At 40.0% G+C, this 144,179-nt stretch overlaps 1 protein-coding gene across 1 annotated transcript; it reads right to left on the bottom strand.

Moving 5' to 3' along the window:
- Positions 1 to 51,504: 51,504 nt before the first annotated feature.
- On the bottom strand, positions 51,505 to 107,418 carry LOC126199985 (UPF0692 protein C19orf54 homolog). The gene is made up of 4 exons (XM_049936670.1): positions 106,907 to 107,418; positions 94,832 to 95,086; positions 84,564 to 84,759; positions 51,505 to 54,196 (listed from the first exon to the last, which is right to left on the bottom strand). The coding sequence occupies exons 1-4, from the start codon at positions 107,167 to 107,169 to the stop codon at positions 54,101 to 54,103; spliced, it is 810 nt and encodes a 269-aa protein (XP_049792627.1). The 5' UTR covers positions 107,170 to 107,418; the 3' UTR covers positions 51,505 to 54,100.
- Between the last annotated feature and the right edge of the window lie 36,761 nt (positions 107,419 to 144,179).

Here is a 144,179-nt window from a genome sequence, read left to right as displayed (position 1 = left end):
CGCTTCCTTGATATGCTCAACCGTTATGAAACGTTATGTTATCACGTTCCTAATTGCGTATGAAAATTCTGATTACTTTGAAGGAAGCAATTTTATGTGAAGTGAAAGCAAACTATTTATTTCTTTATTCAGCTATCTTTGCGCATTTCCATTCAAACGATGTCCTGATGAGTAATTTAAATATAACTTTTACAGTAGAGACTGACAAGCATTTATAGTACTGCATGCTATTTACTGAAATATGAGTATACTCAATCAAATACATGCACAAATGTGCACTGATGATGAGGTCATACTGATACACCATTTTCATAAATATGGAAAAGGAGGAGTATCCGAGTAAGAAGGAAGTTGTTCATTCGCTTTACTTAACTGAAGAGAAGTACATTTTACGTTTCTTAGTTGGACAGAGATACGTAAATAATCGTGATTATCGTTCCATTATACAGACTGAACCCTACACTCTTCATATCTGGCTAATTTGTAAACTGCTGTACCCACTCTCTCATTTATGGCAAAGTCTCTCGTACACACTCGATACCTATGGCCAAAATATTCGGTAACTCTTCGTGCAGGAATATGACTGTGTCTTTATTTTTCAGGAGCTTCTAGATATTTCAGGTTTCCGTCACGTTGGAGTAGAATAATTTTCCACCAGTGAGTATCTGCTCCTCCTCCTCCTCCTTCTCTTTACGAGCTCACTATCATCCAAATGGAAATCATGCTCTTCCTGTATTACAAATATTACGAAAATACCGTACTGATAACCTCGCTTCGCCAAGCAGATGAAATCGGACAGTTGACTTATACAGGGTATCCAACTCGAAAGAGGCCCCATAAACAAATATTTGCTTGAATTACACTTAAAGACATTGCATAAAAATCAGGAACTAAAATGAACGTGTCATACCTTGTTCAGGGGGAATAAAGGGGAATCACGAAAGGTGCTGGAAATGACCGCCCTCGACTTGAAAACACAGTTGAACACGACGGTGCAGATTCTCGAATGTAGTTGCCAGAACCTCTGGTGTCACTGACTGGATTTCGCAGGTGATGTTCTCCGTAAATCTTCCAAGTTGTGTGGTTTGTTCCCATAGACGTTACCTTTTAAGCCACCCCAGAGGAAACAGTCAGTTGGTGTTAAATCAGGTAACCCTGGGGCAACAGTCCTTTCGAAATCACTCTGTCCGGAAAAAAACAATTTGACCACAGCCATAGTCACTCGAGACGTGGGGCATGTGGCGCCATCGTGTTGGTACCAGCCAATGGTAAGTTCATCAGCCAGCTAGTTCACATATTCCTGAAAGATTTCGATGTAAAGTGCACTTTTCACAGTAGACTCGAAAAAGATTGATCTGATGATGCGACGCTGTGATACTGCACAGAACACGCCGATCTTTTGTGAATGCAGGGTTTGCCCGACCAGTGCATGTGGATTTTCATTACACCACAAAACTGTATTCCGAGAGTTTACATAGCCAGAGAAATGCCACCGCGCCTCATCACCGAACCATGTGTACTGCAATATTCCTGGCCTCTGAGTAATAAGCAGCTGAAACCAACGGTAAAATGTAATGCGTTTGTCTTTGTCATTGGCATTCACTTCCCGAACAACTATAAACCTGTATGGATACAGGCTGGCTTTCTCCGCAGGTCTGTGACATGTGTTCTGTGGCATTCCACATTTCTGAGATGAATGTCGAACAGACTTCCCAAGAGAGACCAACAATCGTTGTTTCACGTCAGTCACCTTTTTTCCGATAATGGCGGTCGTCCCCTGCCGTGAAGATCCAACATCATTCCACTGCTCTCCATCTTGTTCACTAACTTTTGTAGACAGCATTTAGACGGCACAATCTGGTCACTAACCTGTTCAACAAACATTCTCTGACATGTCTTAATTGAACCAATAATCCAACGTTGTTTCACAAGAAACGCGCTCTTCGACAGAATAGCGATACACTATCACTAAACACCGAACACTGAGCTACAGCCACAGGGACGCGCGGAGACACACAGTTGCGTAAAACAATGTCGTAGAGTGCAGTGTTGCCATATCAAGCGTCACAAATTGCACAGTGCAATTTCAGCCCAATTGCTACACATATTTGTGGGGCCTCTTTCGAGAGGAACAAAAACAGGTAGAACAACCAACGCTCCGAAATCTGATATCTGCTCGCGTTAGCGATGAGGACCGCCAAATAAGAAGATAAAATTATTCTTGGCATATCTCTCACAGGTAAGAGATATAAATACATGAGGGAAAAATTGAAGAGCAGGTTTTCCCCCTTTTGTATTCATAAATTGTAACGCATCATCTGCAATCCTCTAAGGACCGGCTTATGACATTAAAATTTCTGATTTATTTTATACATGCATTAGGTTGACAGGCACTTAACAATACAAGTGAGGCCACCGTAGTGGAGACATGGTTTTTACTAAATTGGGGAATATGCAGCTGACTATCTGTGGATCTACTTAGATGGATGCTGTCGTCCGCGCGACGGCCCAAATTTCCTAGTTTGTATGCATCCATTAGCGAAAGGGTGAATGTTCCCTAATCGAAACCGAGTTGTCTCTTGACTGTTTCCAGTACCCACAGAGCACTCCATTAACAGATTTCGTGTTCACTGGTTTGCCATGTCATCAGGGAAGTTTCCCTAAACATTGTGTGGTAAAATGGAATATGTACGAGATACTTGCCAGGAGACATCAACAAGTGTGTAAGGGCAGTTCCAGTCAAATAATATTTACAGTATTACTGATCCGTCAAATGCGCTAAATGTTTAACAGTTACTCGATCTGCTCTGAACTTGCGAAACTTGCAGAACTGGCATGAACCCACTCGCAGGGTAGAATGCTAGTAGACATATTTTTAGCTGTTGTACAGTTTCTTATGATGGAGGTTGGGTTCCATAAAAATCAGTATAGTTCCGTTTCAGGCACAGGTAGCTATCATGTATTATCATTCGTGTCAGCTTTGATAGCTGTTGACTTATCGGCAGATGCGAATTTCCAAAGAGTCTTGTGATTTGGCCTACTTAATCGCAGGTGTTATTTGAGACTGTTCTGTATTAGGTTGTTGAGTTAATAGCTAAAATGAGGAGGTATTGGCCAGAGGAACGCTTCTGGACAACGTTTGTTCACATGGAAATAAACTAAATTGATTCTAAGGAACTGTTTTGATTCTTGTATTTGTAAGCTATTATACCAAGGTCTTAAGAATTGTGGTATGAGTGGGACAGTGAACAAATGGTTTAATTCATACTTAACTGGAAGAATGCAGAAGGTTGAAATTAACAGTACAGATAGTCTACAAAACCCAGCAGAGTCCTCTAACTGAGGAGGTATCAAGAATGGTGCCCCAAAGGGTTCAATCTTGGTCGCTCATTGTTCTTCATATATACATATATTAACGACTTGCCACTCTATATTCATGAAGATGCAAAGTTAGTTCTTGTTGATGACGATACAAGTATAATAATCACACCCAAGAAGTAAGAATCAGCTGAGGAAATTGCAAGTAATATCTTCCAGAAAATTATTAAGTGGTTCTCACTAAATTTTGAGAAAACACAGTTTATACAATTCTGTACAGTAAATGGCATAACACCATTGATAAATATATAGACTATGAACGGATGTCTGTTGCTAAGGTAGAATACTCAAAATTTCTGGATGAGAAATTGAATTGGAAGAAACACATCGATAATCTGCTGAAACAGTTAGGTTCAGCTACTTATGCTATTAAGGTTATTCCAAATTTTGGTGATAAGTGATAAACGTATCATTAAATTAGCCTACTATGCCTACTTTCATTCACTGCTTTCATATGGTATCATATTTTGGGGCAATTCGTCATTAAGAGAGAAAGTATTCATTGCACAAAAGCGTGTAATCAGAATAATAGCTGGAGACCACCCAAGATCACCTTGCAGACATTTATTTAAGAAACTCGGGATATTCACAGTACCTTCACAATACATACATTCACGTACGAAATTTGTCATTAATAACCCATCCCAATTCAAAAATAACAGCGAAGTGCATAGCTACAACACTAGAAGAAAGGATGATATCCACTATTCTGGATTAAATCTCACCTTGGCACAGAAAGGGGTGAATTATGCTGCTACAGAAATCTTTGGTCATTTGCCAAATAGTATTAAAAGTCTGACAGGTAGCCAACCAACATTTAAAAGCAAATTAAAAGAATTTCTGAATGACAACTCCTTCTACTCAACAGATGAATTCTTAGATATTAAGTAGTAACTGTAAAAAAAATTAATTATTTTGTGTAAAGAAAACTTATGACACGTTCCACATCACTACGAAATGTCGTATTCAAGACCTATGGAACAAGGATTAATGTATGTATGTATGTATTTTTATGAGGTGCTATATATGTTATAAGGAACCATTTTAGAAGTTAACCATCAATGGTATCTTTATCCAGTGAAGAAGTGCGAACCTGGAATGCTTGCGGTGTTACAGGGCTATCGTAAGTAGTGCATGGGTTGTATTTAACTTTGTGACACAAATTCTAAGCAAGGCTACCGAACCATATCAAAACTATATCATGAGTGTAGGAGTACAGATATTGATTCAGGTCTGCTGATCAATGTTTCTACCAATGATTGTAGTATAATCGGCGGCTGGTGGCCGAGCGGTTCTAGGCGCTTCAGTCTGGAAACGCGCCAACGCTACGATCGCAGGTTCGAATCCTGCCTCCGGGCATGGATGTGTATGATGTCCTTAGGTTAGTTAGGTTTAAGTAGTTCTAAGTTCTAGGTGACTGATGACCTCAGATGTTAAGTCCCATAGTGCTCAGAGCCATTTCATTATTGAGGTACGGTATCCTATTCCAGTGAACTGTTTTCGAAGAGTGTAAATTTCAGAAAACAAAAAGTAGTCATATGACTAATGATAAATTCAAGCAGCAGGAAGTATGCAAAACATTTTCAAAGGATAAGAAATTGTATTTCTTTTTGCATTTATTCAGACGTACACATTACTCATTGCAGCACCACTTTTTCCAAGATTGATCTACATGACGCAAGAACAAAACCGCACGATACATCTCCTAGTCATATAAGAATCTTTCTGAACTTTAAGTCATTAATATAAATCTGTGATATGCCACCTTCTGCAAAAATGTTTGTACGTGTTCTCGTCGTTTCTCTCTTGTGTAAATGTAAGTTTGTAAACAAAGAACTATGTTAACCTGTCTGTAATTACAAAAGGAGGAAGGAAGGAAATTTAGGGTTTAACGTCCCGTCGACATCGAAGTCATTAAGACGGAGCACAAGCTCTGACAGTTTCGATGATTGGGAAGAAAATCGGCAGCGACCATTCGAAGCCTACCATTTGCCTGGAGCGATTTCAGGAAATCACTGAAAACCTAAATTTGAATGGCCGAACACGGATTTGAACGGTCTTCCTTGTAATTACAAAACGCTTATCTGAAGTTACTAGAGTTGCTAAATAACATGCAATTAAATTTTTGATGATTAAAAACAGTGATCTAGACAAAAGACATATCTAGCCGACTGTGCTTACGTTCCTTCTTAACTATGAAGAAAATAACTACATGCTGCGATCACTTATTTTATCGATAGAGTAAATGTATCTACATGTTTTCGGGACAGTATTGCTCGATAGCAAGATGAGATGCGCCACCTTGTTACAGAAAAATCCCATACTGTGCGCCACATTCAAAGAGGATCAACTATAGGCCTAGACATCCGTAAGGGACTCAAATTTGTACCACACACTACATAATCAAGAAATTACACACGTTTGTCTTTCGGTGGGGACAGTTCTGGGTACTCATTTACGGCGGATTCCACGTAAAAATCCAACTAGTTACTTAAAATTATCACCTGCAGATCTTCTCCATTATATTACTAATAGTGACGATTACCTACAGGAATTTTAGACTAAAGCACACTAAGTGGTTACCTGTCTGTGCCACTCTCATGTCGAAGACTTTCCAAAATTATTTTTTATATATATAAGTGTTTCGTCTCTACCAAACAATTAGTCGAGAAACACACAAATTCATGAAGTGCTCATTGTAAAGAAGAAAGTTTTGTCTTACCTTACGGAACGAAATCAGATCTGGACCACCTGTGTCGCAGTATTAGAAAAAAATTAAACATCCGCAAATGGTAGAATCTTTGGAGTCAGAGATTTAAAAATACACGCCAATATGGATGAGGCAGCATTAAAAACGAATAATGCTCGTTCCACAACAGTTCCCGCAAACGTGATGCCATTTTGACGCCACATGCAATATCGACGACCGCATGATCGGCTATCGACTTTTGTTAGCATTCGATGCGCGCCTCTCAGAAGACTTAATGCAGCCTACCGAAGATTTACAAAATCATTCTTGGGATGATTTATCAAAATTATTACTACAATAAAATGTTACACAATGATTTATCGACGGTTAACACTTTCATATTAGAGTTCTCCTTCAGGAGTGAGCTATTATCACCAATAATTTACAAATTAAACATGAAACCCACTTGTTTTATAATTTACAGAATACCGTTTCAAAGTTACGGAGCACTGAAAATTTATCACAAACATGTCCCCATTATCATTAAATGTCCTTCATAGCGCATCAGCGATATAAGCCTTCAAGAGAGAATATGACAGGCAAAACAGGAGTAATTAAGTGCTAGCGGAGGTTCGCATCTCACCACTTGGAAATAATTTTTTTTATGTTAGCCTTATTAAGACATTCTCGGGCTTTCTTATGAATGTAATACAAATATGTTTTGCAATATTCAATGTTCTTTAAATTCCGTCTAATTCGAGAACGGAGGATGAAACACAAATTTAACGTTTCCGAGCGTGTGCTTAGGTAGGAACCTAAGAGGACAGCACAAATTGCTGCGAGTGGATCGAGGAGGAATAACGCTTACATTTTTCCATGTCGCAAAGTCTGCAGCCGATCATGCTTTCTATGCTGATTCCCTGTGAAACAGATCTAAATAATAGCACGGAACAGTTCTGTGTTAAGTGACAGTCTATAACACATGCCCATTTTGTGTCCACACAAATATACAGAACACTTGCGCCGATTCCCTGATCAAGATTAGAGATGTGTGCCCACTCTTTTCCCATAACTGTAATTTTTAGTGGAGATTGGGATGAGCCAACATACTCGAAGATCACTCAGTATTCGAGATTTCATATGAACCCGTCTCACAATAACGAAACGGTCCGGATTCGAAAGTGAGCCGATTGGAATATGTACCTCCAGAAAAGCTTATCAAACCACAGGAGTACCTGCGTAAGGACTCTTTTCATCTGTTTCAGTACAGCGAATTTCAATACACTCTGCTGTGCCTCTGTGAATACTGCAGTATACACTATATAGCTATTGAGTTGTCAACTCAAGACAATTCAATTCTCCTCTGCAATGAACATAACTTTTCGACAATGCAGACTACAGTTTTTCCTCCGAACTTCTTTTGCTTACCCAACTGATGATTCCTTGATGCCTCAGGATGTTTCCTGTGAACCAATTCATTCTTTTAGTCAAGCTGTGTCTTTTTCTTCTCCTCAATTCGATTGAGACCCTCTTCCTATCCAGTCTTGAACATTCTTCTGTGGCATCACATTTCAAAAACTTCTATTCTCTTCTTGACTGAACTGTTCATCGTCGACGTCTCACCTGTAAAAGGCTGCCCTCCAGACATATACCTTCACAAAAGAGCGCCTAACCCTTAAATTTATATTAATTTGGTGCATAACTTCTTAGCGTTTTTCCATAAGTTTGATAAACGTAGCAGATACACCTAACAGAGACCTCAGTGATCAACAACATACACTGTGTGATCAAACGTATCCGGACACTCCCCAAAACATCCTTTTTTTATATTAGATGCATTGTGCTGCCACCTACTGCCAGGTACTCCAAATCAGCGACCTCGGTAGTCATTAAACATCTTGAGAGAGCAGAATGGGGCGCTCCGCGGAACTCACGGGCTTGAAACGTGGTCTGGTGACTGGGTGTCACCTGTTTCATCTTGTGTCATACGTCTGTATGCAAGATTTCCACACCCCTAAACATCCCTAGGTCCACTGTTTCCGATGTGGTTTCGAAGTGGAAACGTGAAGGGCACGTTCAGCACAAAAGCGTACAGGCCGACCTCGTATATTGACTGACAGAGACCGCCGACAGCTGAACAGGGACGTAATGTGTAATAGGGAGGTATCTCTCCAGACCAACACACAGGAATTCCACACTGTATCAGGATCCACTGCAAATACTATGACAGTTAGACGGGAGGTGAGAAAGCTTGCATTTCACGGTCGAGCGACTGCTCATGAGCCACACATCACGCCGGCAAATGCCAAACGACGCCTCACTTGGTGTAAGGCGCGTAAACATTGGACGATTGAAGAGTCGAAAAACGTTGTGTGGTGTGACGAATCACGGTACACAATGTGGCGATCCGATGTCAGGGTGTGGGTATGGCGAATGCCCGGCGAATGTGATATGCCAGCGTGTGTAGTGCCAACAGCAAAATTCGGAGGCGGTGGTGTTATGGCGTGCTCGTGTTTTTCATGGAGGAGTCTTGCACCCATTGTTGTTTTGCTTGGCACTATTACAGCACAGGCCTACATTACTATTTTAGGCACCTTCTTGCTTACCACTGTTGAAGAGCAATTCGGGGATGGTGATTGCATCTTTCAACACGATCGAGCACCTGTTCATAATCCACGGCTTGTGGCGGAGTGGTTACCCGACAATAACATCCCTGTAATGGACTGGCCTGCACAGAGTCCCGACCTGAATCCTATAGAACACCTTTAGGATGTTTTGGAATCCCGACTTCGTGCCAGACCTCACTGACCGACATCGATACCTCTCCTCAGTGCAGCACTCCATCAAGAACGGACTACCATTCCCCAAGAAACCTTCCAGCAACTGATTGAACGTATTCGTCGGAGAGTGGAAGCTGTCGGGCCAACAGCATATTGAATTCCAGCATTACCGATGGAGGGAGCCACGAACGTATGTCATTTTCAACTAGTTGTCCGGATACTTTTGATCACATAGTGTATTCTCTTTCACTATTTGCAACAGTCTGCCAAAGCTGGAGTAACTTTTAGATTTCACAACTGTAGAAATCACGTTATTTTGAGGCGAAGAACTCGTCGACCTATGTTCGGAGCGCATTTTCATCCGTATAGGAAGCTCATTGATGGTTGTTCGATATAAAGCGGAAAAGTTGAAAATCTGAGGGCGCAATATCAGGTGAATAGGGTGGCTGCGATACGGCTTCCCAACCCAACTCCTATATGAAGGGCTTATTTCAATAGTGGTACAAGTCAATTACCTTCACTTTTCTGTCTATAACGCTTCTGACATTAATGGTCCACACAAACAGAAAGAAAGGTTCATCTCTAACAAGAATCTATATGCTTGAATATTTCTGGTATCTCAACTGTAAATTTTTCAGCGTTCGTTTAACTTTAGGAATCTGTATCTCAGAATGAACAAAAGTGGAGATGTAACACTATTAAAATAAGCCCTTCTTATAGTGTTTTTGGTTGGTAGATTGGTTGGCAGGAGAGGACCAAACAGTAAGGTCATCGGTCCCATGGGATTAGGGAAGGATGGGGAAGGAAGACGACCGTGCCCTTTCAAATAAACCATCTCAGCATTTGCCTCAAGCGATTTAGGGAATTCACGGAAAACCTAAATTAGGATGATCGAACATGGCTTTGAACCGTCGTCCTCCCAAATGCAAGTCCAGTGTGATGACCACTGCTCCACGTCGCTCGGTTGTCCAGCAGAATAGGACGGGTGTCATCATTTTAAACAGTCTTCCTGGTCGTTGTTCTTGGATTGCGTCTGCAAGACGTCTCCGTTGTTGACAGTAAATGTCAGCACTGGTGGTTACACCTGGGGGAAGCAATTCGTAGTACACCAGACGGTCTCTATTCCACCAGATGCGTAACATTATCTGCTGCCGATGCGCGCAGGTGTTCTGCTTTATTTGGGCTCAACCATTCCTTTCTTTTCGTAATGTTACCATAAAGACACCATTTCTCATCACTAGCAACGATACAGTAGAAGAATGGTCAGTGTTAGCCACGAGCCAAATGATGAAGATCAAGCAGAGACGCACACATGACCATTCGCTGATTTTTATGATTTTGACTTAGAGCGTGCGGTACCCATATACCTGGTTTTTGAACCTTCCCTATTGCGATGGTGGAATAATAACAGTTCATAACATTTACTGGTTCTCGAATGCACTGGGGTGAACCACTGAAGATTAATACGGTTATACGATCTTCATGAAACACCGAACGGGGAGAGCACTAATGTCGAAACGATTCTCCTTAAAACGATGAAACCATTTTCTTGCTGTGCTCTGTTCAATGACATAATTCCCATACACAGCCGAAATGTTTCGGGTTGCTTCCGCTGCTGTCACCCCTTTATTGAACTCAAACAGAAGAATGTATCGGAAATATTCCGATTCCTCCACTTGGTATTCCATTTTCTAGCGTCCACAGCTCCGCTCACTATCTCCAAATGACAATTTGTAAACTCAAATAGCAACAGTGTACTACAAATAAACATGATGCTGATAAATAATCCCATACCAAATGGAATATCAACATCCAGAACAAAAACGCTACGAACCTTTCAACAACCTAATGTTCGACATTAACAAATCTCTCTTTTTCAGAAACGCTTCTGTTGCTATTGGTAGTTTCCATTTTATATCCACCCCGCATCGGCCGTCATCATTTATTTTACTGTCCAAATAGGAAAAATCGTCAACTACTTCCTAATCTAATTCTCTCAGCAATGGCTGATTTACTTTGACAACTTTCCGTTACCCTACTTTTACTTTTGTTGAGTTTAATCTTATAACCTCTTTGAAGATCCTGCCAATATGTGTGATAAAAATTTTAGTTTATTTAAAGAAAAATATAATGCCAGCAAATAAAAACGGAAGTATTTCACCTAAAAAAATATTTCAAAGCATTTTACTGAAAACTGTTTCGCTAGGGAGAAGTTTGCAGGTGAGTGCGAGCACGTGCGTGCGTGCGTGCATGTGTGTTTGTCGGAATTAAGCTGGCTTTGTTGACCTGTTATTCAACTCTGCATTTGTCCACCTAATATTTGTTGTGTAATACGATCGATAGTAGTACATAAATGCGTTAAACAAATACGATAAACTCTAAACCACTTTTAAGTTCGCCATTTATATAGAGAAAAAATGAAAGTGGGAGAATCCATGAAATGTAACAGATAATTATAAAACAATTATAAAACGATTATTCACGTTGGTTTGTGTAATTCATGAGTCTGGTGACATAGCATCTAGCAATGGAACAAAGCAGGTACTGGCACAAATAATTTATTCAAAATGGCGGCTGCGTTTTGCCCACCCCCTATGATGTCACACCCCTGCCTCCACCCCTGGAAATGGTGGGACGTTTTTTGGCAGGAAATATGTCAGTTGGGCTATCTCCACTAGTCTAATCCCCCCACCCCTCCCCCCACTCCTATGACATCATCCACTTTTCAATTGGTGGGAAAAGATTCAGTCTGTGTTGAGTTGCAGAAGAGGAAGGACATAAGGTATTTATTTATTTTGGTGGGAAATGTGTTCTTGGTTGTGTTACCCTGCTGGTGGACTGTCCTGCACACTCTGCCAACCGCCCGCCCTCATTTTCCATCACCTTTTGCTCCCACTTCTTTCGATTGTGAACGTGTCTGTTCACTTCGAAGTTTGAAGAAGGACTTCCCTAGTCCACAATACCACCACTAGAGAGTGCTCGAAACTACCCTACAGGTGTGGTGTGGGGTAAGGTAAGTCTATATACACCTCGGCCCACCCCATTCATCCCCATTCTGCTTCCATATGTTACAGTGTTTACCGAGTTTGTCAGCATCTGGCGGTGGCTAACACAGTCGTCTGGACTTGGAAGATGAGCTTCCCTGTAAGTACCAGGTGATCAAAAAGTCAGTATAAATTTGAAAACTTAATAAACCACAGAATAATGTAGATAGAGAGGTAAAAATTGACACACATGCTTGGAATGACATGGGGTTTCATTAGAACAAAAAAAAAAAGTTCACAAAATGTCCGACAGATGGCGCTGGACAGCAAAACGTCAGTGACTGCGCATGACAATCGTATATAAAAGGAGCTGTAATGAGAGAGAGAATCAGATGCGCCAGCAGTCGCAGGGTGTTGACGTTACCTGAAAAGGCGCTTTTAGTGAAGCTGTACTATCAAAATGGGGAATGTGCTAGTTCAACGTTACGATCCTATCAAAGGGGATTCGAACGGGTAAAGGTCCGTTGACAAATGCAGCTGTGGCGAGAATTATTTCGAAGTTCGAAGCCATGGGTTGTTTAGATGATAGACCCCATAGTGGCCGACCGAGCACAAGGCGTAATGCTGCTGAGACAGCTCAGGAAGAAATGGAGACTGTAGCGGGCTCGTCTATGCATGGGGAAGTCAGCGCTCATACAGTCGCATGTCGCACCGGCATTCCATACACTACTGTTTGGTTGGCACTGAGGCGTACCCTCCGATGCTATCTGTACAAAATCCATCGGCATCATGAACTGTTACCTGGCGATTTAGTGAAGTGGAGGGCATTTACGGTGTGGGCGTTTCAAAAGATGGCGGAAGATGACGATTGGTTGAGTAATGTGTTGTGGACCGACAAAGCTCATTTACGCTCCGAGGGTCTGTCAACGCCCACAACTGCAGAATTTGGGCTACTGAAAATCCTAGAACTGTCATGGAAACTCCATTGTACGACGAGAAAATACAATACTATTCCTCGACTACAGCTATTGTTGAGGAATGATGGTGGATATATTGAGCATTTCCTGTAAAGAACATCTCTTTGCTTTGTCTTACTTTGTTATGCTAATTATTGCTATTCTGATCAGATGAAGCGCCATCTGTCGGACATATTTTGAACTTTCGTATTTCTTTGGTTCTAATAAAACCCCATGTCATTCCAAGCATGTATGTCAATTTGTACCTCTCTATCTACATTATTCTGTGATTTATTCAGTTTTCAAATTTATACTTACTTTTTGATCACCCGGTATAATTCAGATTTCATAGATTGGTGGAAATTTTCGTTGTAGACCTTCTTAACTGTTTATAGTTATGACTCCAAAAAAAATTCACAATTTCTCATCAGCAATTTTGTTTCTTTTTGCTTCTTACAGAATACCTCCAGACTTATTCTGGAGTGTAAGGACAGTCAGGGACAGGAGGAGCCTGGACCAAGGTGCACTCTCCAGTCTATTCCTGTTGAGGTCCAGCCTCCAGTGGAAAACCCACAGCCAGGACTACCTTGTAAATATAAAAAAAATTCTGTAACTTGTTCTCTTAGTAGTAGCAGTAGTAGTAGCGGTTTGACATTCAGATTTCATATGTTCATCTTTCTTCTTGTTACAGCTGACATACCAGGAACGCTGGCTGAGCTGGAGGCAGTAAAAAAATTACAGCAGCAGCAACATATTGTGGAACAGCATCCAGCTGTGAATTTTCCATCACATCGGTCACATAAATATAGAAAAAAGCATCTCCGTAATAGATGTCTAATCTTTCTGTTTCTGTGTGTAGTTCATCATTATTCAAATTTATATTCCATCTTGTTACAGCAATTAATTTAGAGGTGCTTGATTTGATTGATGGGCATCTGGAGACTGTTCACCAGCAACAACAGGTGATGGAATGGCCTCTAGCAGATAATGAGACGTCAGAGCAGCCTTGTAAATAGAAATAAAAAAGATTCTGTAGTGCTAAAATACATTTCGTTTGCGTGTTGCAGAACAGGAGGGACGAGGTATTTCTCTAACGATATGGTATATTGTTACAACCCATGATTTCAGCAAATTAGACTACTAGACTCTTGAGATGTCAAGACTACATGCAAGCCAGGGTGAATCAGTGTTCGAACTGCTACTACCTGAATGCGTCTATGCAGTGCCTGAAGACTTGGAGGAGATGTCTGCCTCCTGGCACCAGAACAATAGCGTTAGCAGTGCTGCTGTTTCAGGTAAATTATTATCTTCGCACTCTTTCTCTCTCTGTCTCTCTCTCTCTCTTTGTGGTACCAGTGTTCTAATCAATGTACTTTTTCCCTTCTTCCTTCTACAGCCAACATGTCCATATGTTTTACGCATTTAATTAATGTACTTTTTCATTCTACAGCCAGTCAATCAGCAGCATCTGACCCCCATGCAGGTGCTGTGTGCATTGTCTGCAATACCCATTGGGGACTGGTCCACCCAGCACCAGCCTTAGAAGCAGCAGTGCCACAACCCACAGTCGCAGCAGGCTTCTCCCCAACTGGGTTGCTCCTTCTGGCCACAGCAGGGGGCAAGCGCTTCTTGCCAATGTCCTACTCTCCAGCCACCATCGCCTTTGGTTGGTTGTAGTAGTAATAGTGATAGTGATATAGCTAATAGCAGTCTCCTCCCCTGTCCTATTACAGGTCATCAGATTACAAACACCGTGCCAGAACTAGAGCAAGTACTGATTGAGGACGCATTTGATGTGTGCATCTCGTTTACGGCGGGTGGTACAAGCATGTTACAAGTTTACTGTTGGCATGCCATCCTGTCATGGAGAGAGAGCAAATCACATTCGTAAATGATCTGCAATATCCCACTATGAATCCCAGTGCAGCACTATGCTGTGAATTATTGCGTCCACCAAAAGAGGAAGGCGTTGAATCCCAGTGCAGCACTATGCTGTGAACTATCGCATCCACTGAAAGAGGAAGGGACTCTCAAGGAAAAAAGTACTGTCCATCTTTTGGGGAACAGTGGAGTGATATTGTGGAGCACCTCAACCACTGAGTGGTTCCATGACCTCACCTTGAGTGCTATTCAGACCAAGTTTCCAGATATGGCTGGTAGAGCATCCAGTAAAGCACTCAGCCGTGTTCTACATTTTGACATCCATTCATATCTACATGAGGCAATAAATGGAAGGTCCAGCTATATCAAGCTACCGAAAGATATAGCTGACAAGAAGGCATGTATTAACATCCAGAATAAAACAGATAATGCCTGCTTTGTGTGGTCAATTCTGGCTTGTGGAAGAAATTACAAGAAAAACCAACAGTGTCCAGACAAATATCATGTTCATGATATTTATACATGTTACAACTTTGATGATATTGATTTCCTCAATAACCTTCAGGACATACCCAAATTCGAGAGGCAGAATGAGGGTACTTCAGTTAACATTTTTGTGCTGAAGAAGAACAAGCCAGATGATGATGATGATGACAATGGTAAAATTACCCACAAACCCATCAGACCCCTCCATTTATCAAAATTCTGTCAGCGCAAGCTACTAATCTGGGATGAGAATAAAAAATCAACACTGTGTGTGGGCCAAGGATATATTCTGATTCCCTTCCAGCCAACAGAATAAATTCAAATATAAATACCATTTTTGTTACAGGTATTTCAACTTCTTTTCCTCAAGTGAGTCATTAGCAAAGCATACTATGATTGCTGTTCAAAGGGTGTGGTACATGTTGAAATGCCGACAGAGGAAAACAAATCCTTAAAGTTTAAGAACCACCACCATCAGAAGCAACATCCCTTTGTAGTAAATGCTGACTTCGAGTGCCTCCTCGCTCCTGTGACATGAAGTGAAGGGGATCACACAGCCTCACATACAACCTTCACTGGAAAACACCTACCATAAGTGAAAGCATAGTAGGTAGTATGTACCTTTGATTCCAGTCTTAACGATCACAGTTCATATATTAGGGATACTACTGCGGTTTGGTTGCTAACTTAGCTCGAAAAATTTTCATGGAAGGTTGATAAGCTTTACAGGACACCATCCCCGTGACAGAATCGCAAGAGAAAAAGATTTGTACAACAGCATCGTAGACAGTCATATCTATGGGCTACCTTTAGACAGACAAGCGGAAACTCCTTGTAGGGACCATTGTCATCTCATGCGGAAGTTTCACTTTGCAGTTCGTAATGCATCCAACTTGAAGTATCAATTACCACGACATATACCTGTTTTCTTCCATAATTTGACAGGATATAATGCTCGCTTTCTTGTTGAGCACTTCGCTAATTTCGGTAAACGCAAAATTTCAACTTGCAACTAGGTTTTCCCATATGAGTATCTGGATAGTATGACAAACCTCAACGAAACAAGACTACCCAACATGATTGCATTCTTCAGTAATCTCACGGATGATGATATAACAGATGCAGAGTATAAGCATGCTGTGCATATCTGGCAGGAATTCAATATCCCAACTTTGGGTGATTATGCAAAACTGTATATGGATACAGATGGACATTTGCTTGCGGACGTTTTCGAGAAATTCTGGACTGTATGCATGACCACACACACACGCACACCTGACCCTGCCATTTTACTGCACTATCCCCATAGATCCCTTGCTCAAAGAAAAGAAGTATGTCCACATCAGTCAACTTCGCCAATGTGTCCATAGGCACGCCAAGGCCAATAACCTGCAGGTACATGAGATGTTCAGCACATCTGATGAGTCTAGTTATATCATGTATTTGAACATAAATAACTTATAAGTGTACACCATGCAACAATCACTGCAGAATGGCAAGTTTCAATGGGTGCCCAAAGAAGATCTCAAAGGATTAGGTGAGATAATCATAAAAGGTGTCATGCTGGATGGTTCGGATGTAGTATATGTTGTGGAGGCAAGCCCTGCATGCCCTATTAATCTGCATGATGCACAGGCCAAGTTGCCACTATGTCCAGAGTAACTGGTTCCATGAGGCACAGGTTCCATTCTGAATCTGAGTGTCTTTGGTTAGGGATAGTTCTGGTTGGAATTAGGAGCACTGTCTTCTTCAACCAGGAACCCTGGCTGAAGGAGTATATTGATTTGGATATCGCAAAGATAGCTTCTGCGACTTGTGACTTCGAAAAAGATTTTTTTAAATTAACGAGTAATGCAATTTACTGCAAAACTATGGAGGATTTAAGAACACATCACAGTTATTAGAACCAAATGGGACAGGTGTTATAGCATAAGAAAATGCATTACCAGACCAAATTTCAAACAGGTCACCATTTGCAATAAAAACATTGTCAGAACGTTGTCGCTGTGGAGATGGCGAAGGCAGCAATAGAGTTCACAAAAACTTATCTATTTTGGGATGTGCATACTAGACCTATCCAAACTCCACATGCACCATTTTCATTATGAGTTCACAGAAACTCATTACACTAGACCCAACTTACTTTATATAGATACAGATAGCTTCATTTATTGCATGAAGAATTGTCATCTATGTGAAATTAGGTACCATGATAATGAATTCTACATGTCCACACAGTCGGCCAATAATCCTGACCATATCGTTTCGCAGAACAAGATAGATATCAATCTAATGAAAGACAAGGTGAATGGATTGCTGATTGTACAGTTTGTAGGTTTAACATCCAAGATGTATGTGTATCACACACTGGGAGGCGCCATCCAGAGGTTGGCTATGGGTTTGTGTCATGTTGCATCAAGAGCCCTCATGATTGTACTTGTAGTGCCTGGGTATGGTGGTGTTTATGGTGCTCCGCCGTAGATGTGGCACATGGTGCAGCAAACTAATACTCAGGCATGGGGGCACAAGGTGTACACCGGGCTACAGTCTAAAATAAGCCTGTTGCCTCATGACAATAAGGGGCTCATTTGTGAGGACAGGACTAACACCACTCATTTCATTATGTAAGTGCAGGGAATGATAGGGAGGGCATCAGGGAGTAAGGGGAATTAATGTGTTTAGAATTGTACAACTTGTTTGTCATAGCGTAAAAACTAGCAGATTGCACACCATGTGTAAATAGTTTTCTCCATGCACATCACATGCTATAATGTAAATATTTCTTTTTAATGCACACCCTGTGTGTCACATTATGGTTGTACACCATGTGTGCCTTGTATACAATTTGATGTGTGGGTCTACAGTGAAAAAATCAAATACTAATAAAAAATCAGTAGAAAAAAATATAATAATCTGTAGAAGATATCTGCAAGAAAATTGAACTACTGTAGTTTTTGTTTTAATTTCGTAAACTGTCTGAAAGCACAACATCTAAAAAAAATATGTGAACTAGGTACACATGTAAATATTCTAGTTTTTAAGTTTCACCTGCTACTAGCCATTTCGATATTCTTTTTCCAGTCCAACGCAGCTTGTAGATATTTTGTATACATCCAGTGCTATTATTGTAATATTGTCCTTGGATACACGGTCCATATGTCATGTTGCTTAAATTTTTTTGGACTGTAGACTGTAGTTATTATTAGTAATAGTACTTGCATAGGGTAAAAGTACCTCTACTTTGACTGTTCGATCTTACACCCAGTCCAGTGTGAAATACTAAATTGGTTTGACTGTGGGTTATAGTTATAAACAAGTACATCTGCTTAACTGTTCAGTCTCATTGTAAAATATGGATGTATCTGTTTCCAACAGAATCAGAAAGGATCAAATTGTAAATGTTTTGCAAAAAATAAAACAAAGGCTTTTATTTGTCTAAAAGAACGAAATTGTACCCAGAACCAAACTGCATCACTGAACTTTTATATACATATTTATCGTAGATCTCTGGAAGAACGTAAAGTACCTAGCGACTGGAAGAAAGCGCAGGTCGTTCCCATTTTCAAGAAGGGTCATAAATCAGATGCGAATAATTATAGGCCTATTTCGCTTACGTCAATCTGTTGTAGAATAATGGAACATGTTTTATGTTCTCGTATTATGACGTTCTTAGATAATACAAATCTCCTTCATCATAACCAACATGGATTCCGCAAACAGAGATCATGTGAAACTCAGCTCGCCCTATTTGTCCAAGAAATTCACAATGCCGTAGACACTGGCGAGCAGATTGATGCCGTATTCCTGGACTTCAGGAAGGCATTTGATACGGTTCCGCACTTACGTTTAGTGAAAAAAATACGAGCTTACGGAATATCGGACCAGGTTTGTGATTGGATTCAGGATTTCCTAGAAGAAAGAACACAACATGTCATTCTTAACGGTTCAAAATCTGCAGATGTAGAGGTAATTTCGGGAGTACCGCAAGGAAGCGTGATAGGACCTTTATTGTTTACAATACACATAAATGACTTAGTTGACAACATCGGTAGCTCCGTGAGGCTATTTGCAGATGACACGGTTGTCTACAAGAAAGTAGCAACATCAGAAGACTCGTACGTACTCCAGGAAGACCTGCAATGAATGGTGCGACAGCTGGCAGCTTTCCCTAAACGTAGATAAATGTAATATAATGCGCATACATAGGGGCAGAAATCCATTCCAGTACGATTATGCCATAGGTGGTAAATCATTGGAAGCGGTAACGACCGTAAAATACTTAGGAGTTACTATCCGGAGCGATCTGAAGTGGAATGATCACATAAAACAAATAGTGGGAAAAGCAGGCGCCAGATTGTGATTCATAGGAAGAATTCTAAGAAAATGTGACTCATCGACGAAAGAAGTAGCTTACAAAACGCTTGTTCGTCCGATTCTTGAGTATTGCTCATCAGTATGGGACCCTTATCAGGTTGGATTAATAGAAGAGATAGACATGATCCAGCGAAAAGCAGCGCGATTCGTCATGGGGACATTTAGTCAGCGCGAGAGCGTTACGGAGATGCTGAACAAGCTCCAGTGGCGGACACTTCAAGAAAGGCGTTACGCAATGCGGAGAGGTTTATTATCGAAATTACGAGAGAGCACATTCCGGGAAGAGATGGGCAACATATTACTACCGCCCACATATATCTCGCGTAATGATCACAACGAAAAGATCCGAGAAATTAGAGCAAATACGGAGACTTACAAGCAGTCGTTCTTCCCACGCACAATTCGTGAATGGAACAGGGAAGGGGGGATTAGATAGTGGTACAATAAGTACCCTCCGCCACACACCGTAAGGTGGCTCGCGGAGTATAGATGTAGATGTAGATGTAGATGTATTACAAAGAATCAAATTCTATCTGTCAATTATATCTCAAGAATCGATGTGTTAAAAGAATTAAAATTTATCACTGAACATTGATATGCATGTGTGTCTGTGTGTGTCTATTGGAACCATAGATGTCAAATGCTAGACTGTACGTATTTCATCCCATTTTAGGTATAAACTATGATATGGCTAGAATTCCGAGTTCAGGTAGACTCTGGCATTAGTTAATCCACAATTATCAAATATGGTGGGATTATTTGTTATATTTCCTCTTTTGTTGCTCTGAAACCAAGTATGACGAGTCTCGGTGTCTCCATTTGAACAGGGTTTTAATAGCCCACGTATGTCTGCTTACAATTAGACGCACGTGGTGTTCAAAAAGCCCCACACACAGACAGTTAATGGTAGAAATATGCCTGCAGTTAAGACTTTTAAAAGCTTCAAAGGCTGCTCGTCAGATACACTAATGTGTGGCATTTTCCATAATATTTTATTGATGGTGATCTCGTTCTCATCATCACCTCCTTGAATTACGAGTTGTTATCCACTGGACATCATACCAGGATAAGTTCCTCTTTAACGTTTATAATAATCAGTTGCATATCTTCGAAGTAGCCCCAAAGCATTTTTAGAGGTATAGATGGAGTAAATCTCCTGCAGTCTTCAACAGATATACCTTCTACTTTGTGAACAAAACTTTTCTAACTTGTTCATATCTGAGGGGGATGTAGAAACATACATTTATAAGAGCTGATGTTTTATCTACGTGACATGTATGGTCAGTCTCAACCCCAATTAGTTCATACCCTATCTCTTGAAACAGGAACACTAAGGCATTATGTGTAAGCTTCGATGCCACTGTAGTGGTACCATCCCTTTTTGGAAATGATGCTTCCAGAAAAATGAAACTCTTGGATAGGAGAGTTAAAGCGTCCTGGTGCTGAAAGTCAATCCTAATTTCGTTGTTGTCGTTAAATTTTGTTGAATCACAAGGTTTATGCAAAAAAATATACCTGGCATATAATGTGCTCATCACATTCTGCGGTGCTAGTTAAATAAAACGACGTCATTGTGAGGTTTTAGAATACTGATTTAAGGAACTCATACTTTGCACACGTTATCGCCTTGCTGTCCTGTTGTGAAGTGGCATGCTATGTGTTATGCACTTTGCTTTTATATCTAACGTCTGTTGTCGATTTTTCTTAAAAGGTGAGCGCTAGTGCAATGAATGCTGCTGCTGCTACCGCTGCTGGCTGCCGCAAGTTCAAGGTCAACACCATTTCCGGTGTTCCTTGTTCTTGCCAAGAGGACTGGTCAGTCAACCCCTCCACAATACGCAGCTCCAGATAGCTCAATGTATCAATTGTGACTGGGAGATAAACAGCGCTGGTAGGGGTTTCTACGATCTTACAGCCTTTTCCAACTGTTACGAAGAATCCACAAATCATATGAACCAAACTGTTGTCGAGATATGAGTTTGTTGCAATGTTACACTCGACGCTGATCGTGCTGACAGCAAGTATATCCAGTAACTAGTCGGATCTATACAATTTATTAGGATCCTTCGTCAAAACTTGTCCTTTTATGCAACCCAATAGTGACCCTACTGAACGTTTCTGGTTAAAGGCAATCATTGCACCTGTTGTCTTTATTTCACATTTAAGAGTATTGGTATTTGCACATAGCACAATCCCTTAAAACTCTGTTTTAAAATTTCATTCAAATCGTCAATATCGTATGCACCAGGTTCTGTATCCACAATTTCTTTTCCACTGTCATTTTCCAGATGAAGTTTATTGTTAGCCTTCAGTATATTTGGAATTTTATCATGTGCCTCCAGTCCAATCAGTGAAAAACTCCACTCCTGTTTGTTTAAATCAATCGGTGGAAAGTAATCAGTGTCTAATACTGGCAATCGTTCTTTTAAAGTCAGAGTATATGACATTGCATCTGAACTGCAACTGATGAGTGGATTTTAATGCACTTCCTTAAATATCTTTCTCTGCAAACGTTAGGGGGAACATGATCGATAGATGGCCACGCAAGTAAGTAGGAAAAGTTTTGGTAGCGATGAAGATTATAGAACACTTGTCTTCTGCCAGTGAAGTATCGTTGTAACTCTTCTGGTGGCTGCAGGTCTCCAAATGAGTCCAGATGGTAGACGTTATTCGTATTTTTCTTAACATATGCCACCCAGTGGTTTCCCAGTCCTTCAGTAACATCTAAATTCACAATTCCAAATTCTCAGATTTCCAATACTCTTTGGTAACATATCCCACACAAACACTCTGTGGAATCCATGAATGCTGAAATTTGACTTCATAACAAACTGAAGCAGATCTGTATTTGTAAGAGGCCTCTCTGGTAGGATGGCTAATGGGCTTTTTTTTTATTTATGAAGAGACCTACTCCTTTCTTGTAAGGTTTTAGGTATAGTCGTTTCCCAAAGGCTGCTGCTTCCATTATGTGATTATGTCTTCATGCCTTCTCCAGGTGCTTCTAAGAGGTGTGTGCATTTTTGACTATTCGGGAAATAGCCGCAGCGCCGAACCCATTGCCATGGGACCTGTGAGGGCTGAACTGAGGGAGCGGATAATCCCACTTGATGTCTTTGGTATTGGTAGAACCCTGTATGCTTTAACTGGTCTTTTATGCTACATAGCACTTTCAGCTGTATACATCGCTGTCAGGATGCAGTTTTTGAGACACCTCTTCTTCTTCATCGTTTTCTCCTTCTTCATCTTCAGTGCATGGTGCGCAGTGTTCATAACTTGGTTGAAACCCACACCACACTTAGTTTTACCACGCATGGTTTTGTCAACTACAAATACTGAAGTGTGCTTTCGAATACCAATATCCTTTCTCATGCAGTTTTCTTTAGCTTTATCAACTAAAATTTCATCTGCAATGGGATATCTGGGGAGATCTTTGTGTTTTGCATAGGAGATGTCTTGTTCCAAACATGCCTCCTCGAGCATGTTAATCCCTTTATCACCTCGAGCCAACTGGTTTTGAAGCTTTGTACCAGGTTCACAGTAGTTATACACAGGAATATGCAATTCAGCTGAAATTTTATCGATAATACTACAACCTCCTAAAATGGGTCTCTTATGCCGCATGTTACACTACTGTGCCAGTTATGCTCTATACACTCCATTATATAGCAAATTGCCAGTGTCGATCCAATTGTTTTGTGTAACAGGAAAATCAACCCATTTAACCAGTGCTTTATTCCCTCGACGTATTATGACCCACTCTATGAGAAACACAGAGTTCTTCTGTGTAAAGTACCTTGAAACTTCGGTATCAGTGCTATCCTTTAAGATATAAGTTCTGCGATTTGTCCTCTGTGCTTTAGAGACTGTGAATATCACACTCAGCCAGATCAGGAGGTGTGACTTCCCAAATGCTGCCTTGTATTTTGAGATGTGTATCAAATTATCCCATTAAAGTTCTGTTTACACGGATCTAGCACTGTAATCATGAACTCGATTGGTCTCATTTTTATTCTGTGGTGTTTGGTTCGATATCCTGTGTGATTATCTGCGGAAGCATATCTGTCCACTTGTATGAACTACAGAGATTAAACCACATCCACATTTTGGCTTTCACTGTTCTGTTCAGGCGTCCCACAATACTCGCCTTCAGATGGATGAAAGTCAAGTAATGCTGTATCCCATACCACTCCACCTCAGTTTTGAAATATCTGTTGCAAAACTAACCACCATGATCAGTTTGGAGGTTATCCAGGTATCGATTCATTCCTGTCTGCAGCAGTCGCTCTAAACATCCGCAATATCCCCCCCCCCCCTCGGTTCTGTTTTAACAGACAGTTTTCAAGCAAATTTAGAGTAGGTACCAATGACTATTAAGATATACTTGGAAACCATTATTCTCATGTGAAAATTCCCTCATATCTGCAAGATTAACTTGCCAAAAGTCATCCAAACTTTTAATCGTAACATGCCTGCAAGGCTAAGTTTTGCATGTTGGTTTGTGCAGTTCTCGAACTACTGTTATTATTTAATTATACCTCTCTCGCGAAGGTCTGAAATTATTAAGACAACCTCGTTCGAATAAACAGTACTGCCTGCAGCAGCTGATGCCATGAGCAGTTGTAGTCGATCTCTTAGCTCCTTGGGATCATCGTACTGAAAAGGCTGATTGCTGATTCTTTTATGCTGAATGTCAATACCTTTACCACTCCTACACTGACTGCGTAATGATAATAATTTTATATCATCTCTACATTTCACACTGCATTGGTTTCCTGCTTACCTGTGTACACTGTTCAGCTGTAGTATCTCACCAAACATCTCCAGATCTTTAGGTGAAAATTTTACTATATTTAAGGATTTTAAAAAGATGTTCAGTAGACCTGGTGTTATCTGAAATTCTCTATCGCCTGTCTGTATTGTTTTTTCCTTTCAACTTATAGGTTGCGTGCCCAACATGTACACATTTACACCACTGACACAGAACATTTTGTCTATCTGATCATCATAGTGACGGGTAATGAAACCAACAATAGCATCATCATCATCATCATCATCATCATCGTTGTGTGGGTTCACCAAGAGTTCCCTGAGCAACCGCAATTTCTCTCGAATGGCCTCTCATGCCTCTATGACTGTGTGCTTAGTCAACATCTTGTTATACACTAAGCAGACTCCTTCAGAGATTGGGTGTTACATACACTCCATGCAGCTATTTTCTCTACTTTCTTTCTCAGAATGATCTGGGTGCACGTCACTACTTTCTTAAACTTAGCTTCTGTTGTTGATCATCCACAGAAGGGTCTGGATATACGTCTCCAGGTCCTTTATTTTACATCCGAGAGGTTGAAATTTTCTATGTGTAGACGCATTCTTTGTCTATATGTACCTACTCTCTTGGGCTGAGTGTTCGATATACATGAGAACTTGTCCGTGGTGTGATACATAGTAACGTGCCTGTCACATTTTTCATGGTTATATATAAAGTTTTCTTGTTTTATCAGTAACGAGAAACCTATGCTGTGTATGATTCCTGCAATCAGTGCATATCTTTACAAAGTCATCAAATCACATTGTTAGTACATGCAAGTGGTAAATATGCTTTAAATTCAAACTGTGTGATTTGAAACCTATAACGAGATTTGCATTATCCTGAACCAACCGTTACAGAATTCTGGAATATATCTGGCTCAGATAAAATACACTCCTGGAAATTGAAATAAGAACACCGTGAATTCATTGTCCCAGGAAGGGGAAACTTTATTGACACATTCCTGGGGTCAGATACATCACATGATCACACTGACAGAACCACAGGCACATAGACACAGGCAACAGAGCATGCACAATGTCGGCACTAGTACAGTGTATATCCACCTTTCGCAGCAATGCAGGCTGCTATTCTCCCATGGAGACGATCGTAGAGATGCTGGATGTAGTCCTGTGGAACGGCTTGCCATGCCATTTCCACCTGGCGCCTCAGTTGGACCAGCGTTCGTGCTGGACGTGCAGACCGCGTGAGACGACGCTTCATCCAGTCCCAAACATGCTCAATGGGGGACAGATCCGGAGATCTTGCTGGCCAGGGTAGTTGACTTACACCTTCTAGAGCACGTTGGGTGGCACGGGATACATGCGGACGTGCATTGTCCTGTTGGAACAGCAAGTTCCCTTGCCGGTCTAGGAATGGTAGAACGATGGGTTCGATGACGGTTTGGATGTACCGTGCACTATTCAGTGTCCCCTCGACGATCACCTGTGGTGTACGGCCAGTGTAGGAGATCGCTCCCCACACCATGATGCCGGGTGTTGGCCCTGTGTGCCTCGGTCGTATGCAGTCCTGATTGTGGCGCTCACCTGCACGGCGCCAAACACGCATACGACCATCATTGGCACCAAGGCAGAAGCGACTCTCATCGCTGAAGACGACACGTCTCCATTCGTCCCTCCATTCACGCCTGTCGCGACACCACTGGAGGCAGGCTGCACGATGTTGGGGCGTGAGCGGAAGACGGCCTAACGGTGTGCGGGACCGTAGCCCAGCTTCATGGAGACGGTTGCGAATGGTCCTCGCCGATACCCCAGGAGCAACAGTGTCGCTAATTTGCTGGGAAGTGGCGGTGCGGTCCCCTACGGCACTGCGTAGGATCCTACGGTCTTGGCGTGCATCCGTGCGTCGCTGCGGTCCGGTCCCAGGTCGACGGGCACGTGCACCTTCCGCCGACCACTGGCGACAACATCGATGTACTGTGGAGACCTCACGCCCCACGTGTTGAGCAATTCGGCGGTACGTCCACCCGGCCTCCCGCATGCCCACTATACGCCCTCGCTCAAAGTCCGTCAACTGCACATACGGTTCACGTCCACGCTGTCGCGGCATGCTACCAGTGTTAAAGGCTGCGATGGAGCTCCGTATGCCACGGCAAACTGGCTGACACTGACGGCGGCGGTGCACAAATGCTGCGCAGCTAGCGCCATTCGACGGCCAACACCGCGGTTCCTGGTGTGTCCGCTGTGCCGTGCGTGTGATCATTGCTTGTACAGCCCTCTCGCAGTGTCCGGAGCAAGTATGGTGGGTGTGACACACCGGTGTCAATGTGTTCTTTTTTCCATTTCCAGGAGTGTATGTTAGCACCCAATGACGATCAAAACAGAAATATTGTTGAATTTTATCATCGTTTTCCACAGCAACATTGTCAAATATGAACGCCGTGTTTGGCTTTACTTTATCTAGGGGAAGGATTTGACCGTTTTGACTGAATGGTCCTATATGTTACACCCTATACGCCCTTGAGTCTTCCGCAGGAGCTGATACTTGAAAAAATACAGACATGTTGAAAGCAGACTCCATCTGGAGGTGTTTGCAGTGTCATGAGTACATTTATCTTGCCACAGCTGTATGGACCTAGCTTGTATATCATCATGAAGGAGTATCCCATTCTCCTCCTCCTTCTTCTTCTTCTGCTGGTCTTCTTCCACAACATCACAACAAAGTCTTTGTGTTGAGGACGCTTCAGCCACCCTGCCATGGTACTGACAACACTGGGTTTTGGTGTGCAAAGGGCGTTTACAGAAAAAAATGTAACCACCATAGCTCATTGACTTAACCAACTGAGCTTCAGTGAGTACACAGAGAATTTAGATATATAAACCACTAACTCATCATTCAGTTTGACAATGACTGCTGACAACATGATCGAAACAATTTCCTGCTGTTGTGAGGTAATAGATGTTGCAGTGAAATTACCAGCTTTAGTACCTGTGGTATTGTAAGAGATATGAAATAAATTTTAAAAACCCATATACAGTTTGACACACTTTTATTTAGTAATCATGCAGTAATTAATTGGTTCTTTCTTCACACATGTACAGAATTTAGAAAACAAAGCTTTCTTTTAAACCCAGAATTCAGCATGCATTTCTTTCAAACTTATTGCCAATCCATTAGCTTCTGTCAGCACCATGTTGATACACTCAGATAAACAGTATTAACATGCACGGTATTCACATAGTCCACAAAATAGAGGTAGTTCACAATGTTCTTCTACGAAATTTGAATGCAAGTTAACCATATGTTCAGTCTTTCCAACACAATGAATAGCACCATCCATAGGCTGAACAAGTTTGTAATAGTGTAGTGTTGTAAAGAAATGGACCGATCACCTGAACTCAGCATGAGCACAGCACGTTGGCAGAAAGTGAGGGGTGGCTGTAGGATGGTTTAGAGCACCCTCTTGTGGGAGTATTGTGGTCTATGGCAATCCATTGTCAAAGTTCGAGGCGAACATACACATGTGTAATCAGAAGAAGTGGGGATGGAGGGTGACGGAAAGTGGGAGTGGGGGCAGGGGTAGGGGATGGAGTGTGGAGGACAATCCACCAACAGGATAACACCACCAAGAACCAAGAACCCATTTCCAGCCAAAAGAAATAAGTGGATACCTTATGTCCTTCCTCTCCCACAGCTCAGCATAGACCAGTTCAGAAGTGGGGGAGGGAGTCAAAGGGGTGGGTGACATCACAGGAGTGGGTGGAGGGGTAGCGAAAGTTAGGTTGGTGGAGGTAGCCCAACTGACCTATTTCCCACCAAAAAAATATTCCCACCATTTCCAGGGGTGAAGTCGATCTGACTTTCAGAAAAACATCATCCTCTCAATTCCCAGGATTGCAAGAGCCAACAAGAGTGAGAATTATCGCACAATCAGCTTAACAGCTCATGCATTCAAGTTTCTGACCAGAATAATATACAGAAGGCTTTAGGAAAGGTAAAAGCTCCAGAGAGGCAGTTCTGACGTTGCGGCTGATAATGGAAGCAAGACTAAAGAAAAATAAAGACACAGTCATAGGATACGTTGATCTGGAAAAAGCATTCGACAATGTCAAATGGCGCAAGATGTTCGAAATTATAAGAAAAACAGGGGTAAGCTACAGGGAAAGATGGTTAACATACAATATGTGCAGGAGCCAAAAGAGAACAAGAAGTGAGGAAAACCAAGAACAAAGTGCTTAGATTAAAAGGGTGTAAGACAGGGATGTAGTCTTTTGCCCCTAATGTTCAATGTATAGATCGAAGAAGCAATGATGGAAATAAAAAGAAGGTGCAAGAGTGGAATCAAAATTCAAGATGAAAGGATATCAATGATAAGATTCACTGATGAAATTGCTATCCTCAGTGAAAGTGAAGAAGAATTACAGTATCTGCTGAATGGAATGAACATTCTAATGAGCACAGAATATGGATTGAGAGTAAATTGAATAAAGACAAAAATAATGAGAATAGCAAGAAACTTAACATCAGGATTGGTGATCACGAAGAAGATGAAGTTAAGGAATACTGTTACCTAGACAGCAAAATAACCTATGATGCAAGGAATAAGGAGGACATTAAAAACAGACTAGTACTGGCAAAAAGGACATTCCTGGCCAAGAGAAGTCTACTGGTATCAAACATAGGCTATAATTTGAGGAAGAAATTTCTGAGAATGTATGTTTGGAGCACAGCTTTGTATGGTACTGAAACATGGACTGTGGGAAAACTGGAACGCAAGAGAAATGAAGCATTTTGACAAGAAGAAGGGAAAGCGTGGTAGGACATCTGTTAAGACATCTCAGAGTAACGTCAATGTTCTTAGAGGGAACTGTAGAGGGTAAAAAAACTGTAGAGGAAGACAGAGATTAGAATACATCCTGTAAATATTTGAGGACATAGGTCGCAAGAACTACTCTGAGATGAAGAGATTGGCACAGGAGAGGAATTCGTGGTGGGCTGCATCAAACCAGTCAGATGACTGATGATACAAAAAAAAGGCTAAAGGCGACTGAGTCTTGCGCCACACAAACAAAACAAAAATCAACATTTGAATGGCATCTTTGTCGCACTATATTGCAAACTTCAGCAACAGATCACACTCTGCTCACAAAACAATTTGAAGCACAATGGAGACATCATGAATCTAACTCACTATTTTGCATTACATTTAAATAACTTGCTCATTCGAAAGAACAGTTGTTGCCAATCTCTACGAGACCATTATTTCTCAACGAGGGTGAATACCTGTCAATACCATTATCAAAGTTCAGCACCTGCCTACATTTGGATTTTAGACACTCGTATCAACAATGAGCATTCGGCAGCTATATACCGGCGGAGTCGTTCTTCCCAGTCTTGGTAGCAGCTCTGAAAGGCTTCAACTGGTGGGTCACATTCTTTTCAAAGTTCTCCAGAGTCCCAAAATTATATCGTTTTAAGAAAATTTTCAATTTCTGGAAAAGAAAGAACTTACAAGGACGCAGACAGGTGAATAGGGGACTGTAGAACAAAATAAAAGCCTTTTGGGATCAAAAACTCCGTGATGGAAGTGGCCCTGTGAAATACAGCATTGTCATGATGTAGTATGCACTTATCTACAACGTCCAGTCTCACTCGAATCACCCTTTACCTGAGCCTTTCAAGGACATCTCCATCTCACAATTGGTTGACAGTTTGTCCTGGAGGAACAAATTCTTTATCCACGATATCCCTACCAACAAAAAAGCAAACCAGCATTATTTTGCTCTTCGATTTGCTGTTTCGAGATTTCTTCACTCAAAAAGATGTCTTAGTGTGCCACTTCTCACTTTGCGGCCTTGTCTCAGGAATGTTCTCTAAAATCTAGGGTTCATCTCATGTAACCACATGATTGAACCATCTGTTCTCATTGGAAATCCTCTCAAGAAGATCAACACCCACAATTGTCCTTCAGCTCAGTTGTGAGGTTTTTCAGCACCATTTTGGCACAAACCTTCACATGTGCAAATCTTCGGTCAAACTGTGATGTACAGTGAGAGTGTTTAAATTCAACAGGGCACTCACCATCCTTATTGTAAAACGTTGGTCTGATCTCATAAGAGCACACACTCGTTCGACATTATCGTCCGTTTTTGAAGTTGAAGGTCTCCCTCGGCAAGGTTTATCTTCAACGAATTCTCGGCCTTCAAAAATGATTTGTGCCAGCGGAAAACCTATGCTCTTGATAAGGAATGATCCCCCTACGCCTGTTTCGACTTTTCAAAGGTCACACTCACGAATTTCTCAAGTTTAATACAAAACTTTATGGCATAACGTTGCTCTAAATTCCGCTGTCTCGCTTTCGTAACACATAACAAAAACACAACTTTACAGATGGCACTCTCAAAAGTGATATGATAGGTGTACAGAGCTGGAAATTAGACTGAGCATCCAGAAGCGATGAACTCACAGGTCTGAACAACACGGCGTTGCCAGATCGCTCGCAGTGTTGTCAGCCTCATTACTTTTCTCACACAACTCGTATTTACCCAGCTTTGGATCTCTGATTCTGAAACGGAGAATACAAGAAGTATTCCGAATGGGGCCAACTTTTAACTATCAGTACCTGGCCGCCGTCCTTACTACAGCTAGTCTATTGGGAATTCATAACATACTAATTTATGTAGGCTACTAATCAACAATTAGATCGGTACGTATGCCAATCGAGATGCCGCTCCGTAATGTCAGTGCTGGCTCTTGAACAAAAAAGTTTGACAGTAAATGAAACGCTATTGATTGTTACAACACTACTGTTCGCTTTGCTGTAATTTTTCTTGTGTCCAAAACCGTGGCTAGCGGCGCTGTTAATGCGAAAGTTTGAATCAATGGAGTGTGCACTGATCTGATGCTGCCTCAGAGATTATAACAGTGGGCCTCACCGGAGCTACAGCCTGGGACCCTTCCTTTTGACTGGCAAGTGGTCTGCCGAATGAGACATTTAAGCACAACCCACTACACGGCTTTACTGACAGCCACTGCCGAAATCGGATGGGCTCACAACAGTAAAGAAATGAAATTTTGTCAGCACTGTTGTTCAAATCAGCACATCCTGCAAAGACAGACTAACAGTAGAATGAAGTAAAAAATCAAACAAGTAAAAAAGAAAGGAAAAGAACGATGTTTGACAAGAAGAAATGGAAATCGTTACCACCAAAAATACACTGACGGGAAAAAATCGCAACAAATTTACATCTGAAAGATAATTTCTGTTGAAATTTCGTGCCAGTCGCATAAGAGTGGCGCTAGCAGAGTCACTATGAAGACGAAAATCAGGTTTGGTTTAAATGCATGCTGTAACGGTCATAGTTACCTTTGAGATTGGATGTGGTGAGTTGGTGTTAGTCAAGAATGCCTTTAAGGCGAAAAAGACGCCATTATCAATACCTCACTAAGTTTGAACGAGGTCGTATAACAGAGGTTAGAGAAGCTAGATGTTCCTTCTGTGATACTGAAGAAAGACTTGGTAGGAATGTAGCCACCATACATGATTGCTGGCAGCGGTGGTCCCGATTATGTACTGTGGCAAGAACACCACATTCTGAATGGCCACGTGCCTCTACCAAGAGGGAAGACCATCGTTTTCAGCCTATGGCTCTGGTGCTTCGTACTGCATCTGCAGCAGCAATCTGGGCAGCAGTTGGCACCACAGTGACTCAACGAACTGTTACAAATCAGTTACTTCAAGGGCAGCTCCGAGTCAGTCGCCCTGTAGCGTGCACTCCAGTGAACTTAAACCACCGCCGTTTGCGACTTCAGAGTGTCAAGCGAGATCTCATTAGAGGGAAGGGTGGAAGTCTGTTGTGTTTTCTGATGAAAGCTTGTTCTGCCTCGGTGCCAGTGATGGACATGTGTTCGTTACGAGGAGGTCAGTTGAGGGCCTGCAACTAACCAGTCTGTGTTCTAAACACAATGAACCTACACCTGGAGCTATGGTCTAGAGTGCAATTTCGTATTGTGGTGTGCGTACTGTAAGACCTTCGGTACACAAACCATCAGATTATTTGACTTGTTGCTCTAACGAAGTAGGCGAGTGTCAGCAATATGTCTCGTGGTCTTATCATGGCGTGTTTATCTTCTGCCGTTAGGTCAGACGATAGAAATGCCACTTGCACGCTTAGAGTAGCAGATTGACGGTGACCAACTTTAAACAGACCTTGATTAATTTTCACACACATTTATTAAAATAATAAAAATCATAGATATTACATAACTGGATTCTGGATGCTGTTTATAATTGACAATCTGAAGTTCCTTTGGTCTTGGTACGTTAATCTTATTCTCACATATCTCTGATATTTGACAAAGTATCTATACATTTCTCTTCATGGCTACGTACAGGAATATAATAATCTTATTGGCGCTGACTGAAACTTGACTACAGATTAATGCAGACTGATGTAGACTGACTAATCAGGGGTCTGTACACTCGTTACAATACCTCGCGTGTTCAGGTATCACTGCGCGAGTGTGATCCGCGTGGGGAAAAGGTTCTACGTTAGCAGCAATCTCATTGGCTGCGTTACATATTAATACGCGGATCGGCAGAAGCAGAATTTGGTCCGTCTCTAAGACAGTGCCATCTCGTAGTACGGAGACGGACGAGCGCTGCGCCTGCGCTGTTCTGCTTAGAGGGGCGCGCTCTATTGGGAAAGTTATGTACGCGGTGACTACGCGGAACTATGTACACAACAAATATGACAGCAGGACCACTCTCGTGGTTATTCCACACACCCTTTGCATGCTTGCATTCAACATTCTGGCGGTTACACCAGTTCTGAATGTACCAGCATTTTACATTTGAAATGGCTTATCTCAAGTTTACATTACCCTGCGATCTTGCAATGTTAATCACTAAAATATGTTACCTAGACAAGTGTATTCCCAAAATTTCATTACTCTGCATTAATTATTTTTTGGTATCGCGCTTTTTTTTCTTCAGTGCAACTGAGAAGCGTGGGTGTGGATGGAGCAGTGATACCACTGAAGAAGAAGCGGATTCACATGATGCCAATACATACTGTTACTCAGACTCCGTTCTGGCAGAACATTATATCTAGAGCTGCAAGTGTTTCAACTTGGGACATAATAGCTGTGATGGAGATGGCGACAGAGGAGATGAGTTTAAAAGACTGATTTACATTTTTCCAACAGTTCGCCTGAACCACTGGCACTGCTTTTAGATGTTTCATGGACATCCCACAGGCAGTTAGGGAAATAGAGAGTCCACCCTTGCAAAGCACCACTTGCGTGGTTAAACCTTGTACAACTGTGGTGTGGCACGTTCCCCTCTAACGACAGTTTCTTCTCAACAGCTATCTAACGCTTTCAGCGTGTAGAACACGTTCACGCTGACGTTTTGTTTACGGAGGTCATTGCATCCTCGCAGTCTAGGCAGTTAATACAAGACCCCCATTCCCTGTGACACAATGTTCCACCACTTCACGACACATTGGTTGCTGAAGCGATCCCAGTACTTGTGCTGAGAGATGTACGCAGGACTGTCGGCATTTACCAGGAGAGTTACGTGCTAAACCCACGCCCTTCCATAACCGCATTCGACGACGCCTTTGAGCTGTAGATGACACAGTGGTCGGTCGATACCCTTGCGCTGTTCAGACGACGAGGAGTGCAGGAAAGCCTGTTTGCCAAACGCGAATCCAGACATTGAAGTCTGAGCTCCGCTTGCCATTTGGCACAACCTAGGACTCACATGTGGCTCATCCAATGTCACAGACATGGTGAACATTGCCATTTTTAACTATTCAGGTTCTTATTGGCAGATAAAGGAAGAAACTAATTCTCTGATGTAATGAGAAATGTCAGTCACAACTTAGCACCTTCAAATGTATCTGACTTTTTTTTTAATAATAATGTTTCTCACTGTTGATTTTCCTACAATCAGTCAACATCTTCATTCTTTGGTTTACAATAAGCCTGCCCATAAACAGCAGTATACCTTTTACATTAACACGGTTACCTGCTACACGCTTAAAGACTGACTAGCTTAGCGGTCGCTGCTTGGCTCGCATAGACCGTGTGACGTGCGCAGAGTTTTTTGTTCTTCTTTAATTGAATTTGGATCTTGTTATGTCCATTTCTCACGTGTAAATCTACGCACTATAAAAGAGTTAATGATCTTTTGCATGCCTGTTAGTCACTGCATAATTAAGGTGTTCCAACGGCTTTGGTTCAATTTCACACAGCGAATTTAAAAAAAAAAAAAAAAATAAAAAAAAGAGACAAATGAGACAAGTGGTTCCATAGTTACAAATGCTCGTCTTAAACCCAGTCCCGGATCTACGATCTCTCCCCCCCCCCCCTCCCCAACCGAACGTTTGGAATAGGACGTTAAAAACTTAAAAAAACGGTTTTTCAAAAAACTGTTAATTTTGTAGCGCACATCTTTCTGAAGGGTTTGGTATATAAAACATGTATGTTCGATGAAATGTAAGACACATTATTTGGTCGTAAGTGTGCCAAAGTGCAGTGCCATGCCTCTTCACATACCATTCTTCTATCGCAAGTCACTGTGTTATGAAGTGTGGAATTCAAAATCGTATACTTTGTAATCGAACCATCAAACCTCTATTCAGGACAGTGGAAATTAAAATCTGTGGTGCCTCTCCTGCTTCAAGTCGGCCGGTTTGACATCCTACCCCTCTTAATAAAAAAAATAAAAAACTGACAACTAATACTGGGTGGGATTATTTGCAATCGGGAGAATAAAAACTCTTCAGAAAATTTGTACTCTTTATTGCCTATTAGATAATAACGTTCTCTTTTGTGTGACATAAAATTATATATACGAAAGAAAGAACCAGTAAACACAAGAGACAAGGAAGACAGTAAATATTACTTCAATCCTTAGGTCCCAGCATTTTTTCCACTCTAATCTTGCTTCGGCTTTACACAGCGAGCTTTCCTTTCTGTCAAAGAATCTGTTACCTCACAAGTTCGTAAAACGTTTTGCTACATGGAAAATCAAAATTTCGTTGTCTAATATTGAAAAAACTGTTGATACGAATAGTACCTAAGACTAGAGTGGTTTTTTGATTTCATTACGTTTATTTTGTCACCGTCTGCTATACAGGGTGGTCCATTGATCGTGACCGGACCAAATATCTCACGTAATAAGCGTCAAACGAAAAAAAAAAAACTACAAAGAACGAAACTTGTCTAGCTTGAAGGGGGAAACCAGATGGCGCTATGGTTGGCCCGCTAGATCGCGCTGCCATAGGTCAAACGGATATCAACTGTTTTTTTAAATAGGAACCCCCATTTTTATTACATATTCGTGTAGTACGTAAAGAAATATGAATGTTTTAGTTGGACCACTTTTTTCGCTTTGTGATAGATGGCGCTGCAATAATCAAAAACATATGGCTCACAATTTTCGACGAACAGTTGGTAACAGGTATGTTTTTTAAATTAAAATACAGAACGTGGGTAAGTTTGAACATATTATTTCGGTTGTTCCAATGTGATAAATGTACCTTTGTAGACTTATCGTTTCTGAGCACACATGCTGTAGTGGACTGTTAAGGCAGCCAGTCCACAGTGAAGTAGCCGAAAGGGCACGCGTCAACTCGCGCCGTCTGGCGTTAAGTCTGGAACAGGATTCGTAATGAATGTGATAAAGAAAAGAACGTAGCTACTAGAACACTTAACTTTTATATCGTCCTTTGGTATACAGCATTCTTGATGATACAAGTGAGACTCTTTTGAGATACATGCAATGGTACAAATGGCGCCTTGCTAGGTCGTAGCCATTAACTTAGCTGAAGGCTATTCTAACTGTCTCTCGGCAAATGAGAGAAAGGCTTCGTCAGTGTAGTCGCTAGCAACGTCGTCGTACAACTGGGGCGAGTGCTAGTACGTCTCTCGAGACCTGCCTTGTGGTGGCGCTCGGTCTGCGATCCTGACAGTGGCGACACGCGGGTCCGACATGTACTAATGGACCGCGGCCGATTTAAGCTACCACCTAGCAAGTGTGGTGTCTGGCGGTGACACCACACATGCTGTTACAGCGTGATGACCTGTAAATACCACATTAATGCAATAAATGCTCAACATGATGTCCGTCAACCTCAATGCATTTGGCAATACATGTAACGACATTCCTCTAAACAGCGAGTAGTTCGCCTTCCGTAATGTTCGCACATGCACTGACGCATGTTGTCAGGCGTTAACGGTGGATCACTATAGCAAATATCAACTTTCCCCACAGAAAGAAATCCGTGGACGTCAGATCTGGTGAACGTGCGGGCCATGGTATGAGGCTCCGACGACCAATCCACCTGTCATAAATTATGCTATTCAACACCGCTTCAACCGCACGTGAGCTATGTGCCCGACATCCATCATGTTGGAATTACATCGCCATTCTGTCATTTATTTATTTTATTTATTTATTTATTCTTTGCCCATGGACTCCAGCTGAAAATCCAGCTGGGAGTATTGGGTGTGTCATACAATAGGCTATTAACATCAAACTTGATTTCATTATATATAAATGAAACAAATGATTAAACAGAAACAGTCCATAATCATATAAAGGCATTACATGTTTCACATTATATGTACACACAAATCCAAACAACATACATGATAATTTTTACAGGTACATTTCAGTAATGATATAACATATTAAACACCACCTTAGTATTCACTCAAACTGTATATACATTTCTCTGTGAGATATAGTTTCAAATGATTTTTAAAACATTTTAGGTCTGTTTCTTTTTTAATGATTTTGGGGAGTTTATTAAAAAACCTTTTGCCTGCTTCTTCTGGGGCAGTCATAGACAGTTTTAGATTTCTGTTTATCATGTAGTAATTTTCATTTCCTCTTGTACCGTGTTTGTGTACATCTTTATTTAGGAGGTGTTTATTGGTTGACCTTACTGCCATTATGCAGTGAAACCTGTAGTAACATCGGTAGAACATTACGGAGGAAATCAGCATACATTGCACCATTTAGATTTCCATCGATAAAATGGGGGCCAATTATCCTTACTCCCATAATGCCGCACCATACACTAACCCGCAAAGGTCACTGATGTCCCACTTGCCGCAGCCATCGTGGATATCCGTTGCCCAATAGTGCATTTAGGCCGGTTTACGTCACTGCTGTTGGTGAATGATGCTTCGTCGTTAAATAGAACGCGTGCAAAAAATCTGTCATCGACCCGTAATTTCTCTTGTGCCCAGTGGCAGAAATGTACACGGCGTTCAAAGTCATCGCCATGCAATTCCTGGTGCATAGAAATATGGTACGAGTGCAATCGATGTTGATGTAGCATTCTCAACACCGACGTTTTTGAGATTCCCGATTCTCGCGCAATTTTTCTGCTACTGATGTGCGGATTAGCCACGGCAGAAGATAAAACACCTACTTGGGCATCATCATTCGTTGCAGGTCGTGGTTGACGTTTCACATGTGGCTGAACACTTCCTGTTTCCTTAAATAACGTAATTATCCGGCGAACGGTCCGGACACTTGGATGATGTCCAGGATAAAGATACATCAACACGATATCGACCTTTTCCGCAATTGGTAAACCGTCCATTTTAACACGGGTAATGTATCACGAAGCAAATACCGTCCGCACTGACGGAATGATACGTGATACCACGTACTTACACGTTTGTGACTATTACAGCGCCATCTATCGCAAAGCGAAAAAAGTGGTCCAACTAAAACATTCATATTTCTTTACGTACTACACGAATATGTAATCAAAATGGGGGTTCCTATTTAAAAAAACACAGTTGATATCCGTTTGACTTATGGCAGCGCCATCTAGCGGGCCAACCATAGCGGCATCTGGTTTCCCCCTTCAAGCTAGAACGAGTTTCGTTCTTTGTAGTTTTTTTTTTCGTTTGACGCTTATTACGTGAGATATTTGGTCCGGTCACGATCAATGGACCACCCTGTATAAAACGAAATGCCAGTAAGCCCTTATAATATTGCAGCAATTGTAACACACGCCAAGTAAGCAGGACTGTTTTGGCACAAATTGTCATTTTTACCTATCTCATTTACATAAATAACACGACAGAATATAATTCACGACTTACCAATACCAAATGCCAATTAGGCCTACGACATGAAAAAGTTTTATATTGGGAAATATTTTCACATTCCATTCATGCGCTTCAGCTTCTCAGGCATGAGACCCAAAAATTGCAGTACGAAATTTTAAATACATTTGGAATCGTCATATTCTTCCATATAACTTGTGTGATGTCCACGTTTCTCCTCCTTCATCCTTATAACCAACAATCTTCTCACCACTAATTCTCTAAGTAATCCTGTCATTGTCAAAATTGATTCTCCGGTTAAATCCCTGCCAGAATCACCGATTTAGTTACCCGCATTTGTTCTTCGGTTAGGCGTTATTGCGTCTTCGTACAACGCATTTTCCGCGCTATTCCGAGAACGAACTTAAAGCGACTGCTAACCGGGGACTGTACAACTGGCCCTTAGCAGTGCAGCGATCCGGTAAACATTTTCTGTCAAAATTTCATTTTCTTGGATACACCGGGAAGGTAATATGTAATCTTTCTCACCTGTTATTCCTGTTAGTTGTTTATTACCATTCTGGTAGTTTGAATCTATGGATTTCGCTAACAATTATAACAACGCTGATCATTCCTACACCCAGTCAACCGCATAAACAGAGATTGGCATTCAACTGCTCATTCGCCTCAGCTGGTATAGCCCCACCCCCTTTTGTCTGCGGGAAAGTTTTTTTTTTTTTTTTTTTTCCCCCCCCTAGATGCGACGCGGATCCCACTGGCAGAGACATCACGTACACTATGCACACATTCAAAAATCATCTTATGATCAGTTCAGAAATCAACTTAGAATATGTTCAAATACGTTCAGAAACCAGCAGAGATGCTTTTTAAAATAATATGAATAATCGATAGACCAAAGTGCGCTGGATGCCAGGCGCTTTGTGAAATAATTTTTTTTTTTTTTTTTCCTTCAACAATATGAATTTGGTGGCCCCTGAAACTGCCGCCGGGGCCAGATACCCCGGTTTGCCTCCCCATCGCCGTCCCCCTCCCCATACCCCCCCCACCCCAGACTCCCAGCCCCGCCCCCCTTGATCATGGCCTCCTTACACCCAGTACTGAATTCCTTCATCTCAAACATACGTTCCTGTACATGGAACAGCATTTAAACGTTGTGTCTATTTTGCATGTTAATTACAACAAAAATTAATTTTGTAAAGATATGTTGGGCCTACTGAAAAATTAATGTATTACAGATTTGTTTCTTTCAATTCTGATAAAACCAATTTGTTGTGGTGACAGTTAAATAGTCTTCTTTGACTTAGTTAACAAATTGCAATGCCTTCTAAACTTTTCATGCAAATTAAAGCCATAGAACCGTGGTCTTTTACGAATGTACTTCTGACCAAACAGCGATTCTGTCTTTATGATGCAATACTTTTATGAAACTTTTCATTCCCTATTTCACCCCGTTGGGAGATGACTTTCCAAAAAAGCTAAAACGATATTTTTGTTTGTAACCGAGAAGTCAAATAGCAATTTTCCTGGATGTAGCTTTAAAAATGCTTTAGTAGTTCTTTAATAATGATTTATTTTTTAAAAAAATGCTTTGACCCACTATTTCACCCCATTACAAGTTGAATTTCCAAAAAATGCTGAAACACGTGGTTTTTTTTATTTTTGGCCAAGAATCAAATATCAGTTTACGTAGTTTTAGCTTCAAAATTGCCTTAATAGCAACATATTTTCAAAAAAACCCTACATCCTCTATTGCATCCCCTTACAGGTGTATTTTAGAAAAATAACTTCTTAAGTGATGCCTACAGTATAAGATAAATACGACGAAATAATTTCACTAAAATTTTCATCCCCTATTTCGCCCTCTTCTGGGTTGAATTGCCAAAAACATTATTGACAAGCATATTTTTTTTTATTTCTAACCAAAAGGACAAATGCAAATTTTCATAGTTTTTGCTTCAAGAATGCTTTCATAACTGAATATTTTCATAAAACTTTTAATCCTCTTTCTCACCTCCTTTGGGGATGAATATCCAAAACCACCGAAATATTTTATTTTATTTCTAATCGGGAAGTCAAGTACCAGTTTTCATATCTACATAGCTTTAAAAATGCTTTTAGTAATTCTTTGATAATGATTTATTCATTTTAAAAAAATCATTTACAGTTCCACCGCCTTATTGGTTGCATTTCTAACAAGTCTGAAACACATAATTTTTTTATTTTTAACCGAGAAACCAAATATTAATTTTCGTAATTCTAGCTTCAAAATTGTCTTAATAGTGGCATATTTTCAAAAAAACCTCTCATCTCCTATTTCACCGCCTTACGGATGGAATTTCGATAAACCCTTCTTAAACAATACCTACAGTAGAAGACCAACACTCTCTCCAAATGTCAAGTTTGTATCCTTGGATGTTTGGGGTGGGCGATGATGAGTGAGTTAGTGATTGAGTCAGTCACATTCGTTTTGTATACAGACACGTCTGACCGCCAGGCCAGGCACATGGCTTTGGGTGAGTGGTTCTGCTTTGGGCGAGTGGTTCTGCTGAGGCCGCCGGTGGCCACACGGCAATCAACGTGCTGAATTGTTCCTCTCCTATAGCCATGATGTCACAGGAAAAAAACACTGTTAATATTTATTTTTTATATGTAAATACACTGCCTGACAAAGTGAAGCACCTAAAGACATGGTCGGATGTCAATGCAACTTAGTGTATGTACACACCATCAGCAGATATATAAATGATTGGAGTTTCAATTCTTTGTGACAGGTAAACAGCCACCTAAGCACAATCAAGTTGTTACTTGTCTTCAGAGGGTATGTAAGGAGCACAAATAGTGTCAGATCATGTCGATCACCGAGGAGGACATGTAGATGCTGCTTACTTGTGTAAGGCAATGCATTCTGCTCCTGACAAAATTTTGAAGGGGTCTCACTGCCATTTGGCTGGCTGGTTGGATCATGCAATCTCCACATTTCTGGGGAATTTGGTTGTGGCAGTGGCCTGGGGTTGGACTATGTGCAAATGTAAGGACTGGCATACTTATGGGGAGCCATCTTGTATGACTTCAGGTCATGTCTGGCAGTGATTGAAGGAACTGGACATCCTGCACCCTCATGTGTTACCTCTCGTGCGACAGTGTGATGATGAGGTACTCTGTGGCCAGCAAAATCTTCACATCTGTTTCCAATAGAACAAGCATGGGAACATGTCGGACGTTAGTGCCAACATGGCGACCATACCCAGGATATTGAGGACCAGTTACAACAGTTGTGGGCTAGCTTGCAACATGAGACGTTACGACACCCTTCCAAACCAAATCAATGCATGCGTCAAGGTTAGAGATGGTGCAAGAGAAAATGGGGCCATAATGCCAAGTTCTTTGTAAATTTGACTTGATTTTGTAATCATTGAAATAACATCACACACCCTTCCCAAACTGGTGTCAGCGTCAGGCTCTGCTGTGGCCACCAGCAGCCTCACTGCCATCAATATGTTAAATTACAACTGAAATACACGGTGTCCATAAACGTTTGCCCTGATTTCAAGATTAAATATTAATTACATTTATGTTCATAACATTTGTTATTGTTAGAGGTCTACCAGGGAACCCATGAAGTTCCTGTACAGCTATGTCGCATTCAACACTTTTGCCAGAAGGTGCACCGTGTGAGCTGTCATAAAAACACCTTTCCCCAGGAGAAAGCACAATGTGATGCATGACTAGCAGAAAGCAAATCATCATTACTGTGCAATGGAAGTTTGCGTCCCATTACGGAAAGAGGCACCTGATATCAAGTTAATCAGAACATTGATGGAAACTTTTTTTTAGCAACAGGGTTAGTTCAGAAATGGACAAGCACTGGCGGACCATCTGTTTCGGAGGAGATTGTGCAGGCAGTTCAAACCACATTTATGAGAGTATCACAGAAATTGATCAGACAAGCTTTGTGGGAGCTTCAAGTGGTGAAGAGTAAAGTGTATAAAGTGGTTTGCAAATGTCTTCAATTGTATGCGTACAAGGTCCAAATTGTTTAGGCATTACAACCAGATGATCACCTAAAACAATTTGCAATGGACATGTTGAAATGTTTGGATGAGGACAATGATTCCTTGAAGCATGTGTGCTTTCCAGATTAAGCTACATTTCATGTCTATGGCTCAGGTAACTCCCATAATGTCCGGATCTGGGCATCAGAAAATCCTCATGTTGTATGAGAATACATTCAGGACAGCCAAAAGTTAATATATGGTGTGGATTAATGTGTGATTGGCCCATTTTTCTCCTCAAAAGCATTGTAAATAGATATGTTTGTCTGGACATGTTGGTGAATTATGCTTTTCCCCAGCTGCAAGATATGCAAGGCATTATCACCTTTCAGCAAGAAGGTGCTCCCCATCATTGGGCTCTAGAAGTCTGCTATTTTCTTGATGAAACCTTCCCCAACAGGTGGGCTTGCAGAGAGGCCCCGAGATCACCTTACATTACCTCCTAAGATTTCTGTCTTTGGGGGTATGTGAATGCTACTCTGTACAAAACAGCAGTACCTCATATTGTGACATTGCAACAACACATCAGAGAAGCCATTGGCACAATCACACCAAGCATGTTGCAGAATGTGTGGCAAGAGATTGTATACCAACTTGATATTTTACATGTTACCAGGGGGTGCACATGCTGAAGTGATTTAATGTTGTGTATTACCTGTATTAAATGTGTACAAGAGGTTCAAAACTTGATGAGTTGAGGCATATGTGGTACAAGGGATGTCATTTACTGTATCCAATAAAGAGTTACATTGTTTTGTTATGAGGGTAAACATTTATGGAAACCCCACACACTATTGAAAGCAACAGATAATTTCTGTTCTAGCACACAGACATATTTCATAATATTTCCAATGTTTCATCTGTTTTAACATGCTCGAGCTGTGTAATCATTGGCCTGGTGGTGAAACATCCACCAGCATTCATACAGCAGTCAACTATTAAGATGAAATAAAATTAAGAGTTGATGAAATCACAGTACCACCCTTGAAAAATTTTCAAAAGTGTTTAGGGAGTTAATTAACAAATGCACAGCTGCATTTCCATAGATTTGCATCATATATATTGCAGACTGTACCATATCTAAATGTCCATGCTTCACTTTGTTAGCTTTACTCTTGCTCTCTGCCTGAATCCTTACTTTTTCTGAAATTATGTAGATCAGTCCTTCAATTTGAGTAGTAAAAAACCAATTTACAGTCATATATGAGGGTGGTTTGAAGTCTGGTAAAAAAAAAAGCAAGTAAATGTTTCTTTCATAAACAAGTCACCTTACTTCTTCAAATAATCTCCTACGAGGAATACACACCCGGTCCAGCAATCTTCCGGCTTTTTCATCTCATCAGATAAATAGGTTCTGTCATACTCTGCAAAATACTCATTGACTGCAACTATTACTTCATAATTTGATGAAAATTTCTTTCCAGCAATTCAAGGTTTCAATTAGGGAACAGGAAGATGTCACTTGAGGCTAAGTCTGGAGGATGAGGAACCAATTCAAAGGCCAATACATGTACTTTCACCATTGTTATGGCTGGTGTGGAGGATAGTACATAATCCGAGTGAAAGAGCACTTCTTTGCACCAATCATGGTCTTTTATCAGCCAACGTAAGTTTCAAACGATCATCAATGAAGCATGATACAGTTAACTTATGGTTCTGCCTTTTTTCCCCTCCCAGCAATCTATTAGGATTATTCCTTGGAAATACCAAAAAACAATGGCCATCACCTTACCAGCTAACAGCTTGGTTGGTTGATTTGGGGGAAGAGGACCAAACAGCAATGTCATCGATTCCATCAAATTTGGGGAGGAAATCAGTAGTGCCCTTTTCAATGGAACCATCCCCACATTTGCCTGAAGCTATTTAGGGAAATCGCAGAAAACCTAAATCAGGACGGCCAGATGTGAGCTTGAACCGTCGTCCGCCGAAATGCAAGTCCAGCTGACAAAATCGTTTTTTTTTTTCACCAGCCTTCACCCATTCTTTTGACTGCCATTTTGACTCTGGTATCGTCTCAACAGTCACAAACCAGTGCAAACAGTCTTGCAGATGGTGATTAAACATTGCCACACATTGTGCTGAAATGTTGCGTTGAATGTACTTTTGGTCAACTACGAGCAGTCGCGGCACCCACTTTGCACACATCTTCTTTGTAGACAATTCTCCTTGTGGGATATTAATGCACTCACTCAGTTGGAATGCCTACAGTCTCAGCAACCTCTCGAAGTTATATTTGACAGTCTTGCATTACCATTCCAATGATTGTCTCAATGGTTTCCTTTATGGTGAGCTCAACTGGACAGCTGGACTGCACTTCATATTCAGTGGTTGTCTGCCCATGTTTAAAGTTATTAACCCAAAAATAAATTGTCTTCAGTGACGATACAGAGTCCACACGAACTTCATCCAATCCCATTTCAATCTGTGCAGCAGCCCAACCCTACAGATGAAAAATGCTTAATAACAGTACAAAACTCTGTTTTCTCCACTCCCAATTGCAGTTGACACACTGACCAATGCAGACAGCTGTCAACAATGAGCTGTACACTGTACATTGTTGAAATTATTTGTACAATTCTTGGAATAATCAAGCTTACCAACCACAAAGACGCAACTAAACTGTTCTTTTATTCTGTGGAAATTTATCAGACTTGTGAAACCACCCTCATATAAGTCATTATTTCCTTTCTAGCAATAACAGTTAATGTGTCTAAACTGTGGGCGAAATAACATAGTTGCTTCAATTTAATGTGTTACAGCCACACTGAACATTGTTAGTGATAATGTTTTACTGACGCTAATATAAACGGCTACTTCATTCACATTACCTGTTAATGATTGTAACTCACTGGAGCCCTTCTCACATAAGGGAGGTGTCACCTACACAACTTACATGTGAGTTAGGAGGTTTGGTGATGGCAGCAACATCAGCAAGATCTAGGAAAGGACCTGGATCTGAAGTCTACTTGAATTCAAATATTAGCTAAGTTATAGAAAGAGCCTCACATCAATATTCATGTAGCTACACACATTTTGTACAACAAAACTTACTAATTTCAGTATTCTCAAATTCAGCAAATTATGGTAAACTTATTGAACATACATGTCTTAGTAACCTACAATAACGTGTTTCATATGCAGACCAAAAAGGTTCACACATTTTATCCTTTTATTATGTCTAGCTGGAACACTGTATTACTCAAAAGCGAGGTATTACTGACGCTACTGAACTGGATGTGTAGTTTGTTTTTCAAAGTTTACAGTGAATCAATTTGTGTAAAACCAATTAATAAGTAAAATAGCATCCTTTACTATCTTCACCACTGTTGCTTCTTTGACTGACTTATTATTTGTGCAACCCATAAAAATAACTAATTCTGTCTCTTTATTCAAATAAAATGGCAGATCATTAACATAGGCACAAACAGTAATAGGTCTAGTCAAATGCTTTTGAGACTTTCAACAATGCGTATTGCCTGTAAACATTAATCTACAAAACTATATGCTTAACAGAAAAAATGCTGTGGTTTTCAGCCAACCCTACATTCCTCAATTTACTTTTGAATTCACTGACGTCTTCAGAAGCTTAGATCATATATTCTGAATGATACATTGGTCACTGCAGGTGAAGCTCACGCTGTAGGCAAACTTAAACAAAATTTCAGCTTGTTCAGTGATATTTTCTGAGTACTGATGTATAAAGAACCACTCTCTGGTGCCTGGCTACAAGGTAATAATGCAAATACGATTTATTCAATTTGTTACGCCAACCTATGAAAATACCTTCACAGCAGAAACAAGCCTACCATATATAATTGCCAAAATGTACAACTCAGAACACAGAGTAACACAGCAACATTAAGGTGCTAAAGTAATGCGATATGATTGTTGTTGCTCAGCGAACATCTCAGCATAGCGTCATTGTGCAGCTTGTCCATTGCATTAAATGAATCCACACACAAGTTGCATGTCAGGCAATTCATCATTCGTAAATTCATCACTGACTGGAGTGGCATACACTAATTCCTTCAAGTGTTCCCTAAAATCAAAATTCTGAGGTATTATGGTTGTTTGCTGACCTGGCAGAGTCGGCATCAAAGTAGGAAATATATTAATGAAGAAGTCCTGATAACAAGCCCCATTTAACCTTTGTAGTAAAATATATGACCCCATTATCTACAGCAAAATAAACATGCCCTTATATTGATTGACAAACACTCCTCCTACAATTGCATGGGGCTTTTCATCATCCTACACATGTTCATTATGAAAATTTGTGACACCATCTCTTGTGAACAGTGGATCTGCACTACTCTTTTGCCAGAACCTGACAAATGTAGTGTGCCTCAGTAGTTTTGTGGCCTCAGGGCTGTAAGGCAGTAATGCGCACTGCTCAATGTTAAGGCAGTATCATGTGGTCTTGGCTATCAGCCACTGACGATGATCCAGGCACTATGCCGGCTACTATTTTGAGGAAGTCGAATGGCTGTACTTCAATTTCTTGAAGTGTTGGAATGAGAGAAAATGACTAGTGAAAACTTCTGGTAAGCTTGCAAATCCATAATGCGGTATGAAAAATCGCTGAAAACAGAAATAAAGCACCACAACGAGCAATAGGCACACAATAATGCCAGATATATCAGAATCGTTACGACAATGAAAAAAATTATTTCCACTTAGTAGATGGTTGTATAAACAAAATTACAAAGTTATATTAAAAAACAAAGATGCTGTGACTTACCGAACGAGAAGGCACTGATAGATAGACACAATAAAAAACACACAAACGAATTTCAAGCTTTCGCAACCCACGGTTGCTTCATCAGGAAAGAGGGAAGGAGAGGGAAAGAGGAAAGGATGTGGGTTTTAAGGGAGAGGGTAAGGAGTCATTCCAATCCCGGGAGCACAAAGACTTACCTTAGGGGGGAAAAAGGGACAGGTATACACTCGCACACACACACACACACACACACACACACACACACACACACACACACACACACACATATCCATCCGCACATATACAGACACAAGCAAACATATGTAAAGGCAAAGAGTTTGGGCAGAGATGTCAGTTGAGGCGGAAGTACAGAGGCAAAGATGTTGTTGAGGGCGGCAACTTGAAATCAGCGGAGGTTGAGGCCTGGTGGGTAACAGGAAGAGAGGATATATTGAAGGGCAAGTTCCCATCTCCGGAGTTCTGATAGGTTGGTGTCAGTGGGAAGTATCCAGATAACCCGGACGGTGTAACACTGTGCCAAGATGTGCTGGCCGTGCACCAAGGCATGTTTAGCCACAGGGTGATCCTCATTACCAACAGACACTGTCTGCCTGTGCCCGTTCATGCGAATGGACAGTTTGTTGCTGGTCATTCCCACATAGAAGGCTTCACAGTGTAGGCAGGTCAGTTGGTAAATCACGTAGGTGCTTTCACATGTGGCTCTGCCTTTGATTGTGTACACCTTCCAGGTTACAGGACTGGAGTAGGTGGTGGTGGCAGGGTGCATGGGACAGGTTTTACACTGGGGGCAGTTACAAGGGTAGGAGCCAGAGGGTAGGGAAGGTGGTTTGGGGATTTCATATGGATGAACCAAGAGGTTACGAAGGTTAGGTGGACGGCGGAAAGACACTCTTGGTGGAGTGGGGAGGATTTCATGAAGGATGGATCTCATTTCAGGGCAGGATTTGAGGAAGTCGTATCCTGCTGGACAGCCACATTCAGAGTCTGATCCAGTCCTGGAAAGTATCCTGTCACAAGTGGGGCACTTTTGGGGTTCTTCCGTGGGAGGTTCTGGGTTTGAGGGGATGAGGAAGTGGCTCTGGTTATTTGCTTCTGTACCAGGTCGGATACCGAACCATTGGCCAGGCTCCCATAATCTAGACAGGACTGAATTAATGCCTGGTACAGCCGCAGAAGGGTAGACCGATCGGCACTCCAGCTGATGTGACTCAAGCAACGAAGAGTGTTAATATGCCACCAGCACATCTGTTTAAGCTGCCGAATATGAGGGAGCCAAGTCAACCGGGTATCAAAAACCAATCCCAAAAACCGATGCGTCTCCACCACAGCAAGAGGTTCGCCGTCAAGATAAAGCCGTGGCTCAGGGTGAACAGTGTGTCGCTGGCAGAAATGCATAACGCAGGTCTTGGCAGCCGAAAACTGGAAGCCATGCGCTACAGCCCAAGACTGTGCCTTGCAGATAGCGCCCTGCAGCTGCCGTTCAGCAGCTGCAAGGACAGTGGAGCTAAAGTATAGACATAAGTCGTCAGCATGCAAGGAATCTGAGACAGACGTTCCCACCGCCGCAGCAAGCCCATTAATTGCAATTAAAAAGAGGCAGACACTTAAGACAGATCCTTGTGGTACCCCATTCTCCTGAACTCAGGAGGAACTATGGGAGGCCCCAACTTGCATGCGGTAGGAACAAAGTGACAGACAATTTTGTATGAAAATCAGGAGCGGACCCCGAAGACCCCAACCATGAAGCGTAGAGAGGATGTGATGTCGCCATGTCGTATCGTATGCTTTCCGCATGTCAAAAAAGATGGCGACCAGATGCTGATGGCGGGCAAAGGCCGTACAGATGGCAGACTCCAGGCACACCAGATTATCAGTGGCAGAGCGGCCCTTACGGAACCTACCCTGAGACGGAGCCAGAAGGCCCTGAGATTCTAGTAGCCAACTCAATCTCTGGCTCACCATGCGTCCAAGCAACTTGCAAAGAACATTGGTGAGGCTAATGGGGCGGTAGCTGTCCACCTCCAGTGGGTCCTTGCCGTGTTTCAACATGGGGATTACGAAGCTTTCCTGCCATTGTGACAGGAACTCACCCTCAACCCAGATACGGTTGAAAAGGTTTGGGAGGCATCGCTGGCAGTCCACCGAGAGGTGTTTGAGCATCTGCATCCTCCCGAGTTCAGGAGAATGGGGTACCGCAAGGACCTGTCTTAAGTGTCTGCCTCTTTCTAATTGCAATTAATGGGCTCGCTGCGGCGTTGGGAACATCTGTCTCAGTTTCCTTGTATGCTGATGACTTATGCCTATACTTTTGCATCAGTGGATGCGATCTGGCCCGGGAGCCGTATCAGGGCAAGCGGTTAGGGCACTTTGGAATTCCCACTGACTGAATGGAGCATTGTACGATTCAGGGTGGCGCGTGTGAAATGAAAGGCTCTGATGTTCCAACCGCTCTTTCAGGGAGCGGAAGGCCAGTGGATAATTCGCAGAAGCAAACCTCTGAGCAAAATGCTCCGCTAAGTGGTTCGCAATTGTGTCGGAGTCAGTAAAGACTGCTCCATTGAGTGAAACTGCAGGTACGTCTAATCTTGGCCCAAACCTGCGATGGAGAGGTACGGAGGCCAATAAATACCTTTCCTAGCGTTGGCAAATGAGGCAGCGGGCTTGCGCACGGAGCTGTTTAAAGGCAATGAGGTGTACCAATGAGGGATGCTGCTTGACACTGGAGTGCCCGCCTGTGACCTGTAATCGCCTCGGCGATCTCGTGCGACCACCAAGGCACAGTCCTCCGCCGAGGGGACCCAGAAGAACAGGGAATGGCAGATTCTCCGGCAGTAACAATGCTGGTTGGTTGGTTGTTTTGGGGAAGGAGACCAGACAGCGAGGTCATCGGTCTCATCAGATTAGGGAAGGACGGGGAAGGGAGTCGGCCGTGCCCTTTGAAAGGAACCATCCCGGCATTTGCCTGGAGCGATTTAGGGAAATCATGGAAAACCTAAATCATGATGGCCGGATGCGGGATTGAACCGTCGTCCTCCCGAATGCGAGTCCAGTGTCTAACCACTGCGCCACCTCGCTCGGTAACAATGCTGGTGGTGACCGAGTGAACCACTGCATCAATGGCATCATTGTTAAGAGGCTCAATAGTGGCAATGGAGGCAAACAAGACCCAGTCAGCCTTATTCATAGCCCATCTGCATGGGTGCCCAGAAGAGTGACGCTGTGGCAGTGATAGAAAGATCAGAAAGTGGTCACTACCACACAAGTCATCATGCACACTCCATTGGACAAATGGTAATAGGCTAGGGCTGCAGATCGAAAGGTCAATGGCCGAGTGCATGCCATACGTCACACTGAAATGTGTGAAGGCACCAGTATTTAAAAGAGAAAGGTCAAGTTGTGACAATACTTGCTCAACCCCCAATAATCACCTGTAGTATAATTCATGTCTTCTTCTCCTCTTCCAAGTTTCTAAGACTGCATTGATGATGGCAACACATTTCCTTCCTTCCTCAACATGAAGAGCTTGCACTAACAGTAGCTGGTAGGATTTGCAGACCAAACGTCACCTCATCGCTCACCAGAAAGTCATAGGGGATATTGCAAGTGCTCTGCTTGCATAGTGAATAGGCTTTTGTGAGCTCTGCTCAAAGGTTTCCCAAATAAAAAGCAAGAGGTCAATCTTGAGTCTTAGCTTTGCACTGAAAACCTCTCTCTTCAAGCTGGCAAAACAAGTGGCAATTTACTTCTTTTTCCCCGAGGGGGGGGGGGGGGGGGGCAAACCATTTAAAAATCTAATAAAACAGAAACTGGATAGTAATCACCACGTTACTCATTGAACTACATCAGACACAAAAGCTTTTTGTTGACTTGACACTATGCCCCTTCAGATTGTCAGATTGAGGTTATAAATATGATAAATGAATAAACTGGCATCTAGCAGTATTTCTCTAAAATTCTACGCCGCCTCATTCTATCAACACACATTTTCTTCCCACACTACTCATTGCATTGTAAATTTATATTGTTTTGCAATTGAATTTACAAACTGATCATAATAACACACAAAAAACTAAGATTCGGTATTCTGGAATTTATCCTTGTTGTGCAGCATGTATCAATAGATATAAATGACTACAATCAGTTCATTCACTTTGAAACACCCTGTACATCAGTCTTACATATTTCTAGTTTTTGTTATTCAGTGATGGCTGTTTGCAGTTATAACATTACCCACTGCTTACCACTGCTCTTACCTTATTATCATAAACTCAATGTCCAAAAAGAGTCTTTCAGCTCTAATAAGAAGTCAAACTAGTAGACACCGACAAAAAAATAAAATATTTATTCCTTATATACATTTTCGAAGGATAATATACATTCAATATCAAGTATTAACTACAGTGCGACAAATTTTCTTCCTTTGTATTCTACAAAAACTCAAATATAAACAATCCAATACAGTACAGTACTTTGTTATTTTGGAAAGAAAGCAAATACTGCCCACTTGAATACCTTCTAATGCATGTATACAATGTTCATAAAACTTTTGTATCACAGACTGTTAATTATGAAAGGCAGATATGTTATAAAATACACGTATCATGGAAGAACAGTAACAATACAGGTTACACACACATCACAAATTCAAAACTAACACCCTGAAATTACGCACAGCGAAAACAATTACTCATCCAGTTGTCACAATAGGTAACATCAGAAAGATACATTGCATATATTCTGTAAAAGCCAATTCTTCTAAAATTAAAATTGCTTTCTCTATGTGCGTAGGCCAGATTCATCAGCAACATCTTCAGATCACTTCCTGGTAAAGTAAAGGATATAGCCAATGAAGAGCTCGGTACTACCTCATCCCTCTAACTGTATATTTGTACTCAAAGCACTTGGAAACAATAATTAACAAGTCAAGGAGGGGAGCAGGGTCAGAATGAAATGTAAATCACACTAGCCTTTAAACATATGTGGTGAAAGAGATCTTCAAGAAGAAGCAGAAAAGAAACAGGATTTACTACCTTGCACCAGTACACACAGCAACAGAATTTCTTGGTGCAGCAAGACCTGAATGTTCACTTACAAGCTAAGTATAGCAATATATCTGGACAATGATCCTGCATTTCAATTCTTCAGTAAAAATCTTTTGTCAAGCACAACCCACTCCTCCTTATGAATGATGAATCCAAAAATCCAAAAGATAGCGAAAAAGGATTTTACATGATCAGACTGCCGATACTCCATTTACGGAAGCTTTTAAAATGTGGCACAAACTGGTATTTTTAGTGTACAATATTATGACTAGAGTATGCTAATTTACAAATGGAAAGCAAAGCTGCAATACAATAAAACTCAGTAAAGTTTTATATATTTTCTGTAAATAACATAAATGAGAATCAAATGCATTTTTATTCAACTCTACCTTAAATTTGAAACTAGCTTTAAATGAAGAAGAAGAAGCATGTTAACACCATCAGTTTCAAGCTGGTGGCATGTTCATTTCGTAAGGAAGAACGTGAGCTTAATTGACAGCAGAGCATTTTTCTATAATGGTTCCACACCACTGAGAGCAACTGCAAAATAAGACATGCTCCAGGTGTAAGTAAAAAGTAAAACTGTCATTAACCTGAAGGTTGGTCTGAACACCACAGTACTTCATGAAGCATGGTCCTATTGGAGGTGATAAGTCGTTGCCTTCCTCAAACCTTTGAACTGACTTACAAATGTAATGAGGCAATAAAAAAAAAGTAAAGAGAAGTTAAATGCAGGCTGAAGAACTGTATGGTTATGATACTCAATGGTGCACAATTTCAAATCCCATTATGAGAAAAATGTATTTCAACAGGAATACAAACTTTGAAGTAATTCCTTTTCATATATTTGCAAGTTCTCATTCACAATGACAAAAACTCTTGATTGCAGCATTGCAAATGTTAATGGGGATGCAAACCAAATATCACTCAAGTCATCACATTCATGTGATCCCAGAGACCAAAAAAAGAATGGCCAAAAGAGAAATTTTTGCAACAATATAGTGTCACAGCTAGAAATGCTGCTTTTAATTGCTATTCGGTGAGTATTATACGTCTATCAATGAGTCCAAAAATTCCATTACACACAACTATTCAGTTTCATACTGCACAACACGTTGAAATATTACAATACACGACTTAAAAATCTGCAAATTGCAGTATTGTCTTCTAATCGACCCAGAAACTTTTTTTACGTTTAAGACAGATGAGAAAATTACATACCACAAAATAAAAAAGAATATTTTAGTTTACACGTTTGTCGTCATTAACTTGTAGCATCAGACTAGTTCAGTTTAACAATGTAAGCTGGTTTACATTTAAGTGTTCACGAAATTGGCACATACAGCAACTAAAAAAATTAAATGACATTAAGCTACATGTGAGGGTATGCCATTACCTATCCCAATAATCAATGTACCTGCAATGCCTACTACACATAGTGTAACTGTACTTATTTCAATATACCGAAAATAATGCAGCCACAGAAGAAACAAGGCAACCAAATTATTGACATCAGTACCAAAATATTACATAATAAATACACTGTCTAAATGCCACAAATTAACGCCTGTGAGGTAAAAAATCCTGATCCATGATAAGAACAGAAATAAATTCAAATAATACCTTAAATAATAAAAGCATGGTTCTGTAAAGAAATCATTTTGCCCCTATCTTTATCTCTCTCCTTATAAGTAGGAAGTTAACTCTAAGCAACACACAACTGTGAATGAAGAACTTCAGTGAACACTAATAATTTAAAAGAACTACTATTTGTATCAGTAACATCAACCGTGACAACCATCAGTAAGCAGCAATGCCCAGCACAAAAGGATGGATTATGGCACTGGTGTGCACAAAATATCTAGTAAACTAATTGAGGCCATGTAAGAGAATGGCACGTCCACGTAATCCTGCTGCGACACCACCATGAGGCAATACATATCCACGGCCATCAGCTGCTCGTATCTGTAACACGCAGATATCCAAGTGTAAGCTCATATGACATCGCAAATGCTGTTTGCAATCCAATTTGAAGAACATTTAAAATGGTCAGCCCAAAACACAGAACCATCAGGTTATAGTTAAAGGCATTGTTGTTGGTTATTTTTTAACTACTCCACCTTTATTTGAAGCTGAAAAGCTTTATTCATAACTGTATCAAATTGGCTTTGGTCATTACATTTGCAGCATTACAGCATTTAAAATTAAGAAATTTTTGAGGTGTCAGTTGCTTATATCCTAATAGTAGGGTTAAGTGACTGCCATACTCAATCTTTGGTGCAAAATAATTTGAATATATCTCTGTAGGTTCCACTGCTTTCACAAAAACTGTAAAGACTCTGCAATTTGATAAATTTCATTATCTGCTACACCATCAATCACACATGGGCAAAATGCACATTTTTAAAATGAATAATGGCTGAGTAGCAGCAACAGTAACTAGCTGTTGTTATTCTCCAACTTAAAAGACTTTTCTGGGTATACTGTAATGGGAAGTTATGTACCACATGTTTAGTTGTTTGCTCTTATCTTCAAACAAAATGTCTACAATTTACTTGCTACCATCTGTTTTGTTGCCTTATCCCATGTATTAAGGGGGTCTGCATGTTATTCTGAATTTGGTATTGTCTGTGGTAGGGGGTGGCCATATACCTTCCACCCTGGGATGGAATTTGTGTACGCAACCTATTTGTATCTAGCATTAGCCTAAGCAGAAGTGTGAGAACGTTTTTGAAATATTTGTGAATTGTGAAACATGGGCGCCAGCTGGATATTCGCATAGCTGGATGTGAGACACTGCCTAAAAATGACATACAGGGTGGCCAGCACAGTCCTCATCATTAATCCGCTAGGCGAATTCGATCCAGCATCTGTGTGCCTCTGTAAAGCCTGGAAGCGGCATACTAAAGCACATGGTTAACCACGTGGCTTCACAATTTCCTTGCTATATATTACCCAAACTGTGCTGCCTGACCATGCCTATGGATGCTTGTGTAATTCAGTATTGAAATTAAAGATGACACATTTCACTAGCAGTAAATTTTTGGCTTGCCATTTTAGCACAAGACTCAACTTGAGTATGTTGCTGTTGCATCTCTATCACTGTAAATTTCTTTTTTCAAGTTGCACCCACCAGTAGCAAACATTCCACCTTCTGCCAACATTTTTTGGTACTACTACACATGTACTTATCAAATAATGTAAGCTGCTATTACCTGACATGATATATTGGACAGTATTTCTTAAACATCCTTTAGTGAGTCATGCATGGAACTTCAAGAACCCATACGTGATTGCTGTCTATCGAAGGCTTTTTTCTTTGTGGGGGTGGCTACATATTTGACAGTGCGATTACCTGAAGCAGCTTACCACCAGTTTTTGTGTACCACACTCACGGAACTGTTTGACCATCAGCTGAGTGCAGTAGCTTCTGGTTCCACTGTGATGGAGAATCAGCATATTTCAGTGTTGATTCATAAACACAGTTTACTGTTTTTGGAGAATGGTGGATGAGACTAGCAAGACCTGTTGACAAGGCTGTGTGTTTACCTGATTTAACATTTTAGAATTTTTTTTCTTTGGGGGCATGCCAAGAGTTGGTTACGCATTACTCAAATCACCAACAGAGTTGACCTGGTCACATTAATTAGTGCTCCCTTTCACAACAAAAAATAAAATCCTAAAATACTCAATAAATCTGCACAACTACTGTGCAAAGGTTTTCCTCGACAAAGGCTGAGCACCTGTAGTGAATTGATTTAGATATGCCTTAAAAATGTAATTTCTGTGTGAAATTATTCATTCTCAGTACTTTATGAACTAATTTTCAAAACAAAACATGAACAGGGTGTATCAATCTGCATCTACATATACAAACATACTCCACAAGCCAGGGTATTGTGAATGGTGGTGGGTACCTTGTACTATTACAAGTAATTTACTTTTCTGGTCACACTTTTTTTCTGTTTTTCACGAGCCAAAAAACCTGTTACAGCTTGGAATTGAGTGCACAGCAAATGAAAGCTGTGAAAAATGGTACTGGGTGCTGCCACAACAAACTTTTGCCGTTGAATACAAGAGCGCTACATATGCACGCTTTGCAGGAGCGAGGCTAAATACTGGCACCAAAACTTCTACATTAGTAAAAATAAATAAAAAAGTAGAAGATGAGACTACTTTATTCTAGTTTCAATCATTGAATTTTAATAGAGCTTTCAACAAAGGAAACAGAAATTCAGTATTGTTCATCTTCAAATGTCAATATGGATGACACTACGTCCCTGTGACAAGAGATGTCGCCTATGAATGTTGAATCGCACACACTTTGTGCTATAAGAATGTAAATGTTACGCCATGTAATTTTACATATTAGCTGTTACCTCATTTAAATCCTGTCCACCTAACAAACTCGAGTGAGAAAACAGCAAACACAAAAGAAAATACATATCATTTAATGTTTACATTTGTATTGTTACGCTGAATAGCGATATAGTCACGAATGCAGCATGACAACTGACTTCTAGCACTGATTTTTAAATCTTCTACGACTGGAAATTCTATGCGGACAAGTTAAGTGCTTTTAAATGTCTGAAAGCGTAAATTAATCTACAAAATAAGTTTGACTGCTAAACTTACGAGTCAAACACAACTATTGTAGCTCTATCTTGATCCATTCTATCTAATTTGTATCTTGTGTTAGAATGAACCAACTTTACTTTCTCCCCCCTGAATTTCGAGTCTTTTTTTTATGCAACTTATACTCAGGCTTCCCCCCCCCCCCCCCCTCCTTCAGGTGCAGCTTAGATTCGGGTAAATATGGTAGAGTGAGGGGAAAAACGACTTTACGCCTCAAGGAAATGTACTCTGGCAACATTAGAATCATTCTGCAGTCTGCTTCAAATGCCAGTTCTTTAAATTTTTGCAGTAGTGTTCCACACAGAGATCATCGTCTTCCCTCTAGGGATTCTCATCCAAGTTCACTAAGCATATCCGTAATATTCGCGTGTTGATCGAACCAACTGGTAAGAAATCTAACAGCCCGCTTCTGAATTGCTTCTATACCTTCCTTTAGTCTGACCTGCCGGGAATCCTCAAAATTCTAGCAGTACCGAAGAACAGGTCACTTTAGTGTTCTACACTCAGTCTCTTCTAATAAACGTAAGTTGACAATATGCCTTCCCTACTTCCATCCTTAGGTGCACATTCCATCACATCTTTCTTTGCAGCATTATGCCTAGACATTTAATTAACGTGACTGTGCCAAGCAGCACACAACTAATGCTTTATTCAAACATTATGGGATGTTTTTCATACTCATCTGCATTAACTTAAGTTTAGAGATAGCTGCCAGTCATCACAATGAATTTTGCAAAAGTCATCTTATATCCTCCAACTGTCACTCAATGACGACACCTTTCTGCCATTAAACTAACCCAATGAAGATGCAGTTTCCAACGGGTGTTGAAAGTGAAGTAGAGTGAGGGATGGAAAGAGTATCAGAGATAAGCATCAGTTCAATGTGTTTGTACAAGTGCTGACCACACAGCTACACTAATGAAGAACATGCAGATACTGTGTGCGTTGGGGCTTCTACAATGATAGGACTCCTGCTGCTGTCGAAGAATACCGTTGGAGCTTTCAGCCACATTGAATCCCATATTACAGAGCATTTACCAGACTTTTCAGCACATTGCATGAAACAGGTATACTTTCAAGTTCCTACTTGTCTTCTGAATGTGTAGTTCAACAACCTGAACAGGAACAGCAACACGTTGTTGAAATGGTGCACCATAGTCCTGCTATCAGCAAATGGCAACTTTCTGCATGTATCAATGTCTCGTGAGCACGCATATGATAAATGTTACATGCAGAAAACTAGTACCCATTTCACAATCAGCATGTCCACGTCATTGGCAACAATGCCACACAACTTGAATTTTGTCATTTGTTAAATAAAAATCATTATTCGCTATTCACTGATGAAGTCACATTGGAATAAACAACACACTTAATCAGTGGAATCAACAACACACTTAATCATAAAGGGTCACAGGAAAATCCATGCACTACAGCGGAAAGCAACTTCCAAGTTCATTTTTCGAACAATGTTTGGTACAACACGGTCAGTAACATGTTGGCAGGTCCAGCCATTTTCGAAGAGGGAGTGATGAGACAGAATTAAATTTTTTAAGAGAATTTGTACATTGTGGTAGTACAATTAACAGGCCTCCAAGATTGCAAGATTTTACACGATTAGATTTTTGTTTAAGAGGTTGGTTAGTCTGCAGTGTACAAACAAATGCTGACTATGTGAGATTAATTGCTTGGTCACATCATGAATGCTGCTGCCACCATTAGAGAATGTACAGAGGCACTACAACAAGCAGCTCACCGTATTCTCCCAAGATTGCATTGAATTTATTATTGATTGTATGCGTATACATACAATTCATGGCAATATTTTCACACCAAACTACAAAAGAAATATGCAAAAGCTCTAGTCTCAACTGACCTTACAGAGCGATGTTCAAGAGAGGTTATCCAATTCAATGTTGCTGGAGAAGCATCAAACATATCCTCTCAGTCTCCACTGAAACATCTCTGGGGACACTCCTCAACAATGTGGCCAATAATGGTCTGCTCTGAAGCTTCACACTCACATAATGCAGAGTACCTATTTATACAGGGAGGACTTAGTTCTTCCACATCAGATTCTGTTCCTTTTACACCAGGTTGTTCTATGTAGTTGCAAGCCTGATATATGCGTGGCGTGTTCTACTTTGGAAACCATTCAGAGTGGGGCATATGTCCATATGAAGTTTTTTTATTTCAAATGATTGTTCCTGTCATATTTCTGAATACTGAATACTGACCATTCCTCCTGGGACATCCCGTACATGTAGATGTAGTAGGCAAATGCTGAATTTGTATAGTAAAATTACCTTGAGTAATGAGAGTAAATCACATAGCAGCCAAATTGTCCAACCATTTAGACTCAATGGTACAGATCTTATGGCGAAAAGTCACAATTTGTAAACATAATTCAGAGTATAGTCCTTCCTTTCCTTCAGGAACTCTGCAGCACTTGAATCTTTGCGGGAGGCAGTCTGTTCTGTGGTTGAACAAAGTAGGAAGCATGCTTTTTCAACAATTATGAATCCAATTCCTTTTATGGAAGATGGAAAAGATTTACTGTGTTTCCTGTTAGTTTTATATCCCTTTTTTCTTATCTCTACTCTGCCTTCTATCTGAAAGTGTTTCTTCTTTTTAAATAAACTTTGTAAACAGTTTGTATTATTTTGGTTGCAGTGAGATTTATGTATTAGTAAATTTGTCAAACCAGCAAAATCTTTCTCATTTTAAATGCTTTTATGTGTACAGGCCACTTTATAGCAAAACAAAGTAAACTGCAAATTTATGAAAGAACCAAACTTAATAAAATAATATTAACTAAAATGTTTGTGTAAAAAAAATTATGCCTAAACTGCAATTTTCAATATGCAACTACAGCACAATGAGTAGTTCTGGTTGTTTTCTACAACTATCTTCTGATTAAATTATTTCTTTTGGAACATTGTTCTAGGAAAAACAGCAATCTATTAATATTGAAACTTATTTCGATACACACTATCACAATCGTATTTAAGTTGTCTACTTTTATTTTTAAATGACCGGTTTTGATCTATCTTCTATGAGATCATCTTCAGATCTTCACTCCTTTATGACTATAGGAACTGTCGGTAGGGAGCAGCTGTGAGGCATAGATAACTCTGCCAGAACTCCAGTCTGCCTGGCCTACACATTTTTTGCCAGGCAGAATGAACTAGTGCCATTTCACATTTTATAAAGGTGACTATTTCATGACCCATGCTGGATCACTCCTTTGTATGCCAGGCTGTGGAACAGCAGACAATTCTTGTACCATTGCATATATTGTTCTCACTATAATTACAACTGTACAATTACAAATCATGGGCATGTGATGCAAGTTTTAGTAATGGAACCAGCAATTTTCATTCTCTATAACCATCATCTTGCAAGATTATCATTCACAACCTGGCTTGCTCATGACGAAGTTTCTGATCACACACTGTCAGCGTTGTTGGCACACATTTTGAATGCATTTCATTGTGTGACTACAGTTAATGATGATGTTCTTCATCACTTTTTTATGATTTGAACAATCTGAAGATGGTTGTAGAAAACAACTGAAACTAATTTTCATTCTATAATTGTACACTGAAAATTGTGGTCTAGGTATAAACAGTTTTTTTACATAATTTTTTTATGTTAATAAATTACATTAAGACTGTTGTCTCCTTCCTGACAATATCAGACTTCACTAACTTCATGTTGGTTAATGTCTCTAGCGAAGCATTCCACTTTCTTTTCCTCCTACATTATTCTGCAAAATGCAAGCGGAAACATGCGCTCACACACATTAAGTCTAATAAAATGCAAGCTACAGTACACTAAGAAAACTAATTAAAAATCATGTGGAAGATAAATTTAGTTGCAGGCTTACCAGGCAGAAAGGGGTGGGCCTGCCACTTGTTAATAAATTAAAGAATTTACTCCAACAGTTATGGGGCTGTTAAGACAGGCATAAAACTTTTAAATATGATTAACACTTATCTGATCTCATCTTATCACATTCTGTAAACCCCAATTCAGTTTTAGAATTGCTCTCTTATCCAAAACAAATAAGCACTTGTTTAAAATAATTTACCTTGGAATATTTACATTGTAAGTACAATGAATTGGTGGGAAATAGATCAGAGTATAATGCCATGTTTTGAAGAGCAGTACCGCATATAAAGACAAATCATGGTACATCTGACAATCAAGAGTATGCTGAGGTAAGACTGTGTTGGTTTTACTAACCTCATCTTCTTGTTCCTCACCTCTGCTCTTCCTCCAACAGACACATGGCTCTCTGACAACACTGATATATTATCTTGCAAGGGAATGGCAAATTGTGCAACAGTGTTTCCCTAGAAGTCTCCTTGGTTGATATATCATTTTGCTCACATCCCTGGCTTACAATATGTCCTGAAACCCAGCAAATCACATAGTCTTAGCCTCTTTTTGAAGCAAGAAAAAGTTGTCCATGGTGTTTAAGACCATTTTGTTTGCTGGATGAATCTGATGAACTTGGAGGAACAGAGAGAACTGAAGTAGGTGAAAACATTGCTCCATACATCAATTCTCATTTATTTCAGATTGTGTGATCTGGTACAACTCCTCATTGTACACTAAACTGATTAGGAACGAGATTCTTAAAAACAATGTAGCTAAATGTCTTACCAACAATTAGTTCACATGAAATAAAGCACATTAATTAAAGACAAATAGCAAAACAAACCACCTATGGCTTGGAGGAAAATTAATCCCATAATTTGCCTAATACGATTTACATTACCTACTTGAACACAACTCCTCCTAAATTTGCCTTCATTCTCACAAACACTGTATTCCATCTAGCTCTGCAGGTCTAGCAGGCATATTCAAAGCTAAGAACTAAACAATTCTCTACATAAACCATATTCCATATATTCAGAAGAAAAGAGAGACATAAAAACAATAACAAAGTTCACACTCTGTTACAGGGTGCACACTGAAATGAAACTACCATTGAAATGAAACTACCTAGACTCTGTGACAGGGTGCATACTGAAATGAAACTACCTGCAAACTTCAGAAGAGAGCCATAGTGTAACCTAACAGGTTTACATTGGATATAAATTTTGAATGTGCCAGGAACTTCACTGCAGCATACAGTCCTATTATGCAGTGAAATATCTGTTGAGAAAACTGCATCTAAGTGCAGCTAAGTCATTCTACGTCATAACCTCCAAGTTTTAATGACAGAATGTTCTTCATGAAATAAATATTGAATGTATTCCTTTGTAAAACTGTCCAGTTTAAAACATTTCTGAATCTCTCGTGCGGACAGATTGTTAGTTCAAACTTCATGGAAATATCAATGTTTTCTTCATCTAATTCTACAATGTGCATATTGAAGCAGACAATCTCATGATGTACTGACCAGGTGACACAGCACTCCAATACAATAGCCACCTAAGAAAGGCGCTGGTTGCACCTTTTGTAGGCACGGGCCCAGGGCCGAGGGGCCCCTGGGGCATTTCACCCTGTCACTATTGTATGGCACGAGAATAAACATTATTAACACTCTTTGCAGATGTCTTCCTGCTATGATGAGTGTGGGAGATGTAGCCAACTCAAACAAACATTGTCAGCCTGGAAAAAAAGGGGATTATCAAATGCAGAGGTGGAGATGGTGGTGACAACTGGGCAACTCCACAGGATGTGAGGCATCAATTTTAAATGGACGACATGCAATTTGCCAGGTGAGAGGACACTTGTCAGAAATAGCCTTTTTAGCATCTGCATGTACTCTCCTGCCAAGAGAATTCTGAGAATTATTGCAAACCCAAAACACTGTCAAGCTGAAGTGAAGAGAGATGTTGGCAATGGCAGAGGTGACAAATGGGTACGCTGGCAGGTCATAGGACGTCCATTCTTGATTGACAACATAAAGTTTGATTGGCAAGAGGAATTCCGGCTACAGTAATGTGCATGTGGTTGTCCAGCCATGAGAATTGTGGTGGTTACAAAGCTTTAAACAATGATATTGAACAGTAATTTGACTGGTCATAGGATGAGCTAGCCAATCGAGTGTATGGCCACACCCAGGGAGACAGCTCTGGAGAACAACACAAGATTGCCCTGGAGGACACTTTTCATCGATACGGCAAAGAACACACCAGTTGCTGAGACAGCAAAGGAGACATTTTCCTGACCGAGAGACAAGAGGGGACATTTGGCCTCTGAGTGCCACTGCTGCAAAGTGGGACATCCAAGCCTGGCCGTTGCCAACAGACATGTACTACTGCTGCTGCATCCATGCCACCATTGGTAGACACCCAACGTGCGCACACACATCCTGCCTTCACACCACCACAAGATGTCATGAACTGACTCCGGTGCACCTCCAGTTCTGCTGCCAGCAGCCTTATCACAACCTGGTAAAATGCATTTGAAACCCAGGTAATGATGATGAGAATCATTTTACTGAAAATAGGCAAGCTATTGTTTCATTTCATTAATAATTATAAGTTATAAATTGTACATGTAGAGCTGTGTTCCAAAAGCACTTTTGTTCCTAAAAAAATAAAAGTTCACGACTGATCATCATGCATTCTTGTGGCTGGCACTCTCTATCCTTTATTTAGTGTGCAAATGCCACACTAAGTGCAATTTAATATACCTTCATTATCAAATGCCGAGGTACTTTATACTGGCCCACCTATTATTGAACATGCTAAGGTCAGGTGTTGGTAAATCCAAGTATATGCTTGTCAAATGTGGACTTTCCAGGAAACTGGTTCAATTTGAACGCAGAGGAGAACAGACAATAGATCACCAGTACTAATTTCCATGCTGTCTTATGTCATGTGGTGATAAAAGAGTTAACTAAGGATGAAGGCAGTATTGTTGTTGCTCAGTCCTGTGTGAATATCATTTAGTTCATTATGTATACTATCTACACTGTAAATGACATAAATTATTGTTTTAGTAGTATTCCCATTAATATTGTACAGTCACATGAATTAGAGTTTTGTGCAACTTCTGACTCATGTAAATAAAATAAAATTACCGAATGCTAAAAAAAAAGTTTATCACTACTTAAATTGTGCCCAACAAGAGGCACGTTTTGTTGTTAGCTGCCCATTGGTGATTTTTTGTTTTTCTGCACGTTTCTTAATGCTTTGAAACACTGTTTTTCTAAAGTAATGTAATTTTTGTGTACTATTAACATAAATTACCAGAAAAACATGGCAAGTAGTTAGCAACAGATTTATGGACAAGATGTACAATTGCATGTCGTATGTTATCTGAAAGTGGTTATCATTTGAAGTACTGTTTCAATTGTAATTTGCTGTGTTTGATATTCTGTACGATTTGTGTCATTTCAGCATTGCATATCAGCATTGTGTTGATGATTGGAACTGAAATCAACATGCATTCAGACAAAGCAATGCTCGACATGAATGTGATGGAGTCTCAGTATTCAAGAAGTTTGATGGACAGTACAGGACAAAAAGAGTGACAAGAGTAGAATTAATAAATCATGGGGACACAAATCGATACAAAAATTTAATGTGGAACAAAAAGTTAATGGGGTTGTTTGCAATGTTGAAGGACAATGCTGATCGTAGGGATGCACAGTTCATAGAACACAATAATTTGCAATTCGTAAAGACACAGAGAGACTTTGCCAGAGGTATGAAAGATTTCCGGAAGAAACTGACAGGAACTCGAAGCAAGAGCAGAAGGCAACTCAACAGGCGGAAACCCAACAACAAGAAAGTGAACACACATCGGCGACTGAAAAGAAAGAAGAGAATTATGACAGAAGTGTAAGAAAGACAAAGCAAAATCGCTGTCCGTGTAAATGTACTTAACAAAGCCTCTGCTTATATTACTGTAGCACGAGATCAGGTCCTCACAGAGCTCCAATAAGAAGTCTTTATGATGGAAGATAGTGTTGTGAACGAAAATAACTATGATGGAAGATAGTGTTGCGAACAAAAATAACCATAGATGCACCCTTTTTAAGTATCCCAGCAATTTAAATTCCTTTACCTAGATATAGGCGTACAGAAATTTGAACCCAAAAGCACTTCACATAAATCTTGAGGCATATTTTCACTTAAAAGGAATTACTGAGGAATAAGATGTTAGTAATCCAACAAGCATTAGACAGCAAGGTATGTGCGTGGTTCGCAGCCTCATTTTTGAAGCAGACAATGTACCAAGGACTTAAGGTTAAGTTCTTGGGAACATATTGGAACATTTACAAATTTAGACAACATAGTCTAGAGGGAACAGTGACCTGATTCTATATTTAAGTTAGAATGAACACTAATGATCACAGTAATATTTGTTTATTTACTAATTTCAGCTTATGTAAAAGCCATCTTCAGAATTTTTGACACCCCAAGGCTGCTGGTGGCAGCTCCTTGGTTGTCTCATGATACCACGATCATACACTCAATTGTACGACCGTGGTATCACGAGACAACCGAGGAGCTGCCAGCACCGGCCATAGGAGCTACGAATTCTGAAGATGGCTTTTACATAAACTGAAACCGTAAATAAACAAATATTATTTTGATCTCAACTGCTCATTCTAACTTAATTATATCGGAACATTTCTGAACAGTTAGCCATAAAACAGACAATACAATGCAGATTCAAGGCAGAATATGGCAATCTACGTCTCTTCACTTAGCCATTCTTGCAGGTCATTTGCATTGTAAAACATCTGAACAAGAGTGATGTGATGCTACCAGGTCACTTTTTCCCGACAATGTACACTTGTTGGCACAAAATCAATCAATGACATTACTAAAAAGCTTAGATCTTTGGATGGCTTGAAGCATACGTGTGGTCAGCAGTTGCGAAATTACGTAACCAAGGTGGATGTACAAGACTACAAAGATTCATCCACAATAATAACAACAGTTCCTGTAGCATCTCTTGTGACAGAGGACAGGAATTTAATGGAAGTGTCCCGCGAAATTTCAGCAGAGGTTATAGAGATTGAAACATGATGTACAGAAATCATCAGTCTATGAATACTACCGTATTTACTCGAGTCCAAGCCGCACTCGAATCTAAGCCGCACCTGAAAAATGAGACTCGAAATCAAGGAAAAAAAATTTCCCGAATCTAAGCCGCACCTGAAATTTGAGACTCGAAATTCAAGGGGAGAGAAAAGTTTTAGGCCGCGTCTCCAAATCGAAACAAAGTTGGTCCACTGTAATATGAGACAATTTAGGTCGAATGAATGACGATACAGCTACAGTAGTTTGGTTCGAGTCGTAAGCTTAGCAGTTAAGCTTTACCAGGTAGCCATTGCTATGCGTCAGGCGCTCCGTCCGTATTTATACGGGTACCCTTCCTTTTGCACATGCTTCGTCTGCATTGAATTGATTGCTTATTTTTCTTTGATCTGATAAGCGCAGTTTTCTTTGTTATAGGTGTTTACGTCACTCTACGCTGAAAATGCATTACTGTACTGTGTCATGCATTGTTTGTCGTACTCTGATACTGCGTGTTTACGGCCTGTCGCCGCTCGCGGCATGGCTTGCTTTTGTGCACGCCACCGCCGCTTACAATAATAATAATAATAATAATAATAATAATAATAAAAAGAGGAATCGTCTCATTAGCGAAACAATGGCAAGAGACAGCTACTTGTTGTTACTTACACTGCTGCTTTCTTTGATAATGATCAACAAGAACCAAATAATAGACTGCGTATGATAGAAGATGTTCTGAACGAGAGTTTAGCGAAAATTTTTCTCCGTTTGAAAATCTTTGCAGGCGCCTCTTTAGTACATTACATTCTGCACAGAAATTAGAGTCATCTTAGATTTAAAAATCTAGTCAATTGCCTCGCTTCATTTCTGACTGTATCACTGTTTAGCATATGAATAACACGAATATAAACATGAAATTATATGTATATTCTTCCGCGTTTGCTGTTGTCTCACTCTAGTTTTGTGGTTTATTACGCAGACAGGATTTAAATGAGATAGCGGCAAAAATGGTTCAAATGGCTCTGAGCACTATGGGACTTAACATCTGCGGTCATCAGTCCCCTAGAACTTAGAACTACTTAAACCTAACTAACCTAAGGACATCACACACATCCATGCCCGAGGCAGGATTCGAACCTGCGACCGTAGCAGTCGCGCGGTTCCGGACTGCGCGACTAGAACCGCTAGACCACCGCGGCCGGCAGATAACAGCAAACACGAAACAATACATGGCAAAATGTTTATATTCGTATTATTCTTATGGTGACGAGAATACTGCATGTGATTCACAATTTATAAAAGTTCCTATTAGCAACCATCTCTTCTCACAGATAGGAAAAAAATTAGAACGTAGAGTTGGCCATATTGACAAACATCCTTGCCAGTCGGGTTTTCGTAGTACATTGAAATGCTGCTACATTCGAAGATGAACAATACGGAATTTGTGTTTACTTCGTTGGATAATGTATGAAAATGCAGTGGTCGAAACTCGGCGCGGAGAAAAAGCTTGTCTTACACCTTTTTTTTAATTTATTTACGGACGCAGAGGTTTTGGCGCCAGTACTTATCTTTGTGCCTACAAAGCATGCGCTACATATATTCGACGGCAGAACTAAGTTGTGGCGGCACCCACCGGCATTTTTAAGAACTTCCGCTGGCTTTGCACTCGATTCTAAGCCGCAGGCGGTTTTTTGGATTACAAAAACCGGAAAAAAAGTGCGGCTTAGATTCGAGTAAATACGGTAAGTGCAGACAGGAGGGATGTGACTGTGAATACCAGAGGTTCGCCTCTACATGAAGGAGGCAACAGTTTTATGTTCAGTCAAAGTAGAGTATTGAAAGGGGACATGCAGGAAACACCATTAGTAATACACATAACAAGAGTGAAATATTGGAAAGCACGGGCACAAAGCAAAGATATAGGTCATATAGATTGCGAAACAAATGAAGTGGTCCAAAACTAAATGTCCTCAGAATCAGATGAACACCAATGGCATTGAAGTAACAACTTACAATGACAATAGATCAGAAGTGACAGCAATATCCAATAGCTCCTTTAAGAGAATAAAGGTTACATACCAGAGAAAAAAACACTTAACAAGAGGTATAATACTGCTACCAGGATTAGGAGATAAAAACAATACGACAAGTTTGCAGCACTGATTAGATTAGAAGTCAGGTGGAAGTGATAGCACCAGTATACATGCAATGAAGAGCAGGGATGGAAAACGGACCATGGGAGCAACATTTGCTTAAACAAGGTGATCAAAAAACACCTGCACAAATTTTCATATGTACCAGGAAAAATTGAGGGAATGTCACACAAATTTCATTTTATTGAAGGCAAAGGTCTATGTATCAAATCGTATCCTTTTACTGTCAAATAACAGAGAAACAGCCTGAGACACAATACAGGTAATGGAGCAGACAATCTCTCATGCCACATAAGGATACGTAAGCCTGATCACAGTTGTGTCAAAAAAGGATAGGAGTGTCCGATGTTATTTAGATGGAAAAGAACTGAATGAGTGGTTATAAACAAACAGCGTGCAACCTGAGCCTGTACAACATATCCTCCATCAGTTTTAATGAAAAGTACGGTTGACCACTCTAGACATTAAGCTGCTTTCAACCAAGTGGAGTTGGACACATCATGCCAAAGATACAATGCACTTTTGTTCTTGAATGAAACCAATGTGTGTACAACAGAGTTCCACTGGCATAAAAGACTAGAGTTACACATTTGAGTGAGCAATAATGAAATTCCTAATATTAGAACTAAAAACATTCTGCACGGTGTATATTGATGACATTATAATTGCATTACCTACTTTTGACAATCATTTGCACCATCTGGGTGAGATTTCTGACATTCTCAGAGCATGTGGAGTCATACTGAGACCACGTAATCCCAGGATATGCATTAACATTTCAAATTCCTCAGATTTGAAATTTCACAAAAGGACATTAGTCTTGCAAAGAAAAGATCACCAAACTAGTTAACATGAAAAGACCATTGGGAAAGGAGGGCAATGCCAGCTTTTAGGATCATGCTGTTTTTATCCAGAACATGTGCTGAATTTCACTGTTATTGACTCTACTGGACGAGCTACTCAAACAGGGGAGGAATTGGACATGGAGTGAGGAGCAAGAGGAGACTTTTAGTAACACCAAGGAAGCATTTAAGGACTGTGTGTGTTTGGGACAGCCACACTACACAAAACCTTTCCATATCTATTGGGATGCAAGCATTACAGGGTTTGGTGTGTGCTTACAACACATTGATGATGTAGGAAATTTGTGAGTAGGAGTGACATGCAGGCAAAAACTACCAAGATGTGAAGAGGCAGTATTCCACAATAAAATTAGAAATACTGGCCACAGTGTTTGCTATCAAGCAATTCAGAAATTATATGGTGGAAAGAAAAATGTATCTTCATACCAACTGCCATGAGCTGATGTTTATAAAGTCTGTCAGATTCACAATCAGCTGTGTCACGCATTGGGCAATGCTGATCCGAGATTACGACCTAGAGATTTGATTCTCTGAAAGTAAACAAAACAAGCTAGCTGACTGACTCAGTTGTAACCCAGTGCAGGACACTGGTAATAATAAGTATTTGTGGCATAGTGATGAGGTGTTCATGGTAATGACACAGTGGGACCATACCTGCTTTCCATAATTAGAGAAGGAAGAGTGTTACAGTACAACACCTACAGCCAAACATAAGAAGGATAAAAAAACTTCATTCACAACTGTGTCTGGTGGTGCAGATTTATGGCTCTAAATATGGCTTTAATGTGCAAAATTAAGAGATGTACCTGCTTCACATAGAATGTGATGGATCAAAGCCACCAGAGGAATTAGTAGAGGATGTTGAAAGAATGTACCATCGTCACCTTTGTCACATCAGTACCAAAAACTTGTACAGAACTATTTGTATTGAAAGGGAATGCAAGGCACTACAAAACTGGATCGCAACAATCATCAACAGCTGTGACCTGCATCAGCATATGTAACATACACTGTGATTTGTGGTAAGTTTCAGGCTACAAAACCATGTGCACCGAAAGAGTTTCTCTGCATGGATTTCTATAGACCACTACCAAAAGGACAATTTGGAGGACAATACTTCTTTGTATTTTGGATACATTCACTAAATGCTCACATCTGTATGCAACTAACTGTACCGCAATGACATGGTATCTCCAGATTCTGAAACTGTGCATACCAGAATTCAGAAAGCCAAAATGTAGTTTCTGAGGTTAAGTCACAAAATTTACACAGTCAAGGTGGAAGAATAAATTGACAAAGAATGGGATAAAAGTAAAATTTTCATTGATTTACATCATTCAATCGAATATGGCTGAAAGATATACGCATCATTTGTGTGTATACTTTAGGATATTACTATGGGACAAGCACTCAAGCATAGGTCAAATTTCTTCCAGAAATCAAGAGATATTTCAATAAAGTGTTCATTGCAGTACCAGATATGACCACTCAATTTGCTTTTCTTGAGATGAAATCAAACTATGGGCACAAAGTTTGTAAACGGAGAAATGGGAGATGAAGGTGAAAATTTTAACGAGAGAATTGAAAAAGCATGACAATACATACTAAAGAAGGCTGACAGGAGAGAGAAAAGAGTAGGGGGAAAGCAGAAGACAACTTTCAAAGTGGGAGATCATGTCCTCATCAAAAGTCATGAAGTATCTAAAAAATGCAAACAGAAATAGCAAAGTTATCCCATTTATGCACTGGGCCATATACAGTCCAAAAGGCTGTGGCACTGAATGCTTATCTGTTTGTAGAAGGTATGAGGCAAGTTGAAACCTTTAGTGCGAGAAACACGAGATAATATTTCCTAGCATAATGGCATATTTACGAAAGGCAGGTTAATATCAAGTAGAAATGAGGCAGCATTATATCTACTGATACTTTGTAAGTTCATGATATGAATGTTGTACGTTTGCAGTATTGAATCGATGGATGAATAAAGTTTTGTAAGTCTATGATTGCTGCACATGAAGAGAGCAAAGCCCATCAGCAAATAGTGTAAAGTGCAATTCCTTGTAACAACCAATACACTGAGGTGTCAAATCACAAAATAGCTCCTCATATAGTGCCAGATATCCTTTTGCCCAGCCCTGTGCGTCAACTTGACATGACATGGACTCAACAAGTCATCTGAAGTCCCTGCAGAAATAGTGAGCCGTGCTGCCTCTATAGTGTCCGTAATTGTGAAAGTGTTGCTGGTGCAGGATTTTGTGCACCAACTTAACTCTTTATTATGTCCTATAAATGTTCAATGGGATTCATGTTCGCCGATCTGGGTGGTCAAATCATTCACTTCCATTATCCAAAATGTTCCTCAAACCAATTGCGAACAACTGCAGGCCAGTGACATGGTGCACTGTCATCCATAAAAATTCCATTGTTCTTTGGGACCATGAAGTCCATGAATTCTGCCAGTGGTCTCCAAGGAACTGAACATAACTATTTCCAATCAATGATAGGTCCAGTTGGACCAGAGGACCCAGTCCATTCCATATAAACACAGCCCACACCATTATGGATCCACCACCAGATTGCACAGTGGTCTGTCGACAACTTGGGTCCATGACTTCGTGGCATCTGCGCCATACTCAAACCCTATCATCAGCTCCTACCAACTGAAATTGGGACTCATCTGACAAGGCTACAGATTTCCAGTCATCTAGAGTCCAACCGATATGATCATGGGCCCAGGGAGCTGCTGCAAGCAGTGTCATGTTCTTAGCAAAGGCACTTGCATCAGTCTGCTACCGTAGCCTATTAACATCAAATTTCACCATGCTGTCCTAATTGATACATTCATTATACATCTCACATTTATTTCTGCAATTATTCCATGCAGTGTTAATTGTCTGTTAGCACTGACAACTCTACGCAAATGTTGCTGCTCTGGGTTTTTAAGTGAAGGCTGCCAGCCACTGCATCATCTGTGGTGAGAGGTAATGCCTAATATTTGGTATTCTCAGCACACTCTAGTCATTGTGTATGTCTGAATACTGAATTCCCTTATGATTCCCGAAACCAAATGTCCCACGAGTCTAGCTCTATCTACCATTTCACATTCGAAGTCTTAATTCCTGCCTTGCGGACATAATTACATTGGACACCTTTTCAGATGAATCACCTGTGTACAAATGACAGCTGAGTCAACACACAGCTCTTTTATATCTTGTGTACATGATACTACCGCCATCTGTTTACGTGCATATCACTATACCATAACTTTTGTCACCTCAGTGTGTAGATCAATAAACATTTAAAGTAAGAAAACAGTACAAATGACAGCAAAAGGACTGTTACTTGTGCTTACTTACGAGTGTTAATAATTAAGTTTAATTTTTGCTTGAATTTCGTTGCATTATTGTATTTATTTTCATTTACATATCTTTATTTTTGATTCTTATTGTGTTTCTTTCATTTCCATTTTATAATAAAATGGTATGTATGTAAACACTGGGGGTGAAAATGTCGCTACAACACATGCAAAATATTTTGATTCAATGTAAACTGTATCTAGACCTTGGGCCATGGAACTTAGGAGCATTCTTGTTTTCACACTGTACGTGTCTACAGCTACTTCTACATACACATGCTGCAAGCCACCAAATGGTGCATTGTAGAGGGTACCTTGAACTATCATTAGACATTTCCATTCACAAATCGACTGAGGAGAAAACTACAGTCTGTACACCTCTGTACTACCTGTAATATCTTTTCTCTTCATGGTCCTTATGCAAAATGTACATTGGTGGCAGTAGAACCATTCTGCAGTCAGCTTCAAATACCAGTTCTCTACATTTTCTCAATAACATTCTACCTTCCCTCCAAGGATTCTCACTGAAGTTCACGAAACATCTCTGTAATACTCACATGTTGACTGAAGCTACTGGTAACAAATCTAGCAGGCCATCTCCAAATTGCTGCAATGTCTTCCTTTAATCTGACCTGGTGGGGATCCCAAACAATCTTAACACCTCTCAAGAACTGGTAACACTACTGTTCCCAACATAGCCTCCTTCACAGACAAATCACAGTTTCCTAAAATTCTCCCAATAAACAGAAGTTGAGCACTGTCTTCTCTACCACCATCCTTATGCACTAGTTACATTTCATATGACTTTGCAACATTACACGTAAATACTTAATCAAAAAATCTACTCACCAAGCAGCGGCAGGAGAATACACATGTAAAGGTATTAAAGTTTACAAGCTTCCAGAGCCAATGGCTCCTCCTCCTAGAACAAGGGTTGAAGAGGAACGGCAGGAGAATACACATGTAAAGGTATTAAAGTTTACAAGCTTCCAGAGCCAATGGCTCCTCCTCCTAGAACAAGGGTTGAAGAGGAAGGAAGAGGAGTGAAGGAGAAGGACTGGTGAGGCCTAGGAAAAGGGATACAGTTCGGAAGAGTCAACCAGAACACCGGGTCTGCAGAGATTTCCCAGACAGGATGAGAAGGAAAGACTGACTGTCAGGGACTGCACCGAAAGAGATTTGAAAACCTGAGAAGCTTAAGTGTGGAAGATACGGTACTATGCAAGACAGAGATTACTGCCAAAACATCGTGGGAGAACGGCAGTGAAAAACAGACAAGTCAGAAATACTTACACACACACACACACACACACACAAACACACACACAAACACACACACAAACACACACACACACACACACACACACACACACACACACAAAGTGTAGCTGGAGTCAGCCCACACAAATATTGCTCATTCCTCCTTGCATGCGATGCCCAATACAGATTGACAGAAATTGTAGATTTGTTTTCAATTACAAGGAAAATATTTTTACAGCTGAAGTTTACATGCCCATTTTACAGAGCAGACCCAAAGTAATCCAGTGTGATATTCACTTTATCCGTACATATTAACAAGGACAATAAAACAGGAAGTGTCATCAGTACATTAGTGGCACTCCTGCATAGCGGTAGTAGTCAGCGCACGCCAGGGCAATGCTGTCACAGCTGGAGTACTGGTTATTCTCCATGTTTTATTGCCACTGTTAATACATACCAGTTAAATAAATATTGTACTAAACAGTTTTGGGACTGCTCTGTTGAATTGGTACATAAAATTTGTAGTGGACTGTTAAGGCAGCCAGTCCACAGTGAAGTAGCCGAAAGGGCACGCGTCAACTCACGCCGTCTGGCGTTAAGTCTGGAACAGGATTCGTAATGAATGTGATAAAGAAAAGAACGTAGCTACTAGAACACTTAACTTTTATATTGTCCTTTGGTATACAGCATTCTGGATGATACAAGTGAGACTCTATCTTGAGGTACATGCAACGTTACAAATGGTTAATGGCGCCTTGCTAGGTCGTAGCCATGGACTTAGCTGAAGGCTATTCTAACTGTCTCTCGGCAAATGAGAGAAAGGCTTCGTCAGTGTAGTCGCTAGCAAAGTCGTCGTACAACTGGGGCGAGTGCTAGTCAGTCTCTCGAGACCTGCCTTGTGGTGGCGCTCAGTCTGCGATCCTGACAGTGGCGACACGCGGGTCCGACATGTACTAATGGACCGCGGCCGATTTAAGCTACCACCTAGCAAGTGTGGTGTCTGGCGGTGACACCACAAAATTCCACTTCAAAACCCAGTTTCTTTATAACAATAAACAAATCTGTGCTTTCTGTTGACAGTAAGTGACTTGATGAGCAGAATTTGGGCAGACTCCAGATACACATTGCAAAAACAAAATTGCAAATATCTGCCAAAACACCCGAGAAAATGTGCCCATAATCTCTTAAGGGAGGCAGGGAGAGAGATAGAGAAAAGGAGAGATGGAGAGACAGAGAGAGAGAGAGAGAGAGAGAGAGAGAGAGAGAGAGTGGAGTCCTCTCTGACTTTCCTGGGGCACTGCTGATGACATCTGTATCTCTGATGATCACTTGTCCTCGATGACAATGTACTGTGTTCTATTACTTAAGAAGTCTTCAATCCATTCACTTATCTGGAAACTTATTCCATATACTCGGATGTTTATCAACAGGCCAAAGGAGGCACCATGTCAAATGCTTTCCGGAAAGTTATGAATATGGTATCTGCCTGTTGACCTTCATTCATGGTTCACAGGATATTATGTGATAAAAGGGAAAACTGAGCCCACAGTAAATTTTTCACTCAGGTAGCAGAGCATTCACTAATATGACTTTCTGGCAGTTTAAAACTGTGTGCCAGACCAGCACTCGAACCCAGGATTTCGGCCTTCCATGGGCAAGTTTGTCAGCTGAGCTACCCAAGCACAACACACAGCCCAACCTCACAGCTTTATTTCCACCAGTACTTCATCTCCAACCTTCCAAACTTCACAGAGGCCCTCCCACAAATCTTGCAGAAGCAGTACTCCTGGTAGAAAGATATTGGGAGATGTGCCTTAGCCACAGCCTGGGGAGTATTTCTAGAATGAATTATTCACCCTGCAGTGGTGTGGGCACTGGTTATATACAGACGCACTGATCGGCCAGAACATTATGACCACTGACCTACTATCAGTATAAACCGATCCAGGCGATAAGCCGTGTCACCTGGCAAGGAATGGCTGGTAGTCAGACACACGCATGGTATATGTAGTATCATTGAGCGTTCTGTGCATATGTAGTATGAGGAAGGTGTGAATTCTATCCGATTTTGACCAAGGGCAAATTGTGGCAGCCCAAAGGCTCGGCATGAGCATTTCAGACACTGCACGACTTGTCAGGTGTTCGAGGAGTGTGGCAGTAAATGTCTCCAAACAGCAAAATCAAAATGAAATCATGTCCAGATGTCATGGGGTCGGGCAGCCACCCCTCATTACAGATGTCGGACGTTGTAGGCTAGGCAGACTGCTGGAACAGGATAGGTGGCGAACTGTGATGGAACTAACATCAGACTTTAATGCTGGGAAGAGTACTAGTGTGAAAACACAGTGCACCGAATGCTCCTAAAAATGGGCCTCTGCAGACAATGACCCAAGCATGCACCAATGTCAACACCATGACATTGCCAACTACAAATGAAATGGGCATTTGACCATTGGCACTATACGTTGGTGCAGTGGCAGAACTATTTCATCATGCCAATGGGAGTGCGTGAATCTGTCCTCTTCCAGGAAAGCAGCTCCTTCACACCTGAACAGCAGGACGGAGACTAGCTGGTGGTGGCTCCATTATGCTCTGGTAAACATTCATGTGGGCATCCATGGTTCCAGTGGAGCTTGTGCAATGTCCTAGGAGTATCGTACACAGGTTGCAGACCACATACACCCCTTTATGATGCACATGTTTACCGAAGGCAGTGGCATTTTTTAACAAGATAATGTGCCATGTCACAACACCAGGAGTGTGATAGTGTGGTTTGAGGAACACAGTGGCCAGTTCCAACTGATGTGCCAGCCCTCTCATTCGCCAAGTCTGAATCCAATCAAACACAACTGGGATGTGATTGAACATGGCAGCAGGAATTAGGTGTGGCTTGTGTGTGTAGATGCGGTGCCAACTCCTTCCAGTGACCCACCAAAGTCTCATTGCTTCCATGCCAAGATTTGTCACCGCTGTTACCATGCAAAGGTGGACATACTGGCTATCAGGTACGTGGTCATAAAGTTCTGGCTGATGAGTGTTTGTATACATTTTTTAATGTATTTCTGACGATGTTTGCCTAAGACTCATGAATGGCTGACCATTTATGTATTTCTAAGAATGTTCAAATTTTGTGTTGCTGCACAGGTAAATATATAATTTTCTTTATAATGCTACAAACAGTAAGAGATGCCCTAGTTCAGAGACATATCTCCACAATGGCTATGTTAAGTGCAGACCTGAATCTCTTTTAGACAAACATGAAATGCAAATAGTTACATGTGAATTGAAAGACAATTTACAGTTTTATTTGCAGACCTCTGCAGCCTAAATGGAAGATATTTTGAAGTCCTTAAAAATTATCAAAATTAAAGTTTAGAGTTGTTGGGTACTATTTATGTAGTGATACTTTTTTTAGGATTTGATAATAACAGTATATTAAAATGCATTCGAGTGCAGCATTTGGACATTAAATTATGGATTGGGAGCACTAGCTGAAATAACATATGGAGTCTAATCATGAACCTTTCTTTTTTATTAACAGAAGTGCTTTTGGACAACAGTTTTAGAAGTAGAATTTACAAATTACTATTATAAATTAAATTACATAATAGTTTTCCTATTATCAGTAAAAAAATACTCAGGGTTACCAGGGTTTCAAATCGTGGTTGTTAAGACACATACAGAACTGGCAGGCAGACTTGGATGACAGACCTGTAGTGCACTTTACCAGGTGATGATAATTCTGCTGGCAGGAACTGAAGGCGCATTGGAGTTGGTTAATAGCATCTTGTGGTGGCATGAAGGCAGTGTGAGTGTTGGCTGGGGTTGGATGTCATCATCTGCCAATGGTGGCACGGATATGGTAGCAGTCCATATCTTTTGACAGCCGCTATCTTGGATGTTCCGCTTTTGGAGCTGTCACACTCAGAAACCAAGTGCCCTCTCTCAACTCTCGCCAGGAAGATGTTCCGTCTGCCATATCAGAAACCAGTGTGGTTTTAACATATTGATGATGATTGTCCTCCAGGATAATCTCTTTTTGTTCTTCAGAATTCTCTCCCTGGGTGTGGCAATACACTCAGCTGACCAGCTCATATTCTCCTATGGCCTATCAAATTATCGTCCAATATCATGTTAAAAAGTTCTGTACCACCCACAGTTCCCACAGTTGGATGACCACATGCACATTACTATAGCCAACATTTCTCTTGCCTATCAAATTGCATGTTCAATTAAGAGTGGATGTCCTGCAACCTACAACTTGTCTATTTGTTTCCTATGCCACTGCTATAATCTCTTTTCACTTCAGTTAACAATTTGTTTGGTCTGTGATCATTCCCCTTTTTTTAAAAACACATACAGACGCTAAAAAGGATATTTTGAATATGTGTTTCCTAACCTGCATGCTATCCATTTAAGTTTGGGTCTGGCCATGAGTGGTGCAGCACGGATAGCCAAATGGTAAGGCGACTGCTCGCGATAAGCGGGAAATCTGGGTTCGAGTCCCAGTCCGGTACAAATTTTCATTATCATCCCATTCTACAGCTGATGGTAGTCATTATTCGCAACTGTGAATTCATCTGATGTATTTAACATTGATATCCCGCATTCTGTGGATTTGCCTAATTGTCACCTCCACCCATCAATATAACATCTCCTTTTCTCCAGCTTGACAATGTGTGCGTGAGCTGGCAACTTCTGCCACACTCCTCACAGCAGAAAGACATCCATATGTGGTGTTAAGAATTTTCACTTTCCTGCTGTCAGTGGCAGCTGGGTGAATCACACTGGCGTCCCTCACGTGTGGCTGCAATACGTGCTGCCACTCCCTTTCTCCAACAGCTACTGTATGTTAGCACTGTATCATCTGGTCAATAAACCACAACCTCTATCTAGTTGATATGTCCTATAGCCTAAAATTTAGAATTTTGGACTGCTTTATGGCATCAAGTCTGCAGATTCTTTTGGTTTGATTCTAAGGGAAGATTACAAACATGTGATACCTAAAAACCTCAATGAATCTATAAACAAATGCACAACTTTGCAGATGATAAAGTGAAACTAGTTCTGTCTATCCAGTTCTCCTGACTTCTAACTGTCCATGGTCACTGACATGTCACTGCTGACAACCTGATGTGGAACAGAACATATAGTTGTTCATAAATGAAAACAATGACCATTTACCATATTTTACAAAATTCACCGCAACAGCAGAAACAGTTACAGATAAAGTACTATCTTGACGTATCATTACCAAACAAATCTGAAAAGGTATTTTAAATTTGGGGTATCTAAAATACACCTGAGATAGAAAAACCACAGAAATATGCAAAGATGGTCTTCAATGATCTGGATGCCGAGCATTTAAAGGTGAAAGGAAATACTTAACGGTTAACACCTGCATAGAAAATCATGTAGCACAATGAAAACCAACTGTCTACCAATACTGTCTCAATTTTTTACCATTACCAGGTGGCCACAAGCATCTAATTTGCCTTACTGAGAACTAATTTCAGTTGCTCAAAATGGTAAGTGAGAAGTTTCCAGTGGAATATCAAATGCTGAATGCACTCGTGAATAAAATGTCAGTTACAGTAGTAAGTAATCTCCTTACTTGTTTGTAATACATCTTTCACTTCAGTGAATATGCAAATTTCTGATGTAGACACCATAAAACAGTAAATAATGATCAGGCTTTTATACGCATCAGTCACTATACAGCCATCTTGGTATCCTGAACAGGACTGAGGTCAGATGAAGCTAAGAGCCAAACAAGTATCCTCATGTCTGAGTGTTTACGGACACATAAGATAGGATTGAGTTGTGCATTATCTTGTTAAATCCATTTATCTAGGGCAGTGTGTTGCATACAAACAAATAGTGTGTTTGGTCTGCCAGTTGATTCCTATATTTTTCACTACTGACTGATGATAGCAGATCTACTTTCCCCGCAGTTTCTTTGCCACATTGAGAGGAGAATACAAGGAGCAAAGTGATGAAGTCTCATCCCAATTTGCAAAATATTGCACACAGAGATGCAGTGTGGATGGGCAAGGTGCATATTGCTCATATGCTGATGGTAACAAAATTTAAAATGACATACGGAACTCGCACACATTTGCCTGTCAATGTTACTGAAGATGGAACTGCCTTTTTAATTAGCATAGTGTAATATTGTTATACTACATCCTCTACTGACAAAGTATTACTTTGCTGCAAATGTCAGTTTCTGGTGCAGGGGTGCTATCTGTAAGAGATAATTTCTACTGTCGAGAACTGTTGAGCTGAAACACACAGAAATTAGAGTGCAGGTAATATCCTTGGTACTCTCTCATCTGATATAAAAAAGTATCGAGTGAGGACACAACTACTAATCTGTGCTCTCCTCTGCTTGCAAGAGAAATCCATCTCCTCGTACTGTGTCATTCACACATTTCAACTGATAACATGATATGTCCATCTAGGCAATGTTCGTTCTCTCTCTCTCTCTCTCTCTCTCTCTCTCTCTCTCTCTCTCTCTCTATGGCAGGGTTCCTGTACTCTGCAAGCTGTAGCATATGGTGAATGCAAGTGCTCATGTTGTCAGTCAGTGGCTTCCATGTTCCAAAGCAAGCTGATGTTTCTGCATAGTCTAGTTGCTACCACATTTTTGTTATTCTTCTAGTATAACACTTAATTAGCAAATAATTTGTCAGGGTGTCTGACTCAATCAACTGTAGTCACTATATGTGTAGTAGCAATCAATATTATTCACATGCTTTTCACCAAGGCACTTGACCTGTTGGTAGTAGTTCCAGCAGAAGGAAAGTACTTGTGGCAGATCCTTGACACAACTGCCCATGGACAGTCCAGTATTGGTGATTTAGCCATGGTCAAATGCAATTAAATCTCACGTGTTTCCCATCCTACACATCACTGTCATGAAGCTGGTCAAAATAAAGTTTTACACCACCATTTTGCTTTGCTGCATTAACTATTCCATTCATCATGCAGACACAAGAGATCTCTCTTAATAAAGAAACTATCTCCAATGCAACTGTTCATCAATTTAAATCTGACAGTTTCCTTTGTTCACTGTTTACAATCATAATAATGTTTTTCAATCATAATAATGTTTTTCATTCATAATAATGTTTTTCATTCCCAAGTCACTTCCCCTCTTTTCCATTTTTGTTTTCAATTATTAAGAGAAAGTCAGTAATTGAATTTTTGTGAAAAGATCTTGCTGCAATGGAAAATGGTTGCCACCCCAACTAATGTATTGTATTTGTGCCACACTTTCCCCTATTTCACAATAATACAAAATGAGCTGCCCTTCTTTAAACTTTTTCCATGCTCTCTGTCAATCCTATATGGTAAGGATCCCATACTCCAGAAGAAGACCGACAAGCACATTGTTGCAGCTCCCTATAAGTTCTGCCAATAGAACACAGTCTTGGGTTTGATTTCCACACGACATTTTCCATGACATTGTTCCACACGACATTTTCCATGACATTGTTCCAATTTAAGTTGTTTGTAATTGTAATCCTATTAATCAAAACAGATACATTTAATCAAAGTTCAACATGTAGGGAATGAAGCCAAATGATAGTAGAGGGAGCAGCACTAATAAAGTCATGGAATTGTCCTGGATACATTCTCAGAGGGCATTATTTGACAATATGCTCACTGGTTTGTTATTGGGCCCTGCAACTGCAGGCTGCAAAGTTTCGGAGCCCCCACTTGTGCAGCATAGCACCGAATCTGGTGCAACCAGCTATTCTGTCTTGTCCACTCCTCTTCAGATCAAATCCTGGTATGCTGGCTGATGGATCTTTAACTCTCTATTGTTTTATTATTGAAGCATTCCATCTCTTGCACCACATTTCTTTAAAGTAAAACTACTACTTGTTTCTTCCATTATGCCACAGGTTGTTTCTTCCATTATGCCACAGTGGAGTGCATGATATCAAGCAGTCAGGAGGGGGAACATTTAAGACTGTATGAACTGGACCGTCTCTTGGGAGTAGTAAGGGTTATGCAGCTTTCTCAATTGTTTGCTTCTTGGCAGAAATTTTACTGATGGCTTGCAGCCAAGACATCAGTGTGGATTTTAGTGTACCTGTAATAATTCTCACTGCTCCATTCACATGCATGTCTAGTTTCCTTACATGAGCACTGTGTTGCCATACTAGGGCGTGGTATTGACTATGTGCTGACAGATTGTTTTCTTCTAGTTACTTCATAATGTTTGAACAAAGTATATGTTCTAAAGTCCTAATACAAATCAATGTCAGTGATATTGTATTTCAGCAGATTACTTCTGTTTCCTTTCTTGTATACTGAAATGACTTTTAAAACTTCCTAGTTGTTACATATAAATCTTTCGCTGAGCAAGTAGCTGTACACATTGTTACATCAGCACACTGTGAAAGAAACCTAATTGGTATACAGTTTGGAATGGAAGATTTGTCCTTATTAATTAATTCACATTGCTTTGCTACAAAGATGATGTCTACTTCTGCTGTTCTTGGGCTTTATAAAGCTCCATCACAGCTGAGCCATTATGAAGCAAATTAACTTCTGTGTCTGTGTAGCACAGAAGGGAGTTTACTACTGTGTCATCTTGCAATACTCCAAAAATCTTCTTCAATGTATTATAGCAACACTTATTTCTACGATTTTGTACTTCAGGTCCACCAAAATTTCATCAGCAAGATCAAGTGTGACTGTCTCTGCACAAGCAGCCTTTACACAAAATAAACTAAGAAGTTGTCAACAATTTATTGCCTGGGATGTATCACAGTCCATTTTCTCAAGTTGTGATGGCTGTAATGACATTTCCCTATCCTAATTTCATCAATTTCAACTAATGATAGAGTGTGCACTCACAAAATTACCATGAATTAGTATGTTTAGTTAATTTGGAACTACAATGGCCTGAAAGTAAAGAATCATACTTTAATACATAGAGCAAAAGAACCGACTTCATTCCCACTGAGAAAACTTACAGTTCAGATTAATATAGGGGTCACTTTTAAGTTTTTAGAAATACCCACACGATAGTCCTACTGAGATGTGGCACAACTATCATTTTAAAATTTGTCATTTGTTATTGTTTCAATGATGATAGCTTAAAAACACTGGGTAATTTGTTTACGGTGAGTTTTCAATGTGGAAATTTCACAGGAAAGTTGCTACTGGATTTATTTTTATAATTTTCGTTAAGGCCTTACTCAACTACAATTGCACAAATTCATTCGTTCAACTTTTGGTAATCAGCTACTTATAGAAATGACTGTTTGCAATTGGTATACAGGATTTCGACACAGCTGTGCTTCTGTCAATAATTAATTTCATGAAACAAGGAAAGAAGATTAAGAGTTTAACACCCCATCGCCATCGAGGTCATTACAAATGGAGCACTGTACGTGAGGAAGGTAATTAGCTGTGCCCTTTCAATCATCCAGCATTTACATGGAGTCATTTAGGGAGATCACGGAGAACCTAAATCTGGATGGTCAGACACGGAATGGAGCCAGCATCATCACAAACGTGAATGTGCCAACTGCTACGCCACCACACTTGGTAACTCTACCAAAATCTGTGGCTGTTACAAAAAATATGAGTGTTGGGTGCAAGATGATTGAAGAAGAGCAGCGCGTGACTCACCATAGGGGTACAGGTATACTACAGCATATTTAAGACCTGCAAATTTGTTTGCCACAGGTCATCAACAAAATCAGTAAAAACAACCTAAGATGCTGTATCTTTCTCCACAATGCTGTCACATAGCATGTCAAACAACTGAATATTTAACTGAAGACTTTCTTGGCAATTTAAATTCTTCTTGGCTCTAATCGGGTACAGTCATTCATACTACACAACTTTTCAGCTGCCATCAGTTGGCCCACTGCTTATTCCTCTTAAAAAAGGGTGCACAAATGGCCCCACTCTCCCCATTCCTCAGCAGTTCACTGAGGATGGCAGCAAGAGTTCTTGTTGAAAATTTGTATGGCATTAATGACTACACTTGGCTGAATACCCAAGAACAATTAAAATGGTTACTTGACAGAGAAAAATGACACATCAGTAAATAATTGTTTTCTTTTGTTCCCTTATTTAAAAAAATTGTGGACAGTGAGATTAACCATACCAGAAAGCTGCTGAATCTTTTCAAAACAATGTTGTTATGTACCATCATCAGAGTAGATAAACTCACAGAGTATTTTTAAATGCATGCAAAAGTGTGTAAATTTTGAAGGCATATAGGCTGAGAAATAATTTGCACCAAAAACATATTTTATCTACACCTCCAATCTAGAGACGATGGAAATGTATATCACAGGGAACTGTCCACTGTACCACAAAGTACAATTTCTCCCCATTCCACTTGTTTGACTCATCCTTTAATGTTGCTCAGTTGTGTGGAACCAAACAGGACTAATAGGAGATATTGAACAGCTACACAGAATACTAGGACGAATGGTCACAGGTTTATTTCACACAAGGGATGTCACAAACATGGTAAAAAAAATGAGCTGGCAGATTTTTAACGATAGACACAAACTATCCCATGAAAATCAATTTACATATCACTTCCACAGGGAACGCGAAGACAAGATTAGATTAATGTGTGAATGGAACTAATAACTGGTACAATGGGATGTACCCTTTATCATGCAATTAACAGTGGTTTGCAGAGTATATATATATATACACATGTTGTGGAAGTAGATGTATATGGAAATAATGATTGCTTAAATGCCACTATGCACACTGTAATTAGTCTAGTCTTAAATTCATGGTACCTGCAGGAGCACTATATATAGATGGTTGCGGTATATTCCTGACTTCAGTGTAATTCTTTTTTTTTTTTTTTATATAACTAATAATATAACCCTCATATTCATTCTCTTATATTCTCTATACAAGGACAGCACATGAAAACTAAATTTCTATGGATAATATCATTTCATAATTTCAACTTTTTTACACAATCTGAAGCAACAGTTATAGTGTAACATGCAATTAATCTGTTATTTAAATGGATGTAGCATGATGCACAAGACTAAAAATTCAACAAACCGGATCAAGCTCAATGAGGTTCTCGTTGCTGAGGCGGAGTTCTTCATATGACCACAAAGCCAGTCGACGACTCTTTCCCTGTCGAGCAACTACATAAACAGCAGATGAGTCCAGTCTTACTGCCCCACACACAGCAGCCCAGTGAGCTTTGTGTCCACGTCTAAGACATGGTGCGTGGTTAGCATCTGCATCATAGCTAGGAGAAGGTAAGGATTACAACTTCTTCAAAGGCAATAAAAAAAAAAATATTTTTCAAAATTATTGTTTGACATTTAGTTTAAAAAAGGGGTGGATTTTTAATCCATCTGAAAATGGACAGTTACTTACAAACAACACAAAATAGCTCACTACTATAAACACTGTGCACTAACTCACAACATTATGGGATCATAATAGAAACAATGTGCTCAGAATATATTTCATTTTTTAATTCTCTGAATTTCTCTTCACTATCATCAGTTTTCTTGTGCATCACATATTCTGTCATTTTAGATTCTACATTGTGTCACTTTTACGATCACAGCATAATTCTATAATACCCAATCTAATTTCACAGAAATGCTATTTCATGTAGCAGTTGGGAGAAAACTACTGTGTTCATGTGAAAATGGTAATGCTGGTTTATCTTAACAAGTACTAGTGACCACCACTATGATCTAGTGGCTAGTGTTACTGGTGCCTGATGCAAAACGAAACATGGTCAAATCCACAGATCCACCTCAATTCAGAGAGAGGTCTGGAACCGACCAATGACAAGTTGATTCAGTAAACAAAAGAGCATACTGGATCAAACACAAAGTGCAGTGGTAATGTAGGAAAGATTGTATATGGTGTGGGTTCTGTGACAGGCGCTCTGCTTCTGATGAGGCAGAAAGCAAAAGTGACAGGGCTGTAATAGAAGCCAGTGGGCAGATCAATGGAAGATGGCTTGCACCTGGGTCTGCCACAAGGATATGACCCATGGATCAAGATTTGAGAGTAGGAAGGACATTATGACAGAAAATGATATTCCATAGGTAGAGTGTAATAGCACTTTTAGAGGGATGCGAATAAAAGTAGGAAGGACATACACCAGGTAGGGAGGCTGTATGTAGAGGTCTGCACGGATGCGGATATCCGTGGATATATCCACGGTATTTGTTACTTGGTGGATAAAATCATGACCAGTGCTGGATATCCGCGTGTCATCTGCAGATAATGAGCAAGGCATCTGCCCAGTACGTATGTTGCAATGCTAGTTGAAAACTTCAAGTCTGTTGACATTCTTGGAATCTTGCAGGGCCCGGGTAGAGCGGATGTCTGTTGTCCTCAGCCCCTGGCTACGACCGACGTAACTGTATCCAAGAGACCTGCGCCTAATCCGTTTCCGCGACCGTGTCTTTTGTGTGAAGTGCCCTCTGGGTGGCAAACCTGCCCACTATCTACCAGACAGGTGCCCGTTGCAATTTTCCGCTTCCTTCAGTTAGCGCTTTGTAGCAAATGTCAGTGAGAGTTCTTTCTTCAAATGAACACCATATCGATGGATACAATTTCGTGTAAGGTGAAAAAAGGCGATTTTACATTAGTGAAGGAAAACAAATTGAAATCTCCAATCTGGAAAAAATTCGGATACGTATTTGATGGCAACGAAAAGATAAAAGATATAGTGGCTTGTTTTGCATGTAAAAAAGTATATTCCTACACTGGACACAAAATTGGAACTTAAAATTTGCTAAAACATTCGTGTGAGGCTGGACAAAGTAGCATAATTACTTATTTAAATACCAAGAGAGATGTGAAAGTTCCTGAAGTTCCGCCAAATTTGAAGACAGCTGCGACAGAAAAACTTATCAATCTTGTCAGCAAAGGCATTTTACCATTCGAAGTTCGTGTGGATCTGGGTTTCTCGAGACAGCACAGTTTCTTATTGATGTGGGGGCCAAGCACGGTACAGTGAGTGCTAAGGAACTGCTACCTCATCCAGCCACCATATCCAGAAATTTGAAGGAAACGGCCGATCGTCTGCGTGAAACTGTCTCCGCAGAAGTGAAGAATATATTCAGAGATATAGGTGGAGCACTAACTGTCGATTTATGGACTGATTCGTACCGTAAAATTAACTATGTGGGAGTGACTGCACATTATGTTAATTATGAAGAATTGAAACTTGAGGATCAAGTGTTGTGCACCAGAAATTTTGAGAGTGAGATTAAAAAACAGGAGAAAACATTAAACTTGAATTAATTAAGATACTACGGTCGTTCATTTTATTCAGTGCTGTGAATAACATAGTGTTTGTTACGGATAGAGGTCCAAATATTGTGGCAACACTTCGCCAATACAAGAGGCTCTCGTGCTCAGCACACATTCTTCATACTGTGCTGGACCACACGACTCGACTCCTTGAGTCATGTGCTCCAGCATAGTATTAAGAATGTGTGCGAATGATAAGAAGAGTGACGTGCAGCAACTAATAAATTCCTGTCGAGCTATCACAACTTTCTTTAAAAGATCTGGTCTTCAGAATCACCTTCAGAAGTAATTGAAAGGAGATATAGACACACGATGGAACAGTAAATTGGATATGTTTGAGTCTACTAATTCACAATGGTTTGAAGTTCTGTCAATTTTGTCAGAGAAAAATAAAGATAATTTGATTGATTCTATAGACAAGACGATGTTGGAAGATATAATAACCTTTCTGACACCATTTAAAATAGCTTCTTGTGATCTCGAAGCCTCCAAAACTCCTACGCTTTATTTATGTGTGTTGGGGAAGTTAAAACTCTCGCCTTCCTTGAAAAAAATGATGGCGACAGCCCATTTCTGATAGATTGAAAGAGTACAGCCAAATGTATTTTAATCAGCAAATGGGACATAACAGTAACCCATAAACTTCAACGTTTTTGAATCCAAGATATAAAAACCTACAATTTCTTAGCAGTGCCGAAAAAGACGAATTTGTAAAGGAAGCGAAAAATTATGTTGCCAGAAATTGTCCACAGTTAAAAGATAAGGAGGAAACAACATCTGGAATTCCTGCAAAAAAAATAGAAGTCTGATGTACTGTTTAATGAATTTGAAGTTGCACCAGATGAAATTCTCATGGACGTGAAAACATCTATCTGCGTCTTTCCAAACTCGCATACTTCGTGCACTGCATTCCAGTGTCCAGCGCGCCATCTGAGAGGAGCTTCTCTACTGCGGGACAAATAATGCAGGACCGACGCACGTCTTTGAAGCCACAGACGATTGATGACATCATGTTCCTGCATAGTAATCTTCCAAAGTAAAAAGGTACTTGTACAGCTTCTCTTACTTCACTGTATTTTTTGGGATTATCTGAATTAGTTACAATTTTTTCATCTGATTCTTTCTTTTACAGAATTTGAATCAGAAGGAAGCAGAAGATGAAAATATTTAATCTGAAGCCTGTGAGTTTTTATTGTAATATTTATAGTAAAGAATTTCCTCGACATATTGTTATAATTTTTACTATTCCCAACAAAAACATTTAAGTAGCATTAGGTAAAAGAAGGAAATATTTAACAAGCAATTTGTTTTGTTGTAAATTTCATATTAAATAGCTCAATTCTAAGTTATTACTCTTCGCAACAAGAACATTCAACAGCTAACACGTCAATATTATTAAACTAGGTAATGATGGTCTCATAAGTGCCTACCTAAATTTTAGCGTGCACTTCAGTAACATTTGCAGCCGCCGAGCATTGTCGCTCTTTGTGAACAGTGAAACAGTCCGGCCGGAATGGTGGCATGGCGGGCCTTGTAATTAATTACAAGCCGGACTTCAAACTATGGCTCACGACAACCAACAAGCTGTGACTGCGATAGCCCGTGAAAGATTATTCTGAACACATTGAAAACTTACGAAATATTCAAATCATCCAAAATAATAATGTGTCTTTTAATTTACCAGCCAATTAGTAAAGATAAGGGCTGAAATTTGTAACAAAATTGAACATTTCAACTGTAACTCGGTATTGCTTAACAGGGAACAGTGCCTAACATTTGAAGTTATGGGACAGTGGTTTTTAGACAGACATCTTGCAATCATTTGCAGTTCCATTAAACTCTGAAAAAAATTATTTTTTAACATTGAAAGTATTAACTGCGAAATCTACTGCAAATTTTGTCTTAGTAATTTAGACCAATGTTGAGGATGTTTTAAAGTGTGAAAAACTTTGTTTAGTTGAGAATGAAACAGACATTTCATTTGTCACTAGGTCTTAATTCGATAAATCAGCCAAAAGGTGAGGTTCGAGATTTCAATCGTATTTTTAGCTAAAGCTAAATGGACTCCTAATTTCTATAACCACTGATTTTGTTGTCACTCTTCGGAAGACAAGTTATTTCTTCCAGACAACGGCAATTATTGCTGGCAGTTTAACTTTTTCACAGGTGCGCCAGCGTTTTGCAGTGTAGGCCTAATACTGTAAATATTTTCACCTGGAAATGACGAGGACTGAACGCATAAGCTATAATATAATCATCAGCTGACACGAATAGCTTCAAAATTTGACACATCCAAGCAGTGAGTACAAAAAAACTGTCGGTAAATGATGCAATGTGCTAGTAACAGTTTAAAACCATCGTCATTTTCAGCTGCCTTGGCACAAGAGCGGCGAAATATAATTGTTTCTACACATGAATTTTCATCATTTAATACTATTGCATTGAATTTTATTTTTTTAAATAGCATTTCCAATCTCACGAGATCCGAGCCGCTACTGTGTGTGCTCCGGAGTACCAATGCTTTTCTGTTTGGAATGGTCTGCTTTAGAGAAGGTATAGAGCATTTCCTGTGATTTAAGAAGTCAAAAGTAGTTAAGTTGTTGCAGAAATGGCACCCTAACAATAACTATGTCATTACATACCATAATTCTAAGTACTACTGTCTATTACTATTAATTACTCATTCAAAACTTAAATATATGCGGATGCGGATAAGGAACTTGCGGATGCGGGTAAGGAACTTGCGGATGCAGATTAATTGCTGCGGGTGTGGATTAGGACCTTGCGGATGCGGTGCAGATGTGGATTGCACTTTTCTTATCCGCACAGACCTCTAGCTATATGCCAGAGATAATCAATGCCTAGCAGAGTGTACGGTTTAGCGTTTCCAGTTGTAACATTGCATGTATTTAGGTGAGAATTGACCATCTAGTATTAATTCAAGATGAGATGAATTTGTTGTACGACTGAACACTAGCAGGCCCAGGTTTCAGGGCATGCCATGACAGGTCTGGCTAGGTGAATGGTACAGTTAAGTCCAGGTATAAAGGCGAGAAGCATCACTGAAAATTAGTAAATCTCAGTATTTGGAATTTTGGTGATGATGGTCGCTTAAGAAATCAGACAATGCTCTACGAAATGGTGGATTGTCAGACCAGCTTCTTCCAGCTCTTTACAATCTTCAGTTAGTCACAGTCAAGTATTAAAGCAAATCTGAATACATCTGCGATCTCATGAGAGTGAAGTGCATCCAATGGCCCAACAATATTCCAGTATCTCTAAAGTTACAGAAGTCAGTATTTCACAGTGAATATACATTTTAGTAATGAACCTCTGAATTAACAATTTCTTAACACTACTTGCAACTACAACATACAATATCTTAGATAATAGCATAGATTATTGCCATCATTAATTTGCAATGTCTTTTATTCTGAAGAACAAACATTTGGTTGCTACATGCTTGACTATGCATTCTCTTAGTCAATTGTTTACCTATGCTAATGATGATTTCGTGAACAACTCTTCAGTGAAAACCTGTAGATAAGCCACAATTCCTGAAGATTCTAGATAAACAGCATTTTTGCAGTATCTGCAACAGATTCAAAGGAATGGAGAAGCCAGGAGCAAGTGGAAGTTTGAATTGTTCTATGAACTGTGATCACATTCTTATGGAGAAATGACACAAGGAGTTCCACAGGGCTCCATTTTGGGTCCACTCATATTCCTTGGCTATGTGAATGACCAACTTTACATTCAACAAGTAGAATTGATACTTTTTTGCAGCAGAATTAGTGTTATAATAACTCCCATTAGAGAGAAAGCCATAGAAGGAATTATTAATTTTATTTTTCAAAGATTATTAAGTGGTCCTTTGACGATGGAATCTCCCTAAATTTTGCGAAAACACACTGTATTCAATTCTGTCCAACAAATAATCATACCAACAACTGGTGCAGCACGTGAACAGGGGTCAGTAAATGGAATTTTCCAAGTTTTTGAGTCTATATCCTGATTAAAATTTTAACCGGAAGAGGCATACTACTGAGATTCTTAAGCAACAAAGTTTAGCTATGTTTGCTGTTCAAGGAAACAAATGAAGCATCCTGCTGACATATTTCCTTTCAATAATGTCATACAGAATAACTTTCTGGGGTACCTCTTCACTTACAAACAAATTGTTGACTGCACAAAAGTGAACAGAAAGAATATTATGTGGTGTTCACCCATTATCACCACGTAGGTACCTCACCAAGGAGTTAGGCATTTCAACTGAACCATCACATACATATATTCACTTGCAAAATTTGTCGTAAACAATCCATCACAATCTGGGAAGAATAGTGATGTTCATTCCTACAATAACAGAGGAAAAATTGACCTTTGTTACTCATTTTTAAAGTAGGCATTGGCTCAGAAAGGAGATCAATATGCAGCAGCAAAATGTTTTATTGTTTGCCCAATAATAAAGTGTTTGACAGGAGTAGCAAAGCATGTTTTAAATCTAAACTAGAATCGTTTCTCCTGGACAACTACTCCTATTTCCTGAACAAATTTCGTTTAAAAAGAATGGTAGCCGGGTTTGGGGAGGGGGGAGGAGGGGGTTAAGTGTAGTTGCACATGTAGGACTAAAAAATATGTTCACTAATTTTAACACTAAGCACGCATACATATCCTGTAAACTGGCTCATTCCACATCATTTTGATTTTAAAAAATCATTCAAATGATCTATTGAGCATGTAACTACATAACTATTACAGTAATTGGTAGTGCACTACACACAAAAGCAAGCATACAGATTTCTGGGCCAGTCTCGCAAACTGTTTTTATTGGTCATATATAGTTAAATTTACATTTAGAGCTTTATTCAAGTAAACCCTGCTTATTTCTGTTTATCACAATAAAAAAATGGCAGCTCCCATCCCTCTTTCCTTTATGCACGACGTCCCTAAAATTTTTTGCAACCATATTTACTTCCTACTGGTCACCAGTAACACATTATTTGCATGTAATGAGAAAATCACATGCAGATTCTGTATTACTGGTGAACAGTAGGTCATTTATGTCTTTTTCATCAATACTTTGTTTGTGTTTTCAACATATATAATCAAGTCCACCTATGGCCAAATCATTTCTTTTTGTGCACTACTGGTACCTCTTTTTTCTAGCTGAGTATTTTACCATTTGTCCTGCCATCATATCCAAGTCTTTTTTTTTTTACTTTCTATTCTTCAACTTTCTACTCCAGCTATGATTACAAAATGTGAATCATTATACACATTAATGTTTCAATTCAACTTGTGAAACTATATGCTTACATTCCTGCTATCACTTATGCTTATAACCACATAAGAAAAAGTGTTAGAGGCAACATATTTTGGGGTCAAAACTATAAATAGAAGATAAGTAAGAACTCTTGGAAGATGTGAACAGATGGCACTTGAAAAGGATGGAAAAAAATATGAAAACAGTTCTAAAGATATCACTACGTCTGATTGAAGATAACTACAAAGGGAAAACTGTAAGTTTGGTATGATGTGTTTCTGAAGATATAATCCTGACGATGCAAATAAAATCAATGATAAGTTTTATCACATGACTTAATGGCTGCATATAACTCTACAGTATGATGTGTGGCTATAAAATAACAGGACTGAGGCTGCCATAGAGTATGTACACATGTACCAAAGATTTACAAACCAATAGCTGAGTAGCATGAAGCTTTTTCACTCGAATGCAGCATCACTGGTATCTGTAGACAAATCAGTGTGGCCATGGTCTCCATTTGTGTGAGAGCTCTTACTTTGTTTTCCCAGAAAAATGATAAATGTAACAATAGAGCAATGAATTGTCTTGAAGTTTCACACAAAACTTTGAAAAAGGGTTACTGAAACATTTCTTTTACTAAAAGAACTGTATGCTAAAGACTGTGTATCACATACGTAAGTTTCTGAGTAGTTCAAGCATTTTCAAGATGGCCGCCGATCAATTGATGAAACCGTAAGAACTGATACAGAATACATAAGGCAAATTTTACATAACCAATTTAAAATAAGAAAAATGTGTCCAAAACTGGTGCCGAAAATTCTCATATTGCACAAAAACCTCCTGAAAATGTATCCAGAAACTTCACTGAGAGTGAGAGAAATTCAAATGAGCAAATCAAGATTCAAAGAGGTGGTGAATGATTGGGTTTTTTTTCCCAAGACTTCAGTGTTCGTGTAACTGTATCTCCACTGGGTTTCCGAACGTCAAACTATGAGGTTGTTGCTCTGTGAGAAAATAAGAACAACCTGAATTGTGGAAGGACAGGGCATCGTTTCTGCATTAAGACAACACACCAGCTCATACTGCACTTTCTGTTAAGAGGTTCCTGGTGAAGTACAGCATCCCGATGTCAGACCATCTACCTTATTTGCCTGATCTAATGCCACATGACTTATCTATCCCCCAAGGTCAAATCTGCATAAAAAGGAATAAGATTTCAGCCCACTGAAGCAGTGAAGAAACAATGACAGGTGTCATCAAGACACTCACAAGGGAAGATTCCAGCACTGTTTCCAGTAATGGAAAATTCACATGAAGTGTTGTAAGGGTAAAGGTGGGGTATATATTGAGGATGACAATAACTGCATATGTATGTTTTTGAAATAAAATGTTTTAACACAATAGTCCCATCATTTAACAGCCACATCTCTTATAGCATATAATTCCTTGGCTGTTAAAACCAATGAATACAAACAGAACAAGAGGTAGTTAACCAAGTCTGGGGGCCACCTCTGTAGCTTGAATATCAGCCTACGACTGATAAGTGGGGGACTTGAATTTGAATTCACATACTTGTGAAGACTGGTACTTACTGGAAGATTATTCGCTGGGTTTAATCAGCTTCACATAGATTAATAAAAGAACTACCTGAAGGAGAAGTAATGGCTCTGGTTTGATGAAGATGGTATTAATGGCCAGGATTGCAGAGTGCTAACAACAGTGACATCCAATAATATTGCTAGATTATGACGAAGTGACCGACTGACAGCACAACACTGGTCAATCGTCAATGTTTTTAGTTCTTGTGTGTGAAGTCGATGGTATGCTACAGGAACAACAAGTTCATAAAGTGGAAGAAAAAAGCAATAGGAATTACAAATTAAACAGACTATTGAAAATTAAAGTAAACCACACACTGAAAGAAGCAAAAAAACTGACAGTGAAATAGTGAGATCAACAAATGAAGAAATAAAAAAACAGAAGTATCAGAGGAAAGGACAGAATTTATGCTGTAGGGATTTTTTTTTTACGATTTCACATCTTCTGATACAGTTATTATAACTCTAATTTTCCTTGTGCTTGGCAAACCATCATTTAATTAATACTATAGTCAGTTAAGTCTTTACCAATACATTTTTCATCAAATATATCCCAAAAAACAGATAACTCTTCTATTTCCTAATACTCTAACAAACCACAACAAGGTTAGCATCACTGCCTGTAGACTGCGGGGTCCCAGGATCGATTCCCAGCTTGTTTGAAGATTTTCTTCATCTGGGTACTAAGTGTTGTTGCTGTCTAATCATTTCATCCCATCTTCATCACAATGACGTGGACATCACCAGAGTGGCATCAAAGAGAAAGAATTGCACCAGGAAACCGAACAACGCAACAGATGGGGTCTCCTGGTCAATAAAACCATAAATATGATCATTTCAGTTTTACCTTCTCCGTTACTTTTATTCTCTGCTTTCTCTGTCATCACATTTTGGGAAAACTCAGCTGGTTTTGAAAGGAGGCACTGATTACTACTCTTCACCATTTAAAACTCCAAAACAGCATTCTGCAGAATGTAAGGCTTCTTGAAAATCCAATAAAGATTTCACAAAATGTGGCAGATGACTTTCATAGAAGCCTACAACATTACTGATGACAAAATTAAGACACGTTACATGTAGTATAGATGCATTTGATATTTCAAAACTTACACTAAACACATACATAAAGTGTCTTAACAAATAAATTCAATGAATTGAGAAAAGGATACGGGACAAGAAGAATTGCACCATGAGCAAGATGACCTAAAATGTATGTCACATCATGACCAAGTCCTCTGTTCAGTACCTCAACTTGCTGACAACTGTCTTGCAATGTTTCTGCTGCTAGTGCTGCCATATTGTCCACAGAAAACATCTCTCCATGGTGACTGAAGCCACGATTAACTGCCTTCCAGAAAAGTTGCTCCACAGACAGCGGCTGCCTTGTCAAAGTCGAAGCCATACTGAGAGCGACAAGCCCACATCTAAGGATTAAATAAGTTGTTATACTAACAACAACAACAACAACAACAACAACAACAACGAACAACCACCACCACTACCACTATTATTGAAATGATTTTTCCTCGAAGCAACACTACATTAAAAACATATCACAGTCCTGCAAAATTTCTGCAAGTGTTGACAACAGTAAAACACAAACAAATATAAGGGGCCATCAAATAAAAACATGACAGATGGAAAGAAGTAGGCAAACTGTTTATTATTTTAAAAGTTATCGCCGTAATTTCGCACTGTGAGACAAGATGGTCAATATCTTCATAGAAAAATGCTTGAGGTTGCCTGTGGAACCATGATTGTACCCAGGCAGGCACCTCTTTGTCTGCAGTAAATCGACAACCACGATCATCTTTCCTCAGGGCTCCAAAAATATGGAAACCGCTTGTGGGGAGATGGGGACTGTATGGAATATGTGCAAGTGCTTCTCAGTGAAACTTCTGCAGCATTGTCTAAACAACCTTGGTGACGTGGGCCAGCTAACATTTTTATAAGAGTGCACTGATTATCTTGTCTCTAAGAAAGACAAATGTAGTAACAGTTATGTTGATTATTGTAGAAATTATAAACAGTTTATTTAGTTTTTCCCCCATCTGTCTCATTTTCATTTGACTGCCCAATATGTCAGATAATGGTAGGTATTATTGTAAAGCCTCTGCTGTATAATATGTCAAAAATGAGTTGTGTAACAACTATCAATTCCTTTGATTATTAACTTTCTTCTCCATAGTTTGGAGCAAGGTATTGTTTTTAAAGCTGGTTGAGCATATCTGCAAATATAACCTTCTGAGTGTCACAATTTGTACTACAAAAGGGCCTCACCACTGTACATGTCATCTACCATTTCACTGATTATGTATTAAAACATCTGAATGATAAGATTTCACCTACCAGCACATTTTTGATCTGTCTACGGCACTTGACTGCACAAATCACAACATCATTTTATAGAAATGTTAACGTTATGGATTTTCAGCCACTGTGTAATTGTAAGTGATTCACTTCATATATAACCGATAGGAAGAGCAAACTGTCATGTTAAATACCTTACACAGCTCTTGAGATGAATCTTCTTCTCAGTGGCAGAAATCACAACTGGTATTTCAAAGGGCTTAATTATGGAACCATTCCAGTTCTTTGTACATATAAATGACCTACCATCTTATTTTGATAAAGCAGGAATAGTGCTCTTTGTTGTGATGCACGTATCATAACTACACCCAATAGGGCATCAAGAACAGGAGGTACCTTAAACAAAAGTATTCACAAGTATTGACTGGCTCTTGATGAAAAGCATATCACTTAACATAAGAAAAACATAGTTCATCCAATACTGTAAAAGGTAATTTGTTCAGAACTTGAATTGGAAATCAAACAGGGCCTATCACAAACACTTTGGTGCAGCAATATTTACTGTACATGTAACCACTGATTTTTGGCAATGACAGCATTACAAAGTTAGCTTACTCTGCACACTTCCATTCATTGTTGTGATACAAAATGATTTGCTGAGTCAATTTCACAAAGAGAGAAAGTATTCATTGCATAGAAAGTTACTGTAATATCTGCCATCTATCTTGAATGAAACTGTTCTGGCCAGCAATTCTGTCTCATAATTCCCAGTACATTTACAGGCCTAAAAGGTTCGTTGAGAGGAACAAGGCACATGCTGATAAAACAGCATTCATAAATTCAACATGAGTGACAAAAATAGCCTCCACTAACAACTTAACCTTAAATTTGCACAGAGACAAGCTGATAATGGTGTCATAAGAATATTTGACCATCTCCTTTAAGAATCAATCTAGAAAGAATAGTGATTACAAAACACTTGGCCATCTCATCCTAGACTACTGCCCAAGTGTGGGATGCTGAAAGAACTAAACTGGCAGACACTCAAAGACGAATGTAAAGTATCCCATGAAAGCTTACCTAGAAAGTATCTAGGAACAACTTTAAGTGGTGAATCTAAGAATATGCTGCAACCCACTACTTATCATTCCCACAGGGAGTGTGAAGAGAAGATTAGACTAATTGCAGCTTGCACAGAGGTATATGAGCAATCATTCTTCCCACATACCATATGTGAGCAGAGCTCGAAAAAGTCTAAATAACTGGTGAAATGGGAAGTACCCATTATCAAACACTTTACAGTGGTTTCCAGATTAAAGTCTAGAATTGGAATAAAAACACCAGCAGACAATAAAACAAAATGAAATCAAACCTGCATGACAACACCATCTTCTCTATAAATAAATGTTAAAACAGAAAAAATCTGTATTGATCCACGTAACACACAAAAAACTGAACTAGTCTGTATACATTTCCATTTATATACATACCAGTAGTTCATTTAATTTATCTTCCATGTCAGATAAGTCCCTGAATAGCAGTCTCTTAGTTTCCTTATTATGTCTCTTTCCTGGATGATTTGTTTCAATAGGGTCATTCCATGCCAAGTGGTCTATAGGCTCCCACATGACCCTCATGGATTTTGATGAAATATCTCTGTAAGTATTTGCATGAAAGAAACAAAACTTGCCCATCTTATACAAATTTTAGAGTTCTTTAAAGTAAAATATTAAGAAAAGTATTTCTGAGCAATTTTCATATAGATAATTTGAAGCAAAGTTGGGCGAAAAAATAGCTGTTAAAAAAATGCGAACTTAAGTTTTTTATATCTCCAAAAGTAATTGTGGGATGTACATGAAACTTTGCATATTATAACTCACCAACACAAGGTCTTAGCATATAAAATTTCATTCTCCTATTGCTTTCCATTATTTCACAAATCTAGGGTGAAGTTGACAATTTTTCAAAAAGTGCTAAAAATGGGTATTTTTAGTCAAATTTTTCAAAAAAGTGTTTTCTCCAAACTCTTCTAAACTATGCTCATTAGAAAGAGCATATTCTAAACTATCTAGAAAAGTGGATTTGGTTTTGCAAAGCAAGCATATAAGGCCCTAAAAAGTAGCATCATCAAAGAGGCGCACTGAAAGTTTGAACATATTTTTCTGGCACTCAAATTATACCTGAAATCTTTTATTTTGCCTTATACATGTTTATTAATGTCTGGGATAAGTGAAATAAGAAGTCCTGATGAATAGGACCTAGCTTAAGTCCGAATAGCAAAAGAATAAAAATAGAAAATGTTATTTCTTAATTGTCACCTCCCCCCCCCCACTCTCTCTCTCTCTCTCTCTCTCTCTCTCTCTCTCTCTCTCTCTCTCTCACACACACACACACACACACACACAAAATTATTATTAAGAATGAATGTAAATCGTAAAATTTATTTGCATAATCATCTAATTATTGGTTGCCTGTTTAATGAACAACACCAGCTTACTGATGGAAAAGAAGTGTATAAATGAGTTGCTATGGTCCATGGTGGCTTAGCCACTGCTAGTTTCATTTCACCTGAGAAAACCAGCATTCCCATTGCCATAGGGGCCACACCCGATAGCTTAGCAACAGCCATGGGTGGGTTTCTTTACCACAGGATCCCAAGCCTGATAAGGGTTTCTTTAGACAGGTTCCCAAACTTGATAGTAAAATTATTTAAGTGCCCTGTGTTAAATTAGACGGCACTCTTGGGTTCCTTAGATTGTTTCCTCTAACCTATTTCAATTTTTGATGTGCTACATTAATTTTCTGATGAATACCAAGAGGAATTGTGTATTGCCGGGCAGACGAATTTACTGAAGGAGCTGGAATAACTGCAATAATGTGGTGTTCCAGAACCCAGCACTTGTCACTTCTTGGTGGCCAATAAAATGAATTTGCTGGACCATGTGGGTGCATAAAGTTTATTAATGCATCCCTTTGCTCTGTGGAGGTCTCACAGATATTCCCAATCCACCACACGTTTTCATAGATGCATGCAACATATTGTCCTGGTTGGAGAGCAGACATTAATATGCCTCCTTCATTACTGTGACCCATTTTAGCTAGAAAAGATGAACAATCATTTGAAACTCTGCTGACCTGAATTGTTGTTTCATCAATACGTAAAAAGTGATGATCTTCTCTAGTGCCTCCTACAGTTTGTCCAAGTTTAAACCTCTCTTCTTGTGGCACAATATTTTTTTCAATTTCATCTTTACAGACGAAAACAAATTTAATTCCATTTATGTTTTCAGAGCAGAAGTGAAACAGATCTAGGGGAGTAAGAATTTGTCCATTAAGTGGCCGTTGCAAGCTTGCTCTTGCTGCTAACCGCTTTGTTGTACCTCCAATCCCATCACAAGGTGATTTCCCGTGACTAGGCGCAAAAAAATTCCATTCGGCTGTCATTCCAAAATCACTCTTATGATAGCACAAATTTAGGAAATTCTTGAGATTTTTATATTGAGCACTGGAGCCATCACTGAAATAATGAATGTGGGATATCTGTGCAAACCGTGCTTTTATATATTTGATGAGCTCCTTGATAAAAACGTGAACTGCAATAGTCTCATGCCGCAAACAATCACTGATAATGCAAAAACTTAAAGATTCTACTTTCTCATTTTGACAAAAGTAGATAACAAATGGATGAATTGTTGCTTGACTATTGTCCCAGTGGAAGCCTTGCACAACATCCTGAATGATAAAAGACTAATTTTTGCAAAATCCATTAGGACAACAAGCCCATTGTCTTTCAGATGACATTGAAGGCCTTTAAGATGTAAGCTTTGATGCTTGGCAATGTAATGATGGCATGACAGACTCCATATTTTAGTTTTTACGTCTTCAATAAATTCACCCACTACCATTTGCTTTGTGTCCAGTGTGACCCGTTCGGTATGTACCCATTGCTTAAACACAATAACTTCCTGTGGCTCATGATCTAGGAAATAGCTGGCAATTTCAGATGCTATAGCTTCGGGCCCAGGACACCTTTCACAGTGATGTAGCATGCACTGTTTATAGTTCAAACTGCAAACTGCCTTGCTGAGAATCTCCTTATAATTTTCATGTATACCAGCTCCGCTAAGTATAAGCTTAACATTTTGGTGAATTGCACAGACGCAAACTGCATGCATTGCAGCTGATCCTACTGTTACACACCATTTGGGTCTTAGTTCACAAAACTTTGAGAACCCTATTTCTGGACCATTTATATTCTTATGGATAACATACATTTCCCGAAAATTGCAAAGTAACAATCTTTTCTGCATGTATGTCTTTCTATCTAAAAGTCTAACTCAAATATTATCTTTTTTTCCAGGGCACACCCTACTATACTCATCATCTTCAAAAAAAATTTGCACTCTACTAGCAACTTCTGTTGGTAATTTCCTGCTTTGCCTATTTTCGGGAAGTGCCAGAATGCCCTTCTCTGCCTTAAGCTTCCGAGCATTCTTCACCATTCTTTCGGACACGCCAAACTGAGCTGCTGTTTGTCTGACTGTCCAACTTACAGGTACCAAGGTTAAAATTTGCATCTGTTCTTTATGAATTGCATTCTGCATCTTGGCTTTCAGTTCAGTTGGCAAATGTGCATAGTCGGCACAGTTTCCACATTCCTTAATTTCACTAGCATCTTCAATTTGTCGGTTTACTCCCATTGCATTTACAATTCTGTTTTTAATAACATTTTGAGCCTTTTGAATTTTCTTCTTCACATATTGGAGCTTATCTCTGTAGCTTACTGTTCTCTTCAGGGGTGAAATACCGATAAACAATAAGCTACTATTTAATTCTTTTTTTGGTGTAAAGTCCTCATCAGAATGTGATGATGAGGCTGATAAAGCTTCATCCAAGTGTTATTCAAGGCACTAATAAACATTTATTAGGCATAATAAAAGGTTTCAGGTATAATTTGAGTGCCAGAAAAATGTGTTCAAACTTCCAGTGCGCCTCTTTGATGATGCTACTTTTTAGGGCCTTATATGCTTGCATTGCAAAACCAAATCCACTTTTCTAGATAGTTTAGAATATGCTCTTTCTAATGACCATAGTTTAGAAGAGTTTGGAGAAAACACTTTTTTGAAAAATTTGACTAAAAATACCCATTTTTAGCACTTTTTGAAAAATCGTCAACTTCACCCTAGATTTGTGAAATAATGGAAAGCAATAGGAGAATGAAATTTTATATTCTAAGACCTTGTGTTGGTGAGTTATGGTGTGCAAAGTTTCATGTACATCCCACAATTACTTTTGGAGATATAAAAAACTAAAGTTCACATTTTTTTAACAGCTATTTTTTCGCCCAACTTTGCTTCAAATTATCTATATGAAAATTGCTCAGAAATACTTTTCTTAATATTTTACTTTAAAGAGCTCTAAAGTTTGTATAAGAGGGGCAAGTTTTGTTTCTTTCATGCAAATACTTAGAGATCTCAGTTGCTGAAAATTCAAGGATGCACCATTGGACGCTGTGCTAGGGTTTCAAACAAGTGACTATATCTCTGCAAGTATTGAATTTCTGAAACTGAAACTTTACCAGTGTTCATTGAGAACATGTGTGAATGTTCATACAAAATTTCATCAAAATCCATGATAGTCATGTGGGAACATTTCTCGATATTAGACCACTTGGCACGGAATGGCCCAATAATCAAACGAAGCTCTCTTTCTTCTCTTTTCCCACATTAATGAATCATGAATTACATCATATGTATTGTTACAGCATGAAACTACTGAAACAAGTATGTCTGAAACCATTGTTTTAGGGGAAGGATCTTGGTGCTTGGTTCCTATTTGAACTAGGAACACGAAGTAAAAAGGGTTTGGTTTAGCCCATACCAACGAACATTTGTATAACCATTCAAACAACTGTCTTATTGTAGTTATGTTACATTACATCAAACAAGGTTTGAACAAAAAATCAGAGCTGGGACCCAAGCAAACTGTGTGAACTGATTAATTCCTTCTTCAAAAAAATTTTAACTGGGATGAAATTAATGCTCAGTTAATGGTACCATTTGTATGTACTCAGCTCATATTTTACATGTAAAAATTGTCACTCTATGGTTTTTCCAGGTTTAAGTTTGCAAGTATGTACACTTCAGAACTTTCTACCCTGTTTATTATTTATTGTTGGTGAATTAGGTTAATATGTGGTACAATATTTTTGACAGTATAAAACTGGACAATTTTTTTCCCCAGAAGTTGAAAAATAGCCAATCTGTGTAAAACCAGTCAGTAACATTCACAAAAAAATATTATTTACAATTTCTTCAGCTGATTCTTTGCTCAGCTTCACACCAATGCTTGCATCATCTGCAAACAATTCAAATTCTGGCTTTTGAGGCAGATGATGTGGAATCCTTATTTGTATTCTTGAGCAGCCTAGGAAGCTTTCTAAATTATTCTTCTTAAATAGCAACAAAATCGGAGATAGGCTGAATTACATATTCCATACATATCTAACGTTTCTAATAGAATATTATGAGTGATACAATCAACGACCTTCAATAAGTCACAGATGATCTCAACTGGTGATATTTTATCATTTACATACGCTTACATATCGGCAATCATAGACCCTAAAGATCAAGTGCTGACCTTAAAATGTTCCTCCATAGAGGGCAATCTTATACACTTTGGACCCACTTCTCATAGAAACCCAGTCACTGAAGATCCTACTGCAGTCTGTCCTCTCATCAGTTCCCTGGTCTTCTTGCTGGACAGGTTCCATGATGTTTTCGTGAAAGCATAACTTTGGGCTAGTGTCTGGCCTCCTGGCAATGTGTCCGCAGTCTTATTCTACGTGTTCCCATTTTCAGCATGATGTTCAATTGTTTCATCAAGTTGCACAATTCCTAGTTCTTTCTAAATCTCCAAGTGTCCTATTCGTGGGTTGGACAAAAGATTTTTCTCCAGATTTTCTGTTCATAAGTCAACTGGTTTTCTTCATCTTTTTCTGGAGTACTTTGGTCTCTGTTCAATATAAAAACACTAGTATTATCACTGCATTATAGGTTTCAAGTCTGGTTGTAATACATTTTTGATGACATCTCTGCTCCTGACAGAAATAAGTTTCAGACTCAATGACAGTATGTTATTAACTTCTTGTTTCATGTAATTACGCCTGTTGAACCAGATGCCATCTACTCTGGCCACCTTCCTCATTCCTATGTGTAATGAAAGATTATTAGTGGCTTCCCTTAATACTCCATTTCTGCCTTCTTCGCATTAATGCTCAGTCCAACAATGGCATTATTTGCCAAGTCTACTATAGTTCCTGTCATCTCCTCCAACGCCGCTATGGTTGCAATGTCATCTGCATATTCCAATAACTGTGTTCTTACATTTAGCTTAACTCCTTCGCCTTATCTTTTCATTTCCCAACTACTTTCTCCATGACCAAATTAAAAAGCAATGGTGAAATGGCATCACCTTGCCTCACAACTATTCTGATGACAATTCCTTGGGCTGGTTCCCCTAGTATTTCACCTTGGCTTTTGTCTCGGCTGTACTCACCTTCACCAATTAGCTCCTTCGGTATGCCCTACTTCTTCAGGACATTGTACATACTTAATCTGTTTACAACATCATAAGCCTTTGAGAAATTTACAAATGTTACCAGAAACCAGTAGGTTAATTCCAAGTACTTCTCTCAAATTTGTCTCGTGATGAAAAATTCATCCACAGTTGACCTTCCTGTCTGAAAACCTGCCTGGTACACTCCAACAATTTCTTCAGCAAAAGGCTTCAGCTTTCAAGAATTATTAATCATAACACTTTGTTTTGTACAGTCAGAAGAGATATCCCTCTATAATAGCTACAATTCATTTTATTGTTCTTTTTGTGCAGTGAGACAATGCCCACAACCATTTCCTATCATTGATAGATTTTACTATGTGCTCATCAAGTGTATAAATACCTGTCTCAGTAGAGTGGCCCTTTTGAAATCCAGCACTGACTGGCTAAGTATCTCATTACTACACAGGTAGGTGATAACCCTGGTGTCCATTAGTTTCCAGATATTCTAGTAAACAGTGCAAGGAATGACACTGGGTGGTAGTTACTGATATCTGTGGAAAAATCTTCTTATAGAGAGGCCCAAGAATGACATATTTTAACCTGTGTAGGAAAACCCCTTGAATTAAATGCATTACATATGTGACTAATAACATTATATGTTATTGGGACGCAAGTTTATAGTGAGTTATTGGATCTGTTGTCCACCCCATAGCGAAAATTTGTTTTTTAGTGTCCTGGTGATCTTTCTTGTTTCAGATGGGGAAGTGAAATTAATTTTTATTTCATTAAATGTCCTCTGTATCACTTCATTGGTTTTCTGTTTTGCTATCTCTCCTGAACTACTTGCACCAATTTTCTCACTTATTTCTAAAAAGTGATTATCATATCTGCTACACATCAACTGCCTTTCAATATGTTCTCACTGTCTTTCATAGAAATAGTGCCATATTCTATAGCTTCTTTCCCTGTCTTTCTTACCAATATTCCATATTAACCTGATTTTACTGTCTGATCTGTTGATCTCAGACAAAATGTTAAGCAACACAGATAAGCAGTAGAAAAAGCAACATAGATAACTTTCTCTGCCACAACAATTGACCAGATATATACAAACACAACTAAGACGCATGACCATAATCTTGATGACTGGTTTAGAAGACCACACTGCTGCCAAACATTTCTGCTGAATTAAATGCTAATTTCGAAACACAGTTACGACACAGACCCGGCCACCACACAAATCAAAACACCCTCCATGAACACCACCCAATACAAAACAAAAATACATTTGATTACAATGTGCATGCATGCCACGCTCATAACAACACAGCTCACACACACACACACACACACACACACACGTGGGAACAGGGAGAGAATAGAATTCTTGACTTTTTTTTCTTTGCATCTGTATTACTCTCAGGGATGTAGGTTAGGGTGACAGACTGATCTGTAGCACAGCCCAATACCTAGATTAGGTTGAAATGTGAGAGTTTGGTTGAGAGCCGGCAAAGCATAATTGATGGGTTCAGGGGTCGACAGAAGCGTCCGATCCCACACGCCGGCTTTGACCCGTGACATAAGGGTGTCGTCGTGTGTGACGTCATGACGGCGCGGAGTTTGGTTTGAGTGTGGCTGTCTCCAGTTCTGTTTTATTTTATTTACTTTTCTGATTTGTTCATTCTATCTCGTGAGATATTTTTTTTTTATTTAAAAACACTTATTACTTATTTTAATTATCTGTTTCCTCCAATTTCTGTTTTAGTTTATTATATTTATCTTTCTGATCTGTTCGTTCTATCCCGTGAGATTTTTTTTTTTAAAGACAAAAAACACTAATCAGCTACTGAAGCATCTTTATCTTCTATGGGTTGCAGGGGTTACAACCCCTGGGGAGGTGGGTGGGTATTCATGCATGGCTGTCTTCACTTACACATTGTAGCTATGCAAGGCGTCTAAATTTGTTTATATTTAGTTTGCCCCCCCCACCCAAAACACCACATTTCCCGCGCTTGTCCCGTTAGTGTCATTAGGCTTCTTGTGGAAAGTGTGTGTGTTTGTTTTTATTTCCGCCATATTTGTGACGTCATGGGTCAAAGCAGACGGGCGGGATCGGACGCTTCCGTATTTCCGGGTTCAGTTGTCCCAAATCATCAATTCTGTTCAAAAAGTATTGAATTTGCATATGATACAAATCTACTAATTTAAAGGAAGACTGCAGATCCTACTGAATGAACAGTGGTGCGTGTATCACAGATTGCTGTGTGGTTATCCTAAAACTAGCCGTTTAAGGAAAAAAGTTTCAACGTGTTTGTGTCTCTCACAAAGGTTGAACCATATACCATAAATAATGAATTAGAAACCAATTGGTACTGTATGAAAAAATGTGTACTGTGCACAGACAAGACTCCTTGTTAAGATGTTGATTTATTTTGTTTACGGAAATTCTCATTTCAGTCGATGATTTTCACACAAAAAGATAATTATTTGAAAGAGACCATCCAGAAACTCATGCAACCATTGTTTTAAAAATTACAATTCCTTACACTGCCTTGCTTATGTATCTTGGAGATCACATAATTTGTGAACATAATTATGGGGAACAAACACAGCCTTGTTCATACAAAACAAGATGTTCACACATACAATACTGTGTGAAAGCTGCATTTACACAGACAACACAAACAAAAATTAAGGAAAAGCACCACTGTAAACAAGTAACCAGTTTTATAAAAATATTAACTGACGAAATTACAGCAATACATCTACCTTTCTAAATAAGTTCTATAATAATAATAATAATTTTTTAATGGAACTTAATAGGCTAATCGATATTGGTGACCTTCCAGACTTTCCTGTATATCTTAATGTTTTAAAAAGGCTACTTTGTATATTTTTAACATTGGCACAGTATATTTTTCTCCTGGCTGTAAAAGCTGTAAAGTGGCAACTGGAATTTCCAACTGTGAGTACAAAGGTAGATGCTACAGCTGTGTCAAACAACAAAAACAATGATACACTAACAGAACAGGGAAGGACACCAGCTGTTAATGCTGTTAAGTGATTTGGCTGAAAAACAGACAAACTAAAACTTCTGCATGAAAATTATTTTGTGCTATCATATAACGAGGCAACAGTTTATATATGAAGACACAAGTATCAACAACAGCTGGATTCTTCTGAGTTACAGCTTTTGTGTCGCTTTTCACAATCCACCACAAAACCAAACAACTTTACTGGTTAGTAATCAACTACTATTCAGTCTAAATTCATTTATAATTCCTGATAGTCCTTTGAGCACAATGGTCATGCATTCGCTATACCCTCAATTCTGAGTAAGATAGATAAAATTTTTGTGCCAGAAAACTTACTTTGGTCCATCTTGAAGTATTGGCTGTATGTGGTTGTAACATAATACTTCTGGAGGATATTCGCTTCTTTCTCGTTCCCACAGCAGTCTCGTTGCCTCAAATAACTCTTGCTCTGGATGCTGAAATCCGCACGGTATTACACTGACTGGTACAGTAATGAAGCCACACGCACTAATCGGATTTATCGGCGGGATGCTATTGAGCAAAACAGGCATAACAGGTGGAGGTGGCGGTGGGAAGTACATGTCATCTCTTCCAGACATCTGAGCAGCTTTATACAGGGATTACGGCAGCTAACAATTTGATTTATAGTGTCAAACGCTGTCAGCTAAAAACATTACATTTAAATGTCTGCCGATGAAGCGCGCCGTAGCCATCAGACATATAAAAATCAATTCATAACAATGAAACTTGTGATCTACATTATTCAAAAAATATATACACCATTTACTCTGGTATTCACTATTCACCTACACTCTTCTTGCATGCTATTTGACACCTCCACCACTGCATCCCACTCTCAAAGAGATAACAACTAAATCTCAGAAATCGAACAATGTTGTTTGAATTGTGACTGCATCTCTTCATAAAGAAACGCTTTGCTAACTGTTTCAAATCCACAATCGACATTCTCATCCACTCTCTACTACTCAACCGAAACTTAAGTCGTATAAAATAACGATAAAAAGTCATAACTCTTGATTTTGACCCCTGGCAAACTGACGTCACTATTTCCTTTTAGAAGGGTTATAAATCGACTGCAACTAAACAGCATATTTACAGTTCGTCTCCACTTCCCTATGGAAAAATCAGTAGATTTTATTGTAAGTTTTCCACTCAGTTTGCTGATAGGTTTTGTCAAGAACAGTCACTATGGCAACAACGAAATAAAGAAGTATACATTTCGTTCTATGCATAGATCGATAACTAAAGGGTGGAAGCCAATTAAGTAAAACATTTTATTTTAAGCAAACTAGCCACACGTGCGTGCAAACACACACAGAATGTCGTTGTATAAGTTTTCACTGAAAAAATGTGTAGCAGATCTTCGTTTCAACCTCTCCTGTAGAAATGAATAAAGAACGAACAAGATCAGCAGCAGTGTCTAGCGAGGTTAGCAGAAGGAAATATTTGCCTCCTTCCCACCTGAATAATTTTTATTAGGAAGCAGACTAGAGAAGAGCTTAGGATAAGGAGAGTCAGGCTGTTATACGAGGTAAGTGGTTCATCAGAAGTGACTAAAAGTAGTAGTCATAATAAGCAGCGCAAAACCAACTTTCTCCCATTTCATACAACACTCTTATAATACATCATAATGTTCAATCATATTACAAGAACTGCAAATAATAGTAGACTCCGATCTGAAAGTTAATGTTATCTGTGTAACAGAGCATTGACTAAAGAAACAGCAAATAGAAACTGTATAACTCCCTGATATTTCCACTCAGTAATCTGATATGGAGTAATATTCTGGGGGAATGCACCTTGTTGTCGATCCCTATACAAAAGCCAATGCCAGGTTATCAACTTATCAGAAAAGTGTACTTCATGGGGACAAGCAATTATATAATCATGGCCCCAACATCAATAAATTGTTAAAGGAAGGAAGCTTATTGAAAAATGAAGCTGATGCACCACAATTTCCAGTATTTAAATGAATTCGTCACTAACTGAAATGGAATCTTATTATGTAAAATTACCAAACATAATACAGAGATTTGTGTGATACATCACACTAACTGCATGTATGATATTGTATTAACATAGCCATTGTCATTTACATCACACTTCAAAACAGTCACTTGTAATAAATTCTATTATTGTAATCTTGACCTCCTCTGTATTTTTATTACCACATATATATCTTTATAAGATGTCACAGGACCAAAAGTAAATAAATAAATTGTTATGTTGTCATTTGACCTAGAGTTTTATGGCATCATCAGACATACATTATATTAGAGCTGTCAGAAATCTAGACAGCACTGTGCAAGGTCATCACTAACTAATCATATTGGGACTCTGATAGCCATGGACAATAAACTGTGTAGCGATATAGACTATGACAGTTCAGTGAACTATTTATCTGAATTAATGAACTGGTCATTAAAATTAGATGACATAATCTGTCTCTCCGAACGTCATGTGATCAACAGTATAGATGTGACAAGTATAACCAGATTTAAGTTAACATCTCACTTCTGTACAACAGAAATGGAGAAAGGAGGAGTTCCAAGATTCGTCAGGAATTGCCATAAATTGAAGAAAATAGACATCTGTAAATTTTGCTGAGATCTTCATATGGAAGCATGTCTGACAGAAGCAGATATCATAGTTAGTGTATACTGGGCACAAGCTGGTAACTTTAATGTGTTCATAAACCACCTTGAAGCTCTAATAGTGTATTTAATAGTAAAAAAACAAGGAAATTGTGGTTACTGGTGCTTTTAATGTAGAATTTCTCTGTAACTCTTTTAGCAAGAATTCATTACAGTCGCTAGTATTCTCTACAATAATTAATTAATTAAAATTTTTACCAGCTCTGAGACTTGAAACCATGTCTTCTGCTTAACAGGCAGATGCACTATCCATTGCACCACACTGAGACTCAAGCCACTACACCTGCACAGACTACCTAGTATGTCTCTCCCCCCCCCCCCCCCCCTACAGATAGCACAACTGCCTACTAAGCAAGAGACCTGGGTTCAATTCCCAGCACTGGTAAAAACATTTAATTCATTGTATCACCAAATATTATTATTGTAGATAAAGGTGAGACTCAATATGTCTGAGAAACACAAACTGTATATGGTTCATAGCATTATCATTGAGCTTAATTTCTTCTGTAAACTACCCCTTTAGGGCACCTAATTGCCCAAACACAGCAAATGATAATATCCTTATACAAAGGTCTAATGAAAATAACTCTATTACAAAACCATAGTCAGTTATCTCAGACCATGACATGCAGGTCTTGTGGTTAAATGTTAATAGAGTACTGTCAGAATACAAAAGCTCCCAGAACTGAGTTGCAGAGAGTAGTCAATCACCAAAAAATTGATTGTTTTAGAAAACTCCTAAAATACATGAGTGGGAATGACGCATGGCATGAATAAAAAATTCAACACTTTTTTAAATGACGTCCTTACGTCATTTGAAAGCTGTTTTCCCCCAAAAGTAGTCCAGATTAAATCATTGTCTACAAAGAAGACAAGTACTACTTGAGAAATAAAGATATCTTGTATGACAAAAAGGAAACTCTAACTGTCAGTCAGAAAGAACTGTAATATTGATGCTACAGCCCATTATAAGACATGAATGGGAGACACAGGGTAAACAATGGGTGATTGTCGACTGACCTTTGGTTATTTATCATATGTTCTCTGCTTCTGTTAAAAAGATGAAAAATACGAGGGCAGTTCAATACGTAATGCAACACATTTTTTTTCTCGGCCAATTTTGGTTGAAAAAACAGGAAATTTCTTGTGGAATATTTTCAAACATTCCCGCTTCGTCTCGTATAGTTTCATTGACTTCCGACAGGTGGCAGCGCTGTACGGAGCTGTTAAAATGGCGTCTGTAACGGATGTGCGTTGCAAACAACGGGCAGTGATCGAGTTTGGCGGAAAACCAGGGCATCTCAGATATTCATAGGCCCTTGCAGAATGTCTACAGTGATCTGGCAGTGGACAAAAGCACGGTGAGTCGTTGGGCAAAGCTTGTGTCATCATCGCCGCAAGGTCAAGCAAGACTGTCTGATCTCCCGCATGCGGGTCGGCCGTGCACAGCTGTGACTCCTGCAATGGCGGAGCGTGCGAACACATTCGTTCGAGATGATCGACGGATCACCATCAAACAACTCAGTGCTCAACTTGACATCTCTGTTGGTAGTGCTGTCACAATTGTTCACCAGTTGGGATATTCAAAGGTTTGTTCCCGCTGGGTCCCTCATTGTCTAACCGAACACCATAAAGAGCAAAGGAGAACCATCTGTGCGGAATTGCTTGCTCGTCATGTGGCTGAGGGTGACAATTTCTTGTCAAAGATTGTTACAGGCGATGAAACATGGGTTCATCACTTCGAACCTGAAACAAAACGGCAATCAATGGGTGGCGCCACACCCACTCCCCTACCAAGAAAAAGTTTAAAGCCATACCCTCAGCTGGTAAAGTCATGGTTACAGTCTTCTGGGACGCTGAAGGGGTTATTCTGTTCGATGTCCTTCCCCATGGTCAAACGATCAACTCTGAAGTGTATTGTGCTACTCTTCAGAAATTGAAGAAACGACTTCAGCGTGTTCGTAGGCACAAAAATCTGAACGAACTTCTCCTTCTTCATGACAACGCAAGACCTCACACAAATCTTCGCACCCGAGAGGAGCTCACAAAACTTCAGTGGACTGTTCTTCCTCATGCACCCTACAGCCCTGATCTCGCACCGTCGGATTTCCATATGTTTGGCCCAATGAAGGACGCAATCCGTGGGATGCACTACGCGGATGATGAAGAAGTTATTAATGCAGTACGACGTTGGCTCCGACATCGACCAGTGGAATGGTACCGTGCAGGCATACAGGCCCTCATTTCAAGGTGGCGTAAGGCCGTAGTATTGAATGGAGATTACGTTGAAAAATAGTGTTGTGTAGCTATAAGATTGGGGAATAACCTGGTGTATTTCAATGCTGAATAAAACAACCCCTGTTTCAGAAAAAAAATGTGTTGCATTACTTATTGAACTGCCCTCGTATATCATGCTGTGTAAAAGAACATTTTACAGAACAAATGTAAAAACTGTATTGTATATCTTCTGTAATGTAATTTTAAGATTTTATTTTAAGTTCAGGACAGTACATTATTATACTGTGGTGCAGCACTGTGTATGTTTTATGCTACAGTAGATATAGTATTTCCATATATAGCTCACCTGAAATGAGACCTAATGGCCTTTGATTTTTGTGTGTCCCATTTTTTCTTCAATAGCTCGTTACATATAGTATACACATTTATAATTTGTGCAGTGTTGTACGATTTGCTGCTTTCAGAAATTTTGTAAGTGTATCAACAGTGGCAGCTGCTTCATTCCAGGTAGGTGGAGGTGTTGAGTTTGTTACATCAGTCCCTTCATCTTCATAGGATTTGATATCTAGTAGTTGAAGTTTTTGTTGTGGCCCTATATACTTTTTACTATCAGTTTGTCTGATATTCTTCAACTACAATTACTTTATTGCCAGTGTCTTCATCTTGCAGGAAATTTATTTCATTTTGAGCAACATCTAACATTTTAACAACAGCGTCATTTTAGAATCGAATAGTGGAGTCTGTTTCTTTTCCAAGACTTCTGAAGAGTAGCAGGTTTAACTTTATTCCACACCAAACTGGTTCCAAAAATAGCGTATTTAATGTCAATTTTTCTTAATCAGCCTCTGAACAGTCTGAATTGATAACCTCTTGAAGAAAAGAAGCTGTGTAAAAACTTCTGAAATTTTGAATTACTCCCTGTTTTACTAACTGAATCAGTGAAGTAACACTCACACCAAGGTAAGTCACAAATATATACCGTGAGATCAATTCAGAAGCTAGAGAGTGGGCTCTACACTTACCTAGCAACTGTAGAGCCCTTCCCTGTTCAGACAAACCAAGTTCTTTTTCAATTGTCGTTCACAGAATGTACGAAATTATCGAAAAACTAGTCCTTATACAATTCTGAAGTCACCTATGCATTGGAATGAGCTCCATAAATTACAGGAAAATTTAAAAGCTCTTGCATTTTTGGAATTGCCAATAATATAAGATATCAACATGTAGGCACCTGAAGAACACTATACATATGTCAAGTAATACTTAAAAAAACCTTGGTTTCACTTTTCATCTTCACCTGCTACAGCTGAACTAGGCGAATAACACCAAAGTAGCCTATTTCGTTGGCATTGCATTGTAGATTTGACAGGAAGTTAAACAAATTGCAAACAGTTTCTTTGTATTTTTCAGCTGCATTTTGATCTACCGATCATAACTCCCCACCTACGACAGGCTTCTGAATTCCATGCCTAGTTCTGAATCAGTATAACCAACCATAAGAAAATAAACCACAGAATTCCTTACTTTTTCTGTAATCGTAGCTCAGTTACAGGTTCACTTCAGACCTTTTGGCACAGAAGCACTTGTACAAAATTTCATCCAGCTGATCTAGTTTGGGCTTTTTCAAAGAGTTTCATGATTAAGTTTGCTTTACTGCAAATGCCTGTGGGGCAAACCGTTTTTTTGTGTGTCCCATCTTTTCTTCAAAAGCACGTTACATATAGTATACACATTTATAATTTGTGCAGTGTTATATGATTTGATGCTTTCAGCAAATTTTGTAAGTGTATCAACAGCGGCAGCTGCTTCATTCCAGGTAGATGGAATGTTGACCGTAATTTTTTTTAATATCATAGATTTTTGAAGAACCACCTTTGTACTCTTCTATAATCTTATTTCTATTCTCACCTTTCTCAGCCTGATTAATGATGTCAAGCTTTTGTCATATTATAAGCATAGCATATTTACATTTCACTTTCACTTTTTTTAAGAGAGGTGTGGTTGAGAAAACATTTCCATAATAATACACAGCGCCACTGTAATTGCAATATAGAACAGATGTAATCATGATTGCATCATGATTACACTTTAAAACATAACTTTTTAATTGCTGTGGACTATTTGTACATTACAGAAGCTGTCTGGCAGGTTACTGAAACTATTGTTGGCACTACACAACTCGAAATTTATGAACACGACCAATTTCCGCCAAGCACATCTGAAATACTCAATACATACGAGACAGTGGATTACTGAGCGTTGGATTATTGCCAGATACGGGACAGACTGGCAGATACCAGCAAATTATTGAACATGATGGACTGTCAGATGCCAGATTAACAGGTTTTTACTGCAATCTTCCTCACACCAGTATACATAATACCCACAATAAATCTTTAAAACCAAGAAAATTTTATTAGTTATGATAAAATATCAACATAGTTAATTAAAAAGTGTTCTTCTGAGTTTATTCATTAAGTTATTTGTGCAACCAGTCATTTGCCAGTGGAACATTTACCAAACATATGAAACAAGCTAAAGAAATACTGTCAAATTTCACTTTTGGCAGCATTCGTCAAAAGTTTAGAAAATATGTTGTAGAGGCACCTGACTAAATGTACTATATTCTCAAAATCATAGGTTTCTAAAGGATTCTGATATTGAGGTTACTTACACATACAGTGAGAATGTACTTCATTTCTTAGGCAATACATGACAAGGTGTCAGTGTAGTCTGTGAAATGCCCAAGGAATATGACTGTGTAAACCACAAAATCGTTGTAAGTAATTTAAAATGTTATGGTGTAACGGGAAAAGCTGAAAATGGTTCAAATCCTGTCTCTCTAATAGGAAACAATGGAGGTTAATAGGAAAGAGTTTTACCTCAAGATATAAGCTGTCATCCAGCTGTCAAATAGTTACATATAGTGTCCCACAAGGTTCTATCTTGGTGACCTTATTTTTTCTTGTATACTATATCAGTGACATAACCAGATGCCAAGTATGTTTTGTTTGCAAGTAATATAAACATTGAAATAAATAGAATATCAAGTATAGTTTCAGGAAGGTCGATTAAGGGAATTTTCATGGAGATTAGTAAATGGCTCCTAACAAATTTTTTCTCACCAAAGTTCGAAAAGCACATTTCTTCAGTTCAGAAGAGGTTTCCCCTACTATATGCCTAAAATATCACAACAGGCAGGTAGACGAGGATGGCAGTGTCAAAGTCTTGGGATTACCCCTTGACAATAAAATCAACTGGGAGCAGTACACCAAATAAATTTTGAAGCACGTAAAACATCTCTGTTTGCAATGCCGATTTGTTGTACACAGACAAAAAAAGGCCAGCATACTTCGCTTACTCATGTCATATGGGATCATTTTTTGGTGTCACTCATCAAGGCGAGCTAAATTTCTCAGAGTCCAAGAAAGAGTAATACGAATTATTTGTTCTGTGAACTCAAGAATGCACTGTAGAGGCCTGTTCAAGGAATTGGTGGAAGTAACTGCTAGTTTCCGATATATTAATCCCTTAACAAAATCTGTAGTATATATTATACACCTTTTTCACCTCCAACAGTTCAATTCATCGAATTAACGCTCGAAATAAGAATAACGTTCACAAAATTTTTTAAGATCACTTACTTTGGTTCAGAAAGGTGATGTTTATACATGAAAACACATTTTCAGTAATTTTCAAGCAGCCATAAAAAGTTTAAATATAAACAAATTTCACTTTAAGAGGAATCTAAAGGATTTATTAGTTCCCAGCTCCTACTCCACTAACGAATTTCTAATCAGAACCAGCTGATGTATTATTTATTATTAATAATGTCAGATAACAGGTATTATATAAAATCTGAGTTCCGTATATCTTCAGTGCAGAAGTACACTCAGAGTAAATAATTGTAAACTGATTTTCCTCTTTGATGCTGTGTGGCTACAATAACCTAAGAATTGTCTTATACACATAAGGATATCGTATATTTACGCGTTTTGTGACAAGTTTGTCATTATGTTTCAAATGAAAAAATGTTTCGAATTTTTTAACTTCTTCTACATTCATAAGGACTATTTCACCGAAGGTACATTAAGTTTTTTTCTTTACGGAAATGTATTGTGTATTCTTGTTTTTATGATAAGTTGAATATCCTTGACGATGTCCTCACTATGAATCCATGCAATGAAAAGCACATCTAATCTAATCTAAGGGCCTCATTCTATTGCCCTTGCAGAAAGCTGTGATGACAATAACAAGGCAGTGTAGACTTACATAACGCAGAGCTGTTACACAACATTCAACTATTATTATTCTTGCATCAAATATGAACATCCTAGAATAAATGGACAAGTAGAACACCACATGTCATAGGTTATGAGTAATTTCTAAGCATGGAGGAAACTATGTTTATGTACTGCTTATAAACACTATGTTTATCCAACTTCTCTGCAATCCCCCTTCCACTAGTTCACTCCCTTAACTTTTCTAAGAGAATTGTGTTTATTTAATTATGAACAAATCCCATTATTAATGTGTTGTTATAACTGTGTATAGAAAAATGGAAATACAAGCAGTCTCAACATAAAAAAATGCTGCTTTGCTGACACTCTTAAATAAGTATTCAAAATTACATAAAAGTCATATAATTATTAAATACATATACAGGGTGTCCTGAAAAGGACTCCCTGATTTCGAAAACAAAGATCGATAGAGGAATGCAGTAAACGGTATGTTTATTGTGAAAGCTGTAAGAAGTTTATACAGCAGTTTGAAATAACAGTTACAAAAGCTGCTAACAGATGGCGCTGTAATCGCCATACATAATGCCTAGTATAAATAGTGATCCGAAGCCCAGAGCGATCAGTTCCACAATTGAAACGTGAAAGGAGGTTAGCGTACCGAAGGAAGAGATTAAAACCATGTACTCCATTGAACAACGCGTTTTTCTGGTGCTAGAGTACCACAGGTTAGAAGAGAGTCCTACGGCAACAAGGCGAAGTTTTCAAGCACGATTTAATGTTCCAAAAGGACCCGATGCGAAAACCATTCGTACGCTCTTCGCAAAATCAACGAACAGGCAGCGTAACTGATGATCTAGTGGGGCATGTTGGCCGCAAGCAAACCGCAGTTACGCCTGAAAATATCGCCAGTTACTGGAATTATTCAGCTAAATCCAATGTCATCCGTCCGTAGAATTGCATCTGAGACTGGTTTGAAGCGTTCTAGCACGCAGAAAATACTGAGAAAGAGCCTACACATGTTTCCATTCAAATTTCAAATGCACCAGGCCATACCCGTACGAGCGGTGCAACAAAGGGTTGCCTTTACTAATCAGATGCTCACAATGATTGATAGTGATGGATTTGATGTTGGCTGCATCTGGTTTAGAGATGAAGCACACTTCCACCTGAATGGATACGTGAATAAGCAGAACTGGCGATTTTGGGGTTCTGAAAAGCCATATTGGTGTGAAGCAAAACCCCTGTATTCTCCTAAAGTTAGTGTGTGGGCTGCAGTATGCAGCAGAGGCATTGTTGGTCCTTTTTTCATTCGAGAAACGGTCACTGGTGCACGTTATGTTGCAATTTTGGAACAATTTGTCGCCACACAGCAAGCGTTAGAGGATCGACCAGGTACTGAATGGTTTATGCAAGATGGAGCCCGACCATATCGGACCAAACAAGTGTTTCGCTTTCTTGAGGAATACTTCGGGAATCGAATCATTGCTTTGGAATATCCCAAATTTACTGGTGCAGGCATGGACTGGCCTCCATATTCGCCGGATTTGACTCCCTGTGACTTTTTTTGTGGGGCACAGTGAAAGACATGGTCTACCCGAAGCATCCAGCCACGCTGGATGAGCTTGAATCGGCGATCTCTGTGGCATATGAATCCATTTCGGTTGAGACACTACGAAATGTGATGGCGAATTTCATTCTTCGTTTGCGCCACCTCTGTAGTGCCAATGGTGAACATTTTGAAAATATTGTGATGTGATTGTTTGCAAAGGTTGTTTTCATACGATTATTTCACTTATGTATGCTGATATGAGCTGTACAGCGTACAGCGCCATCTGTTAGCAGCTTTTGTAACTATTATTTCAAACTGCTGTATAAACTTCTTACAGCTTTCACAATAAACATACCGTTTATACTGCATTCCTCTATCGATATTTGTTTTCGAGATATTTAATTTTGAAATCAGGGAGCCCTTTTCTGGACACCCTGTACTTGTTTGTAATATGGGCCCACAGCTTCTCTAAAATTTTTAAATCTTGTCATCTTGCTTTCACTGGTTAGAATATTATTTTATGATTTGAAATTAATTACTGAATGCTCTATAAGATATTGAAATTTATAACTTTTTCAGAGAACAACCACAACACGTACTCTATTAAAAAACAGGCCTCAATTGTTTTAGACATTTACTCTAATGTATTGTAAGTGCACACTCTTAAATGCATGATATACGCAATCCATTCAAAACTACACTACATAAAATGAAATATTGACTAGTATTGCTGACTAGTTGTACCTTGATATGTATATTACGCTGTTACCCCTGCCTAACGTAAACCTATATGTCAAAATCTCATAAGTACAGTATGTGAATGTCAGAAAATTACAAAACTTGGTTACATACGGTTTATACCACTTTAAATATTTCTCATTACATTTAGAAAATGCCTGAAAATAGCTTAATGCCGACATTGCAATCATAAAATCCAGTTCTGGTAATTGAAATTAAGATGATGTTGTTTAAAAAATTATTAAATATATATACTAGTAGTGGGTAAATTAGATTAGCAAATAGTCATGGCGTGGCCACAGCTGATCATCACGTTTGCTAGAGAAAATGTGAGATTTATGATTAGGGCCCACTAACACACACTGTTTGCTTACTAAAACTAAGGCAAGATAGGTGATGCAACATTAGTATGACACTGTAGAGGCCATTCATATGGAACTGAGATAAGTAACTGTAGTTAACACAGATGTAAAATGTAAATAAGGTTGGATGAAATGCACTTAGACAATTCTCCATGAGACATAATTCCTGAACAAATCAGGGATAAAAATTCTCCAAGTGCAGGCTACATTGAAACATCCAACTGTAAGCCATTATTTTTAACATGCAAACTCTCACAAGATCATCTACAACTGTTTCTTTTTTCTTGCACCAGATCTAGGTTTGGTTGGAACAATAATCCCCACCACATTACAGTTCCAGTCTGCTCCGAGGACAACCTTGTTCAAAAACAATAAAGTGATCTCTTTCAGTGCTCATGAATTCATGTGCTATAAGAAGCAAAGTGATAAGTTCACTGATGATAGTGAAGACACTAGTTACTTTGAGGCTCTTGATTCAATACTACTCAGTAAATACCAGGAGAATACTGTTTGTTGCGTATCAGGATATCTTGTGAGAAAGATTATGCAAATGTAAGATTTGCTGAGTGCAAAAAATTTATTACTGTTCCCTAATGTGCCCAAATGATCACACTTACTGAAAGATTCCTGTGTCAAACCAGTTACCATTACTAGAAGGTTGACAGAGGTTGTGTGGTTCACCCATCTGTAGCAGTGTTTGAAATAGTGCATCATACAGAAAAAGTCTTTCGTTCTGATCCAGTGAGACTTACCTTAAATTCAAACCATTTTTATGACAGGCTTATTAATTCTGTTTGTTGTTTCTTTGGTGAACAAGTCAATGTATTTGGCAAAGTACGTTAGCTAGTCTCTACCATCGACTGTGAAGAGATGCATGAGTCACAGTTAATATGACACATTTTTCCTGCATACCTTCAGGTTATAGTAAAGGCACACACAAAGAAAACTGCTACTGCACAGGGTAATTACCCTGGTATGGGGTAGAGACTGAGGAAGCTAATTACATTTCTGAGTGTATGACATGGGAATATATATTGAATAAAGCAAAAATATTAATAAAAATTAAAATTTGATATTTGCATATTACTAATTTGATCACCCAGTTACTTTCCCAAAGTCCTTGACTTTAAACTACTAACATAACAACCTGTAAAGTGATCCATATTAACATTAAAGATTTTTACACTGTTGGCAGCTTAAGTTAGCAAAAAAACAATGGTTTAGCAGAATGAGATTTTCACTCTGCAGTGGAGTGTGTGCTGATTTGAAAGTTCCTGGCAGAGTAAAACTGTGTGCCGGACCGAGACTCGAACTCGGGACCTTTGCCTTTCGCGGGCAAGTGCTCTACCAACTGAGCTACCCAAGCACGACTCACACCCCATCCTCACAGCTTTACTTCTGCCAGTACCTCGTCTCCTACCTTCCAAACTTAACAGAAGCAGGAGAGCTATGTCCGCCGCACTCACGACATCGATTGCAATTGGCAACAAGACGCTACATTTGTAAAAATCGAATATCGGCCATTATGTCTACGCCCATATCCTCCTTTAAATCATCCAGATTTATTGGAATAGATAAATCCATACCTACAAACGAAAATGAAAAACTAAAAATTCTCCTAAAATAAAAACTATTAGACAAAATTATCTCAGACTCACTAAGAGTGAAATTAGATACCGAATGAATTGCAAACAACCAGTTACTTGAATCAATGCACACGAAAAAAAATTTACGCAATATCTAGCGCTGTCTTTTAAAACAACATTCAATTTTTAAATGTACAACGATGGTGCTTATCCACAGCAAACCACCGATTTATTATCTATGGCAGGAAAGTAAAGACATTAATATCTATTAGCAACTTATGACATCATTGCTCATAGCCTACAGGTTGTATCCCATGCTTCAATAGACCCAAATTCTGTATGTTAGTTTAATATTTTTTGTGGGTATTCTCGCATACATATAAATTTATAATTCCTCAAGAATGTTCACTGCAAAACCTTTTGGTATTTTATGCAGAATATGTAGTGCATTTTCGATCGTATCAACAGCATGCCTGGGTTATCATATTTCGATGTCCTAGTAGCGACAGAAAGTAATTTTATGACATAACCCTTACACAGAAATGCCACACAACCCTACTAAATTACGGTGGCAGGTTCAAATCCTGCCTCGGGCATGGATGTGTGTGATGTCCTTAGGTTAGTTAGGTTTAATTAGTTCTAAGTTCTAGGCGACTGATGACCTCAGAAGTTAAGTTGCATAGTGCTCAGAGCCGACCCTACTAACAGGATTGCAGCTAAAATAAAAGAAAGCTATTAAATACTGTAATACCATTCTCACTGAACATGAGAAAAGAACATATGTGGTAACGAATCCAACCACACCAACATTACGAGCCCAACCAGACACACATAAAGCGACTGTTCCGGATCGGCCAGTAATTAATTGCATAAATAGCCATCATATTTGATAAGCAAAAAAAGTGAACACACTAATAACAAAACTTTCACACTTTCAACAGAAAGTCCACAATAAAAAATTCTAATACTGTGGGAAGATATATAAAAGACATACAAATACCTCCTAATGGTAAATTTGTCTCATTTGATGTCACTAGTCTACACACCAATGTGCCTGTACAGGAAACAAATCCAAATAATGAAGTATAACCTGTTACAATATAGGAAAGTACCCATGGCTGGAACACTTGAAATTATAAATCTTTTGAATATAGCATTAGGACAAAATTATTTTGATTTTAACAACAAAATTCGTATCGAATATGATGGAGTAGTCATGGGTAATAGTGTAGCAGGCACATTCGCCATAATTTCCTAAATTTTGTGGAAGATAATATCTTTTAACTCAGATTAGCCTACTCTCAACCAAATTGTATACTATTTTAGGTATGTAGATGATACACTCATGTTGGTAGATGGCAGCCACTCAGATGTCGAAAATATCCACCAGAAACCCAAGTAACTGCATCCTAAAATTAAATCCACTATGGAAACTGAGAAAGAATATACCATTAACTACCTAGACATCGTTATATAGCCTATAAAAATGATTTTGGTCCTGACACAATCACAAAATTATATTACAAATGAAAAACACCAAAGTGGAACACAATACATAACAGGATATGCCTAACTCAAGAAACATCACCGATACAGGAAATAAGATACTTTCCAGCAGTCTACCTTGGTAGAATCCCCAACAGAATTAATGCACCTTTTAAAGCTACAAATATTCAATTAGCCTTTCGAGCCAATAACTACCTTTCAATAAAATTACTTTATGCCAGCACTAGGACATCGAAATATGGTAGCCCAGGCATACATAAAATCATGTGTGGCAGCTGTAATAACTTTTACATTGGCCAAACAGGAAGAAATTTCAACATGAGATATAAAGAACATACTAGACGGAGCGAATATAATCAGTAGAGCTTCTTTCTACACTTGAAAAATCAAAAATGACCCTGTTGATACGATGCACTGCAGATTCTGCACAGAATACCAAAAGGTTTTGCAATGAAAATTCTTGAGGAATTAGAAATTTATTCGTACACGAGAAAATACCCACAAAAAATATTAAAACATGCAACACCCAAAGATAATCTTAACAATTCTGGTGTATCAAATAGTATCGCTGTTCATCTGCACAGACTTTGTAAACAAATAACATCGTAATGGAAAATTGTACTGAAATGCAGGAGGATCTGCAGCGAATTGACGCATGGTGCAGTGAATGGCAATTGGATCTTAATGTAGACAAGTGTAATGTGCTGCAAATACATAGAAAGATAGATCCCTTATCATTTAGCTACAAAATAGCAGGTCAGCAACTGGAAGCAGTTAATTCCATAAATTATCTGGGAGTAAGCATTAGGAGTGAAATAAATGGAATGATTATATAAAGTTGATCGTCGGTAAAGCAGATGCCAGACTGAGATTCATTGGAAGAATCCTAAGGAAATGCAATCCGAAAACAAAGGAAGTACGTTACAGTACGCTTGTTCGCCCACTGCTTGAATACTGCTCAGCAGTGTGGGATCCATACCAGGTATGGTTGATAGAAGAGAGAGAGAAGATCCAACAGAGAGCAGCGCGCTTCGTTACAGGATCATTTAGTAATCACGAAAGTGTTACGGAGATGATAGATAAACTCCAGTGGAAGACTCTGCAGGAGAGACGCTCAGTTTGTTAAAGTTTCGAGAACATACCTTCACCGAAGAGTCCAGCAGTATATTGCTCCCTCCTACGTATATCTCGCGAAGAGACCATGAGGATAAAATCAGAGAGATTAGAGCCCACACAGAAGCATACCGACAATCGTTCTTTCCACGAACAATACGAGACTGGAATAGAAGGGAGAACCGATAGAGATACTCAGGGTACGCTCCGCCACACGCCGTCAGGTGGCTTGCGGAGTATGGATGTAGATGTAGATGTAGATGTAAGAGTGTAACTGTTGAACTGCTGTCATGTCGTAATTAATATTTAATTTCAACATCTTGACAACATTTACGACCTTATTAAAGCTTTGACAATTACAATATGAGCGTCACATCAATCCTGACATGAGTACAAGATAGCTACTTTAATATGAATGACATTGGCACCCTTACCTGTTCTCAGCAAAACTGTATTTGCAGTTTCTTGAAAATGACGATTAAGCCGAAACAGTCTGTCATAAATAAAGATTACTTATTATAAGCGGCGGTTTGGTCAATCTACTCTAATAATCTTGTCGTTATCAGGTAGACAGACGCGCCCTTTGCATCAAATGTGTTATTGTGTGAAAGGTCGCCACATGTCTGATGAGGTAACTATAATAAGAAATGTTTCATGTAATTGTTTTGGTCATTTTGTATCGCTATGCAGTTTCGTCATTCAGAAAATAAAATGCAAAAAGTGAAAGCAAACAATCTGTTGCACAGAGGTAAGATTTTTGAGAAGCATAAATTTGTCAGCATCATTAGCGGAAGTATGAAAATTACACATGTAAACACAGCATAATAATTGCAAACTTGATCTTACAGGGAATGGTTATAAAGTACAAGGCAATAGCTAACAGTGAACTATAAAGTAAACACACAGCGTCATATAGTGTACATAAAGGGTAATTTTAATTTTTTCTATGTAGCAGAATAATTTGATACCTTGCCCTGGTTTAATATGGCGACTGTGACGTCACGCATCATGGTCTAGATTCATGTAGTAGTCTCTCCAGTTTACTATCGAGATCACTGCTATCGATGTAAGTCGAAAGATTGTGCACACAGTCTAACACAACAGTCGCGACACTTCGCATCGACTTTGTTGCCTGCTGCGCCAGCAGGGCGTCAAGTGGCCAGTATGTTAAACTGTTTGAGTTCGGCGCACTCGTGAAAGCGAAAACGAATAGTACTGTTTATTTTGATTTGTACAATGGTTTTTACAAATGGGAGCATAGTGTAGCGCAATACTGCAAAATATTAAAGACTGTAGTATGGACATCAAAGCAAATATACTACAAGGAAAAGATAGTCATATCAGATAACAAAATAAAAACAATATGGGATATAGTGAAGGAGGAGACCAGTAGAAGCAGACATGAAGAGTGACAAATAGCATTAAGAGTAAATTATACATTGGTGACAGATGTGTATAGTGTTGCAGAACTTTTCAACAAACATTTTATAACTTTTACTGAAAAGATGGGGTTGTCAGCTTCTGTAGATGCTGTCATGGAATACTTCAGACCAGACGTTTCAAGTAACTTCCATAATATGAATTTGACCCTCAACACACCAGCAGAAGTAATGTCCATCATAAAATCTTTAAAATAAAAAACATCTACAGGGTATGACGAAATGTCAACAAAGTTAATTAAAGAATATGATTCTGAATTAAGTAACATATTAAGCTATCTGCGTAACCAGTCGCTTATCAGTGGAATATTTCCTGAATGGTTGAAATATGCTGAAGTTAAGCCACTGTTTAAGAAGGGAGATAAAGAAATAGCATCAAATTTCCGTCCAATTTCACTTTTTCCAGCTTTCTCAAAAATTTGGGACCTGTGGAAGGTACATTAGATTATTTGTTTCAATTGTAAATATTTGTTATGTATTACTGTTTTTCTGATATGTTCTGCATCCTGGAGGACCTCCTCACTATGGATCAATTGGAATGAAAGTAAATCTAATCTAATCTAATCTAATAAATCGCAGCAACAAGAAGAGGAAGATACCACTTCTGTATGTTTTTTAGGTTTCCTAAAGATCCTGAGAGGTATATACCATCATGTTCCTAAACTGCATCGTCAGGATTCGCTTGAAAATTACATGTATATTGATGATTAACGTTTTTAATGTTTTTAGGAACAGTAGCTAGTGATTAGCAGAAAACAAGATCTTATGAAGAAGACCCTGATACCATTACTGTAATGTTAAGTTTTGTCTGCTGAACGTCGAACAAAACTAGTTCATGAATGCAGACAATAATAAACTCGTGTGGAATACAGTTAACCACATTGTTTTACATTCCAAATATACCATCTCAACTGACGATGATGAGGAGACTGTCACTAAGGCTCGATAATCTGTCTAAAGCTGTAAAACACTCCTACAGCACAAAAGCAGCCAGTTCAACTCTCCATATATCGATGCCACATTCATCTGAATCGTCAACACAGACCTGCTTTGACGATGAAGTGGTAAAATTAAGTGCAGTTACTCGTGTTTAGAAAAAGGGTGTGGAGTATCAGACAGACTACGAGATCGCTACACTTTGTGCAAAACTGTTATGAGACAAGGAAAGAGTCTATTATTGTAAGTACAAACAGCAACAGAAGCTGTATCAGAAGGATCAAGTGAAGAAGGACCAAGAAATTTTGAAGACTATAGGAACCCAATATTTTAAAAATGATTCTCTTGGCTTGTTGTTAAACCAGATTAGCATGCCATCTGCAAGATGGAAAGACAAAACTAAGCTGTTTGCTCTAAATTTACTATATTACACCACTCAGGCATATAGGTTTTGTCAGAATGTTTTATGTTTCCATCAGTGTGTACATTACAGAAGTATGTGGAAGGCATACAAATAAAATGTGGGACACATGACAATATGGTCCACCTTTTAAAGCAGAAGGTACAGCATTTCTCCGATACTGATAAACTGGTACATATGAGGACCCCAGAGGTCAAGGCATCTAAGTGACATTTATAACCAAAATGGGTTAAGTACAGGAATGGGACGTGATAATACTAATCTGTTTGGTGGTAAAGAGATTCTGGTGATTTTATAGACAGTATGTGCCATCTAGCTTGAAGCCCCTTGACTGCTTGGTGGGTTGTAGTTAAACAGTGGGGCACTAGAGGTCCAACATCACTAGGACCCCTTTGCCACCAAACAGTGCAAAAGATTCCGTTCGTGGAAGCAGACACCAGTGCTAGCGACAAAGCGTGTCACCACATTATCTTTCGTACAAGACTATCTGCCATGTGACCATTTGGTGCTGTCTTTGATCACATTTGGGCGTGTCATACAAAGTAATTGTAAATACATCGTTTGTATGCAATGAATGGGAATGTGAAAGACGTAAAACCTAAGCTGCAAATGTTTGGTACGTTTTATTACACTACTAGTTTTTTCTAGTTGCTTACGTATTTTCGAGGGTTATTCTTAAAAAAGTAAAGATCAGTCGCGAAATGGAAATCACAGTGGGATGGACGGTGTCTCTAGTATGCCTGTCGATCGCGTTACGCCGTTCTTTTTGTGGTGTCACCGCCAGACACCACACTTGCTAGGTGGTAGCCTTTAAATCGGCCGCGGTCCGTTAGTATACGTCGGACCCGCGTGTCGCCACTATCAGTGATTGCAGACCGAGCGCCGCCACACGGCAGGTCTAGAGAAACTCCCTAGCACTCGTCCCAGTTGTACAGCCGACTTTGCTAGCTATGGTTCACTGACTACATACGCTCTCATTTGCAGAGACGACAGTTTAGCATAGCCTTCAGCTAAGTCATTTGCTACGATCTAGCAAAGCGCCATATTCAGTTACTACGAATGTATTCTGAACAGATAATATTGTGAATCATGTACCCTCAAGAGCGACGTTCATCATTAATGGATTAAAGTTAAGTATCAAACCAGCTACGTCCGCTTTCTGAATTCTAATTTCCTTGTCATGTTCCAGACCTCACGTCAGTATAGTTCTTCCCTCCTCACGCCAGCCTGCGTGAGCTAAAACGCGTGCATTTCGGCCTCCTCTAGCAACATGGTGTTGGCTCTTCTGCCAACACTACATTGGCGACGAGTGTAAAAACGGTGTTCTTATCAATACTGCCCTGATTTCATTGTGTAATGGCTTCGCCACAATCTCTAGATGTACTGTCCGAATTTTATCGCTTGCAGAATCAGCAGACGCAGGCATTACTGGATGCCCTTGGACAGCTTGTCCAGCATCAACGTGCAATGCAAAACGATGCGACAGCCGTCGCTCCACCGCTAATGCAGCCACAGCACGCAGTTGCACCGCCCTTCTGACCTTTTGATGCTGCACTGGAAAGTTGACGGAGTGGTCACACCAATTTGGATTCCATCTCGCCACCTACAGAATTCAAGGTAACGAGTGGCAGCCTTTTCTTTTGTCGTCCGTCGGAGTGCAAACCTACCGTGTGATAGTCAAATTATTTCCCCGACGTGACGTAGCAACTCTGTTCTAAGAACAAATTTTGTCTGCATTAGATGCATATTTCAAACAATCAGTCAATGTAGTTGCGAAACGGTATACCTTCTTTCGTACAAAACGTATGGCAGGTCAGACTAATCGGGAGTGGGTTGCAACCTTGCAAGGCCTTACTAGGGATTGTGCTTTTGAGTGTCAATGTGGACTCCCTTATTCATATACTATGGTACGTGATGCAATTGCAAAGAACGTTTCTGATGTTCGTATAAGGGAACAGATTTTGAAACTAGTCAATTCCTACCTTCAACAAGTGCTGGACATATTGGATCAGCAAGACACACTTGACTTTGCTCAGGAATCGTTTGAACCTTCGCCAGCCGTGTGTCACATTAACCGGCCCGCCGGGCGAGCTGCACGGAACGGTAAACAGCCCTTGCGCTCGTCCGCGCAGCTGCCGCCCAGCTCTCAACCACGTGTCCCGCGGCAGCAAGCAAATGCAGTGCTAAAATCATGCCCGCGGTGTGCAACCAGACATTCGCGTGAGAATTGTCCGTCACGCCAGGCTATTTGCTTTTTCTGTAATAAAAAAGGACATGTTCAGAGTGTTTGCCAGAAAAAGCTCAGAACGGACACTAAACACCATTCCAGGCCCTTTGCTTCGCGCCGGAATCGAACCACGAATACTCAGGCTCGTGAACCTTCGCCCATGGACATTCATGTAGTTAATTCCACTCCGCCCAGTGCCACTCTCTCTAAAAGTGACTGTGTGCGTCCCACAAAAAGTGTGCGTCGACGTCGCCGGAAATCACGTCAATTAGCAAGTGATTCTGTACCAGTGTCTGTTCAAATTGCACGAGACGGTCGCTCTTGTCGTCAGCAGGACAATAAACTGTTTCTAGACTTGGACATTAATGGCAACGTGATCCCATTCCAGCTCGATACCGGAGCTGCAGTTTCATTGATCAATAAAGACACTTACAAACAACTGGGCACACCTCCGTTGCGTGCCGCAAATGTTAAGCTAACTACATATTCAGGTCACATGATCCCTGTGTTAGGACAGTGCAGCCTTCTTGCAACATACAAGGGACAAACAAAACTTGTGTCATTTTACGTCTTTTGTTCTTCTGCTGCAGTGAACTTGTTTGGTTTAGATTTATTTCAGTTGTTTAACTTGTCTATAGTAAATCAGGTCCTATCAGTGAACCAGACTGTGCCTTCAGCCAGTGTTTCTAGTCTGTGTGAAGAATTTGCAGACATTTTTGCACCGGGCCTAGGTTGCGCTAAGAACTATGAAGCACATTTGGACCTGAAAGTAAACGCGCAACCGAAATTTTTCAGAGCGCGCAATGTTCCCCACGCATTGCGTGATGAGGTCGCTAGAACATTACACGATTTGGAATTACAAGGTGTGATTGAACGTGTGCAGGCTTTTCTCTGGGCCTCACCCTTAGTAATTTTGCCAAAACCTTCCGGAAACTTGAGACTTTGTGTGGACTTCAAGGCAACGGTGGATCCACAACTAGTGATTGCAACTTTTCCTTTACCCCGCCCGGAAGATCTTTTTGACAAACTGTGCCCGGGTAAATATTTTTCGAAGTTGGACCTAGCAGATGCGTACTTGCAAATACCAGTGGACGACGAATTCCAGCGTGTCTTGGTGGTTGACACGCATCTTGGTTTGTATCGATTCAACAGACTGCCATTCGGGTGTGCATCCACCCCTGCATTGTTTCAGCAATATCTGCAAACTGTTTGTGCCTCGCTCCCTACTGCAGCGACCTATCTGGACGATATTGTGATCTCCGGAAAGACGGAAGAAGAACATTTCTCCAATCTCAGAACATTATTTCGGGTCTTGCGACAAAATGGTCTTCGCTTGCGGAAGGACAAATGTGTGTTTTTTGCTCGTGACTTACCCTATCTGGGCCATGTAATCAATGCACAAGGCATACATCCAAGTCCAGAGCACCTCCGTGCCATACAAGACTTGCCTTCGCCGCAGAATTTGAAGCAGCTACAGAGTGTGCTGGGAAAACTTAATTATTATAATAAATTTGTTCCACATGCCTCTTCCATTTCAGCTCCGCTTCATCGCTTACGCCGTAAAGGTGTTCCTTTCGTCTGGACGACGGAATGCGAAGGCGCCTTTCGCCAGTTGAAATCGGCGTTGCTTTCAAATACTTGCCTTATGCCATTCGATCCCCAGAAACCCCTTTTGTTGATGGTAGATGCATCGTATTTCGGGATCGGTGCTGTGCTTGCGCACAAAGATGGCTCGCATGATCGCCCTATTGCCTTTGCGTCCAAATTGCTCTCGTCTGCGCAAAGAAATTATTCACAGATAGAGAAAGAAGCTTTGGCTCTCGTATTTGGTGTTACTGAGTTCCATGATTCTTGTATGGTCGTCACTTTACCATCATCACAGACCACAAACCTTTGACATCGCTTTTTCATCGGAACAAGCCTGTACCTCCACGTACAGCGCAGAAATTCATTCGCTGGTCTATTTTCCTCTCGCAGTACCGCTACGATATCTTGTATCGGTCCACTGCTAAGCACGGAAACGCCGATGCGTTGTCCCGTTTGCCTGTTGCTGAGGATAGAGCATTCGATTCTTCCGAACTTGCTTGCATGTTCATTGATGCTGAAACCGATGACGTGGTCGCATCGTTTCCGATTGATTTTCGTCGTGTAGCTACAGCCACAGCTGCTGACCCTGTCCTTGCTACCGTTTTGCGTTTTGTTGCTACGCAATGGCCCTTGTCGAAATCACGAATCAAGGATCCGTTGGTTCGCCGATTTTTTGCACACAAGGAGAGACTTTTTGTACGACGTGGTGTTTTGTTGTTGCGTTCTGATGATCAGTCCAGAGTCGTGGCTCCACGTTCGTTACAGTCCTCTGTCTTCCAGCTTCTCCACCAAGGACATTGGGGTATGGTGCGAACGAAACAACTTGCTCGTCAGCACTGTACTTGGTTCGGAATCGATGCTGCGATTACGAATATGTGCTCTTCTTGCATGGTGTGTGCCGAACAACAATCCGCACCACCGCGGAAATTCTTTGCATGGCCGTAAGCCACTTCCCCTTGGCAACGCTTACACATTGATTTTGCTGGTCCATTCTGGAATGCTCGATGGTTGGTTGTGGTCGATTCTTTCAGTAATTTTCCTTTTGTTGTATGGATGTCTTCCATGACGTCATCTGCCACCATCCAAGCGTTGTCCGCTCTCTTTTGCATTGAAGGTCTTCCACAGACTATTGTTTCCGACAATGGCCCACAATTCATGTCCGCAGAATTTCAGTCGTTCTGCAAGGCTAATGGTATTCAACATCTGACATCAGCGCCGTTTTTCGCCTCAGTCAAACGGTGCCGCTGAACGATTGGTCCGGACTTTCAAGTCACAGATGTTGAAGTTAAACGAGTCGCATTCTCGGGAGGACGCGTTATTGCTCTTTTTGTCATCGTATCGCTCTCAGCCCCGAGATGGTCGTTCGCCGGCTGAGATGCTCCACGGCCGTCCTCATCGAACCTTGATGTCTTTGCTGCATCCGCCGCATCAGGTTCCTGTGCAGCGGCAGCTACCTGCTTTTGCTCCAGGCGACGTTGTATGCTATCGCAACTATCGAGGTTCACGGCGTTGGCTCGCAGGGCGCATTCTTCGCTGCCTCGGCCGCGCTATGTATCTAGTTTTGGGGGCCTCTGGTGAGGTGCATCGGCATCTCAATCAGCTGCACCTCTGTCGTCGCACGGGTTCTGCCGCTCCCCGTCTGCTTTCAGCGACGGTGCCGTCCGGTCAGCGCCCTGGGGACCCATCTACTGGCTCGCCTCATCCCCAGGTGTTACCGACGCTGCCTTCCATTTTGCCCCATGGCGACGCGCAGCCGCCGCCGCCGCCGCCGCCGCCTGTTCTCCCGCTGGCGACGCCCGCAATAGACGCGTCGCTGCAGCCGCCAAGCGCCTCCCTGGGTCACGCGCCGCCGATCGCTTCCCGTGACCAGCTGTCCTCCGACGTGGAACTCTTGCCCGATCCGGACCAGATGCCGTCTTCACCCGTCGGGTACCCCGACGCGATGGAGGTCGAATCTTCGGCCCCTCCTGTCTCTTTACGGGCGCATACACCGCATGTTGGCGTGCACCCTGGACTAGGTTTTCAGGCGTTTACTAGCTCCTCTCGGACCGAATGGCCGGGTGCGGGTTGTGGTGTCACCGCTAGACACCACACTTGCTAGGTGGTAGCTTTAAATCGGCTGCGGTCCATTAGTACATGTCGGACCCGCGTGTCGCCACTGACAGTGATCGCAGACCGAGCGCCACCACACGGCAGGTCTCGAGAGACGGACTAGCACTCGCCCCAGTTGTACGGACGACGTAGCTAGCGATGCACACTGACGAAGCCTCACTCATTTGCAGAGCCGATCGTTAGAATAGCCTTCAGCTAAGTCAATGGCTACGACCTAGCAAGGCGCCATTAGCATTACATAGCTTGTTTCTAAAGAGTCTCACTTCTATCGTCAAGAGCGATGTACCACAAGGATGGATTAAAGTTAAGTATTCCAGGAGCTACGTACTTTTCTTTATAGCATTCATTACGTATCCTGTTTCAGACCTATCTACTAGCCTGCGTGAGTTAACGCGTGCCTTTCGGCTACTTCCGAGTGGCGTGGCTGTCTTGTTACGCCACAACACGGGTGGCACAGCCTCGCCTGTTGTTAGGCTCCCCACCTCGTCGCATACGTCAACATGGGGTCCTCCCCACGGCGGGCGGAAGCCTTATAACACAACCGTACGCCGATTTGCGGGGGAGGAATGTGGTGTCACCGCCAGACACCACACTTGCTAGGTGGTAGCCTTTAAATCGGTCGCAGTCCATTAGTATACGTCGGACCCGCGTGTCGCCACTGTCAGTAATTGCAGACCGAGCGCCACCACACGGCAGGTCTAGAGAGACGTACTAGCACTCGCCCCAGTTGTACAGCCGACTTTGCAAGGAAAGGTTCACTGACAAATACGCTCTCATTTGCCGAGACGGTAGTTAGCATAGCCTTCAGCTACATTTGCTACGACCTAGCAAGGCGCCGTATTCAATTGATATTGAGATTCTATTAATGCATCATCAAGAGCGATGTTCTACAAATGTGGATTAAAGTTAAGTATTCCAGAAGCTACGTACTTTTCTTTATAGCATTCATTACGTATCCTGTTTCAGACCTCACGCCAGCCGGCGTGAGTTTAAGCGCGTGCCTTTCGGCTTCCTCTCATTGTGTCTAGGCTGTCTTGTCTAACCACAACACTTTTTACTTCTGAGCACCTAGGGAGCCCATAAAGATACTTAGAACAATAGTGTCGCCCGCCAAGTACGAGGGCCTGGTGACAAATTTCGCCTGTAGCTGTGTACACAACATTACATAACTGCCATGCGTTTTATTTTTGAAGACAATAACAGCCACATTCTGCAGGTGCAATTAAGATGTTCCTGCATCGTTTTCAATTGGAAATTTTTGATTATCCACAATACAGCCCGTAATTGTCTCCCTCTGAGTTTCATCTCTACTCACATTAACCGCTGGGCATGAAGACATTTTGGCACAGACAACGAGCTGTAAGCCATCGTAGAGAATTGCGGAAAGCACTGGCGGCTGCCTTCTATAATGAGGGTATTGGAAAGTTGGTACAAACGTTTAAGTCGGATCGGCGACTATGGAAATAAGTAGCTGGAAGTTGTAGCTAATTGTTGCAAATAAAACAGTTTTGATTTTCACTCTGTTTTCCATTTCGCGACCTATCGTTCTTTACTTCCCTGACAGCTCTCGTACATCTGGACAACAATTTATTTATTTAGTAGTAAAAGTATGGAAATTTTAGGCCTCTTACCAGTGTAGCAACAAACAATAAAATCAAGTATAATTTTTTTTTAAAAGTAGTTGTTTCCAGATCTGATAAAGACAGTGATTGGAATTCCTGAGATGACGATGACGAAACCAGTGAGGCTTCTTCAGGTATATTACATTTGTAAGTTGTATACGTCTGAAGCTAGATATCTAACGTGTTTATTTTTGTGTTTACATTTTAATACAATTCAAGATACCACAACGTTGTTAGCCAACATTTTAAAAACCCCGATTTAGTAGACATTATTTTTAGATGACAGAGAAGAAGAAACAAAAAGAAGACCTGGTCATACTGAGGACTTAACGGCCAGTGCTATTCCCCCTGAACCTCAGCCCGGAAAAAAGGTAAGAAAGGAGCACACCTGGAAATCTGAGAAGAGAAAGACTTTGAGGAACACAGGATAGGCTCATGTTCATCGTGATATGACGCTGTGTGGGGTTGGAAAGTTACGTGATTACAATCACCTGTGTAGGTACAAATGTAATGAAAATATTCCCCATGAGCAGACAGAAGTAATATTTAGATTATTGGAAACTAGATAGCTGGGAACTTCAGACATCGCTCTTGAATGGTGCTGTAGACGTACAGCCTGTGTAGAGGAAGAACACAGCTGTTACGCACAAAGACGTATCTTGTATTCATAAACTGACGGTTTTAGAGAGAGCAAATTTTTTTTGTAGAATCGCTTGACATACCTAACAAAAGGATAAGAAACGTTATCATCAACAAAAAATCAAACCCATCTGGCATTTTGCCACGTGACAAACTGGGAAGGAAAGTGCCCCCAAATAAAGTTCTAGCAATCAGAATTTGCAATAATCAATGAGCATATAAGAATATTCCCATCGTACTCAACCCATTAACGTAGAGCAAATGCTCCAAACCGAAAGTATTTACATTCAAAATTAAGTGTGGCAATGTTGTATAAAATGTAAGAACCATTTTGCTACGAAGACAAAAAAGTGAAACCTGAAAGTGAAAGTTAGTACAGACATACATTCAAGACAGAATTTAACCTAAGCTTTCACAAGCCTAATACCGAAACCTGTGTAACTCGCGACAGGTTGCAAATGAAAATTGAACATGGTACGTCTGATGAAAAAAAGGCAGCTGAAGTTGAGAAAAAGAACTTCATCTCAGGAATGTAGAAGCAGGAAAAGAAACCAAAAGGAAATGAAAGGAATTAATGGACGATAACCATGCTGCAATATGCTTTGACCTTCAAAAGATGTTGCTTACACCACATGTCACCAACTCGAAAGCCTACTATATGCGACAGCTGTGGACATACAACATCAATATTCACAACTTAACCAGTGGTACTGCCCATATGTTTATGTGGCATAAAGGACAGGCAAGTAGGGGTAGCCAGGAGATGGCATCTTGCCTGCTGAAGTATATCCAGAGTCTTCCTCACACTGTGAAGCACACCTCAGCCCGGCCCCTCCCGCCGGCGGTTCAAGTCCTCCCTCGGGCATGGGTGTGTGTGTTGTTGTTAGTATAAGTTAGTTTAAGTATTGTGTAAGTCTAGGGACCGATGACCTCAGCAGTTTGATCCCTTAGGAATTCACACACACACACACATTCAGCCTTCAGTGACAACTGTGGAGGCCAGAACAAGAGCCACCTATTAGTAAAATTTTGGTGTTATATTGTTATGAACAGCCAAACTGAAACTGTTGATCACTATTTCTTCGTTTCTGGACATTCGTACAATGAATGTATTCAGGACTTTGGAATCATTGAACTTAAAAGAAAGAGGAACCAACGTGACATTTATATACAGGAAGACTGGATGGATCTGGCTGCCACAGGAAGTCGAAAATTTGTTGTTACTAAAATGACAGATGAAGACTGCATTGATTTTCAACCACTAAACTGGAACTTTAGGAACACTGTGCCAAAGATACGAAGAATGCAGGTACTTCATTTTGAAAAGGCAAACGCAAACACCCTTTTTTACAAAACAACATCAGCTGAAAGTATTCTGTCTTAGCAGAAACTGCCAATGAAAAAAGAACGAACAGGAAAAATGCCTAAACAGCTTCGCAGTCTTCAATCCACTGCTGTGAAGCCAAAGCTAAAATATTCAAAATATGTAGACCTGATGGAACTCTTGCAATTTGTCCCACCGATACACCACCAATTTTCTAAACGTTTATCCCATGAAACAAAGACTGGTGATCCATTTGCACCTACACTCCTGGAAATGGAAAAAAGAACACATTGACACCGGTGTGTCAGACCCACCATACTTGCTCCGGACACTGCGAGAGGGCTGTACAAGCAATGATCACACGCACGGCACAGCGGACACACCAGGAACCGCGGTGTTGGCCGTCGAATGGCGCTAGCTGCGCAGCATTTGTGCACCGCCGCCGTCAGTGTCAGCCAGTTTGCCGTGGCATACGGAGCTCCATCGCAGTCTTTAACACTGGTAGCATGCCGCGACAGCGTGGACGTGAACCGTATGTGCAGTTGACGGACTTTGAACGAGGGCGTATAGTGGGCATGCGGGAGGCCGGGTGGACGTACCGCCGAATTGCTCAACACGTGGGGCGTGAGGTCTCCACAGTACATCGATGTTGTCGCCAGTGGTCGGCGGAAGGTGCACGTGCCCGTCGACCTGGGACCGGACCGCAGCGACGCACGGATGCACGCCAAGACCGTAGGATCCTACGCAGTGCCGTAGGGGACCGCACCGCCACTTCCCTGCAAATTAGGGACACTGTTGCTCCTGGGGTATCGGCGAGGACCATTCGCAACCGTCTCCATGAAGCTGGGCTACGGTCCCGCACACCGTTAGGCCGTCTTCCGCTCACGCCCCAACATCGTGCAGCCCGCCTCCAGTCGTGTCGCGACAGGCGTGAATGGAGGGACGAATGGAGACGTGTCGTCTTCAGCGATGAGAGTCGCTTCCGCCTTGGTGCCAATGATGGTCGTATGCGTGTTTGGCGCCGTGCAGGTGCGCGCCACAATCAGGACTGCATACGACCGAGGCACACAGGGCCAACACCCGGCATCATGGTGTGGGGAGCGATCTCCTACACTGGCCGTACACCACTGGTGATCGTCGAGGGGACACTGAATAGTGCACGGTACATCCAAACCGTCATCGAACCCATCGTTCTACCATTCCTAGACCGGCAAGGGAACTTGCTGTTCCAACAGGACAATGCACGTCCGCATGTATCCCGTGCCACCCAACGTGCTCTAGAAGGTGTAAGTCAACTACCCTGGCCAGCAAGATCTCCGGATCTGTCCCCCATTGAGCATGTTTGGGACTGGATGAAGCGTCGTCTCACGCGGTCTGCACGTCCAGCACGAACGCTGGTCCAACTGAGGCGCCAGGTGGAAATGGCATGGCAAGCCGTTCCACAGGACTACATCCAGCATCTCTACGATCGTCTCCATGGGAGAATAGCAGCCTGCATTGCTGCGAAAGGTGGATATACACTGTACTAGTGCCGACATTGTGCATGCTCTGTTGCCTGTGTCTATGTGCCTGTGGTTCTGTCAGTGTGATCATGTGATGTATCTGACCCCAGGAATGTGTCAATAAAGTTTCCCCTTCCTGGGACAATGAATTCACAGTGTTCTTATTTCAATTTCCAGGAGTGTAGTACTCATGCGGATGATGATGATGATGATGTCACTATGGAGTTGGGTAACAACATCTATGACACAGATGATGATTGTGATATATGTTAATAAGTGTTAAAGACTAATATTTGTGTTTTGTAAATCAATCAGTACAATACCGATGCAATACTGTGTCCTGTTATAACAATAAATGTCTGTTATGTTGAGTATGTACTCTGAGCATTATCATTTTATTCTATCGTAAGTGACAGATAAAGGGGTCTAAGTGCGTGTTGTCCGTTCTTTGTACCTATCAACTATAAACAGGATGTTCTACTTATTTGTTATCATTGGTAATAAAAGGCAAAGGACGTGAGTATTCGTCTGAATGTTAGAAATGGTGAAAATCTCATGACCCCTCCTACGAAGACCGTTAAACTTTGATTTGCGTTTTCTCGAAACTATGATTTTGTCACTTAGACCTCTTGACCTCTGGGGGTCCTAATATGTCATTGATGAAACGTCCCTAATGGCAAAGTTAACATATGATAGCACTTCGGACAGTGTTATTGGCTTTGAGGACTGGGATTTACATTCACAGTATATTTTTCCCACTATATGGCAGTTGCTTGTTCCACTTACAATAATATAAAGATGACGGTCGTACTTGTGGCAACAGGCGAGAATGACTAAGGCCTATGGAACGACAAGTGGGTCGTCGATCCCTTTTGCATGTAGGGGTATATGTCTCTGCTTCTTATATGTGAATCTATGTGTTTATATTCCGTTGATGTCAATGTGGTAAGCTAAAATTCTATCCAACGTCACAAGTGTTTCTTCACGAAATATTGTAACTTGCCACTGGATTAATGAGATTTATCCCTACTTGCGCTTATTTTAGAATCATTTTTGGGAACATCTCTGTCTTCTCATATTACACAAACTCTTGGAGGCAAAAAAATAATTCAAATATTTCGTAAATCACGTAGGAAAGGCATGAAAACAAACAATATGCTTACGATGCAACTGGTGTTCTCTTTTCTCGCCGCTTGGAGCGCTAGTGTTGCTCCAGCTCTTAAATGGTAACAATCTTTACAGCAGTCACGACTGTTACGTTAGACTGTGATTTGTACGTCTGCGGATTTCCGATCGCTACCAACCTTAGGTCTAACACTAGGTGATCAAAAGTATTCGGACACCTGGCTGAAAATGACTTACAAGTTCGTGGCGACCTCCATCAGTGACACTGGAATTCAATATGGTGTTCACCCACACTTAGCCTTGATGACAGCCTCCTCTCTTGCAGGCATACATTCAGTCAGATGCTAGAAGGTTTCTTGGGCAATGACAGTTCACATGATTCAAATGGCTCTGAGCACTATGGGACTTAACTTCTGAGGTCATCAGTCCTCTATAACTTAGAACAACTTAAACCTAACTGACCTAAGGACATCACACACATCCATGCCCGAGGCAGGATTCGTACCTGCGACCGTTGCGGTTGCGCGGTTCCAGACTGTAGCGCCTAGAACCGCTCGGCCACACCGGCCGGCGAATGACAGCCCACTTTTCACGATGTGCTGCACTGAGGAGAGGTATCGATGATGGTTGGTGAGGCCCGGCATGAAGCCGACGTTCCAAAACATCTCAAAGGTGTTTTATAGGATTCAGGTCAGGACTGTGCAGGCCAGTCCATAACATAGATGTTATTGTCGTGTAACCACTCCACCACAGGCTGTGCATTGTTAACAGGTGCTCGATCGTGTTCAAAGATGCAATCGCCATCCCCGAATTGCTCTTCAACAGTGGGAAGCAAGAAGGTGCATAAAACATCAGTATAGGACTGTGCTGTGATAGTGCCACGCAAAACAACAAGGGATGCAAGTCCCCTTCATTACAAGCACTATCACACCGTAACACCACTGCCTCGGAATTTTACTGTTGGTGCTACACACACTGGCAGACGTCGTTCACCCGGCATTCGCCATACCCACACCCTGCCATCGGATCGCCACATTGTGTACCGTGATTCGGCACTCCACACAACGTTTTTCCACAGTTCAATCATCCAATGTTTACGCTCCTTACACCAAGCGAGGCGTCGTTTGGCACTTACTGGCGTGATGTGTGGTTTATGAGCAGCCACTCGACCATGAAATACAAGTTTTCTCACTTCCCGCCTGTCATAGTACTTGCAGTGGATCCTGATGCAGTTTGGAGCTCCTGTGTGATGGTCAGCCTATTACACATTACGGCCCTCTTCAACTGTCGGCAGTCTGTGTCAATCAAGAGATGAGGTCAGCCTGTACACTTTTTGTGCTGTACGAGTCCCTTCATGTTTCCACTTCACTATCACTTCGGAAACAGTGGACCTAGAGATGTTTAGGAGTGTGGAAATCTCGCGTACAGACGTATGACACAAATGACATCCAATCACCTGACCACATTCGAAGTCCGTGAGTTCCGTGGACCGCCTCATTCTGCTCTCTCACGATGTCTAATGACTTCTTATGTGGAGTGCCTGGCAAAAGGTGGCAGCACAATGCACATAATATGAAAAACGTATGTTTTTGGGGATGTCCAGATGCTTTTGATCACATAGGGTATATTCTCGCAATCATATTATTCCAACTTAGTTTCGCCATGTTGTGTCTTGTGATTTGCGATCCAATTTATTACTTCAGAATGGGTGAATCTGATGCTACTACTCCATTGATGTTGACACTTTCAACTCCTTCCACTCCTGCTCACGGTAAGAGAGCAGTGATTTGCAGCAAAGTCCGCAAAATGATGACGAAACAACAGAACAAACTGCTACACCCACTTGTTTGGTCAAGAAAGCGATAGGCTGCCTACAATGAAAAAAGCTTGTCCAGCCTAAAGAAACTCCTGAAGTTCGCAGATACTCATCCGCCAGGAGCTCTAGTAAAGAAGAATAGGTTAGTTTCAGTAATTATGTTATTCGACAGTCCTAGTCTATGAGGGTCATTTTAATATGTGCATTCGATTACTGCCAGATCACTTTATATAGAAGTACAACTACATTTGGGCTATGTGATGTACTTTTACTTCATACAATGTACAACTTGTCTACATTCCTATAGTAGGCCTTTATCGTTCTTTTCTCCCATTAGGAGTATTGCTGGTAAAGTGTACCGTAAAATCGATGACTTCAGCAACAATATGACACGTGACACCATGCACAACTTTTACACTTTGCAAAAAGATATAGGCGTAGCAAGTGCCAGGAAACTGTTACAACGAAATATTTGTTGAAGATGGGTTATCACGCTACGGTGGAAACTGTTAAAATTAGTAGGTTTCGAGTGGAGAAATGTTCAGAATGAAGACATTGTGGACTGTCATTCTTGATTCCTTTTGGAAATGAAAGCGATGCATGAAGCAGGTAACTAAATCTTTTATGTAGACGAGACTTGATTGGATAATAGCTGACACTTGGATAATGCTGGCAATATAAAGAAATAGTTGGTGTCACAGCATGGGGAAGTGCCTCAAAACGACTAATGTTGCAAGTAGAAATTCCAAAAATATGATTATCACAGAAGCCCAGTTGCAGTTCTGGAGTAAATCCACCCATGGAGACTACCATGGCAAATTAAATCAACGAACTTTGAGAAATGGTTCCAAGAATTAGTTTTGCCAAATCTTCTTTCACTTTTGGTGATTGTCCTGGACAATGCGCCTTATCACAACAGGCAGCTTGACAAGTGAACAATAAGGAGCGATAAGAGAGCAATAATGGTGGAGTGGCTGCATAAGAGAAAAGTCAGCTGCGACGACAGCATGAGAAAAAGGAACTCTCTTCTCCCTGACTGAACTGCACAAACCACCAGAGAAAACATGTGCCATCAACGAAATACCTTTAAGTCTAGGCCATAAAGTCGTTTGCTTGTCCATATGTAATTGCAATCTCAACGTAACTGAACTGACTTGGGCAAAAGTTAAAAGATGTTTTAGAGAAGCAGTGTGACTGGGGACATGCCCAGTGAAAACTTACGCAGGCACCTGCCTTTACAGTGTCACAGCAGACGATTGGAGAGGGTACTGCAATAAGGTGGCACGAGTAGAAACTGACTACTGGATGAACGATGGAATCATGGAAATTGCCATCGATGAAATAATTAATAACGTGGACACAGGTCAGTAAAATGGTGATGAATCAGAACAATCCAGGACTGACGTAAATGTTACTGATAGTGCAAGTGACACTGATAGAGGTGAGTGAATCTGTATGCAGTGTTATGGGCTGGATTTATTTATTTTCAGAAAAATTAAAAATAAAGACGTCATTGGTAATCTATTCAGTGTTTTATAATTTTTACCTCCATCTGCCTAAATTAGATGTGATTTTAATTCCATTTGCCAATATGTTATTAGTTGCTTTACAATTATTAAAGATATTTGAAATACATATTTGCACTTTGCCTATTAATAAATGTGCAAGCAGTTGACATATCCAGGTGCAAACGGAATTAGACAAAAATACTACCCTTGTCAGTATGAGTGAAACGAAACATGTAAGGCAGAACTATCCTATGGCTTTTCATTTGTACAGTAACTGCTATGTATTTGTAGTAAAGAGTGTCTTCATTAAGCATATCAAATTTAAACCAAATTCACATTCATTTATCATTTCTGTGATAAATATGTGATAAACGAGATAAAATATTCTGGTGTTGTTAACGAGTACAACACACTGTCGTCCACTAATTATGATAGGTTGGCTATGCCGAAAGCACAGTCTAACATAACAGTCGCGAGACATTACACCACTTTGTGATTAATTAGTTTCATAAGCATCCTGCGAGATACAAAACAATGAATTACAGGACAGGTCATTTACGATTCTCTTTTGTTTACTGTTGTGTGTGAGTGACTTTTGATGTAGTCATACAGCTGAAATATGTTTAGTGTTTTCGATTCAATGATAATATTTTTTTCTGAAAGCACTATGATTTTAGTTTGGTTAAGAGATGTTTATGATGAACTGGAATATAAAACGTATCAGCAGCAGTCTAATGTTGAACTGAAGATCACTCTTCAAAAATTAACTCAAGCGTAATTAAAGTGACTTGACTTGACAGTGTTGCTCAGAGCGATTGGAGAGGAGTGTTGCTTCCAGCATGTATCATAGGCATCATATGTAATACTGTCATATGATCATTAAGCAGATATTAGTGAAGCATTGCTAAGTAATAAAGAGTGACTGTATCAAATAGGTTATTTATGTCAATGAGCACCTTATAAATATTCACAATGACAGTTAAGCAGGGTGATCCCAATGGAAAAATCATCACTGTTCTTTGAGACAGAACCGATACCAGAGCATGTATTCTGTTTTCCCAACAACTGCTTACAATCATGACCTGTCTTACAATCCTTGCAATAGTTATTTTCATCAGCATTTAAACCATACTAAGAGTAATCTTTTGTTTCTTGTGTGTTCATCTGTGTTCATATATTTTCAGTCACACTGAAAGAGGCATGAGATAGAAGAAACCTGATTATGCTATGCTCCTTTCTCGGCCTGGTAGCGTAGATATTTTCGTTTGTACAGGCTTTACGAGTTTCATTAACTCTGCCTTCTTCATGCCAGGTTAGACTTTCTGCAAAGCAACACTTTTCTCTATCCAAAACAAAATATGTGCTTTCTTCCATTGCGTTGTTGAAGTTTTATCTAAAAACAATCGAATAGCACTATGTATTGTCCATTACTACAGTTCAATTTTGAGGAATGATTGAGTGTCATTTTGTCATGAAAGTGTTATGCAAACTGGAGTGAAGCCATAAACTCGGTAGTGTGTTGGAAGATTGTTGTGCCACCTTAGCTACTGGTGCTTTTGTCATTCCTTGGGAAGCACAGCCTGTCCAACATTTTGTAATGTTAACCCATAGAAAGTTAAACCAAAAAATGTCTTCAAATGAAATGCTCCCATGGCACTCTGATACCAGGATCTCCTGGCCACAACACCATTTTTATTGATAATAAATGTCCAAGATGAAAAAAAAAAAAACAGTGACGATAATTTTGAAGAGACAAGATCCCCCTTCAGACGATTCTGCATCTTTGATATTGAAAAGAGGCAATTTAAAGTAGGGTAGGCCTGTCATTCATAATAACCATTCTTGTCTGCATTTTCCATCTTGAGAGGCACCCACATGCCTTGCTCATACTGTGGCATCAAGCAGTCAGGCCTGCAAGATGAGTGGTCTGCCAAGCGAGTGGACTCATTCTTATTTATCGAGTAACATGAACTCTAGTACTCACAATTAAGTTACAAGTTATTCTCCTGTTTGAATATTACGCAACGGAAACGGAAACGCACATCTGCCTATTAGTAATTTACACAACTCTGACTGTTCACTACGCACTGGCAATACCACATTTTCTTTCTTATTTAACGGCTTTGATCAACACGTGGCCATCGCACTGAATATGAATGGCGCACACATTATAAATTCTGGGTAACATGACAACATACTATTCGAAGGAAAAGGCCACCAACCTTTTTTTTTCACTATCTTATTTATTCTGATAAATTCTATAACCTAAACACACAAATACTATAACCTACAGCAATAACACATGAGAAATTCCGGCCAGTGGGAATGGCTTTACATCGGTGATTCTCTATCTTATGGTCTCGTAATTATTTAACGCTACAGTGCACTTTATGGATAGGATGGTGGATCTTTTGCTATATACTTCGACTCTCACATCCATCATCACGAAACTTTCCTCCAGACCGAGTGGTACAAAAGGAACATGCATAACCCACTACCTCTGAAACTATCTTGCTACTCTCCCATGCAAACCACACATACTTAAATTACACGAAATACACTACACTGGCAACATACAATACAACACCAAGACTAGTGACAACATTATAATCACATCAATTTCAGCTTTCCCACTTCAATTAATATTCATCCCAGTTTCACACGACACTGCCCCACTTCGTAACTTTCCTTTCCTACTACGAACTCTGGAGGATATATGCACGTTTTCCTGTGCAATGCAAGCCAGGTGGCGTTGCTGGATAGACGGCTGACTCACCTCGCTTCTCTCTCAGAGTATTATAGTTTGAATCAAGCGTCACACGGAAACATAACACGCAAAGTAATATTAAGAACATATTCGTCACACATGCGAGTCCTCAACTGATACCATGGACGAGTACTTCTCTTTATCCTTTGTCTCACACACAGATTGAGACTCACAGAGTACTCACCACATGGAAGTACTCGCCTCTAATTTCAAGTCCTGCACACGCCATTTCTCAAATATTTCCAACTTATAGTACACATGCCAGTTATTCAGCTTAACTTAAGCACTTGGAAGTATTTCAACTTATTGTTACACGTGGTTTCATTGTGACCGTTGGTCACTTCCGAAGATTACTACAATCCCCTTAATATTACCTGCCTGACATTTAATTCTCCCCACAAAAGTTCCTGAAATAGAGAAATTATTATTCCAAACTACTCTTAAGTATTTCACATGCATACCATGTCTCCACTCTTTTGTCTTTACGGAGCACACCTAAGACAGGTCTTACCAACACAAGATCCAGCGGCAGAGTGCTGAAACATGGCCATTCCTCAGGTCATCTTGCACCTCTGC

Source organism: Schistocerca nitens, chromosome 1, assembly GCF_023898315.1.
Source record: "Schistocerca nitens isolate TAMUIC-IGC-003100 chromosome 1, iqSchNite1.1, whole genome shotgun sequence".
Classification (NCBI taxonomy): Eukaryota; Metazoa; Arthropoda; class Insecta; order Orthoptera; family Acrididae; genus Schistocerca; species Schistocerca nitens.
Note: the sequence above shows the minus strand (reverse complement) of the source record. Positions and strands in the feature narration are given on the sequence as shown.

Bases quoted from the DNA above. Each gene is read 5' to 3' on its own strand.
- LOC126199985 (XM_049936670.1), bottom strand. From the start codon at position 107,169: ATGTCTGGAAGAGATGACATGTACTTCCCACCGCCACCTCCACCTGTT. The intron at 84,760-94,831 runs GTATCCTTTTCT...ACCTTCTCCTAG, and splicing joins GGTGCAATTCTTCTTGTCCC to CTATGATGCAGATGCTAACC. The intron at 54,197-84,563 runs GTTTGTTGAATT...TGCGTGTTACAG, and splicing joins ACCTCATTGAGCTTGATCCG to ATACGAGCAGCTGATGGCCG.